The following is a 144,179-nucleotide window of genomic DNA, read 5'->3' on the forward strand; positions in this document are numbered from 1 at the left end:
CATCCGTCCTTCCTCGATTTGAATTTATGCCCTCTCAGGCGATTATTCTGAGCAAGAGGAAGAATCCCATCGGCATTGAGCATGCTCAAGCCATTCAAAGCTTTATACACCTCTATCAGATCACCTCGCCGATGCCTAGTCTCTAGGCTCTGTAATTTGCAAAACTTAAGCCTTTCTTCGTAAGAGCAACCCTTTGTTCCATTCACTAATCTTGTTGCCCTTCTCTGTACTGGTTTCAGCAGCTCTACATCCTTCTTGAAATGAGGCCTCCAGACCTGTATACAGTACTCAAGGTGTGGCCTGACCAATGCCTTATACAAGGGAATAATCACATCCCTGTCCCTGCTAGAAAAATTCCTGTATATCATTGACAAGACACCATTAGCTACTCTTGCAGCTCGTCTGCACTGCTCAGAGAACTTCATATCTGCCTGCACAATTACCCCCAGGTCCTTTTCATTCTCTACCATTGTCAGCGTAGTACCACAGAGTTGATACGTTGATCTGGGGTTACTGTTTCCCTTATGTAGTATTTTACATTTGTCAATGTTAAACTTCACTTGCCACCTCTCAGCCCATCTGCTCAACCTTTCCAGATCCTGTTGCAGCAGCATAGTATCAGTAGTGTCCTTAACAACCCTGCCAACCTTGGTATCGTCTGGAAACTTGGACAATAAGCCTGATACACCATCATCAATATCATTTATAAATACAGAAAACAACAATGGACCCAACACTGAACCCTGAGGAACTCCACTAATAACATTACTCCACGTTGAGCAGTGTCCATTGATTACCACTCTCTGTCTTCTGCCACTCAACCATCCCTTTATCCATAGCAGCAATTTGCCTCCAATGTCACACTTCTCCAATTTGTGCAGCAGTCTTCCATGCGCAACAGTATCAAAAGCCTTTCTAAGATCCAAATATATAATATCAAAGTTATTCCCTGCATCCAGTTCTTTTTTGACTACATCATAGTATCCAATCAAATTGGTCAGACAAGACCTGCCCTTAACAAAACCATGCTGTGTCTGAGCTATAACTGAATTCTTGTCCAGATGATCCTGCAGTGCTTCTTTAACCAGTGCTTCCATTAATTTTCCTGGAACCGAAGTTAAACTAACAGGTCTATAATTACTTGTGTCAGCCTTTGATCCTCCTTTGTGAATTGGGGTTACATTTGCACATCTCCAGTCCATGGGTACCTCCCCTGAGTCCAAAGAAGCTCTCATAATTATGGCTAGGGGTTTGCTTACTTCCTTTGCTGCCTCCTTTAATATAACTGGATAGATCCCATCCACCCCGGGTGCCTTTTTTATGTTTATCCTCAAACATTTCTCCTCCACTTTAGCTCACTGCCAATGTATACTTCACCTACGACATTCCCCTTCCTGAATAACTGCTCATGTGTGAATGTAGATGCAAAATACTCGTTTAGACTGTTAGCCACCTGAGCTGGATCCTCAACTGTTGAACCATCAACATCCAGTGGACCAATCTGATTCATCCCTTTCCTTCTTGAGTTTAAATAGGTAAAGAAAAGAACTCTTTTCTGTTTTTCTTTGCATCCTTTGCCAAGGATTTCTCATAATCTGCCTTTGCCTGCCTAATCTCCTTTGTGACTTGGTTACAGACCAACTTATATCTATCAAAGGCTTCCATGTCACCCATTAATTTGTATGTATCCCATGCATTTTTCGTCTCTGCCATATGTCTCATTAGTTCATCTGACAACCATTTAGGCCTGAACCATGAACAATATTTTTTGGTTGGTATGTAAAGCCTGGTAGCTTCCAAGATTAGTTCCTTGAATGCTTCCCATTTTGAATTTGCTGTTGGTCATCAGTTGGTCCCGCTGTATAGAATTTAAAAACTGTCTCAGACCATCATAGTCGCCTTTACGAAAGCAAAAACCCTTCCCTTTACCTCTGATGGTAGTTACCTCCTTGAGTAAATCCCACTTCAGCACACTGTTATCACTGCCACCCAGTGGTTCCTTTATCTGCAGATTCCTAATGCATGAAGAATCACTACTGATAATCAGATCAAGAGTATTACTCCCTCTAGTTGCCTCCCGAACATGCTGATTTAGAAAACAATCATCCAATAAATCCACAAAAGTCTTGCTAGTGTGTGAGTGACCAACCCACAAATTCCAGTCAATATCTGGGAAATTAAAATCCACCATTATAAGACTCTCTGATATACTGGCTCACTCTATTTCCCTGTACAGTTTCTTATTATACTCATCAGAGTCATTAGGCCTATAGCACACTCCTACTCTCAATTTTGATCTCCCAATGCTTATGTCACACCAATCTGACTCGACACTGCCCTGTCCATCAATGTCGACTGGCTTCACTTCCTTGGATTTTATGTGTTTTTTAACTAATAGCATAACCCCTCCTCCCCTCCTGTCCTGTCTATCCTTTTTATACACATTGTACTCCCCAAATTCCAGTTCTGCATTCCTTATATGTGTGACACCACGTCTCTGATATCCCAACAATATCTGCCTTTGAAGTTTTGAGCAATACCTCAAATTCATCAAATTTATTTACTAAACTCCTAGCATTGGTGTACACGCAAGTACACGTGCACCTGTTTCTATTCTTAGCTACCCTAACACAACCCATGTGTTTACTTGTACCGCAATGACTTCCAGCAGTCTCTGAAATATCCTGCATCTTGTTTTTCAGGCTTCTGCTCATTCCAATAGAAGCAGTGTAAGAATCTCTTTCACCTCTGCCAGTGGCTACTGTTAATCCATTAGTCTTTGTCTCCCTCCAAGCTAGCAGTTTTCCGGCACTGCCTCGATAGCATCAGCAAATATTCTTGCACCCTTTCTATTTAAGTGTATCCCATCCCTGTAGAAGCAATCTCTCCTGTTAACAAGTACATTCCAGGCTGAAAAAAATTCTACCCCTTGAGCCTTGCACAATCTTTTCAGGGCCGAATTGATCGACAAGGCTCTCATCATATACTCCCTCCTATCGTGTCTGGGCAGAATTGCAGACACTTTCAAATTCAACCCTACTTCACGGCTTTTTTTCAACAGTGACCTGTACTTGTTAAGTAATTCAGCTGGTCTACTACTCTTAATATCATTCGTGCCAACGTGTACAACTATATCACCTTTTGTGCCCTTAAAAGATGATATCTGCTCTACAACGTCATCAACCTTTGCCCCTGGCAGACATACCCTGGTCCTGTTCCACCTATCCTTTTTACAAAGCATGTTCCCCGTTTCCCTGACAATAGAGTCACCAACAACTACTAGTTCCTGTGGGACCAGCGCATTCTGCCTTGGGGGCTGCCTCTGTGTTGCAAGATGACCAAGCTCTGGCGTTGATGTGGGCAGCTGAGAGCTTGATGGGCCCCTCAATTTATTTCCTTCGAGGGCATCCACCCTGTCCTTCAAGGTCTCATATAGGCCCATAACAACGCCGAGTTGTCGCCTAATTTCCTTGCACTCCTTGCATCGTGCACACACAAAGACATCCCCCATGGCAGTATCATGTCCCGTACCCGATTGCTCCGCAAACATCAAGCAAACAGTGCATCTTAAAAGGCTGTGATTCAGAGGGCAACTTCCCCCCTCAGTTCTCCCCTGAGTCACAGCACTCCCATTAGCTTGAGCCTTTTGCTTTGCTGCTCTGGTCGAGTCATGATTTCGATTTAATTGTCAATAAAATTACAATTTCAGAACAAAATTAAAACCTTAAACTTGTATCTTAACACAGTTATAACGCTATATTTATTTTTCAGTATCGAGTGTTATCTACGAGTTCCCTTTATATAACTTCCGTATCAAGTATGTATTAATTATTTGTTGCTTTTGTACTCTAAGTCGTTATATATATATAGTTAAAAGTACAATTTAATTGACAATGAAGTTTAACAAGATTAATAGATCTACTGATTAATTGACAATATTATATTATGCACTATACTATACAAAGCTAATGCTATCGAATTCCGGATATGCTGTATCGCGTTTCAGTAACGAGTGTTATCTACGAAATCCCTTTATATAACTTCCGTATCAAGGTATGTATTAATTATTTATTTTTACTAATTATTTATGTTCCGTAACCTAAGTGGTTATATGTATAGTTAAAAGTACAATTTAATTGCCAATGAAGTTCGACAAGATGAATACATTTTACTGATTAATTTTCACGTAACAATGGCGGCTGTTTATGAACGGTAAACACGTGGATTTGATACCCTTTCCGATACTAAGTAATACCTACAAATCTCTATCTAAGTTACTTTAACTTTAAGTACCGTAAATAGGAATATAAAGCTACTCTAGAAATAAGTTAATATGTCAATTTAAACTAATAAAGCAGAAAATAAATCAGAAAAAACTTCTCTGTTCCAAGAGCGGGAGAAAGGCTCGTCCGCACAGAAAACTCTCGTCCTCAAAACAGGATGCCTCAAAACAGGATGATTATATACAGGATGTCTCAAAATTATTGGTGCAAACGTTTACCAATAATTTTGAGACACCCTGTATGAGGGGAGATAAGTAACATCTAAAGGAATGTGAATCGCATAGCAACCCATAACCGGAAACGTCACCGAAAGTCGGTATACGGCGCTGTTCATCAGTTCGCGAGAGAGAAAATTTCTAGTTTACTAATTCAAGCAGTAGTCGCCGCACGAAGAGCATGCATCGATATACAAACTGTGAGCTGGCAGACATGCACCTAGTGTAACTGCCTCAGAAAAAAAAAAAAAAAAAAAAAAGCATGATAAGAGGATCACACGAACCAGACCTAACCCCGAAAAGTGCACACCGGATATGTGGACCTCCCCCGGATGGGACGCAGCCTCATGAGTGATTTTTTACTCAGCTGAATTCCAACCAGCCCAATGAGACCGCAGAGCTTTCTGTATATGCCAGCCATAATGGCAATGGGTGCCAACGCTCTTGCTGGACCCATCTTTCTTTCCCCCTTCCTCGGCGGTAGGGGAGGAGGCAGGAGGCTGTCCCTCATGCCTCCTCCCCTACTCGCCAACCTAGATTTCCTCCTTCTGGGGCATGGGCATGCCCCACTGACTTATAATGGGGTCGTCTCCTCTATTGACCCCATTTCTTCTGTCTTTCTCGCCCCAGTCTTTAGTCTCCTCTCCCTCTCTATCTGCTCGCCAGCGTATACCCCACAGCTCAAAATTTAATAGTTCCAAATTAAGTTCGCTCACATTTCGGTCTTTCAATCTAGCGATCAACCCACGCAAACGTAATTTTTTTTTAGGTCCTAGCCACTGAAATCTCAGGAAACTAGGTGGCAGGACCTGCCAGAGTAAACTACAACTACTGGGTACCTGGTCTGCCTTCACGGGGCGAAGTGTGGGCAAAATCGGACCTCAGCAGGGGTCTGGCGGCTAAATGGCCAGAAGAACAACAGTACACGACATCACACACCTCAAGATCCATATACTTTTAAATCTCTGGCCGTTACAGTGAACTGTATCACACCAGAATGTATACTACGCGGAGATGGGGAAAACCTCTGGTGCCGTTTGACCCTAAAAACACTTTACAAGGATCTAGTGTATGGATTAGCAGAGGGCAATGGACGAGCCGCTCAACGAATTTATGGATAACGCTTCTCAGACAGACATGTACCGGGCCACCGTTTGTTTGCGCGTGTTCATCATAATTTGTGCGATTATGGGCCATTTAGAGGTAACAGGAGTAGTCCGGGCAGACCACGTTCGACGCAAACTCCTGCCTTGGAAGAAAGTGTGTTGAATTCCGTCCAGCATAATCCTACTACCAGCACACTTGCCGTTGCCTCTGGCTTAGGAGTGGCTCGTTGCAGTGTACGGCATGTCTGGCACGACGATTCCTTACACCCCTTTCATCTCCAAAGGGTTCAGTTACTGCTGCCCCAAGATCATCCTGCACGTGTGGCTTTTGCGCAGTTGTTTCTCCAAGAAAGTGTTCAAGAATTGAATTTTCCAGCCTATGTTTTGTTTACGGATGAGACTTATTTCACTCGGAAAGGCTTATTCAATCAGCACAATGCTCATGTGTGGACTCACGACAACCCAAACGTTGTGCGCCCCCATGCGGCACAACATCACTTCGCAATAAATGTGTGGGCAGGTATGGTCGGTGACTGCTTAGTCGGCCCATACCTGTTACCATCCCACATGAACTCCGCTAAATATCGGATCTTTCTTTAACAAGTTCTACCAGGGTTACTTGACGATGTTCCAGCAAATGTGAGACGCAGCATTTGGTTTCAACATGAGGGGCGCCTGACCATTATGGATGGTGTGGGGGTTTCTTTCTGTGGGGGGCCTTCAAATCTATCGTGTATGAATCGCCTGTGGAGACGGAAATGGATCTCGTGGCGAGACTCGTCTGCGCTGCTGCTACTCTCAAAGAAACTTCAGATGTGTTCGACCGTGTCCGCCAATCCATTCTGCGTCGGTGTCACGCATGCATCGCGTCTCATGGTGGAACCTTCGATCATCTGTTGTAACATCATGAAATGCATCCATCGCGTACTCCATTGTTAATATTATGTCAAATAAATGTTTGCCACTAATTACTGTCTTTTGTCATTTCTGCTTCTTGTGCTTTCCTATGCGATTCACATTCTTTAGATGTTACCTACCTCCCCTAAACGTTTGTACCAATATTTTTGAGACACCCGGTAGATATAGTATGGTATTTATGTATTCATAGCTGAGGAAGAGGTACACACAGTGTCGAAAGCTTCTGTAAGTATTTTATTTTATTTTATCAAAAGCAGCGAGCGCAGCGAGCAGAGTATTTCTCATTTTCCTGTAAATAGTCAGGAAAATGGGAAATAAATTCAGTGCAATAAGGTTAGATGGAACACGACCAGGGACCAAGGGAAAAATCAGATGATATTTTAGGCAGATATGATCTTTTAAGGGTACAAAAGATGATATTGTTGTACACGTTGGCACTAATCATAATATGAATAGGAGATATTAGGACTTGCTTAAAAAGTACAGGACAATGTTGGCAAAGTGAGTTAGGATTAAATTTGAAAGTGTGTGCAATTCTGCCCAGACATGATAGGAGGGAGTATATCTTGAGAGCTTTGTCAATCAACTCGGCCTTGGAGGGAATGCGCAAAGCTTATGGGGTAGAATTTTTCTCAGCGTGATCCGTGCTTGTTAACAGAAGAGACTGTTTTTACAGAGTTGGGATACACTTGAAGAGAAGGAGTGCAAGAATATTTACTGATACTATCGAGGCAGTGATAGGGTGAGTCTGAAAACTGCTAGCTTAGGGGTATACGCAGACTAATAGTTTAACTAGAGCAGCATGCAGAGGTGAAAGTGATTCTAACATTCCTACAATTGGTACATTCAGCAGTCTGGAAAGCAAGGCGTCTGGGATTTCAGGCCCTGCTGTGGGGCATCATGGAACAAATGAATACATGTGCTATTTATTCGTTCATGGGTAACTAAGAGTAATGTGGCATATCACGTGATATGCCACAATGTGGCATATCACGTCAGAATACAACCTTGGTGCGCAGAACAAAATATCGCAACGGACCACTAGTCGCACTTTGTCGCGAATGGGCTACAACAGCCGACAGCCACATGGCGTACCTTTGTTATCAACGAAGAACAATAGAGCACGCCTCCTGTGGGCACAGCAACACCAGCACTGGACTATCGAGGATTAGGAAACAGTTGCTTGGTCTGACGAGTCAAAGTTCCTGGTGCATCATGTTGATGGAAGGGTCAGAATTTGGCGAAAACAACATGAATCCATGGACCCGTCATGTCTGACGACTACTGTGCAAGGTGGTGGTGGCCGCGTTATGGTGTGGGGAATGTTTTCTTGACATATGTTGGGTCTATTGATACCCATATATTCACGTATGAGTGCCACATTGTACCTAAACATCGTTGCTGACCAAGTGCATCCGTTCATGTTCTTGTTGACAGATTATCCTCAGTTAGATGGTTACTTCCAGCAGGATAATGCGCCAGTGCACAAAGCCCGAATCACTATAGAATGGTTCCAGGAACATGACAATGACTTTTCTTTGCTGCAGTGGCCCGCTCAGTTTTCCTGATGTCAATCATATTGAACATCTTTGGGATGAGCTGGAAAGGGCTGGTCACTGCAGGCCTACACCTCAATCGAATCTCAAGGAACTGCGTGACACACTCATGGCTGCATGGTACTCCATTCCTGCACAACATTTTCAGCATGCTGTTTATACTCCGGTACGACCACCAGGTCAGTGGAGTTTACAATAAATCAATCAATCAATACAAATGTTAATCGTATTTAGCAGTCATGGGCTTAAACCCCGGTTCACTCAAAGAGCGTGTGCTATTGCACTCGCGCTCTTGACCACTCGGCTACGTCATCCATGCCTAGACGAATTCAAGCTGTTTGGAAGGCTAAAGGAGGCTCAACATGCTACTAGGTAGGTGTAGCTAATAAAGTGGCAGCAGAGTGTAGTTCTTACTGTGTGTTCTACTTGATTGTTTAGTTCTCATAGCTGTTATTCCAGGGCTGAACAGACATTTTGGCGTGGCTGACTTTTGCGAATATAATCTACTGTGCAAGGTGGTGATGGCCGCGTTATGGTGTGGGGAATGTTTTCTTGGCATACGTTGGGTCTATTGATACCCATAGATACCCATGTATAGTATATTATGAAAATGTGGCTGAAATCAATTGTCTGTTTGATTGGAAGAATTGAATGATTAGATTGTTTAGGTTTTGGTATTTGAATAGTTAGTATTAGTATTAGTATTAGTAACGGCCGCATGGTGCAAGAAAGCCTATGGCTTATGCTGCACCAGCCAAAAAAAAAAGTAGCTATTGATAGATTGGTAGCAAAAAAACTTGTTAAGCATTTTCTTTTCAAACCCGGGTTTTATTATGTTTTATTATCAAATTTACCTAAGAGTCATAAGATTAGATTTTAAAAACCTAAATAGAATATAGTCTTCTTTCCACCGAGGCTTGCCTGATAGCCCCAGAAAGAGTTTCAGCTAAAGGGTTGTTCCTGGCGCACCTCTTCGTGGACAAGGTTGGGAGTCAGGGGACAAGGGACCAGGTGTCCTTAGCTCCTTGGCTGCGATGTCGCCAGGTGCTGGCACTCAAGACTCAACATAACAACACATATACTTGCACCCTATATGTATTACACTAGCCGGCCTAAGCTTTTGCCTTTTCACGTACTACAGTGGCATATAGAGGAAACTCTGGAGACCGCAATAAAAACAATATAAAATAAAAACCTTGACGACACTAACTCTTCGCACCTGACTTCCTTCCGTGTTCCCAGCGGCACCCGACCAGCCTTTGGGTTGGTCGGGTGCCGCTGACATCTGGCAAAGCCAGATGGGGGATGCCAACATAGCGCTCTCTTTTTCCAGCTCTCCATTGCCAACATGGCACTTCTCCCTTTTTCTGTAAACTATCATCTTTTCCCTGGCAATGAGCGGGCTTCCAGTGCGAGGAGTGATGCCCACTTCTCTCCCTCCCACTTATTTGCTCCACCAGAGGATGCCTTCTTTCCTCATCCTCCTCCTTGTTCCCATTTTAATTCCACCCATCGTACTAACTACTATCTTGCTCATTCACTCTCACTCTCTGTTTTTTTTTTTTTTTCTCCGTCAGGAAGCTCAGGCGGAGAGCCTGACGGAGAGCAGCCTGGCTTACCTCCCAGTCGTGGTGGCGGGCAGCGTGAAGTCCCACTAGTGGCCCTGCAGCCAAACAGCCAGAACATAACCGCAGACAGACCTGCCTCCTTTCGACCCATAACCCCCTAAGTAAGATCATTGAGAACCTCTTATACTCTCAGCTCTGCTGCTTTATGAAAAACAAATTCAGCCACATTCATCATGGCTTCCTTATGGGCAGATCAACAGTGACCAGCCTACTCTCCATAGAACACGACATCAAACATAGTCTTGATAATAACAATCAGATAGACATTATATATCTGGACCTACATACAAAAAGCCTTTGATTCGGTACCACACAAGTTACTTTGCTTCAAATTAAAGCGCACAGGTTTATCAAGTAATTCTTTATCACTTATGTCTAACTTCGACAACAGGAAAGCTTTTTGAAGGAAGTTATTCCTCCACTTTTCTATACAAAGGCGAGTCCCACATGGTTCTCCTCTCGGGCCACTATTCTTTGCTATATATATATTAACGACATACAAGATTGTATGCAACATGTAGACATCAAAGTGCTCTCATACTCAGATGTCTTGAAAATATACAAAACCATCAAAACAACACAAGACTGCGAATCACTGGAAAATAGATTAGACACTATCACCCGATGGATTACAAACAATGGCCTAACATTAAACTTAAACAAATGCTGCACCATCTCTGTTGCAGACTATCACAGAAAACACAAGATTAATTATCCCTATAAGACTAATAACCATGAGCTATTGAGAATACAAGAGGTTTCAGATTTGGGAGTATGGTTCTCTGACAAAGGAAACTTAAACACACATGTAAATAAGATTACAGCAAAGGCCTCCAAATCCCTTGGACTGCTTAAAAGAACCTGCTTCGACTTTACCAATATACAGCTCATAAAAACAGCTTGCATAATGATAGTTAACCCAGTTCTAGAATATGACTCACAGATCTGAAATCCTTACACCAAAATTCTTAAAAAACAACTGGAACATATTCAGAAATCCATAGTCAGATTCCTACAAATCTAGGTCGGAAATGAACACAAAATCCTATTATGAATGGTGCATTCACTTCGGGATGGTACCTGTCTACCAAAGAAGGGCTGAGGCAGACTGAAAATTCCTAATGCATCTTGTGGCTGGAAAGCTGGATACCTCCGAGCTGCTCTACCTAATCAATTTCAGCTTTCCTGCAAGAGCCTTGAGAAGACACAATATGCTGGCACTAGAGCCATTCAGAACTGATCAACTTAAATTCCACTATTTCAATAGAACTGCAAAATTGCTAAACGAATCATTGATATTCTAGCTGAAGGCATCAATATCAAAAAAGAGTTGCAAAGGTTTTAAGTAGTACTGGGATACGGTACTAACCGATTTTACCAGGTTCCTTTGCGAAGTGATGGGTGTACACATGGGGGTGGCCCCATGTGTACACCCACCTTTAAAAATATTTATATTTTTCTGCTGTTAGTTTGTTTTTCTCTCGATAAATGGCGTTAGTTGTATTTCACAATTTAATTTAAATTTTTTGTTTTTTCCCCTTTGGTCAGGGCTCGAGCACGAGTAGCCATGATTGGCAATTGGAAACGTAACCTCGCGCCTAGTGCGGCTTCCCCCGTTAGATTTGGGTTAGATGTAGCTTTTGAATGTATCGAATGTGACGTCATAGTAAATTTTTGTGAATAATTTCTACGTTAATTATGTGGCAATGCATTGTGGGTGTTAATTGGGAGGGTGTATTTTGGGGTTGTTTATGTTGTGGGGAGGGCTGCCACCGCCGCCCGCTCCGCGCCGGGGCACATTATGTGCGGGACGAAAAACTTTTTCCCTCTAAGATTAAATTCCTTGTTTCCAACTGATGCTGAGACCTGAACATAAAATTCCAAAGTACCATCTGTTCTTGAAAAGCTGAAAATGAAACTTGTGTGTGTGTGTGTGTGTGTGTGTGTGTGTGTGTGTGTGTGTGTGTGTGTGTGTGTGTGTGTGTGTGTGTGTGTGTGTGTGTGTGCGTGCGTGCGTGCGTGTGTGTGTGTGTGCACGCGCTTGAAGTCTTGTCTGAAAGCAATGATTGTAATTTTTTGTAACCTCTGTTGTTGTTGGTGTGTGTAAAATTTAAGATTTTAAGATGAAGTTGTTAAAAGGTTATTTCTCTGCTTCCTTGAAGTCTTGTCTTGTCTTGTTTTTCTGCACTGATTGTACTTTTTTTTTTTTTGTAACCTCTGTATATACTTGATGTGTGAAATCTATTCCAAGGTAAGATTTAAAATTAAACTCTTAAAAAGTTATTATTCTCTCTAAGATTTTAGTCCTTTTTCAGTTGATTGAATGTAAATGAGTTTACTTACATATTAACAGCAGAACATAAATAAATCAATCTGCCCGGAGATACACTTTTGCCTGCGTTCGAAAACTACAGCCGACGAGTTGTAAGAATCAGCCCCTATTGATTCTAACGGAGTTGGAAAGAACATTCCAAGATTTCTGTCCTATTCTCATTGCTGAGTGGAAATGCACTTCTCAAGTGTAATGAAAGTGCTTGTTTACACTTTTTCCAGAACGAACCACACAAAAGATTATTTTCATTTAAACAGAATACTGATTTTCACTGTAACAAGAGATAATTGCAGTTAGCAAAAGTAGAAAATTTTTGGGGAACACAAGGCTTTTACGTATTGAAACGACATAATGTAAATTCTTTTTTCTTGTTTATTTTCACTGGTTATTTTTATTATTATTATCATTAGCCATATGGTGCAAGGAAGCCTGAGGCTTTTGCTGCACCAGCCAAAAAAAAAAAAAAAAAAAAATTCTAATTTACCCTAAGAGAGAGAGAGAGAGAGAGAGAGAGAGAGAGAGAGAGAGAGAGAGAGAGAGAGAGAGAGAGAGAGAGAGAGAGAAAGTAGTAGAAGGAAATCATCAAAGAAGAGAAGAATGATGATATCCAGCTCAGGACCCTGGGTGTGCCAAGCCCATGCTCACCAGATGTGAGCCCCTGGGGTTTTGAATATCATCAGCTTTCATCTTCATAAATCACGTCTGTACATGCCACCAACTCCACTTAATGCAGCTGACCGTTTCCGCTTGAAAACAGAAGTACTGAACATCGCTTTGGGGAGATACCAATCCATTTGGGGAAGACATTTCCTGTCCGAAGCGAACAGAATCAGTTTTATGTTCAAGTTTTATGTTCAACTTTTATCAAACAGTTTTATGTTCAAGACGTGAATACGATTTCTGATCGATCCAAATTGGGAAAAGGTTTTAAAAGTACAAGAAGAAGTATGTGTGTGTGTGTGTCTAAAAACGTTTTAATTGTTGATTCACTGTATCTGCAAACGATTTCTGATTGGTTGAAAATAAAACCTCATATTTATTTCCCTTCTTCTGAATGAAATTTATTTTGTTTTTCCCACGTCCGTTTGTGTTCATTTTTCGCAAACTATTTCTCAGTTGACTGCAGTTAGTTTTTCTAGTTAGATTGTAATTTTGCCGTTTTAGTTGTTAGCACAAGACGTTAATGAGAAAATTACCAACTTTAAGCTCGACGTTTTAGCTGTCACAACTACAATAAAAGTGTATATTTAGCGACATCAAGTATGTTTGTTTAAATGAGTTTAAGTGAAAAATTACCAACTTGTGTGTGTGATTGAAAACATTTTCATGTATGATTCCGACAAGAACTTACTGTTCTTGTCTGCAAAGTTTCTATGCTTCCTGCTCACGTATAATTTCAAGCTCAATCCACACCATTGAAATCAGAAAAAGAACAAAATGTGGTTCTTCTTACTATGAAAGAAATTCTTTGTGACATTGTGAAATCGCATTACGATGAAAATCATAAGTGGACAGTTCGAACCATCAGGTTTTTTTTCTCTCTCTCTCTCTCTATAATTTTATGGTTTTTAATTGTTAACACAGGATGTGATGTTAAAGTGGAAATTATCAGCATTAACTTCGACATTTTGGTTTTCAATACAAGAATAAAAGTTAGAATTGCACATTCACAGGTTAGAGGAGGTGTCTTGGACTCTCAATCTCTATAGTCGGGAAGGAGCTAGGGCTTGCCAACATCTGTGCAAATGTTTTCCTCTTTTTGAATTTGGTTTAATGCTTGTTGTTGTGTGTAAACTGAAAAAGGTTCAAAATTAAAACGTAAAAGTTCGATCTGTGGTTTTCTCTACTTTTGAAATCGGATATGTTTCTTAACAACACAAGAGTGTATGGAATGCAGACTGTTGAAGTTTGAAGAAATTCAAACGGTGGCAAACAACAATAGTTCAAAAGCACAGGCCATGTGTCGGAACAGCAAAGGTTGACTTCTCACACACTCCGTATTATTTTCTTGTTTTATGAACTGTGTGTTTTTACTGAAAGATAACTAAAAAAGGGACTTTCTGTTGATTTTTTATTTTTAAGAATAAGAAGCGTTGACAGAATAATACTTTACAAATTAGCTGCTAAAGAAGATAAACTTAAGTGTTTAAAGAGATTCACAAAGTAAACTAAGTGTGATTTGTCAAAGTTTGGAAATTTTAAAATTTCAGAAAACACTGTGAACTTGCATTCTGTCGACTGTTCTTGTGTGCAAAGTTTGTATGCTTTCTGCTCGCGTATAAATTCAAGCTCAATCTACACCATTGAAATCAGAGAAAAAGGACAAAATGTGGTTCTTCTTATTATGAAAGGAATTCTTTGTGACATTATGAAATCGCATTACAATGAAAACCATAAATGTACAGTTCGACCATCAGGTTCTCTCTCTCTAATTTTGTGGTTTTAGTTGTTAACACAAGATGTGATGTTAAAGTGGAAATTACCAGTATTAACTTAGACATTTTGATTCTCACCACAAGAATAAAAGTTAGAATTGCACATTCACAGGTTAGAGGAGGTGTCTTGGGCTCTTAATCTCTATAGTCGGGAAGGAGGTGGGGCTTACCAATAACTGTGATAACGTTTTCCTCTTTTTGAATTTGGTTTAATGCTTGTTGTTGTGTTTAATCTGAAATTAAAAAAAAAAATAAAAACTTGCAAAATTGAAACGTAAAAGTTCGATCTTTGGTTTTCTCTACTTTTGAAAACCGATATGTTTCTTAACAACACAAGAGTGTATGGAATGTAGACTGCTGAAGTTTGAAGAAATTCAAACGGTGGCAAACAACAATAGTTCAAAAGCGCAGGCTATGTGTCGGAATATCAAAGGTTGACTTCTTACACACTCCGTATTATTTTCTTGTTTCATGCCTTATGTATTTTTACTGAAAGATAACTAAGACAACAGACTTTCTGCAACCATTGAAGTTCTGTGAAGTTAATGTAAATTACTCTTAGAAACACACTTTCCCTTTAATCTATTTCTCAAAAACAACCCTTCTAAGTATGGTCGAAGCGAGCAGTCTTTTTGGCTTCTCAGATCACAACTTAGCGATTGTCTCTTCTCCAATGGAGCCTTTATCTCATGGCTATTCCCAACCTTGTATTGTTTGGCATTACAACAATGCAAAATGGGATAACCTGCGATATTTCTTTTCTTCTTTTCCTTGGTTGAATTACTGTTTCAAAACTTCTGATGTTAACATTTGCTCAGATCCTGTCAGTGAAATTATTCTTGTAGGAATGGAATGCTTTATTCCACATTCCACTTTAAAATCTCGTCCTTTATCTAAACCTTGGTTTTCCAATAAATGTGCTAAGGCTGTTCAAGAATAGAACGTTGCATATCGTATTTGGCTTGTTTCCAATTCTTCAGTTTCATTTTCTGCCTACACCAAAGCTGGCAACAATTGTAAAGCAGTTATTAATCAGTCCAAACTATATTTTGAACAGGCTAAGAGTAGAAACTTTGCTTCTTGTCCTAACGGTAGCTGAGCATTCTGGTCTCTTGCCAAACCTATTGGCCGTAACTTTTGCCCATCTCTGCTCCCACCTCTGTCAAAACCAAATGGTTCTATTGTCAGTTCGGCCAAGGATAAAGCTGACCTGCTAGCATCCCATATTTTTTCCGACTCACGTATTAATGATCTTAGTAAAACACCTCCCACTATTCCCAGCACGCTCCATTCAATGCCTCCTGTGGTCTTCCGTCAAAAGAATGTCAGAAGGATTTTGAAGAATCTTGATGCTAAGAAAGCTCCAGATCCTGATGGTATTTCTCCACTTGTTCTCAAAACCTGTGCTCCTGAACTTACTCCTGTCCTTTGCCGCCTTTTTTCCCTTTCTTATTCCAAAGGTGTTTTTTCTTCTGCTTGGAAATTTGCTCATATCCAGCCAGTTCCCAAAAAGGGTGACAAATCCCTCCCATCCAATTATCGTCCCATTGCAATTACTTCTACTCTCTCTCTAAAGTAATGGAGAAATCAATTAACCGCCAACTCTTAAACTACCTAGAAACCTTCCGGCTGATCAACGATCGCCAGTATGGATTTCGTCAGTGTCGATCCACTGGTGATATTCTGGCTTATGTTACCCATTTTTGGACAAATTCAATGGAAATGTTCGGTGAAACACAAGTAGTTGCTCTTGATATCTCAAAGGCTTTCGATCGTGTTTGGCATAAAGGTCTTCAAAATAAGCTTCCATCTTATGTTTTGCCAACCGTTTTTAGTAATTGGTTATCCAGTTTTCTCTCTGATGGCTCACTGAGGGTGATGGTAGATGGCTCTCTGTCTTCTAACTTCTCCACTAATGCCGGTGTCCCCCAAGGTTCAGTTCTTTCCCCCACTCTATTCCTTTTGTATATCAATGACCTTCTTCCATTGACTGGAAATCCTATCCATAGTTTTGCCGATGATAGCACATTGCATTCAACTTTCCATTTTGAGAAACCTTGTCCTGCTCAATCAGCTTCAATTTCTCGAATATCTGCTACGCCAATTCCTTAAACGCCGATTTCCAGGTAATTTTCCAGTGGGGCAAAGACAACTTAGTTGATTTCAATCTTTCTAAAACTCAGTCTTGTCTTATAACTCGCAAAAAGGATTCTTCTGCTCCCGTTCTTATGTTTGGTGACACTCCGATTTCTAGGCAAATTGATATCTATTTTGGGGATTACCCTGACTTCTAATCTCTCTTGGCACATTAAAAAAATAAATAAATAAAAAAATAATAATAATTTATTTATCCCAATTTTATGTTACACTTTTTTGGGAGATATTCCTTCCTTTGCATCTAAAAAACTTGGTTTTCTCTTTCGTTCTCGGGGTTACTTTTCTTCCAAACAGCTGTTCACTCTGTACAAATCGCAAATCCCCCCTACCATGGAATATTGTTCACACATCTGGAGCGGGCTCCCGAAATCTCTCTTAGCCTTCTAGATTCCACTCAGAAGAGGGCAATTAGGTTAATTAGTGACACCTCTCTAACAGGGTCTCTCCACTCTCTGTCTCATAGACGTTCTGTTTCTACTGTATACCTTTTCAACAGATACTTTCATGGGCTTCTATAATTCCAGCTCTCCCTCTTTCAAAACAGTCCGAACACGTGCCGCCACCAGCCAACTCCATTTACTGTCCAACTTCAAACTCACAGAACCAACCTTTCATCTTCCTCGTTTATTCATTCAACTGATGTTTTTTGGAACAACCTTCCTTCATACGTATTTCCTGAAAATTACAGTGTACTGTATAGAAGTTCATGTGTAATGTCAACAAATGTCTTCTTTCGTCTTCTCAACCACCAACCCAAGCACAGTACAGTACTAAGTACTATAGGTTCTAATACCGCTCGTGTTTGGGGTTTTCATAAAAAAAAAATAAAAATAAAAAAAAAAAGTGAAAATGAATACGGTTACAGAAAAACTTAGAATTAAAATGGATGCGTTATCTTACAATTGAATAATTACGGAAAATGCATTATTAGTTTTAAACTTTTATTTTCATAAAATTAAAAACAGAAGAACATAGAAGTTATATCTTGCTTATCATAAAAAAGTGGTACCTCTAGCTGTGCGGAAAGGTGAAAATGCAAAGGGTGTGTGGACGTGTGTGTCACATGATCTCTGACGGCGACCTCAAAGCGGGGGTTGGATGGAAGTTTTGGTTCAAATGACCAGGATATCTACTGTCCTGGCCTGAAGTTTTTACAAAGAATCCACAAAATATCGGTTTCAGAAAAAGCCATTAAAGAATTACTTCTTATACATAAAAGAATTGAAAAACTTACTATATATCCATCCAAAACTTTCGCTAGACAGTTTTCCTCTGTCCGTAAATAAAATTTCTAGAGAAGATCGCATATATTTACGAGGGCTAACTTTCACTTCCATTTTTTGCATAACAATATAAATATTCCTCCCGCTGCATGGAGAAGAATAAAATACTAGATTTTCTATTTTCTAGATATGGTGAGCTTGCTTTTTTTTAACCCTGTCATTAAACATTATATATCTCTGGCAACGTTATATTTATCATATAACATCCGTATGATTATATCAACTCTGAACTGCTAAGGCTTCCAGTTGGTAGGGCCTAGTGCTTCTAAACAGCATGACTGTAAAAATAACAAATCCGCCCTTACATGGAACTGTTACCTCATTTCTGTGTGGTGCCCTAGTTAACAAACGAATTCGTTAGATTAGAGCAATGTGCCTCAGTATCATACCTATGGATGATGATTATTATAATATTGAGAGATTTTTATAATAATGAAAATAACTGAGCTTCATAACTTTCAATTAAAACAATGTTCACTTTGCTAATAAAAAATGTCCTGGCGTATAAAGTTCATTATGATTTTATGCTTACAGCATGAAGCAAATGGTGTCCTCAGAAAATCCGTTAAATGACTTGCAACAAAATAAGGGGAAAATCCACATATCTGATGATGTGCCATTCAGTTGTTGTAATCCACGCTTTCTTGGCCCCTGTATTAATCATAAGGTGCTTGACAACAAATATCATTATGGATACGATCCTATCAATAATCTTACGCTGTACAAGATGGGCTGCAGGGATGCCCTAATGAAATATTTTGGAAATATTCTTTTTAGAAGATGTGCAATATTCCAAGCACTTGTAGAATTATTGCAGGTAAAGTCAATAAATTCTAGTAAAAATACACTCCATTTATAAACATGCAGATCTATTATTTTTAAAGTTAAAATTCCGACATTTTCCTTAAAATGTGATTATTTACTTATATTTAATTTATTAGCTAATCATTCTTTACAGTATTCCATATATTAAGGTAAACTTCTGCAAAACTTCATTAATATAAATAACTACCCCTGTGATAGCTGCATGGTTAAATTCCATTGATTCATTGAGGAAAGTTAAAAAAAAAAAAAAAGACCCAATAAACCTGTGAACTATTAAAACGACTACCTATTCTGAAATGAAATTCTAGATAAGCCATAAACAATTCACAAAACAAAAGAATTAAATATGAGAGCAGAGGCGGCTCGTCAACAGCTATTTAAATCTAGATATACAATGAATGGAGTTATATGAAATTTTGTGAAGAACAATGCAACGCAATGAATATTTTTATTTTAACAGGACCCGCATATAGTATGCGCATCCTCTATTTCCAGTAATCATTTCAATAATAAACGAATAAAAACACGAAATCGTTTCCAACTTTGAAGTTTAATTAACCGTAGGCCTGACTGTATGCCAGCCAGTGACACATTTGCTTTCCAGTGAATATATGGTAGTTGGTTACCATTGGCAACTAGCATACTGGCAACTTGCCAATATACATTTTTTATAGGTGAAAGGACCAGTCAGGTCCTTTCACCTATAAAAACATTTTCACCTGTAGCTTCTCATATGGCCTGGATATGGGAAAAGCAAACCAAAGGAACCTCGTGAGGTACTGAAATGATGAAGGAAACAACACCGATACAACAACGGAAACAAAATGGTACAGAGGGACTTTATTCAAAAATGGCAACATAGCACTGGCTGCCATGATAGAGATGCATCACTGCCAGAGATGGAACAAAGGGAATAGGTGCTCTTCAGTAAGATATATGGCCACCCCTAATGTCGATGCAGGCTTTGCACCGCCTGTCCATACTTAGAACAATGTTGTTGAGAAGTTCTTGCGGTAACGTTGTCCATTCCTCTGTCAGCGCCATCTTCAACTGGTGAACATTTTCTGGTGAGTGTGGACGTCTCCGCAGAACGTCCGATATGTGTTCGATGGGAACGGGCAGTTCGATGGATTCGAATCTATACGAACAATTTCTTCACTTTCCAAAAGCATATCAACAGCTGCAGTGCGATGGGGTGTAGCGCTATCATCCATAAACATGAACTCAGGGCCAATGGCACCTCTGAACAGACGAATATGCGGAAGGATTACCTCAGTACAGTAGCGTGCACCGGTTACAGTACCGCCTTCCAGTATCTGGAGTTGTGTACGTCCATCCAAGATAACGCCTCCCCAGACGAGAACACCTCGACCGCCATATCGATCCCTTTCAGTGATGTTTGTGCTGTGATACCGTGTGCCAACCTCTCGCCAGATTAGCTGACATCCAGAATCGCTGCTGAGACTGAATCTACTCTCATCAGTAAAGATTACCTTAAGTAAAGATTTTGTGGTTGTAACCTTTAGAAATAGTGTTTGTCCTTAAGTTTTGCAGACCATTGTATGTTACTTAGTTAGTAGTGAGTCTATACGCTAATATAGCGCTCATACTGCCATCTATAGCCGAATTCCTTTTGAATATTTTCTCATTTAACTGTGAATTTGTCAGCTGTTTGATGTTGCCATGTGAGTACTTGGATCTGCTCTATTATAATTTTTCACTACATAAGGACCACCATTATTCAAATCCATTGCATTTGCGGGTCGATCGGTGCATCAGTTTGGCGATGCATGGCTTTGTCTAATGTTCGAAATGCAATGATTTGCTGACCATTATTGGCCTTGTAGTCGTCCGACGAGAGGGAGCATAATGGCCAGTCTATTCCATTTATTTATTTTTATTTTGTTGGTCATGTGTTGTAGTTGGTTTCCTTTTGGTGATATTTGAGGTAATTTGGACTTGGTGCTATCTTCCGAGCTTTGCTAAATTTGAATTAATTGACACCTTAAAATTTTTATCAATTTAATGTTATTTGTCATTTCATGAATTGGCATTTGATAAATTTATGCTACTGGTCATTTCATTAATTTACTTTTTTTTTAAATTATCAAAGAAGCCTTCCTTCTGCAATACCTTTTTGTCTTGATTCTCCCCCACCTTTTTATTTTATTATGTGTTTGTTTATGCTACTGGATTGCCATACTACATTGCCATGCTAGTGGAATCTGTTTCATTTACTTTTTTTTTTTTTTGATTTGGTAGTTATTGGCGCATCGGCTTCTGTGGCCATATTGCACCTCCCAAGGTTTTTGCAGTACTTTGATCCAAGCCCGAGGCGAGAATCGAACCCGCGACCTTTGGGTTGCCGGGCAGGTACTTTACCCACTCGGCTAGCCCGGTCGGCTTACTTTTTATTAAAAATTTATTTTTCAGAGACGTGGTGTCACACAGATATAAGCATGTCATAGCGTAAAAAAAAATTCTTTATTAATTTTTGTACCAACGTTTTTCGAATGAAGAAAGGCAACCTCTGCCAGAAAGCTATCGTTGTATGTTTATTTTGTCCGTCTTCAATTTTGATAAACCATTCTAAGTTTTAAGAAGTGTAAAAATGGATGAACAGTGTGTAAGAACTTTGAGAAAATGTAGGAGAAATGCCAAATCTCTTCTATAAATAAATAGAATTTATTTAGAGGAGAGATCTAATAGACTAAGAGGCCGAAACGAGACACTACGAAGACGGACAGAAAACATTGAAGAAAGAGAAGCAAGATTGGAAATGAGAAGACGGGAGAAACGCTGTAGGACTAATCAAATAGAAGTACCGGATGCGAATAATCAACAAGCTGTCATTAATGTGGAAGAGCATGATATAGGAAATATGTGTTACAGCAATGCAAAATATTGGGGACATGAGTTAAACACATCGAATAAATACAATGCTATCATGATGGAAAGGTTTCACTTGATCCACTGTCTGTGACGCCTACTCGATTACGAGAGCTGCTTACAGGGAATACACGTGAAGCAAATAACTACAGAGAACATGTAGGAGAGTACAACTCAGAATGGCGTTCGCATTAATGGACTCAGCATTAAATCACCGCTAGGAAATGGTCCATACTGTTTTAGAATACACGGCCAGATTTACCATTTGGTCTCACCGCTACATCCAAACAAGGCAAATAAGCCAGGATATGGACAACTTTATATTTTCGATTCTGCTGAAGAAACAACAAAATGGCTTGAAAAACAATCAAACTAAGATTGTATGATCGAAGTAATGGAACAATTGGAAGAGATGATATAATGCACCTACATCCAAAACGGAGGTTGCTGCAATATTTATTGGGGAAGATGGGAATCCACCTGCAAATAGACACATATACAGTACTTATATCCCATAGGTGACTTCTGTAGAATTATTTTTTTTTTTTTTTTTTTTTTTTGATTTGGTAGTTGTTGGCGCATCGGCTTCTGTGGCCATATTGCACCTCCCAAGGTTTTTGCAGTACTTTGATCCAAGCCCGAGGCGAGAATCGAACCCGCGACCTTTGGGTTGCCGGGCAGGTACTTTACCCACTCGGCTAGCCCGGTCGGCTGTAGAATTATATCGCCGCTAAACAAGAATGGTGAATACTGACGGATCTAGATTAAACTATTTACGCCATAATCAGAAAGATGGCGTACGTTACGCCGGTTACATCTAGTATATAATATACTTTATTTATGAATATAATTTAAATTATATTAACATGTTTAATTTATCAATATAATTTAAATGTATCTATTATTTCGAATTATTTGTATATTATTTATTTATATTATAGATGACATTTGTAAAATAATAAGAGGTGTTTACCTCAACATAGTACGGAGAACACTTCCGTATGATACTCTCCAGAAATTAAAACGAAAAAAATCGAAAAATTTACATTAGAGTAACAAATGATTAAAAATCAATTTAACACAATTAAAAATATTAAAAAGAATCTAACGAAAATATTCAAAACGATTTTCCTTCCTGAAGCTAGTAACGCTTTTCGACCGTATGTCGTGATCACAGGAATGAAAATTACCGAATAGGGTTGAACATGAAAATTAAATAGTGATTATTTGTCTTCGCGCATGCGCGTAAAGGTCCACGCATCGGAGATCAAATATGGCCGACGAACATTAACAGAATTCTCGTGTAATTTAATTTCTACGGTTTCTGCAATTAATAGTCGCGTATAATTACGTTGGACATTAAGTATTTTGGCCTCATTAAATAAACAAAGCATGTTTTTCGTTAATGGCATGAAAGGCTAATTCTGACGCTGCCGAACGAGAAGTACGAACTGAGGCTTCTTGTTGATTTATACGAATATTCAGAGAAACCGCGTCGAACCTTGGTAAGACGAGTCGCAATCACCGCAAGAAACGTTGTATACCAGGTCATTAATTTGTGTTGCGAACGCGGAAAGAACCGAGCGATTGTTCAGTATATTGTGTAATTTCCGTACTGGCTTGGCCACAATTTTAAATTCGGTATCTTTAAAGAATCTGTTAAGCTGTTTGTGCCACTGTTCGACATATAGGACAGAAATAAAGTACTGTATTTTTTGATATTACTATTGTTGGTTGGTGTAGTATTTTGTATCCTATCCTTAGACTGTACACTAATTGGGTATCTTGTAGCAAGGACCTGTTTAAGAACCTGCTAGTTAATATTTGTATTTCTGAGCCCAAAGCAGAATCCGTCGTTGAATATTTAGAGGCATTTAGAAATTGATTAAAGATAATCGATCTTTTGTAGGTGAACGGGTGATAGCTATTATAATGTAGAAGCATACCAGTGTTTGTAGGTTTTCGATTGATGCTAAATTGCATTTTATTCGAGTCCCGAGTAAGCGTGAAATTCGGAAAGTTTAATGACTTTGTATCCGTATCCTCCCTTTCCAATGTAAATTTGAGTCTAGAATGAATATTATTAAACGAATGTAAAATGTCTTGGATAATTGGATAATACTACTATCAGTAATAACTAGAACATCGTCAAAATACCTCCCATAGTATGTGATACGGGGTCGAAAAGGTGTCAAATTTATATGCTCAATCGTTGAGAGATGGATCTCTGACATTAAGCCGCTCAGGCTCAAACCCATTGGCAATCCAAAAATTTGTTTGTACAACTTGTCTCGAAAGGTGATATAGTTGGTCTCAATTAACAGTTTAATTAAGTGAAAAATTTCTTTAATACGTAGCTTCGTATAATTAATCGGTATCGAGTTATTATTTAACATATCCCAAATAATATCTAATGCGTATTCAAAGTTTACATTCGTATATAACGAGGTAACATCTAATGAGAATAAATTGTCATTGTCGCCAAGTCTCCAGTCCTTAAGGTTATTAAATAATGTATCGTAGTTCTTAATCCCAAATTGTATTACCTGTCTAAAAGGTTTTATAATGCTATATACATGTGTGGCTAAGGGCGACAATGCCGAGTTCCTGTAGGAAACAATAGGTCGAATAGGAAATTCAGTCTTGTGTAATTTTACCTGACCGAAAAGTGCAGGAATATTGTACGTTCTGGCTTTCAATTACTTTAACTAAGCCATAGTAATGTAGTCGTTTTTTCGATACGTTGTTAACGTTTTATTGTATTCATTGACCAAATTGGTAAACAGTGCCGGGTCTACTTCAAGATAAGTGGAGGTATCTGAAACAACTGAATCTAACTTATTAATATAATCAGGTTTATCTAGTATTGCCACTGTATCTCCTTTATCTGCCCTCTGTATAATAATGTCCTTATTTTCCGGAAGTTCTCGTAAAGCTCAACCGTCATGTGCATTCAATTTAGGAAGTCGCGTTTCTTTTATGTTATTCACTACTTGGTTAATTTGTTGAATATATAAATCTTTGTGTGGAACATTACGAAGTTCAAATTCAATATCAATTACGCATTATTTTTTAGGTAGTTTTCGAGGTGGTAAATTATAATTTAATCCTTTGGATAAAAGTGAAATCTGGTCCTACGATAGCGTACACGAGGAAAGATTTGTAACCTGTTGATATGTTGGTTTTCGTTGAATACTGGGTGAGGGGGTGTTCGTGAACTAGCTGACGTATTCAGTGGTAGTACGTTGTGTGTCTGTGGGGGGTTGTCAACCAACTCGTATGTACTTGTGTTACGCGATGTGGCCAGTGTTAGTTGTTTTATGCCCGAAATTTTTGATTTAAATTAACCCTGACAAACTTCGGAACGATGTTGTTTTGAAGGCAATATTTTAGAAAAGAATATGGCAACTTTGGGTCGAGTTCCTTAGTGTTGATTTAATGTAATTTTGCTAGGTTACGTAAACCTGAAGATAGGAAGTGAATGAAATAGTCAATAAGAGTTTAAAAAATTGAATTAGATAGTATGAATCAGAGCTGTAATGCTCAATACTGTAATTAACTCGATACCGATTAATTATACGAAGCTACGTATTATAGAAATTTTTCACTTAATTAAACTGTTAGTTGAGGCCAACTATATCACTTTTCGAGACAAGGTGTACAAACAAAATTTTAGATTGCCAATGGGTTTGAGCCTAAGCGGCTTAATGTCAGAGATCTATCTCTCAACGATTGAGCATATACATTTGACACCTTTTCGACTCACATACTATGGGAGGTATGTGGGAGGTTTCCGTATCACATACTATAGGAGGTATTTAGATGATGTTCTAGTTATTACTGATAGCAGTATATCCAAGACATTTTACATTCGTTTAATAATATTCATTCTAGACTCAAATTTACATTGGAAATGAAGAATACGGATACATAGTCATTAAACTTTCTGAATTTCACCCTTACTTGGGACTCGAATAAAATCCAATTTAGCATCTATCGAAAACCTACAAACATTTGGTATGCTTCTACATTAAATAATAAATAAATTTTCTGTTTATACTCCGGGACGACCAAACGGTCAGAGGAGTTCACAAGATAGACAGAATACAAGAAACAGCACTGTATTCAGCAGTCACGGACTTGAACCCCGTTCACTCAAGGCACGTGTACTTATGCACTCGCGCGCCTGACCACTAGGCTACGGCGGCCTTTTTATAATAGCTATCACCCGTTCACCTACAAAAGATCGATTATCTTTAATCAATTTCTAAATGCCTATAAATATTCAACGACGGAATCTGCTTTAAGCTCAGAAATACAAATATTAACTAGCAGGTTATTAAACAGGCCCTTGTTACAATAAACCGAATTAGGGTACAGGCTAAGGATAGGATAAAAAATACTATGGTAAAACAGCTTAACAGATTCTTTAAAGATACCGAATTTAAAATTGTGGCCAAGCCAATACGGAAATTACACACTATACTGAACAATCGCTCGGTTCTTTCAGCGTTCGCAACCTGGTATACAACCTGGTATACGAATTAATAACCTGGTATACAACATTTCTTGCGGTGATTGCGACTCGTCTTACCAAGGTTCAACGCAATTTCTCTGAATATTCTTATAAATCAACATGAAGCCTCAGATCGTGCTTCTCGTTCGGCAGCGTCAGAATAAGCCTTTCATGCCATTAACGAAAAACACTTTTTTATTTAACGAGGCCAAAATACTTAATGTCTAACGTAATTATACGCGACTAGTAATTGCAGAAACCGTAGAAATTAAATTACACGAGAATTCTCTTAATGTTCGTCGGCCATATTTGATCTCCGATGCGTGGACCTCTACGCGCATGCGCGAAGACAAATAATCACTAATTTTCATTCCTATGATCGAAAGCGTTGCCAGTTTCAGGAAGGAAAATCGTTTTGAATATTTTCGTTAGATTCTTTTTAATTGCGTTAAATTGATTTTTAATTGTGTTTAATTGATTTGTGTTAAATTGATTTTAATTGCGTTGAATTGATTTTTAATCATTTGTTTCTCTAATGCAAGTTTTTCGATTTTTTCGTTTTAATTTCTGGAGAGTATCATACGGAAGTGTTCTACGTACTATATTGAGGTAAACTCCTCTTATTTTACAAATATTAATATCAACGTAGAACGTATTGAGCATTACAACTCTGATTCATACTACCTAATTATAGAGGCCATTATGTTTATTATAAACATAATGTCCTCCTTAAATAAGTAGAGATTTCTTTCATTATTCGCGACAAGACTTGATATTGTTGATGTTGACGCTGCGTTATCATTGAAATTTTTAATTCAATATTGAATTTTAATACTTTCAATATGCGAAAAATTGTTAGTGCGAAAGAAAAAAATATCTGAAGATCATGAATGTTCAATTATAAACATTTGCTGGTTTAAAAAAAAAAAAAAAAAAAAATTAAACAATGCTATTCAAGAGATGACTAATGCTGTAACAGTTACAATCAAATTAGATCGAGCTGTCAATGATAAATTAACACTTATAATTCGGGTGGGTTGCATGAATTTTGAATCATTTAATGAGTAACGTACAATTTTACGAGTAATAACTTAAAACAATTTAACGAGTATTACCACATTCGTTAATTTGTTTTATTATTAATATATGAATTAGCCTTTTTATTATTATTTGATTCTTTTCAATAATGTAAAATTCTTTCCTAGGTAACATTACTCCTGGTTACTCGGTATATACAAACCATGACGATATCTATGAAAAACAAACAGCATCCAGTTATGAGTTGGCTGTTTTCGTTGGGGTAAAAAGGTACAAAAGGTTGTAAAAGCTATTTATTTAACTTTTTTTTTTAAATATTACAATGCAGTTCCATTCCTGGACTAATTGCCTCTTGTTTTATCGGGAACATATTCCATAGAACAAAATATTATAAAGAATATGTTAATCTTAAATAGTTAAGAAAGCTTGCTTGAACAGTTTAGAAAATACAAATATTTAAATTAGATCTTTATTGTATAACAGATATAATTACAAGCATTTTTAACACGGCATGCTGACAGAGCTTTATATTTTAATAACAAACGGTACAAAGCTTTTACGTGAGCATAAAAATAGATATATATTATCCTCCAATAAAGTATCTAGCCACGTCTTTGCCGAGGTTTCACACTGGCGTCACTGCCACTCGCTTCAATATTGTGTCGTTTGGTTCCGTTCAGAGTACCATGACACATATTTGCTCTCCGAAATGCATTTATCCCAACGAACGATAGACGGCAGAGTGCGTATAGTCCTCCATTTATTAATCAAAACAGTGACCGTTTGAGCTACCGATGTGAGATACGCTTCTACTCCTCTCTGGCATTCCAGTTCCTATAAGTGGAACTCTGTGCCGGCCATTCCAACTTTTTATATCAATGTCCATGAACCATATTCGAACAGCACTGAAGTTATGGTACGGCGCATATCCGTAGAAAAATTGTCACATCGTAGGGAATGGCAACTAACAACAATGGGTTTTTGTGTAAAAAAGAAATATGTAAAAAACACATAAAATATTTAAGAAGTTTATTGACACAAGAAACATTTCCTGCACAAAAGCGAGGCAATAAGATGTGGTTATGGTGAGAATGAAGTTAGTTACGCGTCATAGAATTCATAGAGACGTTTTACTTAGAAAGATCTTAACATTTCCCAAAACATAACGGTTACTGTATACATTAATATGTGATATTGTTAGATGGTTCGATTATCATTTCACAAAATACTTTGCACTATACTTCCCCATATGCTTAAAGGTATGGCCAGTGGCGGATTTAGCACTTTAGAGGCCCCAGGCGCAATTCAATTTTGTGCCCCCCCTCTAAATATTTTCGGTACCACTACAGTGTGCATTCTACGCGCACGTTTTTACTATAGCACGCACTCTAGATTTGGTGTTGCGGTTTTAATCATTTTGGTTGCGTAATTCTTTCATACATATTTTAACTAATGTTTAAATGAAAAAATGGCACAACTAAGCATTAATGATAATACGTATTCTACTTCAGATTCACTTAGTTCGCATAGCTCTTTCATATAATATGTAGGGATATTTGCATAAGAGTTTACTAACTTCTCATATTAAATTATAGTTTTATTCAGTAACGGTAATAATGATGAGTGTAAAAATTAAAGATAAAACAATTTTATTTTTTTTTTTGAGACCTGAGATTTGAGGCCCCTAGTCTCTTGAAACTGCAATTTGCCTTTCTAGGTAAGAGCACCGTCTTGTATCCTTTCTCTCCACCTGTTCCAGCAAATCTACATCCTTCCTAAAGCCTCCAGAGCTGTATGGAGGCCTCATTTTAGGAAAGATGCAGACAAGATGCGGCCTAACCATGGCATTGTGCAAATGGATAATCACCACCTTATTCCTGCACGAAAAGTTTCTAATTTTCATTTACAAAAACTGCATGAGCTGTTCGCTTAATTGTAAATCTGCACTGCTCTGAGAATTTCATATCTAGCTGCACAATTATCCCCCCATCTTTTTCATTGTTCACTACTCTAAGTAAAATACCAAACAGTTAGCACTTTACTCTCGGATTACTTTGCAGTTGTCAATTATTATTATAATTAGCCATATGGTGCAAGGAAGCCTGAGGCTTTTTCTGCACCAGCCAAAAAATAAAAAATAATAAAATATCTGAGTCACCGTGGGCGTGTGTGAGAGAGAGAGAGAATCACCAAGAAAAATAGATGATGATATATCCAGCTCAGGACCCTGAGTGTGCCAAGCCCATATCACCAGATGTGAGCCCCTGGGGTATGTTAAACTTCAACTGACATTTCTCAGCCTGTCCACCGAATTTTCCTAGATTTGTTGCAGTAGCTCACCCTGATTACTGTAGTTAACCACTTCGCAACCTTTGTATCATCTGCAAATATACCTTCAACAGCATCATTAATAAATACTGAAACAATAATGGGCCCAGCACTGAAACTTGGGGAACTCCACATTAGTCCACAAAGAGCAGCGCCATTGATAACTACACTGTCTTCTTCCCCTTATCCAAACCCTTTTTATCCATAGCCATAAATTTTATGCCGCTCCAAAAACTGCTCAGTGCATGGGCCTTGATTATTTGTTTCATAACTGGAAACTAACTATTTCTCTAAACCACAAACTTTTAGAAAAGCTGAACACTTGTTATTAAATCATCTGTACTTTTTTTCTTAACTCTGCAGGGAACTTTCAAAATAAAACTTTGATCTTTGAAACTTTGATTTCGTCATTTCGTCCCTAAAAGCACGTAAAAACAAAGATTAGTATTGATCATCTGTTTTTGGCAAAATTTATTATATAATTATTATATATAACGCAAGCAATATAATTTTATACTGCTTGCGTTATCATAAACATTTCGGTCTGAAATTTTTACGAAAATTTATATTCTTTTAAGGCAGTTCACATGTGCCCTAAGAACGGAGCATTTATGCCAAGAATATTGAAATTAATCTTTTGTAAAAAGATTAATAATTTAGAGATAATTTGTGGGAAAACATAAATTTGCAGGTCATGATGGTACTGTCAATTCAAAAACAATATAAAAAGGCTTACCTATCAAAAACCATTTGAGGAATTTATTTAAGATATTTAGTATTGAATGAATGATGAACAAAACAATAACGGAATATTCTAGGAAGTAATAACCTAAAATATGATTTCTACAGCAGTTATACAGTCAGTCAGTGAAGCTGGTTAAGAAACAATGTATTTATGATTTTTACAGAATTAAATATTGTAACAAAATTTTATTATTTAATTTCAAAATATTACAGAAATTCACGGATTGCACTTGCTCGACTTTGAGATCAAAGACAATTATTTTTACAAAACATTTATAAAACACATGTATTTCAAAAGGTATAAAGATGTACTTTTAAACAGGAAATTATACACGTATGCATTATAATGTAATATTTTTTATATTTAAAATACAATAAGTACGCAAAAGAAGTCATATAGTATTCCAAAAGTGAAGAATCTTCATCGCTAGCCAATTCTGTATGAACGGAAGGAGAAAACGGCACTTAATAAATATAGAACAGCATTCACGATACCTAATACCTGATATGGGAAGAAAAAAGTGCAAAAAATGACAAATATAAATGCATAATATCAATATACACGCAGTAACTTTACAAAATACATATTTCAAGAATTATAGACTCAATGATAAAAATTGAAATTCAAAAAACAGCAATTGATTAAATAATACATAGTTTTATGATCACAACACATGCTACAGTGAATATTAGAGTATTTTGTTACTATAAAGAATTGAAGTTAAGATTAAGAAGTCTAAAAACTGGAAATGGATTTGAACTAAAATAAATAACAGATCAAAGCTGTTTGCATTTAACTTATTCAAAACACAGAATTGGGCTATGTCTTCCACAGTCAATACGATACTTAAAAATAAATAAATATTTCTGTAATTAAAAACAGGAGTATAAAAATAAATGTATTGCAATAGTGAATTATTCATACATTTACCATTAATGATTTTATATATTAATTTCAACTCGACTTGCATTCTTCTTTTATGGAAGCTGTTTAAATGATGCTTTACTAAAGATTTCTCATAATTAGCTCTGTGATACTGACCTAGAATATCGTTTTTTAATTAAGTATTTAATCTGAATTTTTTTCTAATTTAGGGACACTGTCTTTGGACCAAAGAGGACATGCAACTTCCAATAGAGGAAAACACTAGTAAATAAAATTTTGGTTAAATGAGAATTTTTAAAAGAGGAAAAATGGCGTTTAATAAAACCTAGTATCCTTTATGCCTGTTTGGAAATGTAGTCTATGTGAGATGTGAAACAGTAATTGTTCGAGAATGTAACATCTAGATCATGAAATTCACTGGAGATGAATAACTCTTGGTGCTCAATACTAACTACTGCATATGGTTTTCTTACGAGGATCTTTGTATGATACAACTTTGCACTTGTTTATAATATTTTGTAGATTGTTGGATTCTTGTCCAGTGATAAAAAAAAATAATCAAGGATGATCTGAAATTTAAAACAGTCAGATTTATAAAGTTTGATATCATCAGCATATAACTTTTACACCTGCTGGTTTATTCAAATTATTATATTAGGGCCACCCGTAATTTCTCACATATACTCTTATATGTATTATGTCTGTAAATTGCGTGTTCTCTGGTCGATTTGCCTGTTTTGCTGGAAGAGAAGGGGGAAAAAAAAAAAAAAAAACTTTGCTCTCTACGCCTGACACCGACTAACTCAGCCACGCAGTGAAAAAAGTCCATCGCGTCATCGACGGGATTCGAACCCGGGCATTTTTCACCCAGTGTGGGGGGAACCGTGATGATACCACTGTGCTACACCTGCGCAGACACCTTCTGGTCTAGACATATTGCACTTGTGGATAATACAGTTGATATAATCGCTGTCCTCTCCACTTCGCGTAGAAAAGTTCGAATCCAGTTATTGACGCGAGGATTTTTTTTTTTTTATCTCTTTCAAAAAGTGGCTAAGTTAATCGGCCTCATGCGAGGGTAGCATGGTTTTTATTTTCTCGAAAACTCTGATTTTTCTGCTAGCAAACAGCAAATCGACCACAAAAGACAAGTAATTTTAGTCATATTTTATATGGCGTAATATGGCCTGAGTTGCTGATGCTCCTAAAACCCTACAACAGGGGTCAGCAAACCTACGACTAGCTAGCCGCATGAGTAGGGCAAGATTTTAATGATTTTAGACCCTAGGCACTTTTATTCAAAAAAGTGGGAAAAGAGGAGTAAAATATTTCTTATAATGAATTATACTGCATTAATCACACTGACTGCGAAATACATCTTTTGATGTAATTCAAGTGTGAGTGGTTGATCAGCGCAGCAGTGTATGCACTTATGAACATGCATAAACGTCTATGATTGTTGTCTCATGCTTATCTTGTTAAACTGACTTCTTTTTTCGGAGAGAGTTAAATGTGCATTCTCCTGTTCAAAACAGTTGTACTCACAAATACATGTGAGTTATACAGGGTGATTCACTACCAGTGCGACAAACTTGCAGGAGGTGTAGGGGGCACAAAAATGAATCGGAATCACATAGCATTGCAGGGTCCGAAATGCCTTCGTCATGCGGTAGAAGACGTTGAACGGGAGGTCGCGTGAACAGCGATCCCGCTGGAAGTCAGCATTTGCGAACCGGTTCCCCAGGCAGTAGGATGGACGAGTATTCGAACGTTGAACTGGCCGACATGCACCTCGCGTATGGAGCTGCGGACTGTAAGGGGCGCGCCGCTATGCGCTTGTACCAGGAACGTTTCCCGCACAGGCGTGCTCCTCATCATACGATTTTCGCACGTGTGCACAGAAGGTTACGTGAGACTAGTTGTTTCACGAGAGGTACCATGAATCGAGAGCGAACGACGAGGATGTCAGGCAATGAGGAGAATGTCCTACGTCTTGCAGAAGGCAATCCGAGTATGAGTACTCGAGCGATAGGCCAACGATTGGATATTTCCCAATCCACTGTATGGAGGATACTGTCAAGAAACCAAATGAGTTCATACCATCTGCAACGCGTCCAATCATTGGAGCCTGCGTATTATCCACTCCGGAGGACTTTTGCTACTTGGTTTCTTCAACAGAAACGGTTCGCAAATGCTGACTTCCAGCGGAATCGCTGTTCACGCGACCTCCCGTTCAACGTCCTATACCACATGATGAAGGCATTTCTGACCCTGCAATGCTATGTGATTCCGATTCGTCTTTGTGCCCCCTACACCTCCTGCAAGTTTGTCGCACTGGTAGTGAATCACCCTGTATGTAAAGAGAGCCGTAATAAATGGGGAAATATGTTTGTGGTGCGACATTTTAAGAAAATAGTGTGAATTTTAAAAGAAGACTGGTGAGCTGTATTCAATTTTTCATATTCTGATCCTAGAGTATTAACTGTGTTTGACGGATATATGCGAAAACACGAATCTGGTTATGAAAAAAGAAAGAAGAAAATGCTTTGAGTAAAATGAAGATAAGTCATACAGATCAGTTGTCGGTCATTATTTGTTATTTATCAAAGTGTTTTTTACATAAGCGTTTTTTGATGTTTGTTCCTATTGAAAAGCATGATGCAAAATATCTTTTTGACACTGCAGCATCTGGTCTAGATAAACATGGAATTGATGTAGGAAATTGCAGATCTCAGTCACATGACAACGCTGCTAATATGAGTGGGATGTATTCTGGAGTCAACGAACTAGCAGTATAAGTTCCATGTGGTTAACACAGTCTTAATTTAGTAGAGACACCACATCCACAGAAAGCCATTCGGCTGCTGTTAATTTTTTCGGCATTTTACAGTTGCTCTACACATTATTTGCAGCCTCACCAAAAAGATGGTCTAAATCGAGTACGATGGAGAATACAATCTAGATCAAAAATCTATCAGACAAGATGATCGTCACGCTACGATGCTGCGAGATCACTGGAAAAAAAAATGCAGTAAAATTCGTGCAGCACTCGTTAATATCTCAGAATGCGAAGAACAAACATACCGACAATGGTTCATGAAGCAAAAGATTTGATAAATAAACTGAACAAGTTAGAAACAGCATTAATCACTGTCATTTGGAAAGGTATAAAAACAGACTTTTTTTCTTTATAGGAGCATTAGCAACTAAGGCCATATTGCTCTGGAATATGCGGTGGTCATTCCCTGACCTTTCCGCATCCTCCGCATTTGGTGGTGACGGGCTCGAACCCCGGTCTAATCAAGAAGCGTGTGCTACGCACTGCTGCTCCTTCCCACCTGGCTACGGAGGCGCCTATAAAAAAAAAAAAAAAAAATAGACAGAGCGACTAAAGCAATTCAAGAACCTGGAATCGAGTTATGCGTAATTGGGAACTTATATGATGCTCTTCTGGATTATTTGATTGATGTTCGAGACGAAGACAAATTTGATGATTTTGAAAAAAAAAAAAAAAAAATGGCAAAAGAATTCGTTCCAAATTCTGATTACAGACAATATGAAGACCGAAAGTAGAAAAGGAAGAAACCGTTTGATGAAACACCAGAGGAATTGGAACCAAAAGAATTGAGTTCAAAAGATAATAATTTATTTATCCCTATTTTATGTTACACGTTTTGGGAGATAACAGCAAAAAGGAGGGAGAACACATAAGCCAATGGCTTTTTAGGGGGTGTTCCCTTAAAAAAAAACGATGAATATACAAATATACAATTTAAAAATATACAGTTCCGAAATTGTACAGGTACATAAATTGGAGTTTTTTGTACACTTGTTTACAGAAGACTTCGAAAAGCATTACTACTTATAATATATAATAGGGAACATTTTTACAATTAAATGAGGAGAGAAAAGAAAAATGATGAGATGTCTGCACAGAAATTTACAAACTATTTGCCAACTGCTTCCTTTAACATTTGTACATTATTTCCATGTTGGTGTTTTTAAAATCCAGGAGTTGAGTGGAAGGTAATTTGAATCAGACATCCCTGGTGATGTGTTCAATTAGTAGATTCTTGAATTGATTTAGTGAAGTAACATTTTTGATTTTTGCAGGAAGTTTGTTCCAGGTTTTTATCACCCCTGTATTTTATACTTTTCTGACCTTTAACTTTTCTGAAAAGCAGAATTTTCAGGTTGGCTTCATGTATTAGATTGTACGATGTTTCTTCTTCTTCTGTGGTTATGAAAAAGGATCTGAAGAGAGGGAGAGAGTCTGGTGTCTTCAAAGCATCGGCTTTCTGCAGTAGCTGGTAGATGCTTAGGAGTCTCACTGCCTTGTATCTCGAACTAACCGATGCGTTTCAGGGAAACGCCCAAATTTGAACGAACGCATCGATTGAGAATAGAGTTGAATCTCGCAAGATTTTCTTGGCTGGTGGTGCCCCATGAGATGATTCCATAGGTGACGTGCGGCTGAATTAAAGAAAGGAATACTAGTCTAAGAAGGGAAAGAGACACCCAGGTAGAGGCCCTGGCGAGTATTCCCGCTAGTGACGAAGTTTTCTTTCGTACGGTTATCATTTGTTTTGCCCAACTTAGCTTATCATCTAGCCAGATTCCGAGAAACATGGTTTCATTCCCCCTTTTAAGTTGTTTTTCTTTGCATGTTACGTCTAAATCTGTATTTAGTGTTTTTTTTTTTTCGTTCTAAACACCATATATTTTGATTTTTCTGGATTCAGTATAAGCTGATTCTTTTGAAGCCAACTATGCATCACAGAGAGCGAGGCAGAGATTTTGAGTTGAAGCTGATTAGGGTGTTTATCTGTGATTAGGATGGAAATATCATCGGCATACGCTACTAAGCAGAATATGGAAGAAGAGAGAGAGAAATTCATCGATGTAAAGAACAAATAGGATAGGTCAAAGAAGTGAGCCTTGAGGTACTGAAGAAATAACAGATGTCAGAGTATGATTGATTTGTTCTTACGACAAAAGGTACTTTTCAAGGAGAAGGTTAATTTTCCCTCTCAAGCCAAGATTGAGTTTTTTAAATATTATGGTTTATACAATCAAATGCTTTAGATAAGTCAAGAACAGTGCTATAGCATAGCTTTTCAAGACTATCAATGATCCTTGAGCAGAAGTCAACAACTGCAAGATCAGTGGATCTTTTAGAGCGATGAGCACACTGTTGTTGATGGATGAACTGATTTACTTCAAGAAAACCGACGAGTCTGCTAAGAAAAATTTTTTTTCGAATTATTTTGCAAAAACTGAGAGTAGAGCTATTGGGTGAATGTTGTTGCTAGAGTTACAACGGTTTCCCTTTGGAACAGGGATGATTATTGCTTTTTTGAATTGAGAAGGGAATTTACCAGATTGAAAGGAGAGATTGAATATATACTTCAGTGGCGTAAGAATTGCCCTATGGACCTTTTTCAGCAGAGAAGGAGATATTTCATCAAAGCCAGGGGCTCCCTTTTCTTTCAGTTGATTCCCTGCATCTAAAATCTCTTGATCGGAGAGAGGAGCGAGAAAAAAAGTTTCTGATTGAGTACTTGGTAGATTCTCTCATTTAATTGTCTCTGAAGTCAAGTTCGTCTTGAAATAGGTTATTCACATTTGACATAAAGTGGTTACAGACGGCAGTAGCTTTTAGCTCGTCATCTGAAATGAGTACCTCGTTTTCAACTACATCTCCAACGTAGCTCCGTGATTTCAGTTTCCTTCCTGGTAATAGTTTGTTCAAAACTGCCCATTTTTTCTTGCTTGTTATGATACCTGTAAGTTGAGAACTATAGTATTTTCTTTTCTCTGACCGAATGCACTCAGTAACTTTGTTTTTGTGCGTTGTGTATTTAATTTTTTCTGCCTCGATTCCTGTTGCTTTAGCAATTCTTGCAAGGTTGTCTCTTTTCTTTAATATATTACACATCTTGTTTGAGATGCACGGACATATTTTCCCTCATGTCCTGGTGACCTTTTTATTCCCCGGGCTCCTGATATATGACATGTATTTTTCATAGCTATTTAGGATATGCTTAAAAAAGCAGTTCGTTGCAATTTCAGGATCACTTGTAGTAAAGCACTCCATCCCACGTTGACTGCTGCAGGTTGTGACAAAGCTGATTGAAAGAGTCTGGGGTGACAGATTTTAAAGTGTGCATGATCTCTGCTTCATTTATTTAATTTTCAATTACTATTAAGATGGGACGATGATCCGAAATAATTGTATCAAGTATTGCATAAGTGAAAGGAATTCCCCAATTGCGAAGTCAAGAAGGAATTGTGGGACTCTTCCATTCTATTTGGGATATCTCCATCAGTAAGGACAGAGAAACCATTTGAAGCAATGACATCTAGGAGGTCTTGCATCTGAGAGGAAGAGCTTTGAAGAATATTAATATTAAAGTCACCAAGTAGAAGTAGAAGGCTTAGGGATTTGCTTGTGAAATGAGATAGAGTATTGTCAAGAGTTACAGGGAAGCTGTTAACTGAAGCTGGGTGAGGTCGGTATAAACACCCGATCACCAAAGAGGCAATGCGGATAAAAGTGAGTTCACAAGCTTAATCAGACAGATTTGAGATACGAAAGGCAGAGCATCGCAGATGACTATGAACATAAATAGCAACTCCACCACCTTTTGAATCACCTCTGCAACTTTGAAAAAGAGATTAGAAAAAGAGATTCATATAGAATATAGTAATTGCATCTTTTGATGCTGAAGTGAGGCGTAAGTTGTTTGGTTTGTTTGTTGTTGTTATTTGGTTTTTAGGAGCATTAGCAACTAAGGCCATATTGCTCCGGGGATATGCGGTAGTCATTCCCTGACCTTTCCGCATCCTCCGCATTTGGTGGTGACGGGCTCGAACCCCGGTCTAATAAAAAAGCGTGTGCTACGCACTGTTGCTCCTTCCCACCTGGCTACGGAGGCGCCGTAAGTAAGTTGTTTGGCTTAATTGTTGGCAAATGACAGGGTAGAGAGATGTTTTCACAAGAGTTAAGTGTCATTCAAATTCTGATAGGCTGAAGAGAAAGATGAATCATTTATAGACGTTATTTCCTGTAAAGATTCTTGAATATCTGAACAACGCACGGATTGTCATTCATGCTCACTTGTTTCGATAGCTAAGTCACTAGCTGGTAACCTAGAATCAGGAAGAGGGGGTCGTCCATAGAAAGGCCAAATGATGGTTCCCACAGGCCAACAGTGGTCCTTCAGTAATTCATCAAAGTCTATTTGCTGAGCTGTACGACTCGTGTTTAGAAATCATTTTTATTACCTTTGCTTCTATCTGCAGTTGCGTTCTGATGTGCTGCTCTACTTCTCTATTCGCAGAGTTGGGGTTCGAGTCTCGAGACAAAAATACCCTTGGTCGAACTTTTAGTTCTGGGGATTGCTCTGAATATAGAGTTGGTGACTGTTCCCACAACAGGGGGAGGATATCGACGTCTGTCTGTGATTAGAAGCAGATAGATTCAGCTGTCTTCCGATGAGATCTGTCCGCCGCCTAGAGGAAATGACATCTCAGTGAATTTGCAGTTCGATTGACATCCTTAGATGTTTTCTGAGACTAACTGGTGACTGGAGCATATACTGGAGGGTATGGAGGTTGCTTTATAATAGATGCGTAAGTGGCTTCTGCAACACTTTTTTTCCTTCCTTCGAAGGCCGTAAAAGATACATTTTGAATTAAGTTTTTTATCGTATTGTAGACGTACTAGTCACAGAAATGACAAAACGACGTGCTGCATACAGTACGTTGCATTGCATGCTACCTTCAGTTTTCTTATAGATAAATCTATGTCAAAAGAAGAAATTCGATCCAAAACCACAGCATTCGTCAACACCTACTCGTCCGACTTAGATGTAGACTTCGTTGATGAATTCCTATTGTTTTCGCCACTATACAAGGACAAAACGTCTGTGGCAGAATTAATAAAGGCACAAATAAAAGATAAACTGATTACTAGTTTCCCAAACGTACACATAGCTGTAAGAATTCATCTACCCATAATCGGATCGAATGCTGAAGAGCGATAGAGCGAAATGGACGGCGATAGATGACTTGAAAAAGACACGACCAAATTGTGTTCGATGTGTGGAGTAGCTTACTCGACACGTATATAAATTTGAAAATATTCGCGTTTGGACTTCTCTCGGTTTTTGGTTCGACTTATTTCTGCTGGAAAATATTTTCGAACATTAACTATATTAAAAATAAATCAAGAAAACGTCTGAAAAATGCAAGTCTCTCAGCATATTTAAAGATGCAAATTACGGCATACTCGCCTGATGATGAGAGACTAGCTCAAGAAGTTCTGCAACAAAAGTCACATTAATTCATACCTAATTGGATTTTTGTTACGTTTTTTCAGCATTAATAAATAATATTTGAAAAAAAAAAAAAAAAAATATATATATATATATATATATATTACAAATTATGTAATACATATTTTTTTTAATAAAGTACCTTCCCACTATTCCATTTTTTCAACCCCGATGCTCGAGCTGAGGTGCGGCTTATCGGATTCTCTTTTTTTTTTTTTTTAATTAGAGCAAAAATGGCTTTTCACTTAAAAAAACGGTTGCCGCCCCTACTACAACAACCAACCTAGAGATCGTTGATATTGAAAAGAAGAGGAGCTAACCATGATCCCTGGGATACTCCTGTAGGAAAGGATTAATTTGCACGATGTACGCTCGTTACAAATTGCCTGATATGAGATATCTATGACATTAACAATATAACCAATCCAAGAGCAGACCATCAATGCAATGTCTTCGGAGTGTTTGAGCTTTAAGAGATTAAAATGAAATGTGTCGAAATCTCTAGACGGATCCGTACAAATCACATCAACCTAGTTACTACTATCTACTTCCATACAGGTAAACTTCCAGATGGCTTCTAAGTTGGTGACCGCGGACTGTACAGGAGAGAACCGTGTTGATCTTGAGTCAATTTTGGATTGAAGTATACAGAAAGTTTACAATGGACAATTGTATCTAGAATTTTTGCTATACTATTAATGAGTGCTACTATACAATAATTATTGGCTAGGAGTTCACAGCCCATTTTATTTATTTATTGGCAACGCAGAAACGTTTCAAAAAGATTTGTGGGATTTTGTTTAGAACCCTGGCATAATTATGATTAAAATTATTAATGGCAGACCCCAGATCGATTATTTATATTTACTATGAGGTCGTTAAGATCAGCTAAGCGTGGATAGTTATGGGTGTCTAAAGGCAGAAGAGATTTTGATTCAAGATAGTCTGCAAATATTTGGACAAATTCTGTTGAGCTGAGAGTATTGTTATATTAACGTGACGTATATAATCATCACCAGGGAATCCAGGCCAAAACAGGATTTGAATTTTATTTTAATAATGGCAACAAATGCGAAAGTTTTGGGATATTTTCATATTAAAAAAAAGTATAAGTAACAATTTCCCGAATGGCGTTCTGTTGGGCTACGACAGGACAAAAAAAAAAAAAAAAAAAAAAAAAAAATATCCTTGCGCGAGCGCGCATTACTGTGTGTGGTGGGGATGTATATATAAACTGGGTGATCACTGAATTATGACTACCTACCTAATACCGTGTTGGGCCACTGTTCGCACGGATAACAGCCACTATTCGCCTAAGCACCGACTCCACCAGATGTCATTGCTGCCTGCAAAGCTTTCAGCAGTGTTGAACATCCAGTTTCTGTCGAAAAGAATGATGGTCTCCTAAGAGCTGCTTTTAGACCTCACCAGGTAAACGTCGGACAATACGCAACAAGAGACCAAGTTCGTGCCAGAAGAACATACCCCATATTAGGTAACCACCGCCATCTGCTTGATAGTGGATACGACGTACGATGGGTCAATCGACTCGTGTTGCTTGCACGACAAATGAAGGCATCCATCGGCATGTTGCAAAAAAAACTAAAAAAAAAAAAAAAAAAAACTGTTATATTAGGGTCACCCGGAAAGTTACTCTCAGTTACCAGTATGTATTGTCTGTATATCGTATGTGTTTTCTGGTCGATTTACCTACTTTGCTGGAAGAGAAGCCATTTTTTCCATGGTGAAAACCTTGCTATCTACGCCTGAGACTAACTCAGCCATGGAGTGAAAAAAGCCAATAAAAGTTCCTCCCATCATCGACAGGATTCGAACCTAGGCATTTTCCACCCGGTATGGGGAGGATGGCGACGATACCGCTGTGATACCTGCGCAGACGCAAGAAGAATTTTGACACATCCGACTAACATACAAATTTCCAGTCCTCCAATGTCCAACAACCAACGTGAAGTTGATACCACAGCATTCACCGAAGACGATGATCAGCAGTGAGGAGAGGCTATCTCTTGGGTCGTATGCTGTGAAACCCGCCATACTCCTGAGTGTGTGACGCATCGTCATTTTGGATATTGTTCTTGAATTCCCCATATTGTACTGTGATGTCAACTGTCGCACAGTGACCTGACACTGAGCCCGTACAATGCGCTGCACCCTTCGCTCACCACGAATATCCACCTTGCTTAAACCTTTACAATTACGTCAGAGGGTGTTTTTGTTTTTATTTTAGGAGCATTAGCAACTAAGGCCATATTGCTCCGGGGATATGCGGTGGTCATTCCCTGACCTTTCCGCATCCTCCATATTTGGTGGGCACGGGCTCGAACCCCGATCTAATCAAGAAGAGTCTACTACGTACTGCTGCTCCTGCCCACCTGGCTACGGAGGCGCCACGTCAGAGTTAGGTTGTCTGAACCGTTCGACACCATTCTTTGTATACCTTAATCACAGCAACCGACAAGGTATGCCGTTTCCGATAAGAAAGCACCTGCGCAAGAGTCCAGATAAAATCTAAGCTCGCGCGTCAGGCGTGCGTGCGCTCTCTCGCTCTCTCTCATACATATATATAAGGCTTAGTCTATAAGTTTAAAGGCGATAAATGTGCACTTTTAAAATTTGAACATTCTGGTAAAACATGGTTAATAGATTGTGTCCCATTACTCGCCCAAAGGAGTGTCATCCCTCAGCAGAAAATTACGGGTCAGATGACTGTATCCTATGCGAAGCCGAGCAAGAACAACTCCCTCTTTACGATCCCTGCGGAGACTAGACTGCCACGGTTTGATTACAGGCTTAATCTGATAGAGTTAATTTGTTACCTGCCTTTGCCACTGCGAATAAATCTTATTACGGATGATTGGCTTGTAGTCTGTATAGAGTCTGACAGGTCAAGAGTATTCGTCGGGACTGCTGATTTGGTTTCATTATCAGTCAAATCATTTCTGATAATTCCGGTGTCGCTGAGGATCCAGCACAAACGGATGTCAAATCGAACTTCATAGAGAGAGCATATCATTTTCTGAATCCGGAACAGGGTTGAATGATTATTGTTTTTCCTCACTGATAGAGCTTCGAGTGAGCTCGACGAATCGGTATTTGCCGTGAAGGGACATTGCAACACTGTCCAATCTTGTAACTGCTTATAATTGAAGATGTTCTAATAATCTTTTATTAAAAGATTATCTATCTCTCTCTCTAATAACCTAATGATGTTGGCGGTTGTTATGTGGTCCAAGGCATCACTAGCAAACAAAGCAAAGAGGGGAGGAGATAAGGAATTATTCACATAAATAAATTCCAAAGAAGAGCAGGACAAACCAGATCGGACCTTTACGTAAGGGAAAGGGGATAGTATTAAATACACCAGCTGCCGTTGCAGATGAACTCAGTTATTTTGCATCGATATTTACAAATGAAAAACCTTTTGTGGCAATGGGAAATTGTGGGAGCAAATTTGAAAAATATGTAATTAACGATATTGAAATTTCGCAAGATTATTTAATGAAAAATCTTTCGAGCCTACAGGCCAGTGAGGCTCCTGGAGTTGATGGAATATATCCTATAATCTTAAGGGAGGCGGCAAGCGAGTGCATTGAACCATTGAGGCTAATTATGCAAGCCCAAGGATCAGTATTAGGACAACTGTTGTTGTTTTTAATTTTCATAAACGACATCGATGAAGGGATAGAGGGCGTGATATCTAAATTTTCAGATGATGTTAAAATTGGTCGAGTAGTTAATGATCACTGTGAAGCTGAGCTTCTTCAGGAGACCTAGACAGACTTCAGGAATGGTCAGAAAAATGGCAGCTATGCTTTAATCAAACAAAGTGTAAAGCATTACACCTGGGAAACAATAATCCCAAAATAACTTATTCACTTGGAATGTTAATGGACTTGGGTGTTACGATACGGTCAGACATGAAATTCTCTGAGCATTGTAAACAGGTTGCAAGGAAGGCCCATGGTGTCCTATCCATGATCTATCGAACTTTTGCAAGTAGAGATAGGGACGTGATAATCCCATTATATAAGGCTTTTGTTAGACCACACTTGGAATACTGTGTTCAAGTATGGAGACCGCACCTAAAGAAAGACATCAAGCTTCTTGAAAGGGTACAAAGACGGGTAACTCGCCTGGTGAGATCGGCAAAAGAGCATCCTTATGAAGAAAGACTTCGAATATATGGGTTGCAGAGTTTGTAAACTAAACACCTTAAGAGGAGATTTGATTGAGGTGTTTAAGGCTCTGAGAGGAATCAGTAAAATTTAATGAGGAAGAAATTTTCATGATTATAAATGATGCTAGAACTAGGGGACATAAATTCAAGTTACGGGGGAAATGTTTAGATTGGACTGCAGGAAGTTTTATTTTAGCCAGCTAGTTATAAATTACTGGAATAAATTGCCTACATGGGGTGGTAGAGGCTGATAGTTTGGGGAAATTCAAAGGTCTTCCCTGACCCTAAGGTATTAGGGTCAGGGAAGTGCATAGGATGATAGGTTTAATTTCCTTTTCTTTTATTAATTATTATTATTTATTTATTTTATCATTGTTTTATTCGGTTTTTTTTTTTGGCTGGTACGGCATAAGCCATAGTGTTTTTTGCACCATGCGGCCATTACTAATACTAATGTGGTTCAGTTCTGCGGTGTATATGCTGCCATCAGGGGAATCTCCTCAGCTTCTATGATCATAAAAGACAGAGGTGAAAATCCCGCACATGATTCTGACTTTGAACCATCTTTATACATCGTCAAGATGTCAGAATGTTCGGCTCGGTGTTGTGAGTAGAGATGAAGGTAGACAGCAGGCAATGTAGCTGACTTCCAAGTTTTTAAAGAAGATTTCACATGCTGGAGTTAGAGCATACCAAGGTGGAAGGAGCTTCTGTGGTGATCGAGCAACGTTGTTTACCATTATGTTAAGCTCTTTGAGTAGCTGCTGAACATGTATACCAATGGACGTTTGGCAGTCTGACGTGTGTTATAAAGATTTTCCCATTCTGGCTCAAAAACGGAAGACCAAGTTGGGTAGTTTGGCAAGAAGTTCAGCTTAAAGGCATCCTGTAGACACAACTGCTTTCATCGAAGCGACAAAGGTAGTTCATTTCTTCGACATACAGACTTTGAACAGATGATGTGCTGATTCCATCAGTAGCAATACTAATGGCCTGATTGTGAATTGAGTTAAGCCAACGAAGTGCGCTATTTCTGGCGGAAGAATATACCCGAGAACCATAATCTAATTTTGAGCGTACAAGTGCACCGTACAGAAGAAGTAAGTGCATCTATCTGTGCCCCAAGAAGTAGACCGATGTGTTGGAGGAATGTCAGCTTTTTGTCAAATATTAGTCTCAACAATTTCGTCTCCCCTACTACTGGAATGGGTCTTTGCCCAAATGTTGGTTCAGGTTTGGAATGAAGGTTACACTTGCGACAAAAATGGACGTAAACAGTCTTCTCCAGTGAGAACCTGAAATCGGTAGTCATCATGGCCCAGCTCTTAAGGCGGTCAATGGCTTGTTGCAATTGTCTCTCAATGACCCTAATGTTGCATTATTAAGTAAATATGAGGACGTCAACGACATAGAGTGCATTCTTTATCTTTGGAGGAAGTTGTTCGGTAATAGAGTTTAAAAAGCTTAACACTTATGGCTCATCCTTCGGTATCCCCTCTTCTTGGCAAAAGGTCCACAAAAGCGTGGATCCTACTCGAACTTGAAAATAACAGCGAGATAAGAAGTTTTTAATAAAAACGGGAAGGTGACCTCTTAGACCGAGGTCATAAAGGTCTTTTAAAATACGAACTGTTTAAGTTGTATCGTAAGCTTTTTCCATGTCAAAGAATATAGTCACCTAGTGATCTCAAATAGATATTTTCATTCTAATTAAGTGGTCCAATGTGTACCTTCGCAAGCCGCACTGAACACGATTGAGAAGGTCATTCAGTTGAAATGCCATAAGACACGAGAGTTTACCATTCACTTCAACGTTTTGCACAGACAGCTAATCACAGCAATAGTACGATAGTTTTTCTGATATATAGGATCCTTTCCAGGCTTGGCAAAATCAAAAATAGTTGCCTTGTGCCAAGTGTACGGAAACTGCTCTTCAAAGAAGATTCTGTTGTATAGGAAGAGCAGAAGGTTCATGGATTTTGGTGAAAGGAGTTTTACCATTTCATAAACGAAGTCCTCTGGTCCAACGGTGGTAGCCTTCGTATGGGCAAGTGCGGTTTTCAATTCGTGGATGGTAAAGGGCCCATTATATCGATGGAAACCTTTTGATGTAAAATTAAGGTCTTGTTTTTCAGTTTTGTGTAAAGGACCAGAACTCTGTGGACTTAGATGATTTTGCTGAGAGGTTAGAAAAACAATTTTTCCAAGAGCATTCGCTATTACAGTAGAGTATGCAATAATACATCTATTATATTCCAGGACCGATGAGCTAGTGCAGTGTATTTTCCCTTCATTTTCCAGATTTTTTTCCCAGACCACCTTAGCGTTGGTCATCTGGGTAATAGAGGATGTAGTAGTAGTGGCATGTGATGCAAGAAAGCAAATGTACAAGCTTATGCAGCATCAGCCAAAAAAAAAAAAAAAAAAAATCACACCATTCCCTCCAAATGCCTGTCCAGTTCCTCCTTAAATTTATTCAGCCTATCAACTTCCACAACAACAGATGGAAGTTTGTTCCAGCAATTAACCACCCGCTGGCTAAAGGCAAATTTCCGCACATGTGAAACAGATCAACGATTCCTTTTGACTTTGACGGTGCATGTAGCGTGCTTTTGCTCGTACACGTTTCTTTTTTTTTTTTTTTTTTTTTTTTTTTCCCTTCTCTTCTAGGTTTGGCCACCAAAGCGCCTCTTCTCTTTTTTCCTCCACTGGAGTTGGCTCCCAAAGGAATCTGGCTCACCTTCCCATGGTGTGGAAGAGTACACAGAATCATCTCTCCAGGTGAGAGATGCTTCTGGCTAGCCAGGTGGCCAGAACACACACAAACCTACATTACTTACATATCTGACCCTTTTTGCAGTGGTAATGTTCTTCACAAGAGATACGAGGCAGAGATGAACTGACGTTCTAGAAGCCGTACTTTACAAAAACGGAAGGTGACATCTTAGACCGAGGTCATAAAGGTCTTTTAAAATACGAACTGTTTAAGTTGTATCGTAGCTTTTTCCATGTCAAAGAATATAGTCACCTAGTGATCTCAAATAGATATTTTCATTCTAATTAAGTGGTCCAATGTGTACCTGTTCCTTCGCAAGCCGCACTGAACACGTGTACAATGTGTACCTGTTCCTTCGCAAGCCGCACAGATGTCCACAGAATACATTTTTCTGACTTTTACGCTGTACGTGTGACGCAGATTTGGGAAACCACAGGTGGTGCATTATCCAACCACTAAGATCAAAGAAAGTGTACCTCATTACAGGCATAAACCATGCCGTAAAATGGACAGACATAACCGTTATCGACAAGAAGGAAAAAGCTTACTTACCTGATTGACTTAGCGGTGCCCACCACAGAAAACCTAAGAGAAAAGATTAAGAAGTACACACACTTAAGACAGGAAAGTAAGAAATACAGTGTCATCGAATAAGGTGTCCGTGATTTCCCTTATAATTATTTTCGGAAATGTTTGATCTATTGCTGTGACCGTAGCAGAAAACAGTCCTTTACATGAAAAAAGTGTCATGTCACGTGGAGTGCATCATTCTCCGAAGTTTACCAATCTCCGATAATATCCCAATTTTTTGATGGAAGTCTACGTCAGTGTCCTTAGGGACACTTTTGTGCCTTTTCTGTTGTATGACTATGGCAATGACGTGGATGACGACTGCTTTCAACAGCAGGGTGCGATGCCCTATAGCGCACGTATTCTCCTGCAGTTCTTGGGCCAAAAAGTTTTGAAAATAGGACATTTTCGAACTGCTATTTTGAGGGGTATGGCAAAGGAGTGGCGCGGATTCCAATGTCACCTGATTTAAATTCGTATGATTTTATTTCTCATAGGTTATCTGGAAGTTAATGTTTCTCAAGAATTCTTGTGAAATTCTACCCCTTCTCAAAAATTTATGTTACTATCGGTTACCAGGGCGTGCTGTATTGTCAGCACTCCTGCATTACAAGTCATTGCAGGATACTTACCTCTATATCTGGAAGTTGTTAAGAGGGGTTTTTCCAGTACCTGAAGAAGGGAATCCCAACACAATTGTTAAATCTGCAGTTGAACCATGCAAATGACCTTAAGAAGAAAAAAATTGCAGAGCACCTACAAAACCTATAGCAACAAACATGGGACACAACGCCGAAAGGAGCAATCACTAAAAGGTTTATTCCCTCAATAAGTCGGACTTCCCCAAACCCTCCTCCCTGATATTGCAAGTCACCTTCCTGCTTATAGGCCATGGACCGTTCCAGCAAAAATTAACAGCCATGGGAATATAAAATAACCCATATTGCCACTGTGTTGAAGAGGAGTTCAGGGTAAACGTTATTATACGAGTGTCTCACTTACGGCAACGCCAGACTTCAATTCCTTACAGAGATTCAAGGAAACCCCCGCAATTAGGAGTCAAATTTACTTCAAGAAGAGGCCACATACCTATCCTTCACACGCTACGCCCAGGCTGTTTTCAATGGCTAATAATAATAATAATAATAATAATTCTAGAAGAGCAAGACTTGCGGAACTCAAGGTAGAAGAGAATAACGTGCCACCCCTGCGATCTCCGACTGGGGTAGGATAATGCAAGCACCCTGGGTGCAGGATTCACACAGGAGCACTTGCTCCTGTGATTTTCAACTTCCTTCTCCATCCTCTAACTTAGAGTGGACTGCTTTCACTATTGGTTCACTCCAACTATTGTTCCCCACATTCTGACCTCTTCTCTTACTCTCCCACATTCTCTTCAGAAAAGAAAAAAAAATTATTTATTATTTTACTTTTTATAGCCTCAACTTTTTTTTTTCTCTCTTTTCATTTTTTTTTTTTATGGCCTCTGTCAGGAAGCTCAGGCAACTCTGGCAGAGGCAGCCAGAGTATAATGAGCAGACTGGCTCACGTCCCCGTGGTTGTGGGGGGGCAACGTGGGGTCCCAGTAGGGGTCTGCGGCCAAGCAGCCAGACAGAACAACAGAACAAAGCACAATACTACATTAACCAGACATTACACTTTTTTCTGGCTGTGCAGTAGTTCGGCATTTCATCACAGAGTACATATGGCGCAGATATGGGAAACCACCGGTGGCACCTGAACCTAAACACTATGCCCTTCCTGCGCTGAAGAAAGCGATCGAAGATGAAATTTTTATCTGTATTCTTCACGACTCCCGGGTCGACTCGTATTCATTATTATTTGTTTGTTTGTTTGTTTATTTATTTATTTGGGAATTTATTAGGCGCATCGGAATCTATGACCATAGTGCACCATACGTGTAGTTAGTGTGTATGCTATTTCTCCTTGGATAGAGTTAATTGCAAAACTAGTACCAGTTTTATTTTTAGCTAGTTAAAAAAGAGGTAGTGTACATTAATGATTTTGAGAAATGTAAAAATGCTCGAGACCTGTTTTATTATCCAAAAATGAAGTAAGTGTAAAAGGGCCTTCTGTTGTGGCTGGAGTAAAAGGATTCCAGCGTTCTCTTGTATATTTTGTGCATTCGACAAGGATGTTTTACTGAAAGTACAGTGTTACAGTGATGACACTGAGGGGGTATCACCCCTCTTAAAAGATAACCATGAGTGATATTTGTGTGACCTATTCGCAGACTAGCCAAAATTGCCTCCTGTTATCTAATTGAACTGAAGCTGGAAGGTCGTCGCTCAAGGTTTGGCTTGATACTTCGAAGATTATTGTTAGATTGATTTTGCCATGATAACTGCCACTGGCACATGCAGTTTTTTCCTGGATCATTGGTCTATAGCTTTATGAGGTACTTTCCACTTGTTGTCGAGTGGTAAGTTAGCAGATTTGGCAGCATTGTCTGCTATTTCATTTCCACATGTCCTGGGACCCAAAAGAAATGTTTTTCTCAAGTTCTGACAAGATATGCAAAGAGGTGATTATTTCTTTCACGACTGAATAGGTAACATACCTCCTTACCGTTCAAACAACAGTAGCAGGGCAGAGAGTAATAGTAGGAGGAGATGTGAACTGCCGCTCCCCCGTTTGGCACAGTACTGCACCGGACCGACGCAGAACCAGAAATGGGCAAAGACTCGAGTAGTTCCTTGCAAACTCAATTTTCACTGTTAAAAACCAACCATTTAATTTGTCAACTTTCTGTAATACCGTCTGGGAAGCCATGATAGATATCACCCTGACCACAAGGAACATAGAAGCTCATGTAACCGATTGGACAATGCAAAATGCCTGGACCACATCGGATCACCGTACAATAACCGTCCAAATTGTAGGATCGATGAAAAGGACAACTATCGACAGACAGATGACAAACAGATTCGCTATTGAAAAGGCAGACTGGGAATTCTTCAGAGCATAACTTACCAGCAGAGCGCAAAAACTGTTGGAGGAGCTGGCCAGACGGAGAGAGGGCAACAACATGATGAAAGACCCGGATTTATTGCAAGAGGAAATGACCAATATCAATAACCGGACAACAGAAACAGCAATAAAGAGAAAAACTCCCTCATTCGGGGCTATGCCCCGGTGGACACTGGAACTACAAAGATTGAGAAAACAGGTCCAGGCAAAGAGGAAGAAATTCCAAAGAGCAAGGAGAACATGGCCAGAAGAAGAGGTAGCAATACTACGACAGCAATACAAAGTACACAACACTTATACAGAAAAAATAAAAACGAACAAGCTAGCCTCATGGGAAAACCTGGTATCAAGAACAGGGAATGAGAACCCCTGGGGCGTGGTATATAAAATTACCACAAACAAGCTGCCCAGGAGGGAAGTTGCCACGGCAACGAGGATGCCCAATGGAAACCAGCTAAAACGTAGGAGGAATCGATAGCCAATGTCCTGAGCGCTATCATCCGTGAGTCGCCAGATACCCTCAATGACCAACAACAGGCATTCTGTCAGAAAAAATCAAGCATATAAGACCCAAGAAATAGATCCGCCCTTCACAGTTGAGGAAATGCAGGATGCGGCCTTACAAATGCGCAATAGGAAATGCGCTGGTCTAGACCTGATAGAACCAGAGATGGCTAAAAAAAAATCAGTAAAATATATACCGGACTTGATGCTAAAACTCTTCAACTGATGCCTGGAAACATGGGAACTTCCCGGCAAAATGGAAGACTGCACACCAGAAACTCATCCTGAAGAACCCGACAAAGCCACCAGACCAACCTACTTCATATCGCCCCCATAGTCGTACTTTCTACCCTAAGTAAACTCTATGAAAGGATGCTCCACAAAAGAATCATGAATCACTATAAAACCGCCAACCTAGAATCACCCAGGCAATATGGTTTCAAACCAGGCTCCTCGACCATAGAAGCAGTCCAGGTCATCATAACCAGGGCCATCCAGAGTAACAGGAAGTACTTCCTGGTAATAGCAGTGGACTTGGCTGGGCTTTGGACACCGTCTGGTGGTCGATTGTCCTTGGCAGGTTACGGAAAGCAGTACTCGCAGAAAACTTGTACAACAGTGTTCGGGCATATCTGATGGATAAGAAGATTAAAGTTGCCACAACCTTTCAAAGAGTGGTTAGAAGCTTTCACAGGGGCTGCCCACAGGGATCTGTCCTGGGGCCGCTGCTGTGGAATGTGGTGTTTAATGAATTCTTGGCCCTGAACTTTGGCAACATGACCAGTCAGGCCTTTGCGGATGATCTGATCCTAACATTGGAAGCAGACTCCAGAACAGGACTTAAAACACAGGCTAATGAAGCATTACAAACCACTACAATTAAAAGAGGCTATCATCAGCAAAGCCAACAGCCTACAAACCGACCAACTACTGAGCTGCACCCCAGATCAGTAATACCCCGAAGTTACGCGATAAGTGGGTCCGACGAAAATCGCTTAAGTCGAATTCGCGTAAGTCGGGGTACAACTTTGCATATAAATACATATAAATTTTGTTTAATTGGGACCATGGACTAACAAAAACACTAGTTTAGAAGAAAAATATTAATAAAATTGCAGTTCTTTATACATATTAATACAAAATATATATTAAAAAAATAAATGACTACGTAAAAAAGTTATTTCGATGTCGATGGCTTCATAAAATCTAACAGATTCGTCTGACGACACAGAGACTTCTTTTTTTCACGCAGAATTTCTTCGTAGCAAGCTAATAATTTTTTATTCCTTGCTTTGTAGCTATAACGCGTTCTTCGTTGTAGTCTATGTTTTCTAAAATTTTAAGCCCTTTTCAATTGAGCTGAGACCTGTCAAGTTTGCAATTGTCATGTGCTTTTCGCCGTTGCCTCATTTAGGCCTGTAGAACGTGCAATATCACATGGTCTTTCATTTCGCTCAAAGCGTTTCACAATTTCATATTTTTTCCTCTATCGACAGAGGCGGACTGGCCATAAGCCTTACCGGGGAAACCCTGGTGGGCCTGTGTGATTTTGGCCATAAACCATAGTATGAGATCACCACCAACGTGCAATAACAAATGTCATAACAAGAGATGCAAACTAGACGATCAGGACAAGGACCACACAGCCGGGAGCAGTCCGGTGGTGGTCACGAGAACTTGAAGTACTGAGACGAGAAATGAATCTTCCAGAGAGCTAAATGGACCTGAGCCCCACCTGAGGTGGAGTTCTTCAGGCAGCAGCATAGGGATGCCAGAAATACATATACCACGATGATCAGGCAGCAGAAGAAGCTGTCCTGGGAGCACCTGGTGTCTGTAGGCAATTCGGACCCATGGAGCTTGTTGTTGTAGGTTTTACGGCGCAACGGCAGCTAAAGGTCATTATGCGCCAAACAATGATAGGAGAAAACAGGCAGACCCATTGAGCAATATATATCGCATAACCATGAACAAACTGGCCAGAGGGGAGGTGACATCTTCCGCAATCACCCCCACAAGGCACTATGACAAAATATTTGCAAGATTCAATCAAAAATATTCTAAATACACCTTAAATCTACTAGATGGAAACGATACTCCTGAACAACAACTACTTTGTTTGGCCAATGAAGCATACCAAACCATCCGAATGGAAGAGCCCTTCACTCACCGTGAATTACAAACAGCTATAAGCAAAGTCAAAAGCAAAAGAACTCCAGGTCGGGACATGCTGGAGCCGGAAATAGTAAAGAAATCTAGCGAATATACCCCTGACCTCCTCCTAGATCTGTACAAACACTGCCTCAGCTCTGGCTGGTTCTCCTCAGACTGGAGGGTGGCCAGCATGACACTTATACTTAAAAGTATAAGTTTTAAGAGTCATATGGACCATATCCCTACTTTCGATGCTAAGCAAAGTACATGAACAATTGCTCAAACAGAGGAACACTACACTACAGCAAATTTAACTGCAAACAACAAATTCGGCTTTAAATCTGGAAGATTTACCCTTGACGCACTGGAACTTATCCTGGACTTGGCGGACGGTTGTGACCAAAAATATTTCCTCCTCATCTGGATTGATTTTGTGGGGGGTTCGCTGCCTATGGTGGCCGAGCATCCTCTAGGGGGCATCAAATCAATGACATTTGCTGATAATCTCTCCCTGTTATTGGCCGCTAACTCTAGAGCTCAGATCGAAAGCATAGCAAACGAAGCCCTAACCACAATCAGAGACTGGGCGGAAGGACATCACCTGACCATCTCGTCAACCAAGACTAAATCCATACTCCTAAAAGGCTACCTAACCCCAACCAGACCGCCGCAAATTAGAATCAATGATTATTATTGTTAACAGCTACAAAACAGCAATCAAACGTGCCAGAGGGTTCAGCTACAAAACATTATTACAAAGCTTCAAAGCAGAAGCTTGGAGTATTCATTTCCAAAGTAAACAGAGAAGTAAATGTACATAAGACGACTAGTGAATTGAAATGTACAGATAAAAATAAAACTAAATAAATAAAAGTAGGACTCATCCGTCCTATTTAAGTGAACAGGTAGAAGTAAGGCAGAGCACTGGTATTTCTTCACACACATTACACAATCAGTCTTAGAACTTGCAGGAAAAATCCATTTCAAGGTCAGGTAACGGATGAGGTTAGCAATTTCAGTTGCCTCTTGAAGTGTCCGAGGATGTCAAATATCTCCACATTTGCTTTGTTCATTGATCTTGCAGTCCTGTTGTAGAAGTTGTAGTATCCATAATTTGTTCTCGCATAGGATGGTTTCATAACGCACTTGTCAGTGCGTTAAAATTTATTTGTGAGACGAAGCACTAACCACTCTGAAATGGCAATTCAGGGTACCATTTAACAGCTGGTTAAGAAGGAGTAAGTCTGCTTTATCTCTTCTTTTTTCCAGCGTTTGGAGTCCAAAGAATACACACTACTCTTGGTAGGATTTCTCATTGTATTCAAGGCCACTTTTAAAGCAAACGTACTGGATTGCTCTTTTTTGAATATTTTCAATTTCTAATTTTTGGTAAGCAACATGTGGGGACCAGACGTGTGAGGCAAATTCTAGGGCTGGCCTAACATAGATTTTGTAGAGAAAGATGAAAAGTGCCAACTGATTGAAGTCTTGGTTAATTCTTTTCGGGAAATCTAGTTTTTTGCTAGCTGCCTTCACAATGTTAGAGATATGGACATCAAAGGAAAATGATTCTTTAATAAAGATACCAAAATTTTTGGCTGTACTAACTTTTTTGATTGCCTTGTTGTTGATACAATAAGAAAAATTAAGTTTGTTTTTCTTGTGTGCATTAGCAAAGCTAATCAGCTCATACGTATTTTCATTGACTGCCATTTTGTTCTCCTTCAGCCACTGAATAACTCGTTGAAGGACTGCTTTTAGGATGATGCAGTCATTGGTACTGCGAATTGCTTTATAGATTTTTATATCGTCTGCAAATATGTTGATTTGGTAGTCTCCAGGGTGCTTGGCAAGTCATCTGTAACAAATAATAGCGGGCCTAAGGATGAACCCTGTGGGACACCAATTTCAAGCTTGAAAGGATATGAGGTTTTACCTTTAAATGTCACGGACATTTCTCTGCCTTCCAAGTAGTTTTCAATCCAGTTTAGTGCCTGTCATCTGAGACCATACTGATGCAGTTTGTTGATTAGTTTCTGATGGACTACCTTGTCGAAGGCTTTGCTTAAATCAAAGATGGAGTCGACTTGTTTTCCTTCGTCAAGCGCCTGGGATATATTCGAGACAAACGAAATCATATCTGTGCAGGTGGAACGACTCTTGATAAATCCGTGAGTAATCTGACAAATTAAGTTTCATAAAGTTAAATAGCTGCTTCATTAACAATAGATTCAATTATCTTTGAGAGTGTATTCAATTGACAAACTGGTCTGTAATTGTTGGGTGAGAATGGGTCTCCTTTTTTGTAAAGAGGAACAAAGGCCTTTTTTCAGTTGAGCTGGATAGATTTTACTCTCAAATACCAATTTTATTAAGTGAAGTAATGGCTTTACAAGTGTGGTTCCACATTTTTTCCATAAGACAGTAGGGACACCGTCCGGGCCTCGTGTGAGGTCCTTTTTCATAATTTGGTTTGTGCTCAACATTTCTGCTTGGTTGATTTCGAATGCTGTTAGTGTATCAATGTAGTTAAGATGAAAATTTTCGTTACCTTCCATCCCGTCATCTGCTGTATCTGTTTTGTAAATTTCTTCAAAGCTGCTAGCAAAGTAGTCTGCCTCAGACAAAGATGACAAATCACTGAGAATATCTAGCGGGTTTAGAGCCGCATTTTGATTTTTTGCTTTGAAATATCTGAATATAGGCTTCATAGCTTTTGCCTCGAAGATTATTCTTTCGACAAAGCACAAGTATTTGTTGTAGTCCTGTTTTAATGTCATTTTAACCTGTCTTCTTAAGGAAGAATATTTATTGTAAAGGCATATTTCCTTATTTGTCTTAAACCTACTATGCATTTTTCGTTTTTTTGTCAGTAGGGATTTTAGTTCTTTAAAAGAACCAATGTGTGTAATTTGGATCAGGAGCACTATAGCATGGAACACTGTTATTAGTTACTTCATTAATGATAGAACCGTTAAGCTTGTCACTGAACTTAAATACCTTGAAATTGTACTAGACAGGAACCGATTGTTTACCCCCCCCACCTCAACTATATTCAGACAAAGATTAAAAATGACGTGGCCATGCTTGCCAGAGTGATCTGCCGAGATTGGAAGCTGAATAGGCACACCCTCACACTCCTCTACAAGGCGGCCATCATCCCGACAATTACGTATGCCTCCGGTGCCTGGCATCACAAGGCCTCAACAGTGGTGAATCGCCGATGATTGGACATAATACACAGACCGTTCCTCCTAACCATCACCCGAGCATGCAATACAGTATTGACACATACACTACAAGTTAACAATGGAGCCCTGCCTCTCGACTCGGAAGTAATCCACCAGCAACTCAGGCATGGAAAAGCCACAACGTATCTAGACCACACCACTGATCCGATAAATAACAGACAGGCAGAAAAGAAAAGACTGGAAACATATCTACAAACAATCTGGCAGCAACGTTGGACTGAACCAACCAAAGGCGATATAACTCGAAAGTTTCTACCTAATCTCCAAAAGGTCTAACCACAATATCCTCAATGGCTGAACCCGGGACTCTACACTGCTTACCTCCTCACAGGATATGGCGCGATCCGCAACAAACTGAACCTCCTTGGAATCACAGATTACCACATGTGAGCATGTGGCTTCCTGGAGACATGGGATGACATAATGCATGAATGTGAGCACTATGAAGTTCTACGTGGACACCTAATCACACATATGCAATTCCAAAAACCAGGAGCATTATCTACTGGAAAATGAAGCAACTTACAAGCTATTCTCTAAATTTGCCCAGATCCTCTATGTCAGAAGGCACACCCTCCCACCACCAGCAAACCATGGGCAACCACAACCAACATAGCTCACTGCTTGCACGACCACACCAAGCTGTACTGACCTGCGGAATAACTAGCACAAAAACAAGGGTCCCGACTCCTTATCGTGACTGAATACAAACATCCTGAATTTAACTCCAGGACAGGCCATAGGGGCCATGAAGAAACCACGACTACCAAACACCAGTACAACCTGTAGAGTGCAAATGACTGTACACAACTCAGGATGGGAACACAGCACGGAAAGGATCATGTAATGACCGCCACTATGACGGGAATGCATCCCATGAACAGTGGTGTAAAGATCCGATCAGCTGGGGCTTTGCCCAATCTACAAAGACTAACGACAAAGCAGCCGTTGCGCTGCACAGACACCAAATGAACATGATTGGACTGTCAACGCAGATGAAAATCCTTCCCAACTAATGATACACAGATAGCACTCAGTCCAACAAGCGACTCCCAACAAAAGATGAAGAATAACCTGCACAATGGTTGTAGGGACCTGACTAGAAAGCCTGAACTACTTCCATCAAGTCCTCGATGGTAAGCCACTGACAATAGATGACCACTTTGCAGCCACAGGCATTCACGCCCTATTGGTGATCTGAGCCAGCTCCCTTGTCTGGCCCACTATGCCTCTCCGTCCCCGGCGGGAGACGACTTGACTTCTCTCCTTTCTGGTGAGGCATGCTGCACTGCAAACTGGAGCTATCTTCCCTATCGGCTCCTTATCTCTATATCCCCGTCTTCAGTCTCCCCCCCCCCCATATGCAAATGAAAGTCCCACACAATCCAAATTTAGCCATCAAAATAAATTTCGTCCAAAACTCTCGGCTTCTCTTTCTAGCGTCTTCACCATGCGAACTGACCTACATCAATTGATATGTATATGCATGTATGTACATGTGCACTCCCCTCCCCCTTTTTTTAAGGTCCTAGCCACTAAAACTCAGGAAATTAGGTGGCAGAACCTGCTAGAGTGAATTATCGAGTACTGGGTACCTGGTCTGCCTCTACGAGGTGAAAGTGGGGCAACCTTGGGGTTCAAGCAGGGGTCCAGCGGCTAAAGGTACATGACAATACACATATACAATGTCTTTACACTCTTGAATTTCTGGCATTCCCAGTCAATTGGTACATTCACAATGTAATCAACGCAGAGATAGGGAACCCCCTGGTGCCGCTTGACACTAAACACACTTTACACACCCATACGGCACTACTTTTCAGATTTGTCTACTGATATTTTTAGCTATTAATGGATGAGCGACACCACCGTTACTCAACTCAGAATTAGTAACAATAGTCTTCCATACTTCGGCGACGTTACCTATTAGAAGTGCAAGAGTAAGCAACTCGTTGTGAACGATTTCACAATGTGAGATGTCCTGTAAGAATACCAATTTGGGATAATGTTTGCTTATTAAGCAATTTAGTTTTGTTGGATTTCATACAGTTAACAATATCTAACTAAGTAGTTATATCGTAATACTAATCAAAGATTATAATCGTTAAACTTGGTAGTACAAACTGCGTAAAGTTTTCCTTACCGCTGCTGCCATCTTGCCTTCATATCCGTATTCCTTTGAGTAGCGACGATCATTGCGACGAGAAACAGTAATGAGTAGGGCTAGGCTTGCACTCATGTAGAAAATGAATCCCAAAAGATGATAGAGAAATTCCTGCATATGTGTAATATTATAATTAATTTCATTTTATGGAAATCAGAATAATACATCATAATTCAAGTAATATGATTTCTTATTATGGCTACATTGGCAGGTGATGCAAATGTTGGCTGCGTGGGAGTAATATTGAGGGTAATGGTAGTTTTTACAGCAAAAAGATATAGGAAAATTAAGCAGATAGACTGAGAAACAGCAATTGAAGAAGTTTGACAAATGCAAGATACTCCATGTATATGGGTAGCAGTAATCTCAGACAAGAAAAAAAAAAAAACAGCGCAGAAAGGGGAACTATATGAAATTTTGGAATTGGTAAAAGAAATGAAAGAGGTGAAAGACTTGTGCAATTTGCAGAATCTCAAGTACTGTCAGTAACGAACACTTTTTTCAAGAAAAGGGTGAACAGAAAGTGGAAATGGAAGAGTCCAAATGGATTAACTACTAATGAAATCGACTTCATCCTCACTAACAGAAGATATATTGTGAATGATGTAGGGAATAAGGTAAATGTTGGAAGTGATCACAGAATGGTAAGATCTACACTTGATATCGAGGTAGGATTTTTTTTTTTTTTTTTTTGATTTGGTAGTTGTTGGCGCATCGGCTTCTGTGTCCATATTGCACCTCCCAAGGTTTTTGCAGTACTTTGATCCAAGCCCGAGGCGAGAATCGAACCCGCGACCTTTGGGTTGCCGGGCAGGTACTTTACCCACTCGGCTAGCCCGGTCGGCTCGAGGTAGGAAAGGAAAAAAAAACTGACTCGAGTAAATAATACAAAGGTCTTTGAGATAACAGAAGAGGAGAAAAAGCAGTATGTACTGGAACTTAAGAACAGGTTTGAGCTTCTGCAGACTGCTCAGGACCAAGAGATCGACGAGGAATATTACAGCTTTCTGAAAGTGATAAAGCCCAAGAAACCTATAGGGAAAAAGAAATCTAAAGAAGAAAAAATTAGTCAAGAAACACTTGTCATGATGAACCGAAGACGACAAATGAAAAGCAAGAAAAACACTGACAGGGAGAAAACTGAGTATACTGAGTTATGCAAAGCCATTAGAAAGAGACTCAGAGAGGACATAAGAAGATTGAACACAAGAAAAGTAGAACAAGCATTAAGGGAAAACAAAGGATTTAAACCAGCAGCCATGAGCAGTAATACAGAAAGACAAATGATACTGAAACTGAAGAATAGCGATGGTGTACATATAAACAGCAGAGAAGGCATAATACAAATAGCAGAAGACTACTATAGAGAATTATACAAGGAGCAGGGGATTCATGCCAGCAGTGGGGAAGATGGATTGCAAAGTAGCAACACATATGACATACCCGATATTCTTCGTGATGAGGTAGAACATGCATTGAAGAAAATGAAGAATCAGAAAGCCCCTTGGGAAGATGAAGTTACTGTGGAGTTGTTAAAATTGGGAGGAAGAGACATAACACAAAAACTGGCAAACTCTTCACAAAGTGCATTAGAAAAGGTGTGACGCCTAAGCAGTAGAATAATGCAATCATAGTTTTGCTGCATAAGAAAGGAGATAAATCAGAAATTGTAAATTACAGACCAATTAGCTTGCTATCCCACATCTACAAGCTGTTCACAAGGGTCATTACTAACAGATTAGAAAGAATACTTGATGAGAATCAACCGAAAGAGCAAGCTGGTCTAGGACAGGATTCTCAACTATGGATCACCTTCACGTAATATCATAGCTAATGGAGAAAGCAAATGAATATAAAACACCATTATGCCTGGCATTTGTGGATTATGAAAAGGCATTTGATACAGCATAAGGCAATGTTTCGGGCACTGGAAAGACAAGGCCTAGATACACCATATATTATTATTTTGAAGAAAATATATGAGAATGCTACTTTCTTTATTAGATTAGACAAAGACAGTAGGAAATTTAAAATTGAGAAAGGAGTTCGACAAGGAGACACAATATCTCCGAAGCTGTTTGCTGCTGCCCTTGAGGAAACTTTCAGAGGATTAGACTGGTCACAGAAAGGAGTCAATGTGAACGGAGAGGACCTAAACAATTTAGGATTTGCAGATGACATTGTGGTCATAAGCCACGATCCCAAAGAATTTGAAGAAAATCTTAATCAGTTATGCACAGTTAGTAAGGATTTTGGACTAAAGATGAATATGGCTAAAACAAAGTAATGATGAACAAGTATGCCACAGAAAGGAAAATAATGATTGAAGGAGCAGTAATTGAAAAGGTGAATTCATATACTTATCTGGGACAAGTTATTAGCTGTCATCATCAGCCATTTTCAATCCACTGCAGCATGAAGGCCTCTCCAGAAACTTTCCAGTTCCTACTGTTTTCAGCACTGGCCATCCATTTACTGCCCAAAACTGATGAATTTCATCTATCCATCTCCGCCTTTGTCTGCCAGGTTTTCTTCTGGCTCATCTTCGGTACCATTCTGTTATTTTCTTAGTCCATCTGTCATCCTGTCTTCGAGCTATGTGTCCTGCCCAAGACCATTTTAGTTCTTTAGTTTTGATAAGAATGTCCTTTACTTGAGTTTGCTGCCTAATCCATGTGTTTCTCTTCTTATCTAACAGTCTAATTCCCAATATAATTCGTTCCATTCTTCGCTGTGTAGTTCTTAGCTTCTCTTCCATTCTTTTGGTGAGTGCCCAAGTTTCACTTCCATAAGTCATGGTGGAGAGTATACATTGGTTCATTATTTTACATTTAAGACAAACTGGGATATTGCTCTTCAGTACGTGACTATATTTCCAGAATGCTATCCATCCAAAATTTATTCTTCTCTTGACTTCCAGCCATTTATCATTATTACAGCTAATAACTTGTCCCAGATAAGTATATGACTCCACCTTTTCAATTACTGCTCCTTCAATCATTATTTTCCTTTCTGTGGCATATTTGTTCATCATTATTTTTGTTTTAGCCATATTCATCTTTAGTCCAAAATCCTTACTAACTGCGCATAACTGATTAAGATTTTCCTCTAATTCTTTGGGATCGTGGCTTATGACCACAATGTCATCTGCAAATCGTAAATGGTTTAGGGTTTAGGTACTCTCCGTTCACATTGACTCCTTTCTGCGACCAGTCTATTCTTCTGAAAGCTTCCTCAAGGGCAGCAGTAAACAACTTCGGAGATATTGTGTCTGCTTGTCGCACTCCTTTCTCGATTTTAAATTTCCTACTGTCTTTGTCTAGTCTAATAAAGGAGGTAGCACCCTAATATATTTTCTTCAAAATCATAATATATGTATCTATGCCTTGTCTTTCCAGTGCCCGAAACATTGCCTTATGCTGTATGGAGTCAAATGCCAGGCATAATGGTGTTTTATATTCATTTGCTTTCTCCATTAGTTGTGATGTTACGTGAAGGTGATCCATAGTTGAGAATCCTGTCCTAAAGCCAGCTTGCTCTTTCGGTTGATTCTCATCAAGTATTCTTTCTAATCTGTTAGTAATGACCCTTGTGAACAGCTTGTAGATGTGGGATAGCAAGCTAATTGGTCTATAATTTACAATTTCTGATTTATCTCCTTTCTTATGCAGCAAAACTATGATTGCATTATTCCACTGCTTAGGCGTCACACCTTTTCCAATGCAATTTGTGAAGAGCCTTGCCAGTTTTTGTGGTATGTCTCTTCCTCCCAATTTTAACAACTCTACAGTAACTTCATCTTCCCAAGGGGCTTTCTGATCCTTCATTTTCTTCAATGCATGTTCTACCTCATCAGGAAGAATATCGGGTATGTCATATGTGTTGCTACTTTACAATCCATCTTCCCCACTGCTGGCATCATTCCCTCGCTCCTTGTATAATTCTCCATGGTAGTCTTCTGCTATTTGTATTATGCCTTCTCTGCTGTTTATAAATACACCATCGCTATTCTTCAGTTTCATTTGTCTTTCTGTATTAACGCTCATGGTTGCTGATTTAAATCCTTTGTTTTCCCTTAATGCTTGTTTACTTTTCTTGTGTTAAATCTTCTTATGTCCTCTCTGAGTCTCTTTCTAATGGCCCTGCATTACTCAGTATACTCAGTTTTCTCCCTGTCAGTGGTTTTCTTGCTTTTCATTTGTCGTCTTCGGTTCATCATGACAAGTGTTTCTTGACTAATTTTACTAATTTTTTCTTCTTTAGATTTCTTTTTCCCTATAGGTTTCTTGGGCTTTATCACTTTCAGAAAGTTGTAAAATTCCACGTCGATATCTTTGTCCTAAGCAGTCTGCAGAAGCTCAAACGTGTTCTTAAGTTCCAGTACATACTGCTTTTTCTCCTCTTCTGTTATCTCAAAGACCTTTGTATTATTTACTCAAGTCAGTTTTTTTCCTTTCCTACATCTATATCAAATGTACATCTTACCATTCTGTGATCACTTCCAACCTTTTCCTTATTCAAGACGGTAACATCATTAACATTATATCTTCTGTTAGTGAGGATGAAGTCGATTTCATTAGTTCTTATTCGATTTGGACTCTTCCATGTCCACTTTCTGTTCACCGTTTTCTTGAAAAAAAAAAAAAAAAAAAGTGTTCATTTCTGACAGTCCTTGAGATTCTGCAAATTCCACAAGTCTTTCACCTCTTTTATTTCTTTCACCAATTCCAAAATTTCCTATAGTTCCTTTTTCTACGCTGTTTTGCCTTTTTCCAACCTTAGCATTGAAGTCCTCCATAATAATAGTGTAGTGGGTTTTCTGCTCATCTAGAAGACTCTCAATTTCGGTGTACATTTCTTCAACCTCTCCATCATCATGGCTCGATGTTGGTGCATAAATCATTATAATCTTTAGCTTGTACCTCTTAGAAATCTTGAGTATTGACACCCTAGGTGATGTACTTTTGAATTCCAAAGTGTTATTTTTAAAATCTTTATGCACCAGAAACCCAACTCCACCTTCACTCCTTTCACTGTTTCCATTGGTGTACAGCAGATTTCCACTTGATAAACTTATAAGTGATTCATTTCTTCTTCTTGTTTCAGCCAAACCGATGATATTCCAATTCAAATTTTCTAATTCCTTTTCCAGCTCTAATATCCTGTCTTCACCGATGAGTGATCTTACGTTATAACAGGCCAAGTTTAGTTTCCGTGCATGGCAGCCTGGTCGTACCCAGAGATTCTTAGCACCCTCTGCTTCCACTCTGATCCTCTCGCTGCCGTAAGAGGGGGAGTGAAAGCTGCTGGGGACTGAGAGCCATTTGCTTTGTTGTGCTGTCATATGCTGGAGGTTTGGGTCTTTTCCTCTTCACGCTGACCAGGCGTCTTGAAGAGAACCACTCTACACGTTCGTTGCCACCTAAGTGACGTAACAGGGCTTACCATCGAGAAGGTGTGCATGAGTGGATTTTAGGGAGGCAGGCCAACCGGACTTCTTCTAAATCTTCTGTAATAGAGAGATATTGGATCCATCAGTGTTTTACGCTGAGTGTCTGATAACACACAGGATACCTGTGCCCCTCTAAGCCCCCTATTATTAACAGGATACCTCTATTATTAGCTGTAATAATGATAAATGGCTGGAAGTCAAGAGAAGAATAAATTTTGGATGGATAGCATTCAGGAAATACAGTCACATACTGAAGAACAATATCCCAGTTTGTCTGAAACGTAAAATAATGAACCAATGTATACTCCCCACTATGACTTATGGAAGTGAAACTTGGGCACTCACCAAAAGAATGAAAGAGGAGCTGAGAACTACACAGCGAAGAATGGAACGAATTATATTGGGAATCAGACTGTTAGATAAGAAGAGAAACACATGGATTAGGCAGCAAACTCAAGTAAAGGACATTCTTATCAAAACTAAAGAACTAAAATGGTCTTGGGCAGGACACATAGCTCGGAGACATGATGACAGATGGACTAAGAAAATAACAGAATGGTACCCAAGAGGAGCTAGAAGAAATCCTGGAAGACAAAGGCAGAGATGGATAGATGAAATTAATGAGTTTGTGGGTAGTAAATGGATGGCCAGTGCTCAAAACAGAAGGAACTGGAAAGTTGCTGGAGAGGCTTTCATCCTGCAGTGGATTGAAAATGGCTGATGATGATGATGATGAATCCGAGACAAATATACCAACTTTGTAGTACTGCACTCATGGTAATGATAGAACGAAAAAGACTAAGTATTTATGGAGTTTAAAATGAAGTTCTTTGAGAAATGCAGACAGGCCAGCTTTTGTCATGTATATAAGTAATATCACAAGTAGGTTTGAACCGATTTCGCTAGGACGGGTCCGACAATACGAACCGATTTTGCAGGGACGGAAACGGGTCCTGATTTGGCGGGAAATGGTATTTGGGAAAAAAAAGGTTTTGTTTTCTCTCGATAGATGGCGTTAGTTGAAATTTCAGAATTCAATTTTCAACTTGATGCGCGATTTGGGATTCTTCTGATTGGCATCTATCTGCATTTCCTAGGGGCTACATTGCTTATTGGGAGATTGAGAGTAAAAGTGGTAGTGGAAGATAGCAGTCTCTGATGCTAAAATAGTTTGTGAAAGTGTAATTAGGTTTGCGCTTTGAATTGTGGGTCTTAATTGGGGAGTTCTATTCTAGGAAGTTTATACTGTAGGGAGGGCCGCCTGCACTGAGTGGCAGATGTGGCACCTTGTGTGCAAGATGAAAAACTTTTTTTTTTTTTTTTGACGAAGTTTGGTTATACCTGAAAGATAAAAATTCCTTCCTGTTTCCATTTGTTGTTGAGACCTGAAAATAAAATTGTATGCATTCTTAGTTTTTCTTGACCAAAGTTCCACCTGTTCTTGAAAAGGTGAAAAGTTAAACCTGTGTTGTGTGCTTGAAGTCTTATCAAGTTTATCTGAAATGATTGTTATTTTTTGAAACCTTTGTGGATACTTGATGTGTAAATAGACCCAACAGACAAATTCAAAGGATCCCAGTAAGCATGTAAATTATTTCCAAGCTTGCAACAGAATTTGAAATTCATGTCCATAAATATACCGGTAATAGTAATTCTCATATTTTTCACACACAGCATTTTCTGTCCCTTTTCCATCTAGTTGAATGGGAAAGCACTATATTTGAGAGAATAATCGGCTTCTAGTTCTCTCATAGCTACAACAGCCTGGTAGATGGCATAGAAGTTGAATTCGGGGTGTCTATCTTCTCTGTTACATTTAGCTAAAAAATTTTGCACTGTTATAAAAGGACTTGCTATACATAGATAGTCTTCATAAACAGGTTAAAAAGGTATTTCGAACGAACTAGAAAAATATTCAGATTTCAATCCCTTACGTACCTGATCGAGGTCTTCCATAACTGTGAGCGCCATTAGATGGAATAATGGTTTTTCTGATTCCAATAGCTGTAAGAAATCATCAATAAACGGAGTTTTAATACCTAATACCACCAGCTCGGCAATGTCAAGAGTTAATTGAACTTCTGCCCCTTTGTAAGTGAGCGCAGTTATGGTTGCCTTGGAATTAACTGTTTCAACTGTTAACCAGTGGAGATGTAAAATCTCTTTAGCCCGTCCATATAGGACTACAACAATTTCACCAATTCTTGACTTCAACTCTGGCATTTGGTTTTTGGACAGTCTAATGTAGGCATTATCATTTTCCAAAAATGATACATGTCTGGAAATCAAAAAAAAAAAAAAAACTCAAATCGCTGAGTACATACCCAGGCGGCTACAGAAAACATTTTTCTTGTCCAAGACGGACACATCATAGATAGTAGCTATTTTATGAGCCATGCAAACAGAGAACCCAGAGCAGAAGGATACATCGGCCTTGAATGCGCAGTAATCATGACCAACACGTCGCCTCTTGTCCAGATCCCAAGTAGTTTTAAATCAACAAACACATTGTAGGATAATTATTTCTGAAATGACGCGTTTCGAGCATTAGTTTTGTATCAACAATGTTAACTTTTCATTGAAGTTTATGTGCAAAATGCAACCAGATAATAATATATACAGCAGACTCTCGATTTACCGGGGCACTTAAAGATTGGAATCTTGAAGTGTCCCGGTTAAAAAAAAAAAAAAAAAAAAAAAAAAAAACGAGAAATCATAAAATTCAGTAATAAATAGAAAGGTATAAACAGATGTTTTGCAAGTCGTAAATAAGAGACAAGCGGCATTATAAGTTGTCATTGGGAGATTAGTGTACCTATTATCTTACATCCCCCACTGTCTTCACACACGCCGTTCAAAAAAAAAAAAAAAAAAATTTTTAGTTTGTTTTAGGGCGTTGCGTCGATTGTTCCGTTGCACCATAAAAGGCCAAATTTTGTTTCGTTATTTAATGTCAGGGATGTCGAATTTTTTTTGTTTTTATTTTTTTGTTGGCTTTCAGTTAAACAGAAACTTGAAATTATTCAAAATTTTGAAAACGGTGCATCCGTTAAATCTCTAATGAACCATTATAATGTTGGGGACCAAACCATACGCAACATCGTAAAATAATATACAAAAGCTATTAGACTTAAAATCGACGTCGCAAAAAATAATGGGAAGCATCGTATTTGGACGCGCAAGTGGTGCGCGGTAAGTTTTTTAGTTTTTTATCTATCGCCAACGTAGGTTGCTAACATTTTTCAATACAGTAAGTCCCCGACTTACGCAACTACGGATTTACATAAATCTTTTTTCACTCTTTTTTTTAGGATTGTAAAATTTAAAACAAACAAAAATAAATAAAATAAGCAAACAATAACGAAGACCACGGCAAGCACAAATTGCACAAGTGAGATACAGAGTATCTCACTTGGGCAATTTGTGAAAGAAGTGAAGATTCTTACAATTTATTTATGTTTTTGTTTGTTTTTTTATATGACTGAATATTTCAGTGAAAGGGACACACATTTCATCATAATAACGTAAAATCCCACAGAATTCCAGCTATTGGTATTTTTGCAAACGCAATAAGGTCCAGTTTACTACCCGTTTATAATTAGATGTACGAACAGAAAAGTCCAATAACACGGAAAGTGCAAATTGTTTTTATTTTGTGCAAAATAAAAAGTGTAAAATAAAAAGTGTAAAAGTGAAAATTGTTTTATGGTAGTGACCTCCAGAAATGTGCTTTAGTAAAATGTGAGCTCGCGCGGGGTGATAATAGTGAGTTTTCGCCTTAATCCTGTAGCTCTTGAAAATTTTTTTTTTTCTTGCCTGGTGCAGCATAAGCCTCAGGCTTCCTTGTACTATATGGCTATTAATAATAATAATAAAATTTCATTTTGACCGTTATCATGGTGCCGACTGAGAGAATAAGCGATAGCGCTACTAGTAAATCTACCAAGAAAAGGAAAACGATTTGGATCAGAAAAGGAAAGCGATTTGGATCAGAAAATTAAACTAATAAGGATGTATGAAAATGGTCAAACATTAACAAGTATCGCGCTGAAGTCAGATTTGTCAATAATAATAATATAGTAGCGATATGTTATTAGTCATTCCCGAGTTACGTAAAACTCGACGAAGTAAGAATTCCTGGAACGTATCTTTTATGTATGTCGGGGACTTCTGTATTTTTGGATTAACCGGAAAATCGATTATCCGGGATTTGTTTTTTAACATCTATCACGGAAAATCGAGAGTCTATTGTATTTGGAAATAAACGCATGGGCTGTTTTTTTCCACCCACCATGTAGAATGTGTTGGTTTTAATTCAGGCTTTGAAAATAGAGACAGAGATGTGGATTTTAGATTTTCAAAAACAACTACAGATATGAAAGAAAGAAAATAATTTCACTATAGTTTTTAAGTGTGCAACTATCTATTTAATTTCAAATAATAAAATATCTCGATTAAATTCAAAAAGAGGTATATTTTATCGTTTTCACATGTATGTCAGCAATGGTAAGGCCTGAAGCTATCACTTTGATATTCACTGCCTGATATCCACTCCACACTAAACCCGTTCGCTCCCTTGGAAGGGAGAAAGAACTTTACGTGGTTTCGAAATTAGCCTTTTCAAAATAAATTGAAGATAAAAATATCATCGAAAATAAAAAAATAAACTTACACTCGCGTCTGCTTTTCCCGTGGAATTACAAGTGCAAAGCACTTTACAAGTTTTACACTTTGCAAGTTTTTAAAAGTGCAAAGCACTTGTAAAAACACCAACAGTGTTTAGTGTTTTTAGATTTTCAAAACTAGTGACAATGCTACAGACAACGGAAATATATATATATCAATTTCATTTCAAAAATAAATATCAGATCATATTTTCATCAAATCAGAAATCATTATGTCTTTGAAAACAAACACATTCTCAAGCCTAAGGAGAGTTTGCTAGCTTGAGAGAAACATCCAGAAAGATCTGTGATGTCAAAAAAGATCAAAATGATATGACTTATAGCTTGTTTCTGTTAACGTCGGAAAGAGGTGACGTGTTGGTCATGATTACCGCCAGGGGTGGATTTAGGCATGGTCTTTATAGGCTGCAGCCCAGGGCCCCGTTCAATCAAAGGCGCGATCAAAAAATAAATTATACTAAATTTTTTCGTACCTAGATAAAGGTACGAAATCGTTGGCTTGCAACACTATTGGATTTGAATAAAATATCAAATATCAATGTTTTAAATGACAGCAAATACGGCTCTGTCTTCTGTCGGTAAAATCAAAATATACTTTGTCATTTGTCAATTATGCAAATAATGTGGCAACGTCGGATTGGGAGTGCAAGTCTAGTCGTCCTCTAAAGCGTGTTAGCTTAGCGTAACACGCTTTAGAGGACTAGACTTGCACTCAATTGTGAAACACCCTTTGACATTTGAGGTTATGTATAGTACAGTATAGTTGAATATTAAATAGTCATTCGTTCGGTGAAGTTACTGTTCAGGTGCTTCGTTTCTTCACTGATAAGTATCGGCAAAGTTTACTAAATACTAAATAAATATAAGTTAAATCACTCTCCGTAAATCTTTTGTCGGCACGTAAATGCAATCGTTTTTTTGCATTTCCTCGAAATGAACCATAATAAAAATAACTGAACACCGTTTATTTGCCTACGTTTATTAGCTTGCCTACTTGACAATGACAACTAACCTAATCTGGTGGTGGATTGTGTTTTAAGGTTTTTTTTATTTCTTTTCAGATTAAATAAATACCTAAAAAAATATCTGGTAGAAAATATAAAAGAGGAGCTGAAAAATGAAAAATACAATTAAATAGAGAAAAAGAAAGAAGTTAATGTGCCAAATTTTCAAATTTTTTTGTATTGGAAAATAAAAATGAGAATCTAAACGATATAGGTGCAGTAATAAGCGAAAGAGAGAATAACTTAACCGAAGAGAAACAGAAAAAACAACAAAATGTATATAACAATAACGAAGAATTACTAGAACTAGAATCACAACCGAGAACCTCTAAAAACAATGTTGACGTTGACGGGAATTCAGTACCAGACAAAAATATACAAGACCTAGACGACGACCAGTTCGCTGAAGTCTCTGTTGCAAGAAGACAGTGATAAAGAGGCACAAGAGGATTTAGAAAATGCAGAGTTGCTTGCTAAATATGTTGACGTAGGTTTGTGGCCTACATAGTTAAATGATAATTTTATTAATAACGGTCTCTCACGTGAAATGAGTTATTTCCAAAATAAAGATCCAAAAAATATATATCCAGTTTCAATAAGGAATTACAAAGAACAAAACAGATCATTTTCAAATAAGTACTTTACGAAAAAAATTAAAAATGCTCGATTACTGGAAAGATCTTGGTTGTGCTATTCTACCAGTATGGGAAGTATTTTTTTGTCTAGTCTGCAAACTTTTCTCTAAAATCCCTTCTCAATACACAACTGGATTCTCTGACTGGAAACATATAGAACCTTGTTTAGAAAGTCACGAAAATTGTAATGAACATAAGAAATCATTGTTAGTATGGTTAACACATAAAGAAAATAAGTCTGTTATTGATAGGCAGTTGCAGGAGCAACTAAGAAAAGATACGGAATATTACCATAATGTCCTAAAACGTGTTATTGCAGTTGTGAAATATTTAAGTGTAAGGGGCTTAGCATTCAGAGGTCACGAGGAAATATTTGGCTCTCCGCACAATGGTAATTTTATGGGGGCTCTGGAATTATCGCGAACATATCCAACAACAAGAACTGCGACCAAAGCCTTTCACTTCGTACATTTTATGTACGAAGTGAAACACATTTTAACAGTTTATACATTTTAACAGTTTATGAACAAATAATAGAGATTATGGGAAAACAAGTAATAAAAAGAATTATAGTTGAAATAAATAGTGACGATGCAAAGAACTACTCAATTGTGATGGACTGACACCATATTTGTCCCACAAATGACCAACTAGCTATTATAGTACGATATTGTTTTGAGGAAAAAAGTGTATGAAGGATGTGTATCTTTCATCAAAATTAGTAGTCACAGTGGCTTATCTTTATTCAATTCCTTACAAGAATTTCTAGAAAAAAATGGACTGCCACTGGATAATTGTAGAGGACAGTCTTTTGACAACGCTGCAAATATGTTCGGCCGATACAATGGCTTGCAAGCACATCTCAAACAAAAAGTAAATGCGCTGATTATGTGCCGTGTGCTGCGCATTCCCTAAATCTAGTTGGTGGGGAAGCGGTTAAAGTTGCAACTCAAATTGTGAACTTTTTTGGAGTGGTGCAACAAATATATGTTTTCTTTTCTACAACTACCCATAGGTGGAAGCTTCTAAATCGTGAAACAAAACTAAAATTTTGAATAAAAAGTTTAAGCCAGACTAGATGGTCTTGTCACGATGATGCCGTCAGAGCTTTAAAAAATAGTTACGGTTATATCATGAACATATTAAAAACGTTTAGTAGCAATATGGATGAGAAACTTGATTTTCGAAGAGAGGCACAGAATTTATATAATAATTTAGCGAAACTTGAAACTGCGATTTTAACTGTTTTTTGGGAAGAAATTTTAGAGAGAAGAATTTAGTTAAAAAAAAAAAAAAGTGCAGACCCCAGGCTTAGACATATGTGGAGGTGAGAAATTAATTACGTCATTAGAAGCATTCGTGAGCAACATACGAGAACAATCAGATCAGAAACTAAACGAATACGAGGAGACAGCCAAAAAATAAAGTACTAGTGTAGAAAAAGAATACAGTGATTTAAAAAAGAGACGTATTACTTAAAAATTTTCGGATAAATCTACAGAGAAAGTTTCGCTAAATGGAGCAGAAAAATTTAAACGGGATACGCTAAACGTTGCATTAGATAAGTTGATTATGGATTTATACAGAAGAGGCCATGTCTATGGGGAATTTAGCAAAGATTCAAATTTTTAATGGATTTGCAAGACATTAATATCGAAAATATTGACTTGGAAAGTGCACGTAATGTTGTTGATTATTATTCGGATGACATAGACGAACATTTAGTCAATGAATGCATTCAGTTAAAATCCTACTTACAGACTAAGCCAGACTCATACGGTGATATATTGAAGCAAATTTATGAAAAGAAACTTGTCGATGTTTTTCTGAATTGCTATACTAAATTTTTTTGGCGTTGCTAATCACCAGCTGTGAGGCGGAGTGATCCTTCTCCAGGATGTCCTATATAGAAAACAAATATAGGACAACAATGACGAATGAAAGATTAAATTATTTATCAATTCTTTCCATAAACTGTGATTTAATCAAAGAATTACAATGTGATGATCAAATAAAATAATTTGCAGCGCAAAAATGCAGAAGAGTTACTCTTTAAATGTCTTTAATGTATTAAAAATACTTATATTATATAACTCCGAGAATGTTTTATTTATTTTATTTTAAGAATCGTTTTTTTGTTTGTTACTAAAAGTAAAATCTAATACATTTTATTTTTTTATTTATGTTTGATGTTTGTTATATATACGAAACCTTTCTTCATTATAACTGTATATAAAAGTTTGTATATCCAAGTGCATGCATCAAATAAAAAAGTTCTTCGATGTCTGTTGCCTATAATTTTTCCTATTTAAAAAAGGGTAAAAAAACAAATTTTTCGACAAAATGGCGAATGAGTCGTCACAACTAACCAAAACTTGGGTTAATTTGGGCTAATTGAGTAGGCCCCCAAACAGTGCCCCAAAGTTAAGGGTCCGCCCCTGATTACTGCGCATGTTACTGCCGACAAATGGTTCTGCTCTGCTCTGGGTTAAGAAACTGATTATCAGTTTGATCTCTGCTTGTACGGTTTATAAAATGATTAGTGCTATTAACTACGATGCGTCCGTCTTGGACAAGAAAAATGTTGTTTTCTATAGATGCCTGGGTATGCACTGAACGATTCGAGTTTTTTTTATTTTTGTCTTTCAGGCATCTGCCTTTTTGGAAAATGATAATGCTTACATTAGATTGTAATAAAACCAATGACAAGAATGAAGTCAAAAATTCGTGAAGTTGTGTTGTTATTTGGTTTTTAGAAGAATTGGCAACTAAGGCCATATTGCTCCGGGGATATGCGGTGGTCCTTCTCTGACCTTTCCGCATCCTCCGTATTTGGTGGTCACGGGCTCGAACCCCGGTCTAATCAAGAACCGTGTGCTACGCACTGCTGCTCCTGCCCACCTGGCTATGGAGGCGCTAAGTGGTGAAGTTATACTCTTGCGCAGAAGGGATAAAGAGATTTTACATCTCCACTGGTTAACAGTTAAAACAGTTAATTCCAAGGCAACTATAACCACGCTCACTGACAAAGGGGCAAACTGATAAGTTCAATTAACTTTTGGCATTGCCCGGCTGGTGGTACCAGGCATTAAAACTCCATTTACTGATTATTTCTTATAGCTATTGGAATCAGAAAAACCATTATTCCATCTAATGGAGCTTACAGTTATGGAAGACCTCGATCAGATACGTAAGGGATTGAGATCTGAATATTTTCCTAGTTCGTTCGAAATACCTTTTCTACCTGTTTATGACTACTATCTGCGCACAGCAAGTCCTTTTATAATGGTGCAGAATTTTTTAGCTAAATGTAAGAGAGAATATACACCCCAAATTCAACTCCTATGCCATCTACCAGACTGTTGTAGCTATGATGAGAGAACTAGAAGCCGATTATTCTCTCAGATATAGTCCTTTCCCATTGAACTAGATGGAAAAAGGACAGAAAATGTGCTCTGTGTAAAAAATATGTGAGTAACTCTTATATTCATGGACATGAATTTCACATTCTGTTGCTGGCTTAGAAATAAACTATATACTTACTGGTATCTTCTTTTTAATTTGTCTATTGGTTACAGCCAATAAATTCTTTTTTGCAAATATTATCTGTGTATGTGTGATTGTTTTGTATTAGAGAGAAAAATAACGTTTTAAGTGTTTAACATTTTAAATTTTACCTTGGAATTGATTTTACTCATCAATGTATACAGAGGTTTGAGAAAATAACAATCATTGCAGATAATCTTGATATGGCTTCAAACACACATATAGGTTTAATTTTTCAGCTTTCTAAGATCAGGTGGAACTTTGGTCAAGAAAAACTTTAAGAATGCATATAATTTTATTTTCAGGTCTCAACATCAGGTGGAAACAGCAAGAAATTTTTATCTTTCAGGTACGACCGAACTTCGTCAAAAAAAAAAACGTTTTTCATCCCGCACACAAGGTGCCGCATCTGGAATGCAGTGTGGGTGGGCGGCTGCGGCCCTCCCCACAGCATAATCATTCCAAATAAACTTTCCAGATTAGAACTCCACAATCAATTAAGCGCAAACCAAATTACACATTCACAAACCATTTTGACTTCACAGACCCGCTCGCTACCTTCGACTGCTCATACACCTTTACTCTCAAACTCCCAATAAACAAAGTAGCCCCGATGAAACAAAGATAGACTGACAATCAAACGGATCCCACATCGAACCCCAAATAATAAACTGAAAATTAAATTCTGAAATTACAACTAACGCCATCTATCAAGAGAAAAACAAAACTTTATTCCCAAATACCATTTCCCGCCAACTCGGGACCCGCCCTCTATCCCCGCAAAATCGGTTCATATTGTCGGGACACTCATCCTACTCGGGAACTGTCCCAGAGAAATCGGTTCAAACCTGCTGGTGATACTAATTATCTAGATTGGGTTTGCATCGGGTCAATGTCAACAGGAATGATGATATCAAATGTTATAAGTGCATAGCTTTTGGCCATGTTGCTAACCACTGCATTGCTGACTTGGTCCTGCAAGGACTCTCCTTTAAGGAGTGTACTAAGGAAGGGAACTCCTTGCGTCTACTGCTGTAGTAGAAAGGATCCTTCCATGCACACTGCAGTTGGCACAATGTCTAAATTAATTAAGGGCTTTGGATATACTGAAGAGACGAACTGGCTATGGTAAGTAGTATAAAAAATATGTCCTGTAGAGTGTGTGTGTCTTGCGGATGGCGCTAAACTTCCCTGAATTTGAAATTGCTACTGGACTGATACAGTGGAAGCCGAGGGGCCATTGGCACCGGTGGTGCTAGAATGCTGGGAGAAGATTCCGGCTCTGTGCAATCAGGGTTGAGGTTCCTGGCCTCATGTGGGCCTATTATATAATGAAACGAATCATGCACCATAACAATTTCCAGTTTGAAGGACAGAAGTTTGTTAATCTTGAGTTGTGTGCACTAATTCGAACCGAGAGAGTTCAGTCGTGATGTCAAAAGGAGAAAGTTAAACAATAACAGACTAAAGTGGTAACTTGGCTAATACTGTACATACACAGATATTATACAGACCAAGCGAGATCTTGGTCTGAATGATGTGGAATTACTGTTATTTCAGCGTGTGCTGACTGAATCTCCTCCTCTTGCCTTGCTTGGGCTTCTGAGCGAAGCCCATACTTACTGCCTAAGTCTTAGTAAATTTTGATTATGTTCATCAACGGGTTGTTGATCAACTGGTCATGCCCTTGCTCTAGATTGGGGCAGGGCAATGGTTTTTTCTAGATAGGGAGGCCTACCTCCTAGTTGTAGGGGAGCAGACGCTGTGCCCACTGCGAGGCACAAATGGTCGTGTATCTTATTTTATTTATTTGTTGACTTAGTTGGGTTGTATTAATATAATATTGTGATTAACATACTAACCATGCAATGTTTTGACACAATCTCAGATAATGGTATAAGTTGCATATGGGCAAGAGCCTAGGGGGCAACAAAACCGACGGCTATTACAAATAGCAAATGTCCAACCCCTCCAAAAATTTGTCTAGTTCTTCCGTGAATTTATTCAAACTACCCACTTCCACAAGAACAGGTGGAAGTTTGTTCTAACAGTCAACCATCCTTTGGCTCAAAGCAGATTTCCGCACATCTCTTCTGAAACCATCCTTCCTCAATTTTAATTTATGACCATTCGTGTGCGCAGTCTGAGGAAGAATCCCACCAGGATTCAGACTGCTTAATCCACTCGAATCCTTAAACACATAAATCAGATCACCGCACAGGTGTCAAGTCTCCAGACGCTGCAATTTGCATAACTAAAGACTTTCTTAGCAAGCGTATCCCTTTTTCCCCCACATCAATCTCGCTGCCCTTCTCTGCACGTGTTCCAACAGCTCTATGTCCTTCCTGAAATAAGGCTTCCAGCCTGTGTGCAGTAACCAAGTTGAGGCCTAACCATTGCCTTGTACAATGGGATAATCACCTCTTTATTCCACTGTATAAGGCAATGGTCAGGCCATATCTTCTAGCAAAATTCTTGTATATCATCGAACGAGTATTAGCAATGGCAATGCTTCAAGGAAGCTTATGGCTAATGCTGCTTACGAGTAGGAGAGCATATTGTCAGGTCTAAGGCAGAAATAGTTCTTGTAGAAAAGTTCACACAAGTATGTACTCAAGAATTAATTACAGTTATTATTATTATTTATTATATTAGGGTTACCCGTAATTTAATACATTAACCCGTATTTGTGTCTGAAAATTGCATGTGTTCTCTGGTCGATTTACCTGTTTTGCTGGAGGAAAAAATCCCATTTTCTGAGGGAAAACCTTGTATCTACGCCCGAGACCGACTAACTCAGTCATTGAGTGGAAAAAAGCCCACTATAGTTTCTCGCGTCATCGACAATCCACAGGATTCGAACCCGAGCCTTTTCCACCTTGTGTTAGGAGGACGGTGACGATACCACTGTTCTATCCGCGCAGACTTATTACAGTTAGACTATGTGTGTCAATCATTCCAATAGCTGTCGTCTTTTATCCATTAGTGAAGATCCCCATATTGGAGTGATGTCCAATAATGTCGCCCATAAAGCTAAAGGGAGATGGGATCAGGGTTATTAGTTCAAAGTCTTTGAAGAAGTATATATTTCATGGAAGGTATTTTGGGACTAACGATAATATTATTCCTAGTACAATTCGGGTAGCCACAGTTTCTAAGGTGGTCTCTAAAGGCTTGATTGTGCTCTCCAGCTCAATAGGATGGGAATCCCTCTATGAGCTGCAGTTGTTGTTGTATGCCCATCATATCTGTATAAAATATAATTCTTTATTGAATGAGTCATCTTCGGAGTTAGCTTTCTTGGAAACACATGCCTGCTGGGTTGAAATGATAAAGGAGGCTGTATAGTTCGTATAGCCGTGAAGAGATCGGCAAGGCAACAAAACAGTTTGCAAAGAACAGTCTGTTTGTCTCACACACTGTTCAAATCAGAAGTAGTATAATTAAAAAAATATATTAAATCATCTAGCATACTATGGTAGTGAAATAAACTTATCTGATACATCTGTCATTAATTGATAAGTTAAAAATAAATATTTAATTTACTTACAAAAAGAGTTTTCGGCATGATTGAAAATGTCACTAAGGATCCCATAGAAGATATAAGTAAACAAAAAGTTGTAACCAAAAATCCAAATGTAACCAAGAAGAAAAGGGTCTCCTCGGTGTTTCCATGAAATCCATCAGAACTGTTATAACCTGTGATTCGACAATAATAGGCGATAAGTCCTAGACAGACAGCTCCGATTATCTGAAAATGGATAAGATTATTAGAATACATACAGTTTTCTGAATTGCATAGATACCACATTAACTATTCAAGCGTTATTTAACTCAGATAATTTCCTTTCATAAAATAGACATAATAAATATTCTTAAATATAAACTCCAAAACACCCCTTTTGTATATACAAGGGAATATGAAAAGGTTTTTTCCTTGACCTTGACAAGTAAGATCTAGCAATATATCGTCGAAACTGAACTTAGAGCTCTGGAAAGAGAACACTAAACATAAAAATGACAAATAATCAAATCACCTGCGCTATTTGTAAGGTGGTGAAATCAGCTGTATTTCTGAGCTGTCTTGTGTGCAAGAGGGGATTTTGTAAGCCGTGCACCTCCACAGTGTTATGGAAACTGAATAAAGAACGGCGGAAGGCGTGGACATATGATTTTTGTAACAGATAGAGCGAAATCAACAGAGACAATGAAACTGTAAAACCACGGAAAGTAGACGGCAGCATCCTGGCCACTGACGTCATTAATGCCTGCCGAACCTCCGGACTGTGTTGTTACTAACGAAAACGGAACAGAGATTGCTTGTAATGGATCCAACACAAAAACTATGCCTGAAAGCCCGATGGTGAATACTGACCAAGTAATCACCAACGATTTAATATGCAGAAGCCTTACAGACATCATCACTAAACACACGAGAACTATCACAGCCCTACAAACAGATAATGCAATGATTACGTTAGGTAAGATGGAAAGAATTTTTGAATGCATCGCTGACTTCTTCACTGAAAACCAGTTCCTACGGGCGCAAAACATAAAAACTATTATTTTAAGGCCACCCGAATAATGAAATTCATCTGCCATGCTGTCTTATGTCTGTTAATTGCGTGTGTTCTATGGTCGATTTGTCTGTTTTGCTGGACGAAAAACCACAGTTTCTGCGCCTGAGACCGACTAACTCAGCCACGGAATGAAAAAAGCCCATTAAAGTTCCTCTCGTCATCGACAGGATTCGAATCCGGGGCTTTTCCACCCGGTGTGGGGAGGACGGTGACGATACCACTGTGCCACCCACGCAAGACGGGCACAAAACAGAGATCCTGCAAGAAGTATCTCATCTGAAGAGCTAACTTGAAGAACTTTAAGAGCATGACTATGAGTTGTATCACTTCGAAGCCTGGCCAATGTGTATGACTTCCATACACCTCTTCCATGCCCACCAATGGCATGACACATAAGGAGAATGTTGTAACAGCATACAATCAGACTTCCGCACTGACAAAGAACCCAACGTGGATTCAAAAAGAAACCTATGAGAAATCAACTAATGAAAGTAACGTTGCAAGTGTAGATCCCCTAGCTCTCTTTACAGCAGGCCGAACATGCACACCTCACCAACTCGACACACCGAATCAAGCTTTGGATAGATCCATGATGACGACTACCATTCATTCCAATTCTGTTATTAGAAACTATCAGGAAACTCCTACAGAAACTCAACGTCATACCTGACCTTGGGCCCCACTCCTGGGCTGGGGTTGTTGCTGGGCCGTACCCTCACGTATCCAGAGGAAACACAACGAAGGAAAATCGCAAAACCCAAGAGGCAAAGACAGTACAGCAGATAAGAAGAAACAAGAGATCGAGAAGATCACATATAACTGGGAGAGCCCCAACTACTTGGCTCAAGACTAGTGGCAACGCAACGCATGTCGACAAACAACCCACTCGTAAAAGCCTATTCATTTCACGATTGGCTCTACACACAATCTCTTAGCAAGTTAAAAATGAGTTAAGAGATAATTTGAACATATCTGTTGATGTATACTACCGGCAAAATGGCCTTCCTACTCATCTTTCAGATTAGCCTGCAACAGTACCCAATACAAAATCCTGTGTCAGCCATCCACTTGGCCTCGAGTGCTCCTTATCGGACCACACTTTCAATCCTCACCTCCCCCCACCAGACTTCAGATGTCACATTCAGGGTCCATTCAACCCCACTAGCTGACTTAATACCGAAATCGTGGATGGAAGCCAATTTACAACAGTTCCTGTTATGTTATCTCGAAGAAACGTCTCGAGAACAGACAGAAATAGACCGCAGAGGGTACTAAGGAAGATCCCCAGACATAATAGCATTTATATATTCTATCAGAATGCCCGTAGCATCCGTAACAAGCTTGAATCCGTAGAAGAGCTTTTACTCTCACACAATTTTGATGTGCTCTGCATAACAGAAACCTGACTTGACCGAAATGAGGCGGATTTTCCGTATGCAGTGTCGGTTGAATATAACATAATTCTCTCCTCCCGACTGGACAAAAGGGGAGGTGGGTGGGACTCTTCTATAAAACACCAGACATTCTTGTTACTAAGAATTACAAAAGCCAGTCCACTAAGTACGAAGCGCTAATTGTGTCATGCCAATTTAAATCTGCTGGCATTGATATTGCAGTTATGATTATTATTTTCTCCTAAAAGACACCCGCTTACAGCTATTAACCAAGGGGTGCACATTCATATATACAAATATAAGTTGTATACATAATTATCTATTTATAATTTATACAAATCATTGTCTAAATTATACATTGTTTAATTAATTATATATATATATATATATATATATATATATATATCATTGCCATATTTTACATGACAGGCAGATAGAAAGAGAGTACAAGCATAATTTGCAATTTTACAAGGAATTAGAGAATGTTCACATCTACACCACTATTTACAGCGAGATAACAGAAAGACAAGACGTCCAATATAAACATAACAGGAGCACCAGTGCGGAGCAAAAACAGTCCCGACCAGTTCCGTCTTCATTTCCTGCATTCTCTTTTGTTTTCATCTGTGGGCTACACTCAACATTTATAGATGGAGTAATGCATTTTGAAACACTTCAGTCCTGTATCTCTTCTCTGCGCAAAGCCTTTCTGGGTCTGCTTGAAGATCGTTGAACATCTTAATGGTGTTCAAAGGAAAAAATCGCCGAAGGCTTTCCGGCTGCGTGAGCGCGCTACTGATTGGAGGGGATGGTGTTCTATTCGCCCACCTTTGCGTCATGCGGGGCCGAGTCAGCAGGTAGTCAGTTTTCGGCGAGTCGAGTCTCCCGGTCAGCAGTTTTGTAAGTGTGAGACTTGGTGACAATAATGTGACATCCAAGTTGGCATATAAAACAGCCCTTGAGATTGTAAATGGCTGCGTAGTGATCCTGTTTAACCATCTCAGCATCCAGTACTCTAAACCCAGGAAAGCCTTGATGGTAGCATCTGGGGCAGAAGACCAAATCTGAGATGAGTAAAGAGGGATGGGGATGACTCATCTTAAAATATATTGTTTAACAAGGTCATGGTTCCTGATACCTACCAGTTCTTGTCTGGAGGTCCATAGCGCTGGGTAAGTTTTCTTCTTTACATGTCCGAAATGGGGTGTGAAGTTTAGGTTGTCGTCTCATTTCAGACTAAGATCAATATGTGTCCTGACTTTTTTGATCACACTGCCATTTACATGTGGTTTTTTAATACCTTGTTGGTGAAAACCATTTGTGCTGTCTTGTGTTCATTTAGTCGGAGCCCCATGCAATTAAGATATTCTTGCAACTCGGCGATTTTGGAGTTTGCTTCGTTGTTGAGGCGCCTCCGTAGCCAGGTGGGAAGGAGTAGCAGTGCCTAGCACACGCTTCTTGATTAGACCGGGGTTCGAGCTCGTCACCACCAAATACGGAGGATGCGGGAAGGTCAGGGAATGACCACCGCATATCCCGGAGCAATATGGCCTTAGTTGCTAATGCTCCTAAAATCCAAATAACAAACAAACAAAGCTTAGTTGTTGCGTTGTAAAGATGTGTTTTGGTCATTCGAGGTGACGAAAAATTTCAAGTCGTCTGCATATACGACAAATTGTTTATGAATTTGAGTCAGGAAGGGATGCAGTGCTTTTGCAAAGAGAGTAGCAGAGAGGACACCACCTTGTGAGATTCTCCTGTTGACTTGGAAGGTCTCTTTGTAAATTCCATTTATGGCAGTGATGTGTCTCTCCCTCAAAGAACTCGTTATTATAGCTAATACGTGCCCAGTTATATGGAAATATAAATGTATGGGGAATTATATACACTCCCCCAGGACCCGATTATGAAACTATAGATGAGATAACTAATTGGCTCATCCATGGGCTTCGTCGCTCAGCAAGGCATGTTATCTGTGGAGACTTCAACTTTTCCCCTCAACTCGTTCATCTTCAATCCAGAATGCTAAATAACCTTCATACGTTAGGAATCCATCTAATTAATAATCTCCCGACCAGGGGTGACCACACTTTGATCTTGTGCTGTCATCAAACAACTGCGAATTAGCTTTTCAATCTGATCACATGCCAATTTTAATTAACTTATATTTTCCGACTCCAAACTACAAGGTCTCAAGCTCGGGTCCATACCAAGGTAATAACGAACTCAAAATTACTCAACATTAGTAAAATATCTAGAAGCAGTCACTGCAATTCCTTGGAATGCACTTGAGCCATGTGGTAATCAACTTGCCTTAGATCTTTTAACTCGCTGGCTGGTCACAATTTCTAATTATGCAGCCTCAAAGAAAATAAGGATCTTCGAACGTACTAGAGGATGGTGGACTCCTGAGCTGAGCAACAGCTTTAAGCTTAAACAGAAACTCTACAAAGAATGGAAAATGACAGGACTAATTCCGGACCGAATTGCGTACTCCAATGGACGAGCAAGCTTCAACCGCCTCAAGTCTCAAGCCATAAAACATCACGTTGAAATCACACTTCGTAAGGGCGGTCCATCATACCACAGATATACTGTGAACTCCCTCCACATTTTGATTCTGAACTGTGGTTGGACTTTATTGCATGAGTTCAGCAAAATCACCATGAGCCCAATGATATTCTCATGTCTGATAATGATGTGCCCAGAGATGCACTTGAAACCATCGAAATAACAAGACAAGACCTTTTCTCTGCGAGTAATAAGTTCCCTGCAACTGGTACAGCGGGAATCGACAAAGTACCACAAAAAATTATCATTAAGTGTTTGAGTCCATATCTAAATGACGCCCTCCTAGTAATTTTTAATACGAAATTAAAAGGAGAAGTTTTCCCTCCAATATGGAATATGCATTCTGTTAGGCCACTCCCAAAAGTTTCCCAGCCAACTGAAGCCAGGCACTTTAGACCCACCTCTCGTTCCTCGTGTTTATTGAAGTTGCTTGAAAAAAACATTACTGAAAACCAAGCACATTCTCCTTCAGCAAATGCATTATTCTTTGCAAAACAGATCAACAGTTAGTAACCTGATTATGACTACCAATGCCATCCTTGGATCGTTTGAGGAGAAAGAAGAAATGGCAATCACATATCTTGATTTACAAGTGGCATTTGATAGTGTTCACATTCCAGCCTTGCTTAAACTCCTTCGAAATTATTATCCCATCACATGCAAAGTACTGAAGTTTCTGACATCTCTTCTTCAAAATAGAACCATCGAAATGTACATAGGAAAGCAAAGGTATACTAGACAAATACAGGCGGGCGTTCTACAAGGAGTCCTGTCTGGAATTCTTTTCACAGCTATCATCTACCCACTAGCACACAATAGAACAGATATGATATCATATGCAGGCGATTTAAAGATCTTAACAATAATAAATTCGGCCGATGAAACAGAAGACGCCACAGTAACCATCAACAAAACCTTATCCGAAGTATAGCAGTACCTCACGAAATTTGACCTGCAAGTGAACCCTGAGAAATCTGCCATCATGGTATTCTCACTTAAATCCACACCAACCATAATTCGGCCTGCGATTAACGGAGTCCTGATCCCCTGCGTCGAAGAGCAAAGAGATCTGGGTGTGATCTTCGACAGAAAATTAAAATTCCATAATCATATAGAAGAACTCTGTGCTAAATTAAACAAGAAACGGTGGGTTGCCAAGCAGCACTTGCTACACATTCAGAATATAAACCTGATAAAAACGTATATCAGGTTGATGACTTTCGGGAGGTGTATTGTATGGAGTAGAGTTGGGGGAATCGGCTGCAAATACCACAATTAAACCATTAAAAGCCGTACAGTACTGGCTCCTGAGGTAGGCAACCTGGAAGTGTCATCTCCCAATGGAGATGACACTTCCACAGCAGCACACAACATCGATGGCCAAAGTGGTGAATTTAACCAGGTTTGAATTTAACTCAGTGCCCAACATTTGGGACACCGTGTGCTGGCGAATCCCCCAACCAGCTCACCGCTCCACTCCCAAATTTCTTGCTCTTCCTTCGTGGTTACATTTTAAAGATCGGTTGCTCCCTTATCAGAAGCTCCACCTAGTTCAATCCCTGGATGCTGACTTGGTTAAAATAATAGATGATAAAAAGTACAAACGGCTCGTCCTAGATCGACACGTGGTCTCCACAACTACCAACTGATCTCAGATCATTATGGCTGAGCACGAATCTCACAGAAAACCGGAAACTATCTTTTGTTATCGCAATTTGTATCATTTTAGTTATTTATATTTTGTATTAGTTTTCCTTCCAAGTTAATATTATCTGCTATGAGAACTTTATATATCTGGCTATAATTTAATCTTTATACTACCAGCGAGGTTATCTCTGCCGCTTGTTAACCCATGGCATGATGCCGCGAAAGGCGATAGAGCCGTGGTACCTGTGCGTACCGGTGAACCATACAATAAAGATCTTATTTATATGCCAGAAGTTTCATCGATAAAAAAAAAAAAAACTTACATTTCCAACTAAAAGTTTTGAATCACAAAGGATGACAATGCTCTTAGTTAATGTTTATATAAAATTAGCTAGAACAATGTAAGGTTCAATATATATACAGGATAGGCCATAAGTAGGTATACAGTACTGAAACTAAAAATAAATTGGAAATCAAAATAAATTAAAAATACCATGACCCGATCAGCAGTGTATACCAACTTTTGCCCCACCCTGTGTGTATATATACACAGGGTGTCTCAAAAATATTGGTACAAACGTTTAGGGGAGGTAGGTAACACCTAAAGGAATGTGAATCGTATAGGAACCCATAACCGGAAACGTTACCGTAAGTCGATAGACGGCGCGGTAATCACCGCACGAAGAGCATGCATCGATATACGAACTGTGAGCTGGCAGACCTGCACCTAGTGTATGGATTAGCAGAGGGCAATGGACGAGCCGCTCAACGAATTTATGGAGAACGCTTGCCAGGCAGACATGTACCGGACCACCGTTTGTTTGCGCGTGTGCATCAAAATTTGTGCGATTATAGGTCATTTAGAGGTAACAGGAGTAGTGCGGGCAGATCACGTTCGACGCAAACTCCAGCCATGGAACAAAGTGTGTTGAATGCCGTCCAGAATAATCCTACTACCAGCACACGTGCCGTTGCATCTGCCTTAGGGGTGTCTCGTTGCAGTGTACAGCGTGTCTGGCAGGACGATTCCTTACACGCCTTTCATCTCCAAAGGATTCAGTTACTGCTCCCACAAGATCATCCTGCACGTGTGGCTTTTTCACAGTGGTTTTTCCAAGAAAGTGTTCAACAAGACTTGAATTTTCCAGCCTATGTTTTGTGTACGGATGTGGCTTATTTCACTCGGAAAGGCTTATTCAATCAACACAATGCGCATGTGTGGGCACACTGTGTGCGCCCCCCATGCGGCACATAGTGTGCATAGTGTTAGGGTCGGGCGCCACCTGTGGTTTCCCACATCTGCGCCATATGTACACTGTGAAGAAATACAGAACACTGTAAATGCCAGAAAAAGTGTAGTGTGTTGAATGTGTAGTTTTGTGTCCTGACATTCGGCCGCAGGGGCCCCCTGGTGGAACCCCACGTTGCCCGCACACACCACTAGGAGGTAGCCAGGCTGCCCATTATTCTCTGGCAGGTCTCCGTCAGGGTCGCCTGAGCTTCCTGAACGGAGACCAATTAAAAAATAATAATAAATAATAATAAAAAAAAAAAAAAAAAATATATATATATATATATATATATAAATAAAAAATAAATAAAATTAAAAAAATAATAATAAAAAAAATAATAATAATAAAAAAACCGATAATAAATAAATAAATAAATAATAAAAATAAATAAAAAATAAGGTAGAGTGCGGCAGTACAGGGTGTACGGAAGAAGATGGGGGATGAAAGTAAGAGTAAGGGGATGTAGGTAAGGGCATCCCGTAAATTGACAGTGGAGCATATGCCCCACCAGGAGAAAAGGGGAAGGGGATAACTCCAGAAGGGTAGAAAACCACTCAGCGAGAGTGCTGAGTGTGACTTATATTTTGCGGTGGAGTGGTCAAGACCACTGGAGCCTAACAAACCATATGGAAAGTTAGCAGGTAATCCTAGTTTGGATGTTCCAGGGTTAGCAAGTCGATGCTGGTAAAACAGTCAAGTACAGATTTTTTATTTCAAGTTTGAGTAAGTCCTTTACAGGTTTCTATCCCTGGCTTGAGTTGGTTGTAGAGTCCTGCGCCTAGAAAAGAGGTTCTGTGCGTACTCCGTTAATGATTTATAATATTGTTCTTCAGAAATTAGCAGGTGCTCCTGTCCTTGAGGTATGTGTTGTAGCCTGGTGTACAGTGTTCCTCGAAGATCGTTATAAATTGAGCAGGTATAAAGAAGATGGTCCCAATCTTCAATTTCTCCACATGTACAGTAGGGGTTATTGATGATTCCCAAGGTAGTCAACTTATGATTTATAGAGCCGTGTCCAGTTATATGTACAGTAGAGGCCAGGAGAGAACCAAGGCGGCGACTTTGGATAAACTAGTTTGACATCCGGGATGAATTTCTTAGTTATCAGGCCCTTGTCCGTCTCCTCCCATCTTGTCTGCCAGATTTGTAGTAGCATGGCAGCTAGTTTTTTCTTTTCTTGCTTGCAGTCAGTGCGGGTGTCGATGGTATGTCCAAAGATGGAAGCTGGGATTCCCCGCGACAGGCAGTAGTGCAATTCTCGACGGATAACCTCCAAGTCAAGGGGGAGGACACCTGCAAAAACCTGTAGGGCCGGAGAACTTACTGTGCAACAGGCCCTGGTAATGGCAAGCAGTATACTTCGCTGAATTGTTTCCAGTTTGCATTTATTGCGAACAATTATTGCTCTATGGTACCAAATCCCGGATCCGTATGTAATAACAGGGAGGAATATAGCGTTATACAGGAGTTTGAGTGTTCTCCGGTTCAGACCCAAGTCACACCTGCTTACTCGGACGATTAAGGCTGCATAATTTCTGATTTTTACTTGAAGGTATGAGAGGTGCGGGAAGAAGGAGAGCTTTGAATCCAGGATGATACCCAGGTGTTTTAGGGAAGTTACCAGCTTGATGGTTTTTCCTTGTACCTTGATCTGAGGTGGCCTTGATATTTGTAGGGTGCCTTTGAGAAGTATGGATTGTGTCTTCTGTGGAGAAATCCGGAGCTTGCGTAGAGTTGCCCAGTCCTGTAAGATCTGTAGTGCCTGATTTCCAGCGGCCTCGAGAGCTGCTCTGGTGTCCGCTGCGATGGAGATGGTAATATCATCTGCGAATGCTTGGATAGTAACAGGGCCCAGATCCAGACCAAGTAACTCATCAAGGACGATGTTCCAGAGGAACGGGCCGAGGACCGAACCCTGTGGGCAGCCTCTGTAGATAGATTTGGTGAGCTTCTGGTATGGTGAGGAGATGGTGATCTTCCTGTTGGAAAGGTAACTTTCTATACACCTGTATAAAACCCATGTTTAGTCTCTAGAGCAAAGTTTCCGGCATCCCCCTCCCCCCATACTTCTCCTTCAACCCATGCACGGTACTAAGTACTATAGGTTTTGATACCTTTTGTGTTTGGGGTTTTCATAAAAAAATAAGTTGGCTGGTATGCGTGCGGAACAACATCGTTTCGCAATAAATGTGTGGGCAGGCATGGTCGGTGACTGCTTAGTCGGCCCATACCTGTTACCATCCCGCATGAACTTCGCTAAATATCGGAACTTTCTTGAACAAGTTCTACCAGGGTTACTTAAATGTTCCAGCAACTGTGAGATGCAACATTTGGTCTCAACATGACGGGGCGCCTGCCCATTATGGGAGATGTGTTCGTGACCATTTTAACAGGCGTTTTGGGCTTCGATGGATTGGCCGTGGTGGACCCGTTGCCTGGCTCCACACTCACCTGATTTATCGAGCCTTGATTTCTTTCTGTTGGGGGCCCTCAAATCTATCGTGTATGAATCGCCTGTGGAGACGGAAATGGATCTCATGGCGAGACTCGTCTGCGCTGCTGCTACTGTCAAAGAAACTCCATGCTGCGTCGGTGTCACGCATGAATCGCGTCTCATGGTTTAACCTTCGAGCATCTGTTGTAACATCATGAAACGCATCCATCTCGTACTCCATTGTTAATATTATGCCAAATAAATGTTTGCCACTAATTACTGTCTTGTGTCATTTCTGCTTCTTGTGCCTCTGCTACTACTTTCCCGTGACGTTTCCAGTTATGGGTTCCGGTTATGTTACCTACGTCCCCTAAACGTTTGTACCAATATTTTTGAGCCACCCTGTATTATCAGATTTGTCTGTTTCCTGAAAATGAGACTTTGTGTCGTTATCTTCGTGTACATAGAAGTATTTGCGTATATGTATATAAAACTAATAGTTGCATACACGTTCATTTTGTCTCATTGCCTCTGGAGGGCCAAAGATTCCCCACTTTTTCTTACATAGAGGTATTGCTGACATTTTACCATTTAAACTACCAACCAGCGTTTGAACTCAAAATAAAAAAGGACTTGCAACACGTCAGTTTTTCTTTGCTTCCCAAACGAGAATATTCTGCTCAATATAATCAATTGAATTGGACGTTTCAGTTTGTCATAGTTCGTGCCAGGGGCATATGTCCCCTTAACCAAAATTTTGAAATGAAGGAAAAGAACCTTGGTTCTTTGGCAAATTAATAATCTTTGTGATCAGAATTGATCAAGTCTTCACAGTCATGACAGTCATACATTATATGGTGCCAAGATTCATCAGTACCACAGTGGCAGCGTGGACCATCTGTGATGCCCAGAAACGTTAATTTTTCTTGTATCGACCCATGGCCTGTGAGGAGGTACGTTATGTAAAGGCCAAGGAAAACCAGTTTGGGGATTTTGGGAATGCGAACATTACTTCAGGGATGAATTTATTTGTAATGGCTCCCTTAGTGGATGTCGTCCATCTGTCCTGCCAGGTCTGCTGCAGGTGAGCGAGAAGGCCCCTTTTCTCTGTCTTGTGATTGATTACTGGAATCTCCACTACCACCAATATCCAATGGTGGTAGTGGAAATTCCTTTGGACAGATGATACAACATGCCAACATAATTATTTCAAGGTCTAGAGGGAGGACTCCAGCGAGGATTTGGAGAGCAGGAGTGATCACCAAGCAGCAGGTTCTGGTGATGGTAAGTAGTATTGCTCTGTGAATGGTGGCAAATTTGTGGCAAAAGTTGCCCGATGATACCAGACCCCTGCAGCATATGAGATGTCTGGAATAAAGACTAGTCACTGCAGGTTACTCTGCCACAAATGCTGTGTAATTTCTTATTTCTTTTGGATATACTGTAGGTGTGTCCAGGATGCTACACCAAGGTGCTTAAGCTGGGTGCAGTGCTTGTGGCATTGATCTTAATCTGCGGTGGTCAGGTTGAGCTTAGGTTCCCTTTCAGGAGGATGCTGGAGGTTTTCTCAGCCGAGACTGGTTGCCAGGTTGTGCTGGGTAGCCCACTACTGGAGGAGCCAGAGTGCACGGTTAGCAGAAATTTCAAGCTGGGCCTTTGAGCTAGCAGGCACAGAAAGGATCAAATTGTCCGCATAGGCTTGGGACTTAACATGCCCAAGACCTTGATTTAGGAACTCCAGGACCATGTTCCAGAAAGTTGATCCTAGGACCAAGTCCTGTGGCCATCCCCAGCAGTCAAACCAAACCAAGCTAAACTTGGTTTGGTTTTTAGGCCACCCAAATAATTAAATTCATCTGCCGTACAGTGTGTCTTATGTCTGTTAATTGCGTGTGTTCTATGGTCGATTTGACTGTTTGGCTGGACGAAAAACCCCAGTTCCTGCGGGGGGGGGGAACCTTGCAATCTATGCCTGAGACAGACTGCAGTCAAATGCAAAGTGTGTTAGTTGTCTGATGGCACTAGGGATTTCCCCCATCTCTGCATGTGTACTCTGTGTAGCACAGAACTCTGTGAAGGCCAGAGATTTAAAAAGTATGTAGGGAGTGGAGTATGCCGTTGTTCTTCTGACCATTTAACCGTTGGGACTCACCGTTACCACACTTGGCCCCAGCGAGGCAGGTCAGGTACCCAGTAGATTTTTTGTACTCTGGCAGGCCGTGCCACCTAGTTTCCAAGGATTTCAGTGGCAAGGGCCTATGTGAAAAAAAAATAATTAAATAAAATAAATAAAAAAGGAATTAACGCTTGAATATAGATGGCCAAGAGAGGTTTATGTAAGCATGGTTTAAATTTGGACGTTATTAATTGATAAGTTGTGTGTGGGGTGTACCCTGCGAGTTAGACAAGTAGTGGGGAGACTGAAGCTGGGCGACGATAGAGAAGGCGATCCCCCGCAGTTAGTGTATTTAGTGTCAAGCGGCACCAGGGTTCCCCCAGTCATAGTGTGCATAGTATTAGGGTCAGGCGCCACCTGTGGTTTCCCACATCTGCGCCATATGTTCGCTGTGAAGGAATACAGTACTACTGTAAATGCCAGAAAAGTGTTGTGTGTTGTATATGACATATTGCGTTAGGTTCTGTTGTGTGTCCTGGCATTTGGCCGCAGGGCCCCTAGTGGGACTCCACGTTGCCCGCACACACCACTAGGAGGTAGCCAGTCTGCCCATTATTCTCTGGCTTGTCTCCGCCAGGGTCCCCAGAGCTTCCTGGACGGAGACAAAAAAAAAAAAAAAAAAGGTAGAGTCGGGGAAGTACAGAGTGTACGTAAGAAAGGAGGGTATAGCTAGAAATATGGAGGATGTAGGCGAAGGTATCCTCCAGGTTATCAATGGAGCAATAAGCGCCATCAGTTGAAAGGGGAACCCGGGAAGGACGATAAATAAGACAGCAAGAGAGCCGTGTGCAAGTTGCCACTGAGGAATGAGGTGGCCCATACGCCAGTTGATCCTATCCAGGTTAAGATCGGTTGGCCAGTTAGGTTAGGATCAGATGTTTGGGTTGTTCCTATTTTGTGTTGGCAATAGGGTGCTCCATCTTGTGAAGAGGGCTTGTGCAAACTTGGTAAACTCGTAGTAGTAGTTTTCTTCTGTGATGAATAAGTGTTCATTTCCTTGAGGGTTATCTTGTATACGAGTAAATAGGATGCTGCGGAGGTCCTCATAGTGTTGACAGGTATATACTAGATGGTTCCAGTCTTCTATTTCACCACATGCACAGTAGGGGTTGTCAATGATTCCCATGGATGTTAGTTTATGGTCTATTGATCCGTGTCCAGTAATGAGGTAGGTGGTATAAAGACCAGGAGAAAACCAAGTTGGAGATTTAGGAAATACGGCATTCACATACGGTATAAATTTCTTGGTGATTGGGCCCTTGTCAGTAACAGTCCATCTGTCCTGCCAGGTCTGAAGTAGTAGGATGGCAATTTTTTTTCTTTTCCTGCCTGATTTCATTCAGGTTATTGATGGAGTGTCCAAGGATAGTTGCTGGTATACCCCTGGATAGACAGTAGTGGAGGCCCCTTCGAATAACCTCCAGATCAAGCGGAAGGACGCCCGCAAGAACCTGAAGGGCTGGGTTGCTAATTGTGCAGCATGCCCTTGTAATAGTAAGAAGGATGGTGCGCTGGATGGTTCCCTGTTTACGTTTTTTGTTGTAAAGAGTTGCCCTGCGAAACCAGACCCCTGATCCATACGTTATGAAGGGAAGGAAGATTGATTTGTACAGAATCTTAAGGGTGCGTCGGTTCAATCCCCAATCGCGACGACTCACCCGTGCGATGAGAGCAGTATAGCTTCTCACTTTCGCGTGGAGGCGTGCAAGATGCGGAGAGAAAGTGAGCTTAGGGTCAAGTACTATTCCCAGTAGTTTTAACGTAGAAACTACCTTGACGGTTTGGCCTTGAAGTTTGATAGTGGGGTTTCTAGTAGGCTGCAGTGATCCCTTCAGGAGAATGGATTGTCTTTTGGGGTGAGAGTCTTAGTTTGTGTAGGGCTGCCCAGTTCTGAAGGATTTGAAGTGCCTGGTTTCCTCTGGCTTCCAGAGAAGCTCTGCTGTCAAGCCTCAATCGAGATGGTCACATCATCAGCAAAGGCTTGTATAGCTACAGGACCTAGGTCCAGTCCAAGGAGCTCATCCAGGACAATGTTCCACAAAAAAGGACCAAGGACTGAACCCTGGGGGCAACTTCTGTAGATTGACCTGGTAATTCTTCGGTACATTGAGGAGATTGTAATTTTCCTATTTGATAAGTAGTTTTCGATGCATTTGTATAAATTTAATGGTATATTTGCTTGCCTAAGTCTGCGAAGGATACTTGCCCACCAGAGCCTGTCAAATGCTCCTGCGAAATCTATTGCTATTAGTAGGTAGTATTTGGAGGTAGAAGTTGAGACTGCAGAGATGATCCTTTGCAGTGCATCTTCTGTGCAACGCCCCGGTCGAAATCCAAACTGGAAGTTGGACTGGAGCCCAGCTGGTGTAATGGTCTTGGAGCCGTACTAGGAGTAGTCGTTCAAACAGTTTACTGACCATGGATAAAAGGGCAATGGGTCGATATGACTCTGGTTGTTGGAGCGGTTTAGACGGATTTTTTATGATCAGTTTTACGTTGGCATTTTTCCATTCTTCTGGGAAAGATCCATGGGACAAGCACTTATTGAAGAGGTCGAGTAGAAACTGGATGTTAATTTGGGCGGTCTTTTTAAGGACTTCGGGTTCAATGAGATCTGGTCCGGGACATTTCCTCTCTTTCATTTTGGTTCCCCCAGTCAGTGGGAGATGCCTTTACCTGTCAATCACTGCCGTCTTCCTCGCTTTCACCGAAGTACCTGTAGGTGCACATTATTCTGGAGTTCAGCCGAATGATGTAGTTAAGTAATAGAAGATGGAAAGAAATAATTGTAACTGTATAGTAATTTTAATTAAAAGAAATTATGCCATTAAATTAAACTCTAATTGAATTGTTTGTATGTAAAAAAAAAAAAAAAAAAGTTGTAATAAAAGTACCATTAGAGAATTTAGATGTATAATTGATAATACCTGAAGATGGATCATGACTGATTCAAATTAATCACTGAGTGTCATTGTAGTCCAATTAAGATTTTGGTGAAGGAAAGAAAAGTGACGATATCATTTAAAAGAGGAAGGAACTGAAAATTAAATTGTAATGATTATCAATGTAGTGCACACATATAAATAGTCGGTAGCTTAATAAACGTTTTGTTATTTATTTCCAAACACCTCCCTCCCTTCCCTACAACAGGAAATTATCATTACGTACTGTCCGATTATTTCCTTTCCTAGTTTGGTTGGGGATACCTTGCTAATACATTCACTACATTCTGAATATGTTACCAAGAAAACTTCACTCGGAACTATAATTTCAAATCTCCTTTTCCGGTTCTGAATTGATTCCGGTTGAACCTTACTGAATTCTGAAAATGGGTCGCAATTTAAAAAAAAAAAAAAAGTTGAAAATCGGCGCTTTACAGCCTATTTTCCCTCCTTTTATGAGCGAAATTCGAACTTTTCGGGTGTCGTCTAAGAACAGTGAATCTGTGAAATAAACGAGGCACACAACTGAGGATTTGCCAAGGTGCAGAGGCGCGATTGCTACAGGGCCTTCAAGGCTGCCGTGAGCCCCCTAAACAACGCAATCACAAAGATCGCGGTGGCGCCATCTACCTAAATTCGGCATAATGGCTCCGGTAAGAAAACTGTTTTCTATAGGGCATGTAAATTCGTATTGTGCTCCAACTTTCAGAGGATGATAACATGACCGAGCCGCACTGGAACTTGAAGAATTTACTTTTCTTTTGTTCCCAAAATTATAAATCGGTTGGCAATTTTCGATTACAAGTTCAAGATATTAGTAATTACTCGTCTTGGCGGAATGGTAAAATAGAGAGCTGGTCTGAGGTGTTTTCATGTAAACTTTACAAAAACATATTTAAACCTTTTTTTTTTTTTTTTTTTTCCGAAATATTTTCATGTCCTTGGTTAATATTTTTCCTGTTGAACAACCTACTTTAATTAATAAATACAAACTATGAACATGGGGTTCGTTCTGTGTTAGCATAATAAAATTTATTCGCTGCGTGCAAAACAATTAGCTGATAATGAAAACTGAACTATTTCATTAATTGTAATGTGCCCTCAAAAGCGCCCACTTTTTCTAGACGCCGCTCTGTCGTGGTTTCAGGCAGCTGTGTGATAAAAACAACACATCGTAGCGATCGATATAGTTCCCGCTTTTAACCAAAACAAGAATTCCCTGCGGAAGACTTCTAGAACACACATGCGCAGAATATCAAAATAGTTGAAAACTTCACACCTAAAAGTAAAAGTTTACAAGGAAGAAGATTGCCATTTCTGACACCACATAAATATACTTTATTTTCACTTCTTCGTAAATATACTTGAATTCCATACATAACACTGGATGCCAAAAACCAGAAAGCTTTAACATTTCTCAACATGAATTTCTGAAACTAGGTAGGGGTGTGGCATGTAAACACAGTTACCAAATGTCAGTCGATTTCTGCATCCCACTCACAGCGGCTAAAGGAAAACGCCCACAGATACACATTCCACATTTATTTCATTAAATAAACATAGAATTGCTGCTGTAAAATATTTAAGTTAAAAAGAATACCTTAAGTAAATATCCTACAGAAATTTAAAAATATCTTAAGAGTCACTTAATGCTGATTTGGCGTATACTAGACACAGAGTGAAACTCTGATCAGAGTTTCAAAACTACCGGCTGTGTTTTCAGTTGCCAAACGTATAATTTTATGAATCTATATAAAAAAGACGAATGCGTATAACATTTTCTACCATGCAAACAGCAACCTTCGATTTTTTTTCTATTATCTACAACAAACATTGCCTCCACTGGGTTATTTTTTTTTCCACAATGTCCGCAATTCAATTCAAAATTTCATTACAAATAACAGAATAAAAGTACGCATATCGAGAGATAACGTATTAAACTTACCGTTTCGAAAAACTTGAGCAAACCAGACACGGATCTAAGTAAGCCTGTATTAATTATTATAGCAGAACTAGTTGTAGTAGTTGTCCTAGTGACTGTCAGTGAGTGTGACATGTTGACGAAAAATTAAAGAAATATCGTAGTCTTGATAAACTCGATATCGTGTTCTCCAGTTCTTATTGAAGCGATTTACGGAAAACCACAAGCCACCCTTCTACTGTCGGAGTCTGTCGTTTTCAGTGCTAGACTCGCGCAACTTCCGCCTAATGGGACTATGACGTCATCGTCAGAACTTACTAGGAAGGGTCGATTGCCATTTTCTAACAAACTACGATCGTGTTTCATGTGGAGGAAGACAGGAGTTGCCTGCTCCCTTTGGCACGTGAAAGAAAAAATATATTTACCTAAGACAGGACAAATGGACGTAAAACAGTTTTAATCATCAAGATTTCTGTTTTTAAATAATTAAACTGAGAAAATATTGCCAGAATACGTAATTGGTAAATGTAGCATTTCTCTTGACGCATGCGCAGATAGCTGAATTAATGCCCTATTTTAAAGATAGCGTAAGTGGAGGGGGCGGGTTACGTCATCGTTCAGTCACTTTGACCCTAAGGCAAGTCAATTCTAAAAACAGTTTATAAAATGTGAGAAATATATTTAATGACAAATAAAATCATTTTTAAATATGTATTAATACATATTTAAATACTTATGAGATGTGACATGTAAAAAGAACTAAGATTTCGAAGGAAAAATGTCGAACTTCCTTCCTTCTTACTTCTCCTATTTATATTGTAGCTATTCCTATGCATACTCGTTCCATTTTAATTTGCGCCCTAAATTCAATTCTTCTTTGTCTAATAATTTTGCTCATCAAATGAAAAGTCGCGTATTGCAAAGTCGCACAACATAACTAACTTCTTATATCCGTACCTCCTAGTGCTCCACCACTACCAAAACCAAGTGGAAAAGAAGACAACTAACTTGACTGTATATCCACTTCAAAAACGGGATGACAACGATACAATCAACGCAATGCAGAGACTCCGTTCTATAACACGCTATCCATATATTTTTTTATGTAAACAACAAATACCAAAGGTACTGGAACCTACAGAAATTCTTACAGTTTTGATATGCCGAAAATTGACTGTGCAAAATAAGTCATGTTCCATTTCTATTTCTATTCTGTTATTCATATGCTGGAAATATAGGGAACTCAGTTCCTCTTGAAGCGAGGATACATACATCATATGGAGTTGTGACTGATCCTGTCCAGGTAACTGATGTGATTGTTATTTGTATAGTATTTTATCTTTATTTACTACTTTATTATAACCTGCATATTATGTAACTTTATATATATATATATATATATATATATATATATATATATATATATATATATATATATATATATATATAATCAGGAACAAGCGGATATGCACTTTATGGACGGTTTGGCAGACGACAATGTTCTGGAGGCTTGTTTGTATCACGAAATGTTCCCAGAACGAAGATGTCCAGACAGGAAAACGTTTGAAGGTATCCATCGCCGCCTTTGTGAACATGTGACCTTTCCACCTCGTGCTACCAACAGAGGACGACCAAGATCTACGACTCCTGAAGTAGGGTGGTGGACATCTACCTGGCATCCACGCTCAACTGATTTAAACCGACTAGATTTCTTCTTGTGGGGCCATTTAAAGTCATTGGTGTATTCGACTCCGGTAGTTGATGTGGAAACTCTCCGCAATCGAATTGTGGCAGGTTGTGAGACAATGCGAAACATGTCAGGAATTTGGCATCGTCTTCACGAGTCCACAAGGCGTCGAAGGTGGACATTTTGAACAATTACTATAAGGTGATGTGAACAGTTAAGTGTCATAGACAGACCTTCAAAACTCGGAAACCAAGCATTTCCGGAACTATGTTGATATATAATATTTTTATTGTCTACGTATGAGGAACTCATTCCTGAAGTTATGCCGTGTATTTTTGAGACACCTTGTATATATATATTGCATTCAGTTAATAAAAATAAATGGACTACATACGGATTGATGCCATGCCCATAACAGCAAAAATGCTAGGGGTTTAACACATCATCATAATGCGAAGATACGATTAAGAATAATTAGACTAATAATTAGAATAATTATTTACACGAGATAGTTTTTACATGATTTTTTTTTTTAACCGCGATGGTCATCACAATATCATACGTGCTTGGCACTAGCGGGGTCGCCTATACATTGCTGGATCACTGCTCCTGGAATTCCATATGCAAAACCTTTATAAAACATGAAGTGCAAGTCTACTGATATTTGTATTCTTTTGAGCCCTAAAGTAATTTTCTGAATGAACAATTTCTTCCATCTTCCCACATCGGACTTCATGCGAATGGGCTACAGCAAAGATCTCTTTATATTCTCTAGGCAGCAATACGCTGTATCATCGTTTATCAACATTATTCAATGTGGATACTGAAATAAATGATGTCAATACTAGTCAAGCCAGATATTTGTCATTTATGTAAACCTCTGTCCTAGCTGTCCCCGTGGGCTTCCACCCACATTGCAGCTAGTTCTCAGCTCATGGCTGTACCTGTACCCGACTTGGTTAGTGCGTCACGCTAATACAGCCACTACATAATCAACATAACTCATGAAAAAAAAAAGAGAAACGATCTTTGGCCTCGCGGTGGGGAGGCCTTACGCCCCTACCACGAGTTACAGCCCCCACCACGAGGAAGTAAGTCGCCCTGACCAGAAAACCTTTTTCCATTAAGCATTGACAACTTCGATTCAACGCCCACATAGACATGCTCCTCACACGTGCTTCAAGACTCCGGTGGATAGCAAAACAGCATCTCCTTCATATCAGAGATAAAAAGACAACCGTGAGGTACATAAGAACAATCATCTTTCCACCTTTACTCTATGCTGCTGAAATTTGGGCGTCAGCTGCGCCATCAATAAAGAAACCACTCTTTGCCACAGAATTCTGGCTCCTAAATTGGGCCAATAGGAAGCACAACCTTCCAGCTCTGATTCGTACCACGCAGCTTGCCAACTCTCTCGGGATTCCACGGCTTCCCACCTTAGTCGACGACCAACGCCTCCTAGCAACAGTCAAGATAATAACAGGCATATCGCAACACCTTCATTCTGGGACACCTGTGGCTGGAGGATTCACCCTGCTGCCCTTAGGGCCAATCCCGAGCTCTACTCACATTCAGTGCGACTCCATCTCTCGGACAGGTTCCTCCCTCAGCAGATGTTCAAGCAAACCCAGGCACTTGACGCCGACCTGAACAAATTCGCTGTTGACCGGACTTACAGGAAAAAAATTATGTCTAGTAGGACTAATCAGCAATGACATGTGTACCTTGCATCTGTTCCTGTCTGATTGAGCTGGTGCTCTTATCTCGATGTTAAGCCAGCTCAATCAGACTTAACTCTCGTAAGGAGTTCTCTCCTTTGTATCAAAATATGTTTTCTTTTGCAAAATTACCTGTTTTTGTAAATTAATTGTTCTATTTTCCCGGAAGTTTCGGGAGGCTGTAAAAATGTAAACCCCTGGCTTTCTGGCCGTGAAGGGCATTAAAGATTATCTATCTCTCTCTCTCTCTCTCTCTCTCTCTCTAAATAAAATACAATCAATTCAACGAAGCTATAAGCCTTACTCTACCCGGACATTAAGAGAGCAGAATGGATGTCAATAGCCATCTGGTTTTCTTCCATCCTTAATGTGTCCTTTATTTGTTATTATTATTTATTTATTTATTTTATTTATTTATTTTTTTTTCCCTTTAAAGGGCAGGATTTTCCAGACCCACAGCTTGCTTCTTGGGGGGCGGAATATATATGCATATATATACACACTGTGCTGCCACTCTATTAGGTACACCCCTGCTGTGCACACAAATAGTTTGTCCAACAACGTTGCAAGTCACATGGCCACAGTTGTAGATATAAATGCAGCAGAACAACCTTTCTAGTATCAGTTAAGCGTACAAACCGTAGCAAAAATGGGGAAAAGGAGTGATCTAACGTGGCATGGTAGTAGGTGCAAGACGTGCTGGACAAAGCATCTCTGAAACGGCAGTTCTCCTGAACTTTTCCCGCACCACAATTTCAAGGGTGTATCGAGAATGGTACAACGAACAGAAAACATCCTCTCAACGGCACTGCTGTGGAAGAAAATCGTTTGTTTATTAGAGAGGTCAGAGGAGGATGGCTAGAATTGTGCAAGCAAACAGACTGGCCACAATGTCATCTCGTCAGAATACAACCTTGGTGCGCAGAACAAAATATAGCAACGGACCACTAGTTGCACTTTGCGAATGGGCTACAACAGCCGACGGCCACATCGCGTACCTTTGTTATCAATGAAGAAGAAGAGAGCACGCCTCCTGTGGGCACAGCAACACCAGCACTGGACTATCGAGGATTGGAAAATAGTTGCTTGGTCTGACGAGTCGAAGTTCCTGGTGCATCATGTTGATGCACCAGAAACTTCCATCATCACTATCATGTTGATCGGAGGCTCAGAATTTGGGCGAAAACAGCTTGAATCCATGGACCCGTCATGTCTGACGACTACTGTGCAAGGTGGTGGGGGCAGTGTTATGGTGTGGGGAATGTTTTCTTGACACACGTTGGGTCGATTGATACCCGTAGATTCACGTCTGAATGCCACATCGTACCTAAACATCGTTGCTGACCGAGTGCATCCGTTCATGTTGATAGTTTATCCTCAATTAGATGGTTACTTTCAGCCGGATAATGGGCCGGTGCACAACCCGAATCACTATGGAATGGTTCCAGAATATGATAAAGACTTTTCTTCGCTGCGATGGCCCGCTGAGTCCACATATCTCAATCCTATTGAACATCCTTGGGATGAGCTGGAGAGGGTTGTTCGCTGCAGGCGTACACCTCTGTCGAATCTTAAGGAACTGCGTGAAACACTCATGTCTGCATGGCACTCCATTCCTGCACAACGTTTTCAGCATCTTGTTCAATCAATGCTTAGACGAATTCAGGCTGTTTTGAAGGCTAAAGGTGGCTCAACACGCTACTACATAGGTGTACCTAATAAAGTGGCAGCACAGTGTATATATACACATATTTGCGTTCTGCGTACGGAACTGCTGGCATCCGCTAGTCTTGCATTCTTAGCAAAATAAAAAAAAAAAATTAAAAAAATAAAAAAAAATCAATGTTATCAGTGGATGCGCTTTTTTTTTTTTTTAAGAATGATCCCAAACTCGCTTTTTGCTTTCAGCATACGTCAGTCAGCGGTTTATCACGGTTCATGCATAATTGTGGAGCACCTTCTTTTGGTGTAGATGCGGTTATAATATAATTCACAACATAATAGTGCCTTTTCTCACTTTACACCAAACATCTTTGAAAGGCGAAAGCTCTCATAGCCCAACAAAGGCAGCGACTTCGCCTGGAACAAGACGCCCACCAGAATGTGACGCACAATTGATGTGATAACTACCTCAACAACACAGTATCCGGCATGGCTTTGCCCTGTATTGTAAAGCACGTATCTCCTAACAGGACATGGAGCGATCCGCCACAAATTATACCTTCTCGGACTCAAAAACAACCCAATGTGTGCATGTGGCTGTGTAGAGACCTGGTGACACCAGATGTATGACTGCGAACTTTATGAAGATCTTCGTGTTGAAGATCTTCATAAAGATCTTTATGAAGATCTTACTGGAAGATGAAGATATATAGCATTCACCAACTTTGCCCAGAACCTGTATGCCAGACGATTGACCATTCCTCTGCCTGCAAACTTCGAATAGACGTGTCAAACAAAGCTTCTCAGAGACCCCCAGCCAGACGTCAGGTTTGACTGCTTGATCCTTCATGCAGGACAAACTGGAACTCTTCTGAGAAGTGAAAAAACTCCACTTCCCAGAACATTGACTACCGGACGGGAGAACAGTCCCATGAATGACTCCCAACTATGACATTTTGCACAACCTATTCAGCTAAACCAACATTGGATCGCCTCTGCTGAGCCTCAAGTTTTTCTGGATGGTGCGGACCTGACCACCCATGCACCCAGGCCACATTGGCAACCTGAGCCAGCTCCCTTGTCTGGCTCACTGTCTCACCTCTTCCTGGCAGGGTGGGGAGGGGACAGCAAACTGTCCATGGGGGCATGGGTATGCCCGATTGTAAACTGGAGTTGCCTTCCCTTTTGGCCCCAGTCTTCAGCCTTCACCCTACTCTATCTGACAGCAACGTGAACACGCCCCACACAATCTAAAATCACCAATCGAAATTAATTTTGCCCAACATTTTGCACTTCTCCTAGCGCTTCCCACGAGGCGTACGCGATTTTTTTTATAGGTCCTAGCCACTGAAATCTCAGGAAATTAGGTGGCAGGACCTGTCAGAGTTAATCTTAGTCTACTGGTGTTTCCTGGTCTGCCTCCACGGGGCGAAAGTGGGGCAACGTTGGGCCTCAGTAGGGATCCAGTGGCTAAATGACCAGATGAACAATGGTACGCGACACTACACATGTACAATATCCATACACTTTTGAATCTCTGGCATTTCCAGTAAACTGGCACACCCATCACAATCAACCAACGCGGAGATGGGGCAAACCCCTAGTGCCGCTTGACACTAAACACACTTTACCTCAACACAACAACAACAACAAAAAAAAAAAGACACTGCTTATTAGGGTCACCCATAAAGTTACTTCATCTACCCATGTGTATCGTGTCTGTAAATTGCGTGTGTTCTCTGGTCCATTTGCCTGTTTTCCTGGACGAAAAACCGTGGGTTCCGGGGATTAAACCTGAGACCGACTAACTCAGCCTCGGAGTGAATAAAGCCCGTTATAGTTTCTCACTTTATCGACTAGATTCGAACACGGACCGGTTCCATCCGGTGTATGGAGGACGGTGACGATACCACTGTGCTACCGCACAGACTAACTATCTATCTGAACAGTGGCATAGTGGAATAATGTTTCGTGGAAGGCCACCAGTGGTTTCCCACATCTGAGCCATGATGCTTGTGAAGGAGTACAGAATCTCTGTAAAAACCAGAAAAGTGTTGTGTCTGGTTTATGTCAGACTAGTCTTATGTTCTGCTGTTGTGTCTCTGGCTGGTTGGCCCCTATTGGGAATCTGCGTTGCCTGCCACCACCATTGGGAGATGAGCCAATAAAGGAGGAAGATATCATTGTAGGATATAAGCAAGTTGGATTTTAAAGAGGGGAAAAAAGAGGTCGGACTGATAGGTAAAAAACTATTTATTAGGGTCACCCACAGTGTTAATTCAACTAGCCATGTGTATTGTGTCTGTAAATGGCGTGTATTCTGTGGTCGATTCGCCTCTTTTGTTGGGCGAAAAATCCTTGCTATCTACGCTTGGGACCGATTAACTCAGCCAGACAGTGAAAAAAGCCCATAAAAGTTCGTCACGTCATCGACGGGATTCGAACCCAGGTCTTTTTCACTAAGTGTGGGGAGGATGGTGATGATACCACTGTGCTACCGCACAAATTGCAAGGCCAGTCAGTGTGGGTTATGTGTGAGTAGTGTTGTTTGACTGGCCTTATAATTACTGGGTAGACTCGATCACCATGGAAGGAGCCTTTCAGTACCCATCCACCGGCATGAGGAGCCAGGCCAGGAAGGTAAAAGTAACGCCTGATGAGCTCTCTCCCTACTTGCAAAGCGAGAGTGGAGAGAGGCCAAATTAGAGGAATGGAGCAAGTTGGATAGAAAAAAAGAAAAGCGAAGGAAGCAGGGGTAGGCAGGGCGGAAGGTTACCACCAGCAGAGGGCCAAACGGCCAGGTGATCCCACGCCTGTCAGTTGACCAGCGTCAGCAGATCCCCTTCGATGAAGACTCATCGGGGTGGTTAAAATACCGTCTGGGGAGTATCCCAGGCTAGCTAAACAGCCCGATAGCATATAATCCCATGCTGGTGGAGAGGCTGCATCAGCAAAGAAACTTCAAGGAGAAGAGTCGAAGGCAGGAATTCCCTTAGTTAATCCCTTGCAGAGAGAAGTGTCGGCGTTGGCAAGAATCTCTGGTGAAAGCTTTGTCAATAGAGGTTGAATATCACCCGTCTTCTAAGAGCAGCAGGGAACATGTTGGAGCATTGTAGAAGAAGATTAAGTTACTGGATGGACAGGGAAAAGCTAGAGGCGGCTCTTCAGTGGCCACATACAAGAGACTTGGTGATGTAATTGCAATGGTGCATCCTGTGGAGCCAGAATCATTACTGGGATTGGTATATCCCTATGGCTGACAAGTTATTTAATTTTTAGTGTGACGGGGAGGCTAGTCGACAGAATGAGCTGCGGTAGTCATATGTGAGCCAGTTGGAGGTTGTGAGTGATAGCGGCGTCTGATGAAGATCGCGGTGGCATATGTCGAGAATGTTTTGAAAGCTTCTTCTGATTCCAATACCCTAGCCTCTGCATAGATTTTCGGTGCATTGAGGGCCAGAAGAAGGTTGCGGAGGTCAAGATAGATTGGCCAGGAATGCATCACGTGGTTCCAGTCTTCTCGACTTTTGGCAGTTAAAAGGCGTCTTCTCGACTTTGGTCCTCAGGACCAAAGTCGAGAAGACGCCTTTTAACTGTAAAAGAAAGAATGTACAGACATTAGTATAGAACCAATTACAACGTCGTTTGTTGAGGAAGGTGGCATCCGAAATAAAGAGTTTACTAATTTCACCTTTGATGAGCTATTCAATCCTGTCTGCCATAGGAAAACCAGTTCAGTCCACACACAGAACATCTGACGTTTGATGTTGGTGACCGTACGTGTTTTAATGGTGAGTATTTCAACCTCTTTATTCTTGTTGATAGTATGAGAAAGGCCGAAGTAAACGACATGGAGTTCTAGAGGTAGGAACTTGTCATAATCCGTTAGATCTGAAGGATTAGACGTTGCATTCTTACTATCGTCATCCTGTTATACCACACACTGTGGCGCCATATGTAATAATGGGAATAAATACCCCGGTGTAAATAAAATGTAAAACCTGGCCTTGAGGCCTGAATCTTTGAGGATAAAGCCTCCAGCATGGTAATATAGGTTTAGTGGGGAATGAAAGTTCCTCGGTCTTCCAGTATAATACCCATCTATTTGACAGTTCGTTGGTTTTTGAGTGATTGCCCTTTATAATGATTGGTGGGAGGCCTCCTCAGAACAACTTTCTTTTCATTAGAAGGGTTTTGCTCTTTTTAGTAGAGACTGAAAGTTTGTTGTTCTCATCCCACTCTGAAAGGGAAGACAGTACTGCAATGAAGATAGTAAAAATTTGTACTGCCCTAGTTTCGATGTAGCTCTCGTAGGTCCTTCAACGACGATGACGAGGTCGTCAGCGTAAGAAGTTTGTGTGACGGTCGGATATATATCCTCAGGAGCCAGCCATCGAGGATAATATTTCACACAGCTAGCCAGGGATGGAGCCTTGGGGACAGCCTCTGGTAAGGTGCCAGGTGATGGAATGGATCTGTGTTTTGATGGTGAGACGTCCGTTAGAGAAGTACCAGGCCCCAAGGATTGATAGGTAAAAATTATTATACTGTATTAGGTTAGCCGTACTTTAATACATGAACCCGTATTTGTGTCTGTAAATTCTCTGGTCGATTTGCCTGTTTTGCTGGACGGAAAAACCCCAGTTTCTGTGGAGGACCATAAGGTAAGGAAGTAGCCCGCCTTGAGTTAGGTGAAGTAGGGGATGGGGTTTGGGAGTTCAAGTTAGAGGAGGAAGGAGCCCCTGTATGATCGCCATATGACCTAAAACTCTGTATCACTCACTCTGACGAGTGCTGGCAAGTCCAATTCAATGGACGTGGTTTGTTTCGCAGAACCATGGCTTGATCCAGTGAAGAAACACTTTCTTTTACTTGGCCTGCAAGATATCAGATGGTGTTCACGTCTAGAGAAAAACTGAAGGGGAGGAGGAGATGCAATTTTGTTCAATGAGCAGGTATTTTCTATCCTTTACTCAGTATCGAGCCAGTCTGGTTCTTTCCAGGCTGATTCTTTCGAGAGCTGTCCATCACACTAAAACTTAAAAACAACGACCGCCAGAACGTTTCTCTCGACATTGTCGCAGTGTATATTCCACCGGTTCCAGATGCACAAGTATTTGATGAACTCCTCAATTGGCTACTTAACCATCTCCACTGATTACTGAAGAACGTCGTGTGTGGGGATTTCAATCTCCCAAATACCCTGCGAGCCTGAAGAGAAGACTGAGTCTGCGTCTAGACATATTAGGTCTTAAAATGGTGAGCACACCACCCACGAGGGGTGAAAGCACATTGGACCTCGCGTTCTCGTCAGCAAACTGTGTAGCTAATCAAAACCCGACAAGCAATATACAGTCTGATCATAACCCCATCATTCTCTCTGTGCAAATATAAATGCCTATCACTTCTGGCAGGAGGAAAGTCACACCAAAACAATTACAGCACCCAAATACCTCAAACCTGAAAGGTCTGTTTATCTGGCCCAAGCAATCCAATGGGTTGTCCTTGAGGAATGCGACCCTGAACTCGGAATTGACCTAATGACAAGATAGATAGCCACTATATCTCTCTATGCTGCAACAAAGAAGCCAACCATTACAGAGCATTCAAGGGCCTGGTGGAGTCCAAAAGTCTCTGAAAGCTTCCACGTCAAACAAAACATGCACAAGCGGTGGAAAAACTCCGGCTCACCCTCGAATAGAGTCTTCTCCCTAGCTAGGGCGCTTTTTATTAGGAACAGAGGGAGGCAATAAAGCTTCACTTAGAGGCTACCTCTAAGTGGAAGCCCTTCCATAGAAGCAAATCAGAGGACGCCATCGACTCACTCAATCGGAGCAGTTGGCTCGACCATATAACCTCTCAGCCAGAATCCATTACACCAATGGAATTCCCAATTAATCCGATTTCAACAGACCTCTTAAATTCAGTTCAGCTCACCAAATATCAGCTGATTGGTGCAATAAATAGTTTAGCACCTACGGCCGCATCCGGCGCAGATGGGATTCCTCAGTTTATGCTGAAATGCCTCAGTACATTTATTGTTGATTCCATTCTGTCGTTATTCAACAAAATCCTTCATCAAAAATTCTTCCCTCCTATGTGGCATGTCTATCTAGTAAGACCGCTGCCCAAAATACGCTCTGCTTCTCAGCCCAGTCACTTCCGTCCTATTTCTTCTGCATCAAGCCTATTAAAGATATTTGAGAAAGCTCTTCTGAAAACGTTAACCACCCAAATAATGCCACATCAACCACCGGAGATCCACTATGCCACCCGGTCAAGATCCACCGCTACAAATCTAGTCAGTACCACTACCAAGATCCTCGAGGCATTTGAGCACGGTTCGGAAATCACCGTTACTTATATCGACGTCCAGGCAGCATTTGATTCCGTATCCGTTCACGCGTTGGCAAGTCTACTACGTGACTATTACCTCATTGGCGGAGATGTGCTCTGGTTTATTCAGACAATGCTTGAGAACAGGAATATTATTGTTCGCGATGCCAATCGGCGCTACACCAGAACTATTACAGCTGGAGTTCCACAAGGTGGAGTCCTCTCTGGTAACTTGTTCTCAGCTGTTCTTCTGCCTTTCGTGACTGGCCGAACTGATATTATCACCTTCGCTGATGATATAAATCTGTTCACTGCTATCAACCCTGGAGACCCTGCTGACTACATGAATGCCTTAATCGTACAGAAAATCAGGAACCTCGAGGCCTTCCTCTCCAGTTTCGGCCTTCACATTAATCCTGAGAAGTCGAAACAGTTGACTTTCTTTCTCAAACGGAACCCAACAATGGTGCAACCCGATCCGCGATTTCTGCTGTTCAGCAACACACCGATCTGGGCGTTATTTTTGACCAGAAGCTCTCCTTTCTACCACACATAGACCACTGCAAATAAAGTTCTGTCGACCCCGGTGGATGCTTAAGTAACAACTTATGCATGTCCCTGACTAGGCCGTTGGCAGATATATTAAGACATGTGTCAACAGGTCATACTTTATGGCGCAGAAGTCTGGACCTCAACTGCCGCAACGCATCAAAGACGGATTTTTGTATGAATTAGATATGGAATTGAAGCCCGTACTATTGGCTAAGGTTACAGTATGTTAGACTCACCATTAAAGTCCAAAACTTCGGTTCATTACCAGTCTTATTAATGATCTTAAATTTAGATGAGAATATCACCTCTTCTAATAACCTGCCTTTGGCATCTGTAATTGTTTTAGTTTCTTAAATTGTTTTAGTTTCTTAAACTAGTGTAACCATCTTAATTTTCATCTAATGTCTTAGATCTATATTCATAGCTCGTGAAGAGCGAAAATCAAAGTGCTTTAGCTACTATTTCGTCCAGTAATTTTGAATTTCCTGGCAGAATTGCTAAAGTTAAATCGGACCTTATTGTTCGCCATTGTGAGTAGAGTGTATTCATTTACCCGTTCGAGCCCACATACTGTGAAAAGTAAGCGCTCAGCTCTTCACCACCCTACTTAATCCTAGCCTGAAGGAACATTCCTGGGTCAGTAAGTACTCTGTTTTTATTTTGTCAGCAACCTTGCCATATCTCTCCCTGTAGTGTTTAGCGATTTTTGGGTACAATGCCGTCGAAAAATATGCAACCCTGCTCGAGCTGCGGAAAACTTTCCGACTGCCTAATAAAATGTTCTTCATTATCATGCCAGCTTCTTTTTTGCAATTTTTGTAGTGGCATAAAGATCTAAAACGGACAGCACAACTTAGGAAATCAAAATGGAGATGTGTACCCTGCCGCAAGCAAAATAGGGATTCGTCAGATACAGCTGACATATTGGCTGCTCCCTTAGTGCATCTGCCTCCCTCCCCCACAGTTTCTCCCTCTAGAATGCTGAATGTTGTTAATGACGTCACCACACATATCAATTCCACTCTCAGTGAACCGGCTACGAATAGCAAGTTTTTGCCTGGGGTTACTGATAATTATTCTCAAACGGAATCACAGGCTCAAGTCAGCTGCGCGTTTTGCGGGTGTAACACTGAGAAACTTGAAACTATTGAAGGCATTCTAAGAAAACTGTATTCAGAAAATAGCTCGCTAAGGGAACGTCTGAGCCAGCTTGAAAATTGTCAACGAAAGTCCTTGAGCGTACTACAAGGTCTCTTGCCCGCGAACACTAGACTCCCTTGTCCTGGCCCACTGGAACGCCCATCTCCCACACCTGAGTCATCGCTACTACCCGAAACGGACACATTTACACTCTCTAAAGACAGCGCCTACAGCGCCATGCTAATATCAACGAAACGGAACTCTGACATTGCAGGCATGAATGGAGCACAGCAAGGCCAGATGCCCGGACCTCAACCGAAGCAAGCATCCCCACGCCAACGGTATTCCAGAAACAGCAAAACCACCTTGATTGGCACGAGAGTAGTTAACACTAGCCTCAGAATACGAGATCGCCAAGCCACCAGCAACACTCATGCAAATATCTTCATTAGCAGGCTGGATCCGTTGACAAAAGTTGAAGAAATTCAGGCACTATTGATGGAACTAGGCATACCCGGTAAGCCTTTCAAAATCAATACCAAGCATCCGTCTTATGCTTCCTTTAGGATTCAGATTGATGGGCCTAATTACCAACAATACCTCGATGCAGAATACTGGCCCAGAGGTCTGTTGGTAATGCCATACTATGGGACACCAAAAAACAAGAACTTATCAAGCCCGAACCCCATTCCACAACAATGTATAACTACACCAGCATAGCTACCTGTCCTTTCTAGCGGAGTCTCCCAAATTATATCTGAGAGCGAGTGCAACTTATGGATGTCTAACGTGGAGATGACGAGCGAACATCGGACCGATCGCATTCCAGTTAGAATATCCAGATTGAGAGCACATCGAACGCGACATCGATCCCGGGACGAGATTTCAGATCATTATGTGAAATGCAAATACTGTTCCAAGAGTAATCTCACCATAGTACAACCTTCTGTCGAAGTAAAAATTCGATGTTTCCTTCAAAACATCAGGAGTGTCAAAAACAAGCTAGATGGTCTACTTGATTTGCTTTCCTGCTCAGAGTACGACTTCGTCATTCTGATTGAAACCTGGCTCAGAGATGAAATGGAAATTTCTGCCTTCACCTCAAATCTTGGCTATCACACGCTGGCTGCTAATAGAATTGGGAGACGAGGTGGCGGTGTAGCAATCTGTCAAAGGAGTTCACTACCCCTGATTAAGGCATCCACTTATCCAGGAGGTGACATAGAAGCTGTTCTTGGAATCTACCGAATTGCTGGTTTGTCGATCTCTGTGTGTGCCGTTTATTTACCTCCACCAGTTTCTGAGGATTCTGTACTTAATCTGACAGCATGGCTGTCATCCACAATCAATAATCGGCAAAAGCTCATCATCCTCGGAGATTTTAACCTTCCACTGCCAGCCACAAAGAAGATCCTAGATACTCTGTCATTGAACATGTCGGAAATGGGCATTGGTCTTATTCATGTTCCTCCCTCACACGGCGATGCCACCCTACAGCGCATCTTCTCAAACTGTTTAGTAGAGGAAACCCTGACCATAACTGAGAACTTCCTCCCATCCGATCATGTTCCGATTGCTGCGATGATATCTCTGCAGGCACCTAAGGATGAACGTACACAAGTACAAACTACGAACACTGTTAGGAGAGTATACAATCCAAAATACATCAATATTGGAAAAGTTACTACCCTTTTCCAACTTTACCCATGGAACATACTGGCTGAGCTTAACATAGATGAGGCTGCAAGGTCTGCAATGTCCAAAACTTGCATCCTTAGTCCCCACTCAAAGCCATGGGACGAGATTTCAGATCATTATGTGAAATGCAAATACTGTTCCAAGAGTAATCTCACCATAGTACAACCTTCTGTCGAAGTAAAAATTCGATGTTTCCTCCTGACCAAGGCCTTTAGGGAAAAACAGGCAGCCCATGCCTCTTACAAGAAGTCGCCTTCACAAGAGTCATACGCCAGATTTTCCAAGGCAAGGATGGATTTCCAGAAGAGGAAACAATTTTCTATTGACAATTTCATGAACGGCCGGCTATCCAGGGGAAAACGTGTGTGGTCCACCAGCCATACTTGCTCCCCTCTATCTTTAGATGTCCTGGAATGGTGTGAGCATGTGCTGCGTTTTAAGCGAGATCACCGTGTGTCCGAAGCATATCCTTGGAACGAAGCGTTTAACATTTCTTCACCTACTAGTAATACAGAAATTTCCGAAGAACAACTAATAAAAATAATAAATTCACTACCTGACAAGTCCACCATAGGAATTGACGCAATACCTCTGTTTAGTCTAAAAATTGCTTCTCATTTCATCAGCAAAGAGCTCACTCAACTCTACAACAAAGTACTCAAATTTGCACAGGTGCCTTCAAGCTGGTTATCATTCAGAGTCGTGGCAGTTCCGAATAAGCCTCATGCGAAAAGACCGGCTGACTTCAGACCAATATCAATTGCCTCTCCCTTCCTGAAATGCCTCGAGAAGTGCATCTATAATGATGTAGCACTCGCAATCTTTGCGCATAGGCCAGAACACACCCATTATGCCATGCCTAATAGATCTACGGTAATCTGCCTACAGTCATTATCACAGAAAATACTTCAAGCCTGGAATGACAACGAAGATCTTCACACCATTTTTCTGGACATGAAATCTGCTTTCGACTCAGTCCAAATAACACCCCTTCTTGCCTTACTTGAGAGATTCTACGGGATATCCGGAAATATGCTCGAGATCCTCAATAATTTGCTATCTAGGAGAATGCTTCACTTCAAAGGCGATGGCGTTAAAGTCACTAAAAGCGTCGAAGTAGGGATCCCAAAAGGTGGTTGTCTCTCAGCCTTGTTATTTGCAGCAATATTCGTTCCACTAATGGATCAAATTCCAGCATTCCTATCGTATGCTGATGATATTGTTTGCTACTTGCCATGCAAACGCAATGTTGGTCCTTCACAAGAAAGACAAACCGCCTCTGAATCATTAAACAGCTACCTAAATACATTCTATAAGTATGCTAAATTTTTTGGCCTGTCAGTCAATCCAGAGAAGTCAAACTATCTCATCTTTACGCCAAGTCGGATCACTTCTACTGATACTGCATCTTCTCTACTTCCGGAATTGGCAGGAAATGTCCTGACTTCCACAGACAGTGTCAAATTCCTAGGAGTAATCCTGGATGCCAACCTCACCTATAAAAAACAAATCCAAGCACAGTATTCCAAAGCCCTAAGAGCGTTCTGGGGAATGAAAATTGATCTGTGCAAAACGCAGAATAAGAAAATAATCAAGAAGTACCTTGCAACTTACTTCTGTAGTGTACTCTCCTATACCGTGGAAGTTTGGTCGGCGGCACCACCCACCAGCCTCAGGAAACTATGGGGCCTCGAATTCTGGGTGTTGAAGTGGGCCAACTTGTGGTCGCACCAGAACTACACAACATCTAAATCTACTCTCTGCTGCAACCTGCAATATACACCCATAGTCCACAGAGCCCATGTGCTAAAAATAAAGTCATTCCTTCATCTGTGCTCAGCTAAGCAGGATCACATCAACATCTGGAACACGGTTGGTTGGCGTTTGCCAGGCAGACATCTCCGTAGTACTCCCTCCATATGCTCAAGGCTCCAGCGGTTACAGAATTTCAAGAGACACTTCCCTAATGTGACTCTGGACACTCTCAACTCGCTCAACATCGACCTGTGGACGCTAGACAAGGCATACCGAGATGGCATCTTGTCCTATCTTGCTGTTTGTAAAGGACATTTGTGTAAGTGCCGATCTTAGTTAACTTATGTAATTTGTTTCTACTCAACTTGTATTCCTTTTTCGCTGTAATTACTACTTCATTCATTTTTACATTTGACTATTATCTTTGCTTTGATCTATTAATTATTATTTAGTTATTATTATTATTTTATTTATTTTTTATTATTATTATTTTATTTATTTTTTATTATTATTATTATTTTTTTTTTTATAAATCAAAATCACTTGTATAAACAACTAATTGTAAGATTCCTCTGGCTTTCTGTGTAAGGAATCACTAGTGTATAAAATTTATGTTAATAAAGAATCTTATTAATATTATTATTAATTCTAGAATGCCTTAAAATATTTTTAGAATTTGAAACCAGACAGATTATCTGTCTGGATTCATATACTGAATCCAAACAGATTCAGTCTGTCTGGAAAATTCCAGACAGATAATCTGTCTGAACTTTTCTGCCTTTCAATCTGAATAATACCTCTTACAGATAGCTAAGAAAGCAATGAAGGACCGCATCACGCTGACAGTACATAGATATAATGGAAAATTGTCCCCAACTAGCTTCAATACCAACACAGACTGCATGCGATGTACATAAGGAGGCATCAATTCTGGTCACAACCAGATCAGAGCTGAAAATTAGTATAGCAGCCCTTAGTTTGTAACATTTCTTTGAGACAATTCTAATAGAGTTGGGTTATCCAGTTAGCTGACCTCTATGAACAAATGGTTCCAGAACACAATGTCAGTCCTTTCACGTTTACAAGCTAATCTTAGTTCATCTGCTACAGATCTTGCAGGCTGCGCATTAACTTGGAGAACTTTGAGATCATCGTACATACACTGGTATGTAAAGCGTAAGGAACAACACTATTTCTAAAGTTTACAACCACAAAATCTTTACTTAAGGTACTCTTTACTGATGAGAGTAGATTCAGTCTCAGCAGCGATTCTGGACGTCAGCTAATCCGTGTCCGCTAGGGGGATGATTGTGTCCGGCTGTCTGTATGATATGCTCCGTAAACTTTTCTTGTTTTGTGTGTTTTTTATTTAAAGTATTAAGTTCCTATTAGTGCCACCACATAAGGATAGGCCCTTGGACTGCCAGGTGCAAGTACTGTATTATTTGAACGGACAACAGATAAGTATTAAATGAATTTCTGCATGTTCAGTCCGCTACTCCATACAAGCGCTTTCAGCCATTATCTTGTAGTTCAACTTATACATGTGTCCAACAGACACTTGACCTTGACCAGGCATTAGAGTTTTGCCTAGCCGCTCTGTTCTTCCCTCCCTACTTAGTCCCCTGCTCCCTGTGGATTTCACTGCAGGGCAACTAAGGCGACCGGCTGGTCACAGTGCCTATTGCTTGCTAAACCACAACTGTGGTGATATTAAATTATCTAGTAAAACTACAGTAACTGAATTCAATATGACAAATACTACCTCCTGTCAAAATTCTAACGTCTGCACCATCTGTGGGACCAGCTCTGACCCCATTGTCCAATGTATTGAGTGCAAACAATTAATATGCAATGACTGTACACATTCTGACCTGAAAAAATTAAATAAAAGTCGGCGGAAATCATTCTGTTGTGATAGATGTCGACTCAGAAATTCTCAGAAAAGCCCTATAACTGTTGCAACGCCAAACAGCACGGAACCTGAGTCACTTTCCTCCTCTTCGGCTAACAAAGTTGAAATGCCGTACTCTAGTACATTTGAGACAAATATCATGCCAATAACTAGAAATACCGACTCTGAATCGTGCATGGATGAAGCCTCTAATCCTTCTTTGTTGTCGCATCAAATCTCAGATGCATCAACTCAAACACATATATCTGTGCTGTCAGCAGATCTCAGCGCTAACTCCTTCCCTACGGAAACTCTGAATCCAACCTTTGGTATTCTGCAATCAACTGAATTCCAGGAACTACTCTTTAACACTATGCAGAAAATCCTCATTCAAACTCATCTAATCAGCGCACCTCATACTGCAAACTCTGAAATTCTCCTGGATTCTAATACACTCAATGAAGGAAACAGCGAGCTATACACGGAGATTTGTGGTATAAAAACAATATTAGCTAATCAACAGGCTGAAATTTCTGACATTAACGCCCAAATTAAAAATCTCACATCAGTTATGTCTTGCCACTTAAGGGAAGCTAGGAAGAATTCTGAACCTACTCTCGACACCAATGGGCTCAAAGTGAATACGAATTCTTCATTAACTGACGATGCCCTCAGTACTGAGACCAGATCTTCACCTTCCACCGGCCTCAATACTTCTACTGCTGCAAATATTAATTTGCCCAAGCCTGCTAACATTCATGATTCAAGTCATTCAACTGAGCAATTTATTGCCAAACAGACTCTGTTAGATGATTCTTCTGATGTAAATAGAACCACTCCTCCCACCTACTCTCCTCTGCGGAACAGTTCTGTCTGTACTTCTATTTCACAAGCTCAGAGTCACCAAGCGGAATCCTCTTCAACATCAGTTAAGGCAACATATGCAAAAATAACTGCTGCCACATCTAATGAGGTCTGCAAACCTGTCTGTAGATCTGCCGCCACAGTGAGTAAACCTGTTTCTGATTGCCAGTCTCAAATATCGCACCAAAGATCAAAACAGAACAAACCGTCAGAAAATATTAAAGCATCTATATCTCAAGGTACTTTCTCCAAGCTTCCAGCCATAACTCATCAAACACAGAATGTAACTACTGCAGAAAAATCTCAGTTACTCAAACACAAGTATAATATCACAATTATTCCCACAAAAGAGCGAATTTTTCTTTCTAGACTTGGACCCTCCACTAAATCTGAAGATCTTATCAACCTAATTAAAGAAGAATATGGTTTCGGAGTAGATGTCCGTTCTCTGAAGACACGATGTCCCGCCTACTCATCTTTTATAATAACATGCCTTCCATCACAAACAGAAAAAGTGTTGAATCTAAGATCCCTTTTATCAGGGGCTCTAGTAAAACGCTTCACGGACAGACCATCAAGGGAGTCCAAAATCTCCTCTCCACCGGCATAGCAATCAGATACCCTGCTATCTACACATACTACGTTCTCCTCTCGTCATAGAATCCCCAGATCCCAACTGTTCAGTGTTTACCTTCAGAATTGCAGGAGTATAATTAGCAACCTAAACCACTTCAGAGCAATCCAAGGCTCACATATTTACGACATTTACCTGCTCACTGAAACCTGGCTCTCCATTGATATTGATGATCAGGAGATTATAGATGGACAATATACAATCCATAGAAAGGACAGAGGATCTCGTGGAGGCGGAGTAGCTATTATACATTCTAACCATATACTCTGTGAAACTGCATCAAATTTCACAAATATTGAATCAGTATACTGCCTTCTTCATCTTGGCAAGTTAAAGGTTTTAATAGTATTGCTTTATTTTCCACCTCCTTTAACTAATATAGACCTCCAGTACTTAGAAAGCTCGCTGGAATCAATCTTCCCACTAATTCAATCTGCCGACATAGCAATGGTTTTGGGTGACTTTAACTGTCAAATGGCCAATTTAGAATCTTCTTCTCCATCACTGCAGACTAGGGCTCTCTTTAATATGCTTCACAGCTATGGTCTGGAACAAATTTGCAACTTTTCAACCAGAGAAAATGCCTACCTCGACCTAATATTTTCCTCTACTCATATAGATGTTCACACCGACAACCCCATATTTCACTCGGATCATTCACCAATTACTTTTGACATCACAGTGACTTCTCATAACTTCAAATGCAGCTCCCGTACTCCTCGATTCAATTTCAGAAAGGCTGACTGGCCTCTGCTCAACCTAGCTCTAAGAAACGTAGACAAGCAGCTCGCTGACGCTATGGATGACATCGATGTGCTCACCAACAACCTGATTAACTGTGTCCATTCAGTTATATCTGACATTGTTCCTCAATCCCATCTTACCGCACGCTCTACCTACCCGCACTGGTATAATAGTGAACTAATACGTAAAATTAAATCCAAAGAATTCTACAGAAACAAATATAAGCAAACAGGTGACAGTCAATACTATGAAATATTCAGCCAACTCCGCAAAGAAGTGAAAACTCTCATATTAAACTCCTACAACATGTATACAGAGTCAGTTCAGGATAGTCTGCTTACTCACAGAGATATCAAACCATTCTGGAATTTCATGAAGCATAAGAACATAACCAGTAGAAAGTTACAACTCCGAAACGCAGATGGAATTCTCTTATCTGACGAATTCAGTATTGCTCAAGAGTTTGCCAAACACTTTTCTAGAATTCAAACAAATGATACATTGAGACCTGCCTCATTTCCTGACTTCACACCTGTTAAAGATGATATCCTCATTAATCTCTTTATCACTGATGAAGATTTAAACTCGGCATTAAAAAGCATGAAAAATGACTCTACTAGAGGCCCAGATAACATTCCAGGCCTATTTTGGAAAAGGACTGTCACTACATTGAAACCCCTCATACTGCGGATCTTCAACTTGTCTCTCAGGCTGGGGAAGTATCCTAAGCACTTTAAGCAGGTCAATATAGTTCCTATTTTCAAAAAAGGTGATAAAAATGACGTATCTGATTACAGACCCATAACCTTGCAAAACAGCCTGGCTAAACTCTTCGACACAGCAGTGCACAAACATCTCTTCGAATTCTTCAAGCCTTTTATCGATCAGAATCAACATGGTTTCTGCAGTGGCAAGTCAGTAGTCACAAATTTACTTCCTTTCTGGCAATACACCTCTGAAGCTCTTGATAACCACCTGCAAGTTGATGCAGTCTACACAGACATATCTAAGGCATTTGATAAAGTCCCGCACGAACAACTTCTGGAAAAACTTAAGCTATATAGCATCCGTGACCCTTTGCTCTCATGGCTACGCAGCTATATTACGCATCGTTCCTTGAGCGTTATCATCGATCAAGTGAACTCAGACTGTTTTATACCACTAAGCGGAGTACCACAAGGCTCTCCCTTAGGTCCTCTTCTCTTCATTGTTTTCGTAAATGATCTTCCTTCTTTCATCTACACCTCCAATGTTCAAGTTGCTCTCTATGCAGATGATCTTAAGATCTACTCAGCAGTGAAGGAGACTACCGATTCTCAACAACTTCAATGTGCTCTCAATAAATTCTCTCTGTGGCTGTCTCTGAATGGCTTGTCTGCTAACCCCTCGAAGTGCAAAGTTATCTCTTTCTCATCTTGCAGATCTCCACAACTAATGAATACGGAGTATAGTATTAACTCTGTGATCATCGAAAGGTGTGACCAAGTTAACGACTTAGGGATTCTCTTTTCCAGCAGTGCTAAATTCGATGCCCATGTCCTTAAAATCACCAGCAAAGCATTCAAAACACTGGGATACATCAAACGGAACACATACAAGTTCAAAAACTACAGATATGCGGTTATCCTTTATAAAACTATTGTTCTGCCAATCCTTGAATTCAGTTCACCCATCTGGAATCCTCACACAAAGACTTTAACTAACAAAATTGAAGCAGTCCAAAAAAACTTTATCCGTTACCTTACGTACCGCAATCCTCTATTCTATCACTCAGTGTATTATGAATCGCTGTGTGATTACTTTCATCTAAGGCCTCTGTGCACTAGAAGAGTTACTGCTGACATCGCCCTCGTAGCCAAAGTAATCACTGGAATTTATGAAGCATCTGATATCCTGAGTAAAATAAACTTCAATGCTCCCTGTAGACAAGTCAGGAACCTTACACCGTTTCGCCTTGACTCTGCCAACACGGACTTAATGAAGTTCAGTCCACTGAACAGAATCAGCAAATCAGCAAATGACTCTCGCATTGACTTCTTTGACAACTCCCAATCACTGATGAACTCCATCCACAAGTTTGCCTCTTCACTTAAACTGCAAAGTGACTAGCTCACATCTAATTATTGTAGTTTATTATTATTTGTTATATTATTTTTCTATTCTCTAACAGATTAATTATTACTTGTTTTACCGGTAACTTAACTTAATACAATCCTCTTTTGTACATATGCTTTTATTGTTTGAATCTATATCAATGTTTATCGTCCTGTAGGATTTCACATTATTGTTATTATGTTTATTGATCTGATCTCAGATACACTGTTAATGGCTACCTGTTGTGTATCTTTTTATTAATAAAATAAAATAAAATAAAATAAAATAATCTGGCGAGAGGTTGGTACACATATCACCACACAAACAGCACTGAAAGGAATCGATATGGCGGTCGAGGTGTTCTCGTCTGAGGAGGGAGGCGTTGTCTTGGGTGGACGTACACAACTTCAGATACTGGAAGGCGGTCTGTAACCGGTACACGCTACTGTACTGAGGTAATCCTTCCCCACGTGCATCTGTTCCGAGGTGCCATTGGCCCCGGGTTCGTGTTCATGGATGATAACGCCACATCCCATTGCACTGCAGCTGTTGCTATGCTTTTAGAAAGTGAGGACATTGTTCGTATGGATTGGCCTGCCAGTTCCCATCGATGTAAATCCCATCGAACATATATGGGACGCTCTGGGGAGACGCCTAACGGCACGTTCACATCCTCCAGAAAATGTTCGCCAGCTGAAAATGGCGCTGACAGCGGAATGGACAAAGTTACCGCAAGAACTTATCAACAACATTGTTTAAAATATGGACAGGCAGTGCAAAGCCTGCATCGACATTAGGGGTGGCCATATCTCCTACTGAGGACCACTCCTTTGTTCCATCTTTGGCAGTGATGCATCTGTATCATGACAGCCAGTGCTATGCTACCATTTTTGAATGAAGTCCCTCTGTATCGTGTTTCTGTTATTAGCCATATGGTGCAAGGAACCCTGAGGCTTAGGCTGCAGCAGCCAAAAAAAATTCTGAATTACCCTATAGAGATAGAGAGAGAAGTAGAAGGGAATCACAAAGAAAGAGAAGAATGATGATATTCAGCTCAGGACCGTGGGTGTGCCAAGCCAGATGTGAGCCCCTGGGATTGTGTCGGTGTTGTTTCCTTCATCATTTCTGTACCTCACGAGGTTCCTTTGGTATGCTTTTCCCATATCCAGGCCACGCCTATGAGAAGCTACAGGTGAAAACCTGATTGGTCCTTAAAGTTTGCACATCGGTGTATTATTGCTATGGTTAAGAGTGCTATTGCTCATTACCGTAAAGCACAGAATACGTTTTTTCCTTAGTAACTTTCAGTGCAAATATGTATTCAGGAGAGACTTCTTATCACTAATCGAATGAGAAGCACACCTATTTTTCTCACTACAATTGAAAGAACACTGAGATTTGTTTTTATTTGTACAGAATTGAAAGTTTTGACCCGTCACATCACAATGACTGCAAACCGGCCTATCACTTCTACATGTCTTAGAAGTGTGGCCGTACACTGACAATTATAACAGATATTAACTAAATGAAATTCTTTGTACCTCTAGGACATCAATCCAATAAAGAACCGTGTTTGTTTATCAAGAACTTTTTAACTCTACAGGATATTTCCAAGATCCAGTTAATTCCACTTTTGGTTTTGTTTTCATTAGAAAAACGTATTTTCACCTAATCACTGACGTCATCTCTGCATAGACTCATATGTATTAGGTTTCTTTCGTTTAACTCATTAAGTAGATATTCTTTATTTATATCCTTAATTACATTATATAATATTATTTAATAAACCAGGTTTCTTAGGCTTAGTGTTATTCAGTCTCAATTTCTTTATGGGGCAATTTGCCTAATATTCTAAGGTCCTTGTTACGAGACTCCTCGTAGACAGTCTCAATCGCAATACCCTTGTCAGATGGTCTTCGCATTCTCCTAATTCGTGCCTTTTTTAACCGAATTTTACATGATTTTAGAGACCCACTTTTCCACATTCATTCTAGACTTTAGTTTAGAATCATGCTCAGGCCTCATCAGAAGTACTGTACATTATTAGAATTAACATTATTTCTAAGCCCATTATTCTGCTTTGCACAGCTGTCATAATTAGTTATGTTATCCTTCCAATTTTCCTTAACACCGTTTTTAATAACCTTACTGTATAGTTTGCCAATACATCTCGAACCTGTAATTATTGCAATGCATTCAGTTAGTGATCCCTCTAAACCTCTATTTCTCTCTTTCAAGCGTTCATTATCAATTTCCAATTTCAAGGCCAAATTTTCTAGATAACCCCATCTAGCCAATATTTGAGAGATAGCATCATGATTGATTCCATGTTTTTAGCAAATAAAAATTCCTCTAACTTTCTTCTCATACATGTAATGACAACATTGATTTGTTCATTAAGCGCTTGTTTCTGCTTATTTTGGTTGTTCATTCCATCTCTATCAAAGAACTGTGAATCTATAAAACTTCAAGGGTTGCGTTAGGGTTGTTAAATATACAAGAATAGTAAGTCTTAATTGTTTATATAGTAATGTTAGAAGTGTCGTCAATAAAATGAACTAATTCGAACTGCTGGTTAAAACAAGTAACGCGGACATAATAGGGCTTACGGAGACATGGTGCCACCCGAAAATTGGGGATGATGAGTTTCAGTACGGCTTGTATAATGTACTTAGGAAGGATAGGGTAGATAGAAGGGGTGGTGGGGTAATGCTTCTTATCAGAAGCAGCCTGAGTGCGACGATAGCTTTTCCGGATTCAGACGTTTCACATGCTAGTATAGAGTCTGTATGGTGTGAGATAGTTGGAAACAAAGGTATAATGCGGGTAGGAGTAATCTACAGACCAGGTGATTATGAAGATTATGATGAAAGTCTCTACATGCAAATAGAATGGGCAAGTAAGCGTCAATGTCTTATTATGGGTGATTTCAATTTGCCTCTAATTGATTGGAGTAAATGGGAAGGAAACTCGACATGGGGAACAAAATTTTTAAATCAACTAGATGACTGTTATTTGTATCAACATGTCAGGGAACGTACTAGAGAAAAGAATATCCTAGACCTCATCATCACCCATGAATCAGATGACATAACAGTGCTGACAGTAGAGGAACCAGTAGCAGGAAGTGATCACGGAGTTCTATGGTGGATGATGATGAGAGAGGTAGCAGTAGTAAAAGGCAAAGGAATGGGTTTTAATTTCGGAAAGGAAATTACGATGCCTTAAGGTACTACATGGCCTCTATTCGCTGGGTAGATATCGCACAGAGAGCGAATTCAATTGAATTATGGTATACCTTTAAAACATTAATCACAGATGCCTTGAATGCGTATTTACCATTAAAAAAATAATCCACCAAGTTCCAAGTTGGATGAATAGTGAAGTTGCCACATTACTTGAGCAGAAAAAGGTGGCATGGAAAGGTTACAGAGCAATAAAAAGTATTGAAGCCTATAACAGCTACAAGATGATCTGTAACAGAGCCACAGAAAAGATTCGACAGGCAAAGGCAGTTTATGAGAAATCACTAGCAAACAGAGCAAAGAGGGGGGGGGATAAGGAATTCTTCACATATAAATGCCAAGAGAAGAGCAGGACGAACTGCAAACGATGCAAAATAACTGTTGAGTTCATCTACAGTTGCAGATGAACTCAACAGTTATTTTGCATCGATATTTACAAATGAAAAACCTTTTGGGGCAATGGGAAATTGTGGGAACGAAGTTGAAAAATATGTAATTAAAATGTAATTTGTAATTTGTAATTTCAATGTAATGATATTGAAATTTCGCAAGATAATTTAATGAAAAAACTTTCGAGCCTACAGGCCAGTAAGGCTGCTGGGGTTGATGGAATATACCCTATAATCTTAAGGGAGGCAGCCAGTGAGTGCATTGAACCATTGAGGCTAATTATGCGAGCATCACTAGACTCTGGGGAGATTCCCTTAGATTGGAAAAGTGCCAATGTATTTCCCATACATAAGAGTGGCTCTAAGAGTGAAGTTGGAAATTATCGACCTGTCAGTCTGACTTCAGTAGTAGGGAAAATCATGGAGGCAATGATCAAGGGTGGAATTCAGGATCATTTGGATCGAATTGAAAATTTCAAGGATACTCAGCATGGTTTTGTAAAGGAAAAATCATGTTTAACAAATCTGGTTCGCTATTTTAAAGGGTCACTCACGAGCTGGATTTAGGGAATAATTTCGACATTGTTCATTTAGATTTCAGCAAAGCTTTTGACTCAGTCCCACATGGGCGGTTGCTTTGTAAACTGGAACAGGTTGGAATCACTGGGAAAATCCTTAGATGGATAGCAGGATGGCTTCAGGGCAGGTGGTAGAGGGTTGTGATAAATGGCTATTCCTCAGATTGGGTTGATGTAAGAAGTGGGGTTCCCCAAGGATCAGTATTAGGACCAATGTTGTTTTTAATTTTAATAAACGACATCGATGAAGGGATAGAGGGCGTGAATGCTAAATTTGCAGATGATGTTAAAATTTGTAGAGTAGTTAATGATCAATGTGAAGCTGAGCTTCTTCAGAGAGACCTAGATAGACTTCAGGAATGGTCAGAAAAATGGCAGCTATGCTTTAATCCAACAAAATGTAAGGTATTACACCTGAGAAACAATAATCCCAAAATAACTTATTCACTTGGTGGAGTTCAACTAAACCCAGTACTGGAGGAAAGGGACTTGGGTGTTACGATACGGTCAGACATGAAATTCTCTGAGCATTGTAAACAGGTTGCAAGGAAGGCCCATGGTGTCCTATCCATAATCTATCGAACTTTTGCAAGTAGAGATAAAGACGTGATAATCCCATTATGTAAGGCTTTTGTTAGACCACACTTGGAATACTGTGTTCAAGTATGGAGACCGCACCTAAAGAAAGACATCGAACTCCTTGAAAGGGTGCAAAGACTGGTAACTCGCCTGGTGAGATCGGCAAAAGGGCGCCCTTATGAAGAAGGGTTCGAATATGTGGGTTGCAGAGTTTGGAAACTAGACACCTTAGAGGAGAATTGATTGAGGTGTTTAATGCTCTGAGAGGCATCAGTAAAATGAATGAGGACGAAATTTTGAAGATTATAAATGATGCTAGAACTAGGGGACATAAATAATTCAAGTTAAGGGGGGAAATGTTTAGATTGGACTGCAGGAAGTTTTATTTCAGCCAGTGAGTTATAAATTACTGGAATAGGCTGCCTACATGGGTGGTAGAGGCTGACAGTTTGGGGAAATTCCAAGGTCATCTGGATAGTACCTTCGGGTGAGGGAAGCGCATAGGATGATAGGTTTAATTTCCTTTTCTTTTATTAATTATTATTAATTTATTTTTTTATTTTTTTTATCATTGTTTTATTCGGGTTTTTTTTTTTTTTTTTGGCTGGTGCAGCATAAGCCATAGGCTTTCTTGCACCATGCAGCCATTACTAATACTAATAGTATTAAATCCGGTTCATAATCCAGTTCATTTTCTACTAAATCTTGCGACAGATATCCAGAAGCATGTGAGGCATGCTGATTTTTGTCGGCGCCAATATTGACAGAATTATTAAAATTGCCAATATCCTCAATTGGATTTGTATATTTACTGTCAATGTTTAAGTCCCTTTCGATATTTCTGTTGACGTCTCATTTTTTCATCGTTATCCTTAAATACTTCTACTTCATTTAACATAATTTAAATACCTCTACTTCATTAGTCAGATTTTTCTTATTTTTATTACTCCTACTTTCTGTCGTTCTCAAAACAGGAGATTTACTCTTACCGAAGTAGGAGTGCCCACAGATCTCTCTCCTTCTTCACTATACACACGACTACCACTTCTTGTCATAATATAATTCTCAGGGGTTCTGCCTCTTCAGGAAGCAGAGCTATCGACATCCAAGTCACATTCCAAGGCCCTACCAGAAACATCCATAGCCCAATCAACACTGCATTGTTCAGCAGAAGGAGGGTCATGCTGCTTAATACTTTAGTCTTTAGCTTATTACTTTTAGCTCAGTCTTTAGCTTATTACCTTGCTTTTAGACTTTCTTAAATAAGAAGGGTTCCAATAAGAATTGGAATCCTTACTATCAACATTTTAAAACCAGTCACTGCGTTCCAAGGGTTCGTTAAAAAACACCCATTCACCTTATTTACCTCATCATTACTTACAAAAGGCTCAATCTTGGGAAGCTCTTGAATTTTAGCAGTGGATTTCCTATTTATTTTGTTATCCTCCTCTGAGCCTAGATCGAGCCCGTGACCACCAAATACGGAGCATGCGGAAAGGTCAGGGAATGACCACCGCATATCCCCGGAGTAATATGGCCTTAGTTGCCAATGTTCCTAAAACCAAATAACAACAACAACAACTAAGCCTAGATACTGAGCTACTGAGAGTGGTTGTGTTTTCGTGTGCTCCGGCTAATACAATTATTGTTTCAAATTTCCGAGATCAGGAAGTATTTTATATACTCAGTGTTGATTATGAAGAGTTGCTTAGTGTACTTACAAATTTTGGTGTGATTACAGAACGAATTTCTTGAAAAATATTTACGTTAAAGTAAGTGTGTTGCCACATCGGCAGAGTCAATATGGCTGCCATGTGGTAAGGGTCGATGTTACGGGTGAAAGTTTTGGAGGGGGAATCGTATGCCATGACTTTCATCTCCATATTTGTATTGAGAAGCAAAGGAATTATAGGAACTTCAGGTAATTAATCAAGTGATTAACAAAATCAGAAAATTTTTGAGTTTGGAAGTGAATTTAGGAGCAGATTACATTTTTAAATATTGTCAATTATTGATTGAAAATTGAGGAAGAAAGGAAGAAGTAAAAAAGAAAAAAAATTATTTTTTTTAAGTAAACAAATTAGATTTCATTTTATTGCTTGATTGGTTCAATTTGGTTTTCAATTGTTATCAATTTAGTTTTTTTTAAGAATTATTAATTATTGCAAAGATTGAAAATTTCTATAAAGGGAATTTAAAGACCCGGCAGGCAAATAAATATATAAGGAAGGAGGGTAACATGGTGGGTGAAAATTCTACTGGTTGCAGTAATGTGTCGGTGCAGAAATCCCCTCATATGTTAAAGGCTCTCAGTGTGCAGGTAGAGCGGTTGAAGTTAGCGAAAATGAAGAGGAAAATTTACAACAAAACAAACTATTATATTTAGGCCACCCGAATAATTAAATTCATCTACCGTGCTCTGTCTTCTATCTGTTAATTGCGTATGTTCTATGGTCAATTTGTCTGTTCGGTGGACGAAAAACCCCAGTTTCTGGGGGAAAAACCTTGCTATCTACGCCTTAGACCGACTAACTCAGCCATGGAGTGAAAAAACACACACACACACACACAATTATGTACATTTTCAATATTTATACATTAATTTATAAACAAGATTTATATACAATTTAAAATATACAGTCTCATGTGGGAACATGTGTGTGTGTGTGTGTGTGTGTGTGTGTGTGTGTGTGTGTGTGTGTGTGTGTGTGTGTGTGTGTGTGTGTGTTTACGTTTCTGGGTGGCTCCTAGGCGAAAAGCCCATCTCCACCATATCCTCTGTTTTCGTACAGGAACTCTGTATAGCGGGCCTGGAAAACTGTAATTGTTTGGGTGTGAGATGTTAGTGAGTGTGTTCTGGTTTGTGTCAGAGGCCACTTTTCCACCAGGGAGCAGCCAACAGCTGGGCAGCTGCTGCCTGGTGTCCGAAAGTCTATTGCACAAGAGAATCGAACACAACTACACAGAAGCAAATCTCAGCACTCCAAAACAATATGGCTTTAAACAGGGTTCTTCAACCACAGATGCAATTCTGGATCTTCTCAACAAAGCCACGCAATGCACCAACAAGCATTTTCTAGTGATTGCAGTGATTGCATCTTTGCCACAAAATCTTTATGACATCCTAAAATCCTAAAATATCACCGGAGAAGACCAGCTCCGTCCTTGTTAGAGGAAAGCTTAAATTAAACAGGCCGCCACAAATCAAAATAGAAGGTCCCACTGTCAGACTAACCAACCAGATAAAGTACATAGGGATATATATAGGGTGTCTCCAAAATATTGGTAAAAACGTTTAGGGGAGGTAGGTAACATCTAAGGAATGTGAATCGCAAAGCAACCCATAACCGGAAACGTCGCGGGAAAGTAGTAGGAGAGGCACAAGCAGAAATGGCACAAGACAGTAATTAGTGGCAAACATTTATTTGACATAATATTAACAATGGATTACGAGATGGATGCATTTCATGATGTTACAACAGATGCTCGAAGGTTCCACCATGAGACGCGATGCACGCGTGACACCGACGCAGCATGGTTTGGCGGACATGGTCGAACACACCTGGAGTTTCTTAGACAGTAGCAGCAGCGCAGACGAGTCTCGCCACGAGATCCATTTCCGTCTCCACAGGCGATTCATACACGATAGATTTGAGGTCCCCCCACAGAAAGAAATCAAGGCTCGATAAATCAGGTGAGCGTGCGGGCTAGGCAACGGGTCCACCACGGCCAATCCATCGACGCCCAAAACGCCTGTTCAAATGGTCACGAACACATCTTCCATAATGGGTAGGCGCCCCGTCATGTTGAAACCAAATGTTTCGTCTCACATTTGCTGGAACATCGTCAAGTAACCCTGGTAGAACTTGTTCAAGAAAGATCTGATATTTAGCGCAGTTCATGCGGATGGTAACAGGTATGGGCGGACTAAGCAGTCACCGATCATACCTGCCCACACATTTATTGCGAAGCAATGTTGTGCCGCATGGGGGTGTACACCGTGTGGGCCCTCTGCTAATCCATACACTAGGTGCATGTCTGCCAGCTCACAGTTCATATATCGATGCATGCTCTTCGTGCGGCGACTACTGCTTGAATGAGTAAACCAGAAATTTTCCCTCTCGCGAACTGATGAACAGTGCCGTGTACCGACTTACGGTGACGTTTCCAGTTATGGGTTCCTTTTGCGATTCACATTCCTTTAGATGTTACCTACCTCCCCTAAATATTTTTACCAATATTTTTGAGACACCCTGTAGATAGCAATCTCTCATTTAAACTCCATCTAAATTTCCTCAGGAAGAAAATACGCAAATATACAGGACTCATACTAAGAATAACGGAAAAGGACTGGGGACTAAACAGGAGGACCCTCTCCTTATATTATAAAACCTTATTTATACCAGCAGTTATCTACGACTCACCCGTATGGATGACGAAGACCAACACAGCAACAAATAGGAAAATATTAGAAATAATACAAAGGAACATACTACTAACATCACTAGGGCAAGCAATACAACTAGTACGGCAGCGCTTCAAATCATTGCTGGTGCACTGCCCCTTGACTTAGAGGTAGTACTAACTGGATTAATGTATTATTACAAAAAGGCAATACCAATCACAACTAACGGCTTACCCCCTTCAATGTTACCAATGATTGGAAGTAGGAGCAAAAAAGAATTGATGCACACCTAACTCACATTTGGCAGACAAGGTGGAATGAAACCACCAAAGTAACAATAACCCACAAATTTCTTCCCCTTGTAACAAAAATGTACCCAAAAGCACCAGCATGGATATACCCGGGCCTCAACACTACCTACTTATTAACAGTCCACCCACGGCTGTTCAGAAATAAACTAAACACAATGGTCATAATAGAAGACAGGAATTGTCCATGTGGAGAACCAGAGACTTGGAGTCACGTCATGCATGACTATGACAACTATGAAGATATAAGAGCAAGTCCTATTGTAAGAATTCAGTATAACCCAATCCACCAAGAGTCCCGACTATTGGACACTCAGGAAGAGTACACATCACTAACTAACTTCGCAATACAATTATTCACAAGAAGGAAAACAATTATCTCAATACTCCTCGAGTATTGAGATAATTATCAATTATCTCAATTAACAATTATCTCAATAACACCCAATAGATATATCACAAACCAAATGTCATGGACGAAGTAAAAATAAAGGAGAGACACAGAAGAGTCAAAAAATTTTATTCTTTTGCAAGAGCAAAAGAATAAAATCTTAGCATGAAGAAATAGACCTGCGCAGGGCTTCTCCTCCTGGGAGAGACCGAAGCAAGAATCCTGAGGCCGACCATCTCTGACTTGATACAAACGCACCACAACGAAGTTCCTGAAAATGATGAAAACTGGAAAGACATCAGAACTAGAGTGCCATCTGGCTATCAAATCTCGCACCTGCGAGATTTCTTTAAAACCCTAATCCCTGGTGGGGGAGAGACACATGCTCAGTTCCCCTTACGAACCCTATTTCCCTCTGGTGAGGCATGGGCATGCCCCACTGAAAAACGGGTGGTCACCTTCCCTAACGATCGCCCTGCTTCCTATTTCGTCCCCCAGCCTTTTGCCTCCCCACCCAAATCTGTCATCTCACACGCGATTAGCCCTACATCAAAATTCTAAGCCACACCAAAATTCTTGCCCGACCCAATTAGGCTTTATAAAGACCTTCAGCGTAAAACCCCAAACAGTGCTCCTAAAGCAAAAACCCAAATTCGCAATAAAACATCCTCGCGACTATTTATTTTTCTAATTTTATTTTATTATTTTGGTCCTAGCCACTGAAATCCCAGGAAAGTAGGTGCGAGGACCTGCCAGAGTACCGATTCAATCACTGGTAACACCTGTCCAGCCTCCCCGTGGCTGGTATTGGTAACGTCTGGCCAGAAGAATAATGGGCACAACATATTACATAGTACATATCCCACACACTTTTAAATCTCTAGTTTGACCGATACAGTGAACATACGCGGAGATGTGAGAAATCCCAGGAACCGTTAGACCCTCAACATACCAAATACCAAATACCCACTGGAGGTAGTTCGATACCAGTGGGTGCCTGCAATCCTGCTCCCAGGTAGCCCACACCTGGGAGCCAGCAAAAAAATAAAAAAATAAAAATAAATAAAAAAATAAAAATAATAATAATGAATAAATAAAAATAGTTATAAAAAATAAATAAATAAAATGATAGTAAAATCCTTACTGAAAAAAAAAAGAGAGAGAGGGAGAAAAAGAAGTTGAGGAGATCATTTAATTACATCCTCTGAGAGCCAGGGATCTTAGTTGAAGACGCTTCTTGAAAACAGTTATAGCAAAATCTTGAAGGTCTTTAAAGTTACTGGCACCACAACAAGAATACTGATGTTTTCTTCTGATAACTCTGGAACGAGACCAACTAAAGTGTGTCTAAATTGTTCATATTCCGGGCAAAATAAGAGAACATGCATCCAAGTTTCGAGGTCATTACATGTACAGTATAGATCAGGTTCCAGTCCGCGTAAGCGTAAGAGCTTAGCCTGTAAGGAACCGTGTCCCGTAAGCAGATAGGAAGTGTACATATTTGGTGGGATGTTAGGTAGTCAGCCTTTTGTATATATTTCCTAGTGATGAGACCAAATTGGCTTTCATACCATCTGCGTTGCCAAATTCCAGTTAATTCACTCCATTTTCTTGCTTTATGTTATTTGTGGGGTCGTTTGTTATTCGGTACGCTGTGATCGAAAGTCCCTTTTTGATAATGTACAACATTCCTCGATAAATGATATAGAGGTCAAGTGGCATTACTCCTCCCAAAACCTGCAAGGCATTGTTAGAAGTAGTTCGTGGAATGCGGTGAATGGTAAGTAAGACGGATCTTTGCAAGGATATTAGCTTTGTTTTTATCTTGACTTTGGTAACATTTTGATGCCAAATGCTGGCGGCATAAGAAACTACAGGCAAAAAGATCGTCTTATGATACAATGATAATGGCTTCCTAGTAAGATCCCATTCTTTCCTAGAGATCCTAACCACTGAGGCAGTAAAATTTCGAATTTTGTTCTTCAATTTTGAAACATGCGACTGAAAACTTAATCTATCATCTAAAATAACTCCTAAACATTTAGTCTCAGAGACATATGGTATCTGTATGTTATTGAGAAGGATTCTAGGAGGTCTGTTATAGTTGAAGTGATTGCCAAAAGTCATAAAAGTCGTCTTACTTGGTGAAATGTTTATTTTGTTTGTATTCGCCCATATTACCAAATCGTCAATAATTGGTTGCATACACTCCTCAAGCACCTTTATGGATTTCCCCTGGATGGCCACCACTAAGTCATCGGCATATGCAATTTTAAGCACACCCTGATGTTCTCTCAAAAGCCAAATTTGTCTAGAACTGCATTCCAGAGGAAAGGCCCCAATACCGATCCTGAGGGCATCCTCTGGATATAAGGGAACTATATGTCAGGTGCTTTGCAGTTACCTTTACCATACGGTCACTAAAATAAGATCTTAAGACCTTGCAGATATAATCATCACAATTAGCACTCTTAAGGACTCGAGGGCGCTCCTACCAAAGGAAGTCGAAGCACCCTCGAAGTCCACAAACAATTTAGAACATGTGGACATGTGTTTATGTAAGGGGCGGCTCCTATAACGTCTGTTCAACTCCGCCTCGTATCTCTGTGAAGAACAGAATCACTACAAATGGGCCAGATATGTGTGTGACGTCGGTTTGTGTGTATTATCTGTGTGTTCTGTTGTTATGTTTTGACCGCTTGGCTACCCAGAAGCATCAGTCACCTCAGTCACCTGGACAGATGATTCTGGGTAGTCGTCCACACCACGGGAAGGTGGGCCAGTTCCAGTAGATGGGACACCTATGGTCTCAGAGTATGAGACAAAAAAAAAAAAATAAAAATAAAATTTTTTTTCCTTCTCTGGGGCCCACTCCAGAGGAATAAAAAAAAAAACCCGAAAGGAAGAGAAAGAAATTAATAAAAATAATTAACTAAGATAACAAAAAAATAATAATAATAAATAAATAAATAAATAGAAAAAAAATTAAAATAAATAAATAAATAAATAGAAAAAAAAAAATATATATATATATATACCAAGGATATATATATTGGTTTTTAGTATATATACGCAAACATACATACATATATATATCAAAAAGTGAAAAGGGAAAAACCAAGGGGGGGGGGGGAAGAGAAAAGGGTAGATCTTCCAGTTGTGCAACCAGTAAGAACGGCAGCATGAAAACACTTCGGTGCCTCCAGCCAGATGGATTTGATCAACCTCGTATCACTGGAATCAAACTTTTCCTTAGTTCAAACACTTCTTTAGCAAATACCTGGAGCATCTGAAACTTACTACAGTCTCTTAAAAATATAGCTTCTTCTCCTGGAGAGAAGAAGAAGACTCTCAAGAATTTCACGTATCGCTGTCCTGGCATTGTCTTTACCATACGACATATATTCGACAATCATATAGTATGTGCCGCCAGCCTTCCCTGGCTCCGCAAAAACAAAGGTCCGTGTCACTTAGTCCCAATGCATATAATTTCTCATTCATTGACCCGTGCTCTGTTAACAAAAGTGACGACTGTAAACGGTGTAAACCAATTGCGAACCTTTTTATCATTCAGAAAAGTCACGTTCGGGATAAACAAGTTGGTCACTCTTCCAGTAGTTATGGTATCCCATCTTGTCTGCCATAAATTGATTATTTCATTCATACATCTTTTCTTTTCGCCTCTGCAGTGAGAGCGAATATTTATCTCTATACCAAAAAGTTCTGTAGGAATTTCCCTCTTAATACGGTAGCAAAAACCACGATACAACAAATGTAGATCCAAGGGTAGCGCTCCGGCCAACACCTGCAGCGCGGCAGTGGACACCGTTCTGCACACTCTTAGAATACCAAGAAGCATGATGCGTTGTATGGAATTTAGTTTAGCCCGAAACGTAGCTATTTTAACTCTATGGAACCAGGCTCCTGCAGCGTACGTAGTTATAGGAAGGAATACTGCCTTGTAATACAGAAACAGTGTTTTATGTGATAGGCTCCAGTCAGACTTTGAAATTCTAATGATAGCACCAGAAAATTTCCTGATTTTATTGCTTAAATATAATAAGTACTGGTGAAATGATAACTTACTGTCCACAATAATTCCCAGGCATTTGGTATCAAGGACCATAGGTAACTGTACACCATTCAACTTGATCTGAGGAGGTCGATTTATATCTAAAGCTGTTTTAAATAACATCATTTTAGTTTTGTAATGACTAATAGCAAGCTTAAAGCTTTGAGCCCAAGAACTTAAGTCTGTCAGCACACTACTAGCTCTCTGTTCTTAGAGTGAGCGAGATCGTCCTGCAATTATAATTGTCAGATCGTCTGCAAATGCCAGCACCTTACAATTAGGGAATGTGCGAACCAACCAATTCTGTAAAACTAGGTTTCAAATAAGGGGTCTCAAGACGGAGCCTTGAGGACATCCTCTCACAACCTGTTTTCGTAGCTCAAAGTGCTTGGACTTCACTAGCACATATCTATTTGAAAAGTAACTGTTGAAAAGCATATATAATTCCTTGGAACAATTAGCGTTTCTTAACTGAGCCATCGCTGCCTCCCACCAAACAGTATCAAATGCCCCTTCGAAATCCACGTACATTGCTAATTCATATTTGGATGTAGAATTCTCAATATGCGTTCGAAATGCCACTAGACAATCTTCACAGGATTTCCCAAGAGTGAACCCATATTGCTGAGGCGATATCATATCCTGTTGCACTAGCAGGTCGGTTACCCGTAATGCCATTAACCTTTCAAGGATTTTACCAAGGTTTGCCAAAAGAGCGATAGGGCGATATGATTTAGGTTCAGTTAGTGGCTTCCCAGGTTTTCTAACTAACTTCAATAATGCAATCTTCCACTGCGTTGGAAACAGCCCTTCTGTTAGACATTTGTTAAACATTAATAAAAGGATATTAGGTAACGACTTAAAGAACCTCGTTATAAATATATTCTCGGCTAAATCAATTCCAGGACATTTTGTGAGATTAAGCTTCTTCAAAACTCTTGTAAGTTCTTCCATCGTAAACTCCGCAGTATTTTCTCTAGCTACATAGAGCCGATTATCTCTACGTATACCAGTTTGATACTCAGTATCTTCCTGAGGATCGTCAGTTGGAAATAACTTACTTAAAATTATCTCAACGGAGTCCTTCCAACCAATAGTCTCACTGATATCCGTGGTTACAGTATTAAACACTTCCCCATACCTGAATTTGTCACGTGACAGTTTATATAGTAAACCCCACGGGTTAGAATTTCCCGATTCTTTCACAAAACGTATCCATGTCGCCCGTTTCTGATCAGCTATCTTCCTACTGCAGTTGTTTTTTAAGGACAAATACTCATCGTGCAGCCTTGCAGCCTCGGAAGGGGACCAGTTGTCTGCGGCGTTGATATTGTCTTCTAGCCCTGTTTACTGCTTGCCTTAGTACTGTTAACTCTGAAGTCCACCAAGGACAGAATTTCGATCTAGCAACTTTCTTCTTACCAGCCTTGTACGCTGCTCTTATAATTGAATCCTGTATAAATACAGCAAGAGAGTCAGCCGAATATTTTATTAGCTGACGTTGCCTTATCACAGAGAAGTCCATAAGGATTGATGCATCGAACGCAGACCAATCAATTGTTTTCAGTGAGAACCGAACAAACCCAGGCACTCGATGTTGACTAACTAAAGTTGTAACAGTTTTTACATAAAAGGAGATAACTCTATGGTCACTAGATGTCCAGTCAGAGATGACTCGCCAATCATAGATGTAGTGTCGTAGGCCAGAAGTTACTATAGTTACATCAATGTTGGACTGCCCCATAGGTCCAGAGAATGTGGCCGGCTGATTGGATATATTCATCACATATAAATTGTGATTAAATATAAATTCTTCAAGCAGACGACCTCTCCCATCTGTTGTAGAACTACTATGCCATAGACTTGATTTAGCATTTGCATCAGTAGTGATTATTATGTGATTAGGCTTCAACATAAATAGCGCATGTTCTAGGTAATCCAAAGAGCTATTAAACTCCATTGATGGAGGAGAGTATAATGAAATAAGATAAAATTGCAATGTTGTTGTTGCAATCATCGCGCATGTGGCACATTGAATACACAACCCGTGTATCACCACAACATCTAAATCGTTATTGGTTACCACGATTCCTGATTTGGGCTCTTCTTGTACAGGCTGCACAACTCTTGCACTCCGAGGATATACCAGTACCTTAAAGCTTGGTTCCGATTGAATCCTGGCCCAATACGGTTCTTGTACGGATACTATATCAATCAAGTTCTCCTCCATTGATTTCCTAATTTCATCAGCCACCAGCCTAGAACGGTGGCCGTTTATCTGCATGATTTTAATTCCTGAAGAACCAAGAACTCTATCCACCTCAGAATCAGTTTGCACTGTATTCGCAGCTTCCGACTCACTCATCAGAAATCCTTTGTCGTGCCAGTTCTAAAGCTCTTTTATATTCGCAGCAGTTGGGATCTTTAATAGAATGCTGGAAGTTTCTTTTGCGCCTTTTACAATTTATACAGCAAGGGGATTCCTCTTTATTCGGACATTCTGCGTAGACATGGCCACTCTGGGCACAATGCCCACAAGACGAAGATGTGTGGGTGCAGTACTGAGTCGTATGTCCGTATCCCAAGCATAAAAAACACTTGGTGACAATAGTAAATGGCCGATGTCTATGCGAGCTACAGGCCAAGAAAATCCTGTCCATAGTTGAGATACATTTATAAAGTCGAGGGGTAAAACTGATTACCCAGTGAACATTCAATGAAGATCTCGATCTTGTCGTAAATCTGAAAGTAGTTTCCTTTTTGACTTCTTCTAGTGATAATCCATTGTCACTAAGATTTTTATTGTATAATTCCTCAACGATGTCTTCTTTACTTAAATCCTTAGGTATGTCGTATATCACGACTGCTGGATTGTCTTTCTTGAGAACCCATGTAGATATGCCTGCAGAGGACAGGAAGTCTGAAGTAGATATGCTAACTAGGTCAGACTTGGAAGCAGTTTCTAGCACTACGCCTTTGTTACGCGCTAATCTCAAGGATTTTATTTTTACATTCTTGAACTCTGACTTTAAAGTATTTGATACTAATTTTTTTACGTCGACACTAGTTTTCAGATTATTGTTTTCAGCGTAATATTATTACATTTTCACTCGATCCTACTGATTTTTCCTTCACCGAAGTTGCTCCACTGGCAGCGTCAGCATATGATCTCACAGAGGAGGCAACCTGCAACTGTGTTCCCTCATACACTGCTTTATTTGTTTCAGCAGTTTGATTAACTGATTGCTGGCTATGATCCATTTTATTAATATTCCGTACTCAAAAAGTTTGTACAATTTTATCTAATAAGTTGGCCCGGATTTCGATTTCTTTATTAATAGTTCTTAATCTCTCATTATCAATTAAGAGAGCTGTAATGACAGTCTCAATATTTGACCATTTTTCCATAATTATATCTTTAGCCTTTTTGGGAACTTTGTTGGTCTCCCCCATGAGGATGCTCATTACATCTTTTCTCATATTGGATATCTTGTCATGCATGAAAGATGGATCCTGTGATTTATCCAGAATTTCTGTCTTGTCATTTTCTCCAGAGCTTACAGAAGTTCCAATTCCTTGAGTTGAAATGGAACCTTCACTATTAGGGTTTTCTTGAGTTGACTGCGATAACATTTCCTGATTCGGCTTTGGAGAACTGCTAACTCTACCCTTTGAGCTAGTTACAGGTTTTCTTAATGAATTAATCTTTACTTCCATGTTAGATCTCATAATTCTCAATTAGATATATTATTAATCATGTTATTCTTTAAAAATAGCAGCTAAAGAAAAAAAAAGTGTTAAATGTAAGGTCTGGTAGTGACTCAGCTGTTTACACGCAAACTGTAATTATTTAGTCCCGTGGGACAATAAAGATCAGGGGTACTACGCTCTCCCGTTGCCGAGGGCATAGTGGCATAGTGGCATAGTGTTTTGTGAAAGGTACCACCTGTGGTTCCCCACATCTGCACCATGGTACTTTGTGAAGAAGTACAGAATCTCTGCAAAAGCCAGAAAAAGTGTAATGTCTGGTTTCTGTCAGAGTAGTGTTATGTTTTGTTGTTGTGTCTCTGGCTGCTTGGCCGCAGAGCCCCTAGTGGGACCCCACGTTGCCCGCCACCACCACTGGGAGGTCAGCCAGGCTGCCCATTATACTCTGGCTGGCCTTTGCCAGGGTTGTCTGAGCTTCCTGACAAAGGTCAAGTGAAAAAAAAAATGGGGGAGGCGAGAAAACAGAGCAGGAGTACGAGTTAGAAGGAACAGAAAGAGGGAAAAGGAGGACGGACTGAAGTTAAGGAGCAGTCCGCTCTTTGTGAGGTGAAAATAGGGGGTCTGGGAGTGGGAGTTAAAGTAGCAGGGGACAGGTGCCCCTGCATGATCACCAGAGGGCAATGGACTCTGTATCCCGCACTCAGAAGTTCTCCAGAGTGCCACCAATCCCGCACCAGAACGGTGCCGTCTGCTCCTACCCTATAAGGGGTTTGCAGCAGTATCCCGCACTCGATGAGTGCCAGCAGTCCCGCACCAGAATGGTACCAGTAGTGTTCCTACCCTTAAGGGATTAGCAAGTTGTCAAGGCAGTGTCCTCTAGCGGAGAAGGAGCTAACCCACGCCAGTCTGATTCAGGCCTTGGGCAGCATAATCCAATGTTGTTCTCATTTCAGCAATCTTGGCTAGCCTCAGTGCGAAGATTTCCTGCGCATACTCAGTTAGTGCCCTGTACGTGTTTTCATCGAGCAGCAGCGAGGACTCTTGGTTACGTGGATTCCTTTGAATTGCGGTAGCAAACTTGATTCTACTGTTGTCATAGGCAGGGAACTCGTACATGAGATGCCCCCAGGACTATTCTTCTTCACAATGGCACCGCGGGTCTCTTTCAATCCCCATAGCTGTGAGTTTCTGACGGAAGGGGCCGTGTCCAGTGATAATAAACATCATGTGCAGACCAAGTGAGAACCAGGGAGGGGGCTCTGGGTGAGTATGGTTTATAGTTGGGAGGAATCGCCTCGTGATGTCTCCTTTCTGCGTGGTTTCCCAGCTCTGTTGCCATATCGCTTGTAGGTGTTGGGTGATTCTCCTCTTCTCTATCTTGGGGTCATTTGCAAGATCCAGCTGGAGATTTACTATTTCAGCTGGTGTTCCTTTCCTAAGGTGGTAATATAGGCCTCGCCTGACTACTTCTAGGTAGAGTGGCTGACAACCTGTTAGAACTTGCAAGGCAGGGGTGCTAACAGTGCGGCACGCCCTACTAATTGATAGCAGCATGAACCTTTGAATTGTATCCAGCTTCTGTTTGTTTTTTGTTAGTGTAGCTTGTCTATACCAGGTGGAGGCACCATAGCAAACAATCGGGACATATAGTGCTTTGTATATGAGGGTCAGAGCTTTGTGCTTCAGGCCCCAGTCGGCTCTGCTCACCCTCCTGATCATGACGGCATACTTCCGTATTTTGGTGGCTAGATATTTCAGGTGGTTATGGAAAGTAAGACTCGAGTCAATGTAAATACCTAAGTATTTAACCTCTGTGTACAGTCGGATGGGGGTGAAGTTTAATTTCATCGTAGGTGGTTTTCTAATTTGTAGTCTGCCCTTGAGGAGAATGGATTTTGTTTTTTCTGCCGAGATGGTAAGGTTGTGCAAGGCTGCCCAGTTCTGGAGCTTCACAAGCGCCGCATTTGCAATAATTTCCAAGGACGACCTAGTGTCCGCACGCACCAACAGGACAAAGGGCTCAGCCCCCCCCCAAGGTCCAAGCCCAGGAACTCGTTCAAGACAATAGACCAGAGGAACGGGCCAAGCACAGAGCCCTGCGGACATCCCCGGTGGATGAATCTGGTAACTGTCTGATATTTGTTAGTAACTCGTACTTTTCTGTTGGTTAGATAAGACTGCCGAGGGCAATGAGTTCCGAGAAAACAGCGCTCAGTCCAGTACTTCCAGAAGGCTACAAGAAGTTTATTCAATTAGCAACCAATGACAGCAAACGCCTTTAACTCCGAAGAAAGACTCTTGTGTCGACCATAATGTTCATATCAAAATTAAAAATACAAAATACTTAACTATGCAGATGAATCCATCGAAGTCACGAAGGTGGGCAAGCAGAACATCACTTTATAATAGTCTGAAGACGAGAAAATATTATGCTTTCAGCTTTAATTATCCAGAAAATACAAAAACTCGGGAGCATGCAAAAGACACCAGCACACAGTAAACGCCACCTACGGCGGCTACCAAACAATTTAGAACAAAATTATTATTATTATTATTTTAGGATTGCCCGTAATTAAATACATTAACCCGTATTTTGTGTCTGTAAATTGCGTATGTTCTATGGTTGATTTGCCTGTTTTGCTGGACGAAAAAACCCCAGTTACTGGGGAGAAAAACCTTGCTATCTACGCCTGAGACCAACTAACTCAGCCACGGAGTGAAAAAATCCCATTAAAGTTCCTGGCGTCATCGACGGGATTCGAACCCAGGCCTTTTCCACCCGGTGTGGGGAGGACGGCGACGATACCACTGTGCTACCGCGCAGATAAACAATTTAGAACAAAGTGTAAAGTGTAAAGTGTATTTAGTGTCTAACGGCACCAGGGGTTTCCCCCATCTCCGCGTTGCTTTCATTGTGGGTGTACCAGTTCACTGGGAAGGCCAGAGATTTAAAAGTGTATGGATATTGTACATGTGTTGTGTTCTGTACCGTTGTTCATCTGGCCATTTAGCCGCTGGACCCCTACTGAGGCCCAACGTTGCCCACACTTAGCCCCGTGGAGGCAGACCAGGTACACCAGTATTTTTAGATAAGTACTCTGGCAGGTCCTACCACCTAATTTCCTGAGATTTCAGTGGCTAGGACCTATATAAAAAAAAAAAAAAGGGGGGGGGGGATAAACGCTTGAATTTAATTAGGCCGAAAGAGGTTGCAAGTGTGTCGGATTTGGCATTTAAAATTTTTACGTTGTGTGGGACATTCGCTTTTCGCTGGCGATATAGGTAGAGTAGGGGGAGAGACGGAAGGCTGGGGGAAAAGACAGAAGTATGGGGTCAATAGGGAAGGCGACCCCAGGTATATCAGTGGGGCATGCCCTTGCCCCACCAGAGGGAAATGAGGGGGGTGGGGTGGGGAGGAGACAGAAAGTCCTTCCCCTCACCCCACCAGGGATAGGGAGAGAAAGTGGGCTGGGCAAGGGAGCCCTGCCCAGTTCGCCATAGCGGCAATTTGCAGTGCCCTCCAGCAAGTGCAGTCTGATAATGACTGGTTGGTGGGGCTTGGTCCTTTTCTAGGTGTGTGGGTTCTTCCTGGGTGCGACGACATCCTGGCTGGAGCCACTCCCACTGGTTCCTAGTTCGATGCTGTTTCATTTATTGGTCTTAGTATTTTGCTATCCTTTCCTCTGTGTTGATGTTTTATCAGTTTGCCTTTATTTGTTATTTGTGGTCATCTATTCGTTGTGGATGGCTATTTCTGTTCGTCGTCTATTGAAGACGTCAAGTGCAAATCGGCTGAGGGCTTTGTATTCATCTTCTGAATCCAGTAGATGGTACTCTTGATTTTTCGGCAAGTATTGAATCTCAGTTATAAGTCTACTTCTGTGTTCTTCGTAGCATTCACAGTCGTGCATAATATGCTGCCAGGTTTCAGGTTCTCCACAGGTGCATGTGGACTCTTCTATTATTCCGAGTGCGTTCAGTTTTGCTTTAAATGGGCCGTGGCCCGTCAGGAGGAAGGTTGTATTTAACCCAGGATAGAACCACGAGGGGGCTTTTGGGTACATTTTTGCGACTATCGGTATGAAGCATCTTGTAACTTGACCCTTTGGCGACATCTCCCATCTGTGCTGCCAAATATTCAACATGTGAGCCACTATTCGTTGTTTCTCTACCGTCCGGCTGTTGGTTGGGTCCAAGGTAAAGTCATAGATGGAGGCAGGTATATCCTTGGACAGTAAATACATGAGTCCACATCTAGTCACTTCGAGGTCCACCGGAAGAGCTCCTGCCAGGACCTGCAGAGTGTGGGTGCTCACCGTTTTGCATGCCCTAGTTATAGTTAGAAGTATGTTTCTTTGGATAGTGTCCAGCAGTCTTCTGTTGACCGCGGTTCCGGCCTTCCTGAACCAGATTGGCGATCCGTAGGTGATCGCTGGGATGAATATTGTTTTATAATACAGTGACAGGGTCTTCCTGTTGAGTCCCCAGTCCCTGCGAGATACTCTTGCTACAAGTGTTGCATAGTTCCTCAGTTTCTCTCTCAAGTAGGTGAGGTGAGGTGTAAAGGACAGGTTTCCATCCAGGATAATACCTAGATACTTTATTTGCTTTGCTAGTTTAATGGTGGATCCCGCTATCTTTATTTGCGGTGGTCGTCTGATGTTTAGAGAGCCTTTTAGTAACACTGAGTTTGTCTTGGTTGGTGAAATCATTAACATATGTGTTTTTGCCCAATTCTGTAAGGTTTGTAGTGCTTGGTTTGCCTGTGTTTCAAGTCTCGTTCTGGAGTCCGCTTCCACCATTAAAATGAGATCATCAGCAAAGGCCTGACTGGCCACATTTCCCAGGTCCAGAGCCAAGAAGTCATCAAAAACCATGTTCCACATTAGTGGCCCCAGGACAGATCCCTGTCGGCAGCCCCTTCGGACGGTTTTAATAACTCTTCGGAAAGTTGTGACGACCTCAATTTTCCTATCCGACAGATATGCCCGGACACTGTTATACAAGTTTTCTGGGAGTGCTGCTTTCCGGAGTCTGCCAAGGACACTGGGCCACCAGACGGTGTCGAAGGCCCCAGCAAAATCCACTGCTATTACCAGAAAATACTTCTTGTTACTTTGGGTTGCCTTGGTTATGAGGTTTTGGACTGCTTCAATGGTTGAGAAGCCCGGTTTGAATCCATATTGCCTGGGTGATTCCAGGTTGGCGGTTTTGTAATGGTTCATGATCCTTTTGTGGAGCAGCCTTTCATAGAGTTTGCTTAGGGTAGAGAGTAGGGCTATGGGGCGATATGAGGCTGGTTGGTCCGGAGGTTTTGTTGGGTTTTTTAAGATCAGTTTTAGGTGTGCAGTCTTCCAACTTGTCGGGAAGTTCCCAGTTTCCAGGCATTGGTTGAAGAGATTAAGTATCAGGTTTGGTATATATTCCACGGCTTTTTTGACCATCTCTGGTTCTATGAGATCCGGGCCAGGACATTTCCTGTTGCGCATTTGCAAGGCCGCACCCTGTAATTCATGGACTGTGAAGGGAGGTTCTATTTCTTGGGTTCTATACGTTTGGTTTGCCTGGCATATTACCTTTTGTTGTTCATTAAGGATATCTGGTGGTTCATGGATGATAGCACTAAGAATATTGGTAATCGATTCCTCCCACGTTTTGGTCAGGCTTCCATTGGGCATCCTCGTTACAGTGGATGCTTCTCCCCTGGGGAGCTTGTTTGTGGTGATTTTATACACTACGCCCCAGGGGTTCTCGTTCCCTGTCTTGGAGACCAGGTAAGAGGCTCGCTTGTTCTTTTTAATTTTTTCTGTATAGGTGTTTCGCACCTCTTTGTATTGTTGCCGTAGTACTGCTACCTCTGTTGGTGGCCATGTTCTCCGTGCTCTTTGGAATTCTTTCCGTTTTGTCTGGACCTGTTTTCTCAATCTTTGTAATTCTGGAGTCCACCAGGGCATGTCCCCGACTGAGGGGGTTTTCCTCTTCATCGCTGCTGCTGCAGTTATGATACTGGTGATTTTCTCTTGGAGTGTATCTGGGTTTTTAATCTCACTGTCCACCGCCTGTGTGTTCAGTTCCTCCAGCGTTTTTTGCGCCTTGCTGGTCAGTTGTACTCTGAAGAGTTCCCAGTCTGCCTTTTGGATTGCGAATCTGTTTGCCAATTGTCTGTTTGTAGTTATTTTTGTCATTGATCTTCTGATTTGGTAGGTTATTGTACGGTGATCCGATGTGGTCCAGGCATTTTGCTCTGTCCAATCGGTCACGTGGGCTTCAATGTTCCTCGTGGTCAGGGTGATATCAATCGTGGCTTCCCACAAGGTATTGCAGAATGTTGGCAGGTTAAAGGGTTGGTTTTTGACTGTGAGGATTGAATTTGCCAGGAATTCATCCAGTCTTTGTCCATTTCTGGTTCCGCGGCGGTCCGGTGTGGCACTGTGCCAAACAGGGGAGCGGCAGTTTACATCTGCTCCTACAATTATTCTTTGTCCTGCTAGGGTTGTCTGGACGGATTGGAGATATGTGATAGCAAAGTCGATTTCCACACCAGGTCTGCAGTACAATGAAATTGCGTAGAAGCTCCCAATTGAGCTGATTATATGAGCACAGGCAACAATTTAGAACATGTAGACATGTAGACATGTATAGTATCTTATGTAGGACGGCACCTGAACGAAAGTTCAACTCCGTCTTTGTACACTGTGGTGGTTACAGAAAGCACTGTAACAGGCCAGAAATGTGTGTAACGTTATGTTCGTGCAGTGTGTGTGTTGTTGTGTTGTTTAGTTGTTTCTGGCCGTTTTGTCACCAGGCAGGCGATCACCTGGAAAGCCTGCCCAATGTCCGTCTACACCACGGGGAGGTAAGCCACAAACTGCGCAGGAACCATGGCCAACCTCAGCAGTCACGTACTGAATGTCCAACAATTTAGAACAAGAAGATAATCCAGTATCAGAATTTGATGATGTTAGGGATATAAGAAATAAATTCAGAAAGTTTATTTCTAATAAAGGTACTCGCGCCGCAATGAATGATATACTTGAAATGTGGAATGTGCTAGAGGCTAAAGCAATGAAAATGTATATTGAAAATCAAGTTTTGAAAGCTAGAGTACGAGATTGCCAAAGTACTGCAGAAATGGAGTTGAAAGAAACATATGCGGCAAGAACAGCAAAGAATACACAAAAGGATCAAAGGGAAGAAAAACAAGTTTACACAATATTGGTGAAATCAATTTCCGAGAACATTAAATCAAGTGAAGTACAACAGGTTACTACAAAAAGTTAGGCCTGTATTAAAAACACTTAAAATTAAAACAATGAGGAAAAGAAGAGATAATGGAGTTGCTATTGAAACTGATTCACTGAAAGATGTAGAACTAATCAGGAATTGTGAGATGATTTCTGAAATAGGATTAAGAACTGAAGTGCCAAAAGACTTGCGGAAGAAAATGATAATACAGTATCCATATACAGTGGGACCAGATGTTGATAAGAAAACTATGTTGGAACAGATTTATGAGAGGAATTTAAAAGAAGATGGGTTTACGGTAGATGACATTAAGGAACAAATTGTAGTGCGATCAGCAAATAAAGCAACAGGGAAAAGTATTAAGAATTGGATAATATAAGTTTCCTCAAAGATTAAAAGGTTTCTCGTACAAAAAAGAGCGTATATATGTTAATCGGTCCTTATACAGAATACGGCATATTGTTGTTGTGCCAAAGTGTTTTAAATGTCTTGCATATGAAAAGAAGAAGATGTTGCAAGGGCGAACTGACATTAATGCTTGTTAATGCTTTGCATGGCTCTATAAGAAGGAAGACAAAACGTAATAATGCAGTGCTATGGTGGAATGCTGAGCTCACGGTCAAGAGGAGCACAGTTTTCAGCAGAAGACAGTTTGAGAATGCTAGACGTGCAGGATGTATGCAACAAAGGAGAGAATATGTCCAATTAATATGTAGAAGCAAGAAAAATTCATGGAAACATTTTGTGAAAGCAGTGGGTAATAGAGATACATGGAATTACCCTATGGAATCGTAGTAGATAAAATAAGACTGGACAAAATATTTACAATAAAGACATTTGGGCAAAAGTGTATTCTGGGTTGGAAAGAGAGTGTACGTGGAATAATAAGTAATCTGTTTTCTCGGGACTGTGAGCAAGATGAAAGTGATTATCAAAAAGAAGTTAAACATATGAATGAAGTGTATGTAGGAAGTAATGAGCAGATTTATTTTAGTGAGATGGAGTTAATTGAAGCAGTAAAACAAATTAAGAAAAGCAAAGCACCTGGACAGGACGTGATTGAAGCGGAGGTGATAATTAGATTTGCAAACAAGTGGCCGGGGATACTTCTGGATCTACTGTATATAACTCATGCGTACAAGAGGATGTGTTCCCGGGAAGATGGAAAGCGGCATTAGCCAAACTACTAATAAAAAGTCCATATAAAGATGTTACCGAGCTCGTACAGACCCATATCATTGTTGCCAATTATTGGCAAATTATTTGAAAGATTAATAATCAAGCGTAATAATCAAGGGTTCAATATGAAGAAAAAAGTCTGTATTCCACAAGAAAATTTGGTTTTCGGAAAGGAAGGAAGTTCCTTTGAAGATTACATAAAGGAAATGGTGAACGGAACAAAATATAGTTTAGAAAAATACGTGATGGGAGTGTTTTTAAATTTTAAAGGAGCATTTGACAAGATCTGGTGGGAGTGCGTCATGAGGAGACTCAGAATAATGGAATTACCAGGGTAGTTATAGAAAGTTATGAGAAGGTACTTAAGTAACAGAAAAATAGTGGTGAGAACAAGATATGAATAGATATGTATGCAGGTAACTAGAGGTCTACTCAGAGCTCAATTGTCGGACCTTATCTATGGAATATAGTAATCGATGAATTATTAAGTCAAGATTGGGGCAAGTCTGAAATAGTAGCCTGGGCAGATGATATTTCTGTTTTAATTAGAGGCAACTCTAGAAAAGAGTTTGAAGAAAAGACTAAAAAAATAATGGATAGAATTTATAAATGGACAGACCAGAATAAGTTAGAATTATCTATGGCAAAGTCTCTGCATGATGCTGCTGAAAAGGAAGCTCAGTATAAACAGAGTCCCAGTGGTCAAAACTCCTGCCGGATTCCTGAAATATGCCCAAGTGGTGAAATAGTTGGAAGTAATGATGGATTAGAGACTAATTTTTCTGCCCCAGATTAAATAGATTAAAGAAAAGATTAGAATTTTATATTTTAAAATAATAATTGTGAGAGTAGAATGGGGTGTGAAAGGGACGTCTCTTAACTTGCTATATAACTGCATTTTTGTGCCGATTATTACTTATGCAGCTGGTGACTG

The 144,179-nt window shown here is 40.1% G+C and overlaps 1 protein-coding gene across 1 annotated transcript; it reads right to left on the bottom strand.

The window, feature by feature from the left end:
- Window positions 1-30,623: 30,623 nt before the first annotated feature.
- Window positions 30,624-94,755, bottom strand: LOC150079061 (uncharacterized). The gene is made up of 4 exons (XM_090382769.1): window positions 94,390-94,755; window positions 76,959-77,159; window positions 58,066-58,197; window positions 30,624-30,755 (listed from the first exon to the last, which is right to left on the bottom strand). Exons 1-4 carry the CDS (start codon window positions 94,498-94,500, stop codon window positions 30,681-30,683), a joined length of 519 nt encoding a protein of 172 aa, XP_090238895.1. The 5' UTR covers window positions 94,501-94,755; the 3' UTR covers window positions 30,624-30,680.
- Between the last annotated feature and the right edge of the window lie 49,424 nt (window positions 94,756-144,179).

The sequence above is a fragment of the Mastigoproctus giganteus genome, chromosome 10, assembly GCF_048544385.1.
Source record: "Mastigoproctus giganteus isolate SK-2022 chromosome 10, ASM4854438v1, whole genome shotgun sequence".
In the NCBI taxonomy this organism is placed as follows: Eukaryota; Metazoa; Arthropoda; class Arachnida; order Uropygi; family Thelyphonidae; genus Mastigoproctus; species Mastigoproctus giganteus.

What these genes read in the sequence shown, in the direction of transcription:
- LOC150079061 (XM_090382769.1), bottom strand. Translation starts at nt 94,500, where the DNA reads ATGTCACACTCACTGACAGTCACTAGGACAACTACTACAACTAGTTCT. An exon ending in TCATGCCGAAAACTCTTTTT is followed by an intron (nt 58,198 to 76,958) that starts GTAAGTAAATTA and finishes ACACATATGCAG; the next exon opens with GAATTTCTCTATCATCTTTT. An exon ending in AAGGCAAGATGGCAGCAGCG is followed by an intron (nt 30,756 to 58,065) that starts GTAAGGAAAACT and finishes TTCCCATATCAG; the next exon opens with GTATTAGGTATCGTGAATGC.